The 144,179-nt window shown below is 43.6% G+C and overlaps 1 long non-coding RNA gene across 1 annotated transcript; it reads right to left on the reverse strand.

The window, feature by feature from the left end:
• Positions 1-28,592: 28,592 nt before the first annotated feature.
• On the reverse strand, positions 28,593-118,211 carry LOC126213598 (uncharacterized). Its single transcript, XR_007541266.1, has 2 exons — positions 117,983-118,211; positions 28,593-30,961 (listed from the first exon to the last, which is right to left on the reverse strand). It is a non-coding gene; the product is annotated as an uncharacterized LOC126213598 (long non-coding RNA).
• Between the last annotated feature and the right edge of the window lie 25,968 nt (positions 118,212-144,179).

Below are 144,179 nucleotides of genomic sequence, written 5' to 3' on the forward strand. Positions count from 1 at the left end.
CTTAAGGGCTGTCAGTAAGATCTACAGGCCGAAGGTTAGTTAGGGTTTTTTTTTTTGGGTGGGGGGGGGGTGTCAGCTCAGGCTCTTGGGCGGGGGGCGGGAGGTTGGTGAGGTTTGGGGAGGTAGTTGGGTGGGGGTGGTTGTAGATTTTGGTATTTGTTTTTTTTTTTTGTTCTAGTGTGTGTATGTCTTTTTTTGTTTTATGTTAGTATTTGTTTCTTTTATTTTGATTTTCGGGGGTGGGGGGGGTGGAGGGGTTGGGAATTTTATTTGGTTGTGGTTTATTATGTTTATGAGGTTGTGTGTATAGTGTTGTGTGCGCGCACGCGGGTGTGTGTGTGTGTGTGTGTGTGTGTGTGTGTGTGTGTGTGTGTGTGAGTTGCTGTTCATGTTTATATCTGGTTAGATAATTTGTGGATCTTGTGTGGGGGTGGTGGTGCTGCTGGTATTGGTGAGTAGGTTTTGTGTGTTTTTGATGACCTGTAAGGTCAAGGGAAGTGTTTAGTTCCAAATTTGGTGTTTTCTTGTGGTTTTTGAGGCAGTGATGATTGTTGAAGTGGTTGTACGTTTGGGTTGTATGAATTGGTATCGGTAGTTTCTGTTGAGCTATATAGGTCAAGGGAAATGTTCGATTCCAGTGAATATTGTTTCTAGTTGATTTTGGAAAGGTTGTGATCGTTTTATTTTATCGTTTGGTTTAGTGGCTTGTGTTTATTTTTTGTTTGCCCTACCCAAAAAACACCCACTTCCCCCCCCTCCCCCCCCCAACCTTGTCCTGTTAGTTTCATTATATTATCGGAGAAATATGTCTTTGATGGTTTTTCGATCTATTTTCGTGTTTGTTGTCATGTTTACGTAATGACGTTTTAGTAGCGATATGGGAGTTGCTGTGAATGTTCGTTTCCGCCATATTGGTGATGGTATTGGTCAAAGCAACGGGTGGAATCGAACGTTTCCGTTAACCCGAGAAACTAGTTGAGCATCTTGCAGGAAGCGTAGGGCAACACATCTTTTGGTTAGAGTCAGATTACAGACAGACAGCTTTGAGAGAAATTAGAACTGCATAACATCGTAAAATATGGAATAGTTTCCAGGAAAGTTAAATGTTTGGTCTGGCAAAACATTAGGATGCTGAATAAAGAGTTACATGAGCTTCTTTTATGTTAGAAAGATGTGTGAAATTTGGATGTGTGTTTTGTGCCTCTCTCAACACCATGTACTCACGGTGATGGAGAAATAAGATATAAGGGATTACAGGCTAGCATCATGTATGTGTACACTTAACCTGGAAAAACGAGGAGTTTTAACACAAAAGCAAAAATATGAAAACAAGGAGTTTCTTTGTAAATCGCAATGTAAAAGCATGTGCTTGTCTGTTCTTACTACAGAATAATACATTTCTAATAATAAGACTCCTCAGGGGTCTATGTGACTTTCAGTGACTTAAGAGAAATTTAGGTGAATTACTGAGCTACCTGTCAAACAAGCGGAACCAGTCATTAGTTTGTGACGATTTTAATGCACTTCTTGAAGGATTCCGGGAGGTAAAAAGTACTAGAACCATTGTTTGGGTGCCTGAATCAGATTTTTGTAGTGAATTTTGCAACTTGTGAACAGGAAGATCGTAGGAACCCGAATCAAAGCATATTTATTGACACAGGTCAGGCTGAAACAAGTGATGTGCAACAAATTATTAATTGAAGAGGGAAGTTTATTTAAAGTACATAATAGTTTAAGGTCATATTCAACAAAACTACTACATTTTAATGGCAGTCTAAAATATTCCCAGGAACACGCAAGTTCTGACTAATAATGCAGACATCTTTAGCGCAATTCTGCACAGTAATGTAGGGTGTAGTGGGGTAAGTGTAACCATGGGGTTAGTGTAACCACGGCTTATGGTGCCTTAAAGAAGGTGTATTTTTAACTCTGACCTATCACACATGTTAATTTACTCCTATTTAACCATAAGTTGTCAAATCTGACATAAATTGGTAATTAATTTTTGGACTTGAACTGACGTCTACATTTTAACTCTGCGAGAGAGTGACATGCTCAGAATTTGTTGGTCTGTCATTTTCGCAGTTTTAAAGGTAACTGCACAATTTTTTGGTTACAAACTAACTTTTGCATGATACTTTCAAATATGAGATTCGTTTTACTCCACTGATAAAGCTCTTGTTATGCCAGGCATGGTTACACTTACCCCAACTTTTTCCCATGTGGGGCAAGTGTAACCCCCCCCCGGTTACACTTGGAAGTGTAACCAGGGGGGGGGGGTTACACTTGCCCCAAACAAACTTACCGGAACATAGTTATTTAAGCCATAACCCTGTTTTTGCCATCACACTAGATCAACTAAACTGACCTTCCTGTGTGTGAAATCTACTTGGGACCAAAAGTTAACTCATCACCAGAGACATCATCAAGGAGTAAAAATGAGCAAACGTGACTGTTCCAATCTCCTCACTGCTGTATGGAATGAAACACCACCTGAATTTGTGAAAAGTGGTTTTCAAAAAGCAGGAATATTCCCTTACAGTAGAGAAGTAATTGATAAAACTAAATACGATCCCGAGGCATATAAAAGATATGTAGCTCATACCAAATCTTTGGCTGAAACAAATCCATTGCCAGCTCATGATAATGCAGCCATAGACTGTGTGGAAACTACGTCTCTAACAGAAAGTACTCAGATTTTTGGGAAGCTTCCAGCTGAACACCCTCCAGAATTTTATAGGCCTACATCTACTGAGCCCTGTAGTTCTCTCAGTATCAGAGTTCTTTCTCAACCAATCCCAAGCTAACCAATGTTTCATTATGTTCTGGAACTTCTGATTTGTCATTTGAAAGGTTATTATTGGAAACAGTCCAACAGTGTAGTCCCACTGGTAAAACAAAGAAGAAAAGGATTGCACCAGGAGCTGAAGTTATCACTTTTCAAGATGCCATCTATAAAGAAAAAGCTTTTAAAGGAAACAAGAATAAGGAGAAAGCAAAACAAAAAAGCATTATCGGCATAAAAAAGGGCTTGGTAATGAAAAGTAAATCTTCCAAACAAAGTGCTGTTACTTTATACAAAATGGCATCTCAGAATCTTGTGGAAAAAAAATCCACGATTGCCCACGTGGGTAACAAGAAAAAAGACTAGAAGTTGAATGAACAAGTGAAGAAAGTGAAACTGAAGGAGGCCTATCTTTAATAAGTAGTGATGAAGATGATAATGCAGGATGATCTCAGGAAAGAAATGATAAGCTGTGAAGAAGAAGAAGAAGAAAAGAGGCAAACTTTTTTGAAGCCAAAGTTAAATTACAGTTGGAAAAGTATGTTCTGGTAGCTTTTGCAACAAAATGTAAGAAAGTTCATTTTATTGGCCAAGTTACCAAAATTATTGATTTAGGAGAGTCAGAAGTGATTTTCCTCAGATGCAAAAATAAGACAAAGCATGGCACCACATTCTATTGGCCTGGTAGAAGAGATGAGATGCAAGTTCCTTCCTCTGATGTCATTTCAGTGCTGCCTGAGCCTACTTTGGGTCACAGGGGAGACTTGACATTTGGTGTTACATTTGATTCATACATCATTCAGTGACTAAATAATAGTTAGGGCCTAAGTGTGAATATAATAAGTTGAATTAGGGCAGTTTAGCATTAAACACAAATTGCCAACAACTTTACTTCAATTACCATGAAAAATAATAGAACGTGAACCTATAAAGTGGTTTTTTTTTTCTCTTTTCTCTTGAGACTAGATATTTTATTATTTTAGTCAAATTGCCTACTAAAGAAAAAAATATTACTTTTGTAGAATTTAAACTAATAAATTACTGGCCTAAAACAAAAATAAATCATCTATGATGCATTCTGTTTCAGTGTTTTATGGTTTAGGCTAACACTTATTTTTTTTAGTTTCCCTAACAGTTTCTGTTTATTTCATAATATACAAAGAGGCGAATGCAAAAAAGTTCATATCTTGAGTAACATTTAAGGTATTTTAATAATTTAAAAATCCTCAAATTCAGTAAAAATTGGGTAATCAGGTCACTTACCCAAAGTCTCTTTTACAATGCTCTGTGTGGGTTCAAGAATGCGGGGTTACACTTGCCCCGAACCATGGGGCAAGTGTAACCTCACAACACAAAATTTTGAAAACAATTATTTGACCATATAATTTTTTCTTTCAGAAACAAAATGTATATTGTTTAAAAGTCAATAAGTCAAACTTTAAGCATGAGAAATTTCAAAATCATATCTTCAATAACAAGTTGGCAATTTGGCGTCAAAGTTGAACTATGCCAGAACATGGTTACACTTACCCCACTTCACCCTATTATGGAATAATTGCATGCTTAAGTTAATAGGAAAGAGGTGGACTATTCATGCATCGATTATCTACTGAATGTACACCACATTTCTCATTTTAAGTCTTCAAAGCATTTATATATCTACTACAGTTTCACAATCACTCATTTTCATTGCTATCTGTATGGGGATGGATGAAATTATTTTTACTTTTTGTCCCATTTAAAAAATACAGTAGCTACAATAAAAATTAATTTTTATTTTAATAGTTACTGAACCTAGTTTGCATTTCACAGCATACACCAGGTAATTCCATTCATTTCTTTTATTGGAATACTTAAGTATCTTGTAGTGGTAAATTTATGATCACCAAGCTGGTGGGTCAGAATGTTTAACATCCTATTAATTAAACCATAAAATTATAAGTATTCCTATAGTATTTCAGGCTGTTGTGATTCAGCAGCAAACGATAGTATGAATAAGATGTGCAAGCAACTGAAGCTATAAAATTAATTTTTCCCTTTTCCTGTCTCCTAGGGGCATATTTCAAAAACATCTTCCTCTCAGCAACGGCCTTGCCTACAAGTATTGGTTTACAATAACAAAAGCTGGTTTAAGTATCACAAACTCATTAGTTCCTTTGGTATCAAATGGCTCTAGAATAAAACTATTCGATTAATCAGTGAAACAATAATTGGCTGACCCCATTACGTCTGCTGTGTATTAAAGGTGAATAAATTTCGTAACTGTCCATTACAATTACATTTGGAAATGAAAAAGATGTTCATTTGCAAAACAACACAACTTTAGAAATATTGCTGCTAATCACAACACACAAAGGTCACATGCTGGAGTACAGTAATACACACACCTTCTCATCTGTGGCATTCCACTTCTTGAATTGCTAGAAAGCAATTTTATTTTTAATTTAAAAACTTAACATCTCCTCTTATGTGACGTTCATTACTTGGCATGTGTTCCGGTACCGCAATATATTACACATGTTGAAGGTCTATTTGCACTTGAGATAGTTTACTGCAACAGCCTCTTACACAACAACTGTAAAATAACGAGAAATCAACTATACTGTTCTCATTATATTTGTTTTCCTTTCACGTTTGTCTCGTTTCGTTTTAATTCGTCACTTCCCGCCATGTTACACTGAACAGAAATAAACAAATGAGAAAAGCATGCTTCAGGAACTGCACGCTACAAGTTGAAACGAGATTTTGTTTTGCTGGCTCAGTTACTGGTGACATAATTTTGTGTTTTACCAACACGTGTTCACCAGTAAAAGCACCAATACTGTAACTTACGAATTTAACCTCAACATTCTGCAGCTAGTTACGTCACGAGCTGTACAAGTAAAATACTGCACGTCTTTGCTACGTGACATACTAGGCGGGGAATCTTACATTTTCCAATCTACGTTAATGCGTGAAAATTGCTCTTACTCCACATAATGCAGTTGCTTTTGTGTTCTGCCAGTTTGCTCTGCAAGTCTGCAGAATTTCATCAGCCATATTCTTCTTCTTGCTGCTTCCCTCTCTTCTTGGCTTCGAAAGTTCAGCTAAAAGCACAGCATTGTTGACTTATTCAAGACAAAAATACACAGTACTTGCTATTTTAAACGAACAACGTGGCTACTAATGCCACGAAGTGCAGTCAGCTGTACGCTGTGCATATGCAATGACGGCCATACTTTCGCAGGCAGTGACACTTCGTGCTGCCGCCCACAGCTGCTGCCCTCTCGCGCCGCTCCTCTACACTACGTGCGGATTCTCCGTCATTAAACGTCGCGCACTTTTCTCCATTGGTCCACCGTAGCAGCAACACAACAGTAACGCAAAAGCAACAAACAGATAAAAGCTAAGGATGAGTTTTTACATTAACGGAAATTGAAGATGGTGATTGTCGACTGGATGGGCAGGCAAGGACATAATTAGGAGAGTAAGAATGACGTGGGCTAATCGGTAGTGTTTCCAACACTATACGATCTTTCATTTCATTTTATTTTATTATCGGCCTGTATATCATTTACATGATGTAGGAATTGTCACAGCAAAGTTGTCATACTAGTACAAGTACTACAGACATAATAATGGAATATCACTTTCAAGGCATTTTTTAAAAGTACAAATTAGACATATAAATTAAAATTTTTGGCAATAAATTTACACACAATCAAAGTACTCGTCTACGTCATAGAAAGGTTTGCTTAAAAGGTAATTTTTAAGCTCAGTCTTAAAATTTTACTTCATCTATTATTGCCTTCATGTACACTGGCAGAGCAATGTAGAGTTTTATTCCAAAATAACTTACATGCTTTTGGGTTTGTGTTGTCCTTACCCTTTCTACATACAAATTCTTACGAGTTCTAGTATTATAATTATGGCAGTCCTCATTTGTACGTAGATTTTTCATATGTGCTCTTGTACACAGAATGCTTTTAAAAAAATACAGTGATGGTATTGTGAATATTTGCAGTTCTTTGAAAAGGGGCCTACAATGAGTTCTTGCAGAGTTATGTGTTATGATTCGTATAGCTCTTTTCTGAAATTTGAAGATATCTGCTAAGCTTGATTTACTTTTACCGCAGAACAATATGCCGTAAGACACGATGGACTGAAAGTAAGCAAAATACACTAGTCTAGTACAGTCTGTGCTGCATACTCTAGATAATATCCTCAATGCAAGCCTTTGGGATAAGTACATGAGATGGTCTTTCCAGCTTAAGTTTTGATCAATGTGCATGCCCAAAAACTTTGTGGATTGTACACTCTCTATCTTCTTACCCATTAGTTTTAACTGGAGGTCCATATCTTGAGTTGCTTTGCCGTACTGTATATAATCGTACCAAACCTCCGCTTTGTCCGAAAGGGAAGCACTACGATTGTGTGTTCAGACTTGGAGCAGTGCAAGAACTGTTCAGAAGCTGTGTCCACGTGCACACTATGAGTTGCTGTGGTGAGACAGGCATATGCACGAATGAGTCTGAGAACTAAGTTAAGTGGTGGTCTTCTTACCCCATTACCACTAGGCCCATCGCTTGCATCTGTAATCCATTCGATCCATAGACAATTAGACACGAATATACGATACCGTATCCCTCAAAAATTGGTACACTGTTAATATGCCGTAATTTATAAACGTTTCCCTGTTCTTACAAACTTTACTGCTTATTAAAACTCTGTCTTTCAATCAGATTCATAGACACAGACTGATATTTCCATGTCTTGCAAAAATTAAATAAGTAACCAGCTGAGTTATAACTCAAATAAACGATGCCTACGGCAGTTGGTAAATATGTAGAATGTGTTACCACAAATATTGGTGAGCATGAAATATTTTCGCCCGAAATAATGAGGAGGTATTGGCGCTTCTAGCAATCCCATTAATAAAATATGTTTAAATAATAGATATCGCGCAGGAGATGTTTGTTATTTCTGAGATGTTCTTGTGAAACTTCCAAGTGCGAAATTGGTCAAGTAATATGCGAGAGGCTCTCAATCGCACTTGTTGGTTGGCGTTGCCGACAGATGGCAGACCAACACGTTGGCCTCGTACTCACGCAAAAACGTCAGAGGGCAAAGCAGAATGCATCTCAACTCACTGTGCTGCAAACTTCTGACTTTCCAGCAAAACGGCTTATGTGTTTTAAACCCTCATTTATGCAACATGTTAGGTCGGCAAAGTTTCACAAATGGGCAGACAGAAAGAGACGTGTAGGCGGGACAGATTCTATAAGGATTCAACGTTCACCTTTTGCATTATAAACAACACACATATAGTACTTGAGAGTTCATCCAGCAGCAGTCTAGAATTTTTTTTTTTTAAATGTATTTAGCAGCTTATGATGTACATCTATGGAGTAAGTCCAAGTTCATACTTGCTTTGTCAGCTTTCCAATAAACTACATTACTCTTACTGGTTCTAACTATAGTTTTGCTAAGATAACTAATAAATTTTAGTCACAACATTCCTGGAAATTAACATCATAGTTACAAAATTTTAGATATTTTAAACTGAACGGATTTTATGAGGCATACATAGTCTATGTACCTAAATTACAGAATATTTAATTGCAACAATTCTGTACTATTGGTCCATCATTTTATTTATACAGTATAATAGTCACACGGTACAGACATATTCTAGATCCCGTTTTGTTTACAATTATAAAAAAGTTTAACAGCAATAATACTGTAGAAAAACGAAATCTTTAGATAAATAAATGCTGTTAAGAAGTTAACACATTTTACTTTCTCTTTTTCTCTACACTTGTGTACTTTTTTTTTTAGTGTACTATGCCTGTTTGCAATTTTAAGATGGCGGCTAGTGTAAAAATTCGTTGTGCGTGTCCGAGAAAAAGTGTGAATTTTGCCGTGAAAAAGAAAAATTGTGACAGTTGTAAGGATGAAATTACAAAGCTCAGCGAACGGGTGTCTAGTTTACAATTTATTATCAGTTCCTTGAAGATGGATATCAAGAAACTTAAAGAAGAAAAAAGTGAACGGAACATGAAAAATTCGCGCCATGAAAGTACGAATATGTCGGAGAATTGGACGGAAGTGAAGTACAAAAGACGCAAACAGATAATACAAGATACAGAAAACGGCGAAAGAAACGTAAATATAGTGAACGAAAATTACTTTCAAGCTCTTTCGACTACGGATTGTGAAAGTGAAGTTAACAGTGCGAGTGTACCATGTGGAAAACCAAACGACTTTGTGAATAAGGTAAAACATGGAATATTTCAGCAGCAGTTAAGTAAAAGATCATATGCGAAAGTGCTCACGAAAAATCTTCCACCGCTAAGCTGCTCTACTGAGACAATATCGACATGTGTTAGCAAAAAAGACACAATAAATAGTGCCAAACAAGACTTCGCTTACTGCAAAGGTAGGCAGGAAACAGGCAATCTCGGAACAGCAAGTACCGGTAAAATTGAACTATATGCCGACAGCCAAGGACGAAATATAGCCACTGAATTTCGGCGTACAAGTAGTCAGAACTGTAGTTTTAACTGTACAATAAAACCAGGAACAAAATTCAGTGCTGCTACGTCAATGAGTCAAGAAATAATTTCCTCATCGAGCAAAAAGGACTTTACCATCTTTCTGGCGGGATCAAATGATATAGCTAGGAACGAAAAAAACGATCTCTTAATCTCGCTAAAAAGAAAACTGTATGAGCTGAGAGGAACAAATGTTATTGTTTTTTCAGTGCCACACCGTTACGACTTGATAGAATGGTCCTGTGTAAATAAAGAAATTGAAACTGCAAATAAAGAGATGCAAAATATTTGCAAGAGGTTTGAAAATGTAACATTTGTGAACATCAGCAATTTAGGGAAAAGATTTCACACTACAAATGGTTCCCATCTAAATGTACTTGGAAAAAACGTAATAGTAACAAATATTTTAGAACTTGTAAATAAAATCTCAAATGTGCAGCGTGATAATAGAAAAGTCATACCTCTCATGGACAGGATGTGTGTGTATCCTGTAGAATCCAATGTGAAATCTGCTGTCAGTGAAGCTACACCTCTCCAAGACAAATGTGAAATTTTATTAATGCAAGTGAACACTCCAAATGTTAATAATTCACAGAAAGGCACAACAGTTATGGAACAACAAACACCAGAAATAAGTGAAATAGCAGCAGCACCATCATTATCAGTAGAAGCAACAACAGCAGCAGCAGTAGCAGAACCAACAACGACTGGAGCAGCAACACAGCAATGCTTAAGGAGGAGCCAAAGGAAAAATACATCTGTGTCATTCAGTGATAATTTTTTATGGTTTCAAGCCAAGAAGAAGATAAAAATGTGAAAAACCAGCCTGCTAATTCACAGATAAGTCACAACAACATCCTATTTTTAAACATTCAGGGTCTTGAAAATAAAGTTGAAATTCTGGATGAGTCATTGCCACAGAATAAGTATTCTTTCTTATGTCTATCAGAACATTGGCTTAAACCAGAACAAATACAATACTATGTACCAGAAGGTTATAAATATGGAAACAGTTTTTGCAGATCTCAGTACCGTAATGGTGGTACTGTTATCTATGTTTCAAAAGAAATAGAGTGTAGAGAACTAGATCTTAGTTGGGCATGTGTAGAGAAACACTTTGAAATTACCAGGATCATATGTGATATAATGAAACTTATCATAGTATGTATCTACCATTCCCCTGACTCAGATGATAAAACTTTTTTAGATAATTTAGACAGTGTACTCTGCTACATAACGAAATGGAAACAGTATGTAACTGTAATTGGGGGAGACTTTAATTCAAGCTTTGATGTAACATGTAACAAACCCAGTGTAAATAAGTTACTGAATATGCTAAGGCAGTACAACTTCCATCATGTAAATTCAGAACCAACAAGACTACAAGTGTGCTTGGATAATGCTTTTGTCAACTGTGCTCGTGATATGTACTCCACCAAGGTAAAGGAATTTGTTTTCTCAGACCACTCCATGTTAACAGTAGAGTTAAGACATTTTATAAAAGGGGATGAGGGCAAGGCTGCACAAAAGTTAACAAAACCTAATACCTTAATATTAACAAAACACAATCTCATAAAACTAACACACCAGTTGAGCATAACAAACTGGGACAAATTATTTCAAAACTGTGATTCCAGTGCCCAAACAGTTTATGAAACATTCCACAATTACTTAACAGGTATTTTAAAAGCCCATCTTGTTCAAAAGAAATACCATAAAACAAGAACGGGTAAATTTTGGTACACCAAAGAACTGGAGAATCTAAAAAATAAGCTACTGCTGTTGAAACGCCTTGCCAAAGTAAACAATTCTAATGAAATTAAGGATCTCGAAAAAATCACTAAGAAACTGTACAAGAAAGAGTTGCAATTGGCGAAACTAAGATACAACACAAATTTCATAAAACATAGTAAAAACCAATGCAAAACAGCCTGGTCAGTAATTAATACTGTTAAAGGTGAAGTCAGAAACTTCGACAAGACAGTCCCAATACCAGCAGATACATTCAATAAATATTTTGTAAGCTGTGCTGATGATATCAAAAAGCTGATCAGTAAACCCAATGTAACATGTATAGATTATCTGAAGAGAGCAGACCTAAATCATAATAGGGCCAGATCATCATTGAAACACTTCAAAGAGGTATGCCAACATGAAGTTCTTAAAATAGTCAAAGAAATGAAAAATTCATACACTACAGATATTTTTAATATGTCAATAAATCTATTGAAAGAAATCATACATTACATTGCAGCACCATTAACATATTCTATAAACCTGTGTCTCATAGAAGGGTTTTTTCCTGATCCTCTCAAACTATCCAAGGTAACTCCAGTCTTTAAGAAGTGTGTCAAATCAGATCCTGCAAACTACAGACCAATTTCACTAATTCCAGTACTAGGAAAAGTCTTTGAAGGCATAATATATAAGCAGATGTATGAGTACCTAGAACTAAATGGTATGTTAAGTGCATCACAGTTTGGTTACAGAAAAGGAAGGTCAGCTATACATGCCATAGAGCTCTTAGTCAGAGACATTCTAGCAGCATTTGAGGACCATGCGTACGCACAGGTAACCTTATGTGATCTGAGCAAAGCTTTTGACTGTGTTGACCACTCACTTCTGCTCTCTAAACTTGAGTACTATGGAATATGTGATAAAAGTTTAAAACTCATCAAATCATACCTCAATAAAAGGAACCAGGTGGTGAGTTCAGGAAGTCATCTGTCAAACATACTCGAGGTTCAACATGGAGTGCCACAGGGATCTAAATTGGGACCACTTCTTTTCCTTGTACACATAAATGACTTACCAGGAAATATAGATGTAAAGACATATATGTATGCAGATGACACAACTTTTCTATCTGTAAACCATGTACTTGATAACCTTGTAAGTGATATGAAATTGGCAAAAGAAAATGCAACATCATGGTTTAATGCCAATGGTCTGCTATTAAATGAGGAAAAGACCCAGAATATGTGGTTCAGTCTATCAAAGACTACTAAAATAGAAAAACAAAAGGCAAAGTTTTTAGGTATTGTACTTGACAACAGTCTAACATGGAACTCTCATGTTGATCACATAGTGGTTAGGTTGTCAAGAGTTATATATTTGTTGAAGAGATTGATGTGTTGTGTGACATTTGAGTACGTAAGGACAGCGTACTTTGCCTTTTTTCAATCTGTTTTAAGGTATGGGTTAATACTCTGGGGAAACAGCAGAAAAATAAATGAAATTATGGTGATCCAGAAGAAAGCAATCAGAGTAATGGCTAAGGTAGATAACAGAACACATTGTAAACCATTGTTCACTAAATATAGAATTTTAACAGTAATTAATTTATATATTCTTGACAGTGTTAACTACATACTTGCTGAACTACCTAATTTAAGTGTATCAGATGAAAGACATGGCTACTATACAAGAACGTGTACTTCTCTGCTGTTGCCACAAAATAGATTAGCTAAAACTAACAATAGTCATAAGTATATGGCAATTAAAATATATAACAAATTGTCTAAAAATGGGTCAATCAAGACTGACAAATTATTTAAAGACAATGTTCATAACTTCTTGTTAACTAATCCATTCTATTCATTAGAAGAATTTTTAGAAATGCCCAATATCAACTTAAATATGTAAAAATTTATTTTGTAAAATTAATAGGTTAAGTCAACTGACGAAGTCTATTGCATGTAACAATGCTGAATGACTAATAAAGAATCTGAATCTGAATCTGCTCCAGTTATTTTCGTTTGAAATAAGTTCTGTGATTGAATATAAAGGGGTTTGTGATAGCAGTTGTTTGATTGCCTGTTTAAACTTATCCTTAAATTTGGCATTAGTGATGTGTGCCATGTAACCACTGCTTCTCTCATATTGAGTTGTGTTTTGCTGTGGAATTCTTAATTTCTTGCTGTTTCTGTTTTGTAAACATAACTAACTTAGGTACAAGATTCCACACTGCTCATGGTCTTCATCTGAATCAACTCAGAAAGAAGCATGTGAGTAATGAAATCATATAAGTAGCCAATGAGTTAGGCATAGCAAAAATCGATAGCTCTGAGTCAATACCACTTAGATTTAGGGAAGACTCTTTTTTAGAGGTAGCAAAGAAGGACCGAGAGTAACAGGTTTGCCCAGATTCACACTGGACGACCAGATTAAAGATACGGGTAATATAATAAATGTCGGTAACACTAGAAAGAAATATAGCAGTAATGACGATTGCCCCCATAAAAAAAATTACTCACCAGCTTTGTCTCTCAAGATAGGTTAGCTCAATATTGAAAGTATAAGAGGAAAACAAGTAATTTTAAACGAATTTGCAAATGAGAACTTATTTGATGCGTTATGCCAAAGTGAGCACTGGTGTAAAGCAAATGAAATATCTTTTCATGTACTAAATGTTTTCCTCTTAGCAAATAGCTTTAGCACAGAGCAGTATATTCATGGGGGTGTATCAGTTTACATTAAGAAAGAATTAATAAATCGTACTAATGAACTAGATCTATGATTTCTGTGCGGTGAGATACATTTTGAAGCCACAGGTGTTTATCTGGATCATTTAAAAATTGCTGTTGTATCTCTTTATAGATCACCAGACGGAAGTCTACTAATATTTTTAGAAAAACTTGAGATTTTACTACATTTCTTTCGTAGTCCTCACTAGAAGAAATATAGTATAGTGATTGATGGTGACATCAACGCTGAATTTGATGTAAACAAAGACGTGCACACTGTAAATGAATTTAAAAACCTGTTAGGACAATTCAACTTCATTTTTACGAACTGCAAACCCACAAGACAGTCTGCTTGTCTCGACAAAATACTTGTATGCTCCTCGGTATCCTGGAGGACATCATCCAAGTGTCCGGACCGTTCGCTGGGTAGTTACTTTATTTAAGGAAACAGGAAGTGTTCAGCCAAATGTGAAACGTCAACCACTACCTGCAACAAATGATGAAGCGGCTAATCGGCACATCAGTAGCAGACAAATTGCGCGAGAAACGGGAATCTCAAAAACGTCAATGTCGAGAATGGTACATCAACATTGATTACATCTGTACCATATTTCTATGCACCAGGAATTGCATGGCGACGACTTTGAACGTTGTGTACAGTTCTGTCACTGGGCTCAAGAGAAATTGTGGGATGATGACAGATTTTTTGCACGCGTTCTATTTAGCGACGATGCGTGATTCACTAATAGCGGTAACGTAAACCGGCATAATATGCACTGTTGGGGAACGGAAAATCCACGATGGCTGCGACAAGTGGAACATGAGCGACCTTGGCGGGTTAATGTACGGTGCGGCATTATGGGAGGAAGCATAATTGGCCACCATTTTATCGATAGCAATCTAAATGGTGCAATGTATGCTAATTTCCTACATAATGTTGTACCGATGTTACTACAAGATGTTTCACTGCATGACAGAATGGCGATGTACTTCCAACATGATGGATGTCCGGCACATAGCTCGCGTGCGGTTGAAGGGGTATTGAATTGCATATTTCGTGACAGGTGGATTGGTCGTCGAAGCACCATTCCGTGGCCCGCACGTTCACTGGATCTGACGTCCCCAGATTTCTTTCTGTGGGGAAGGTTGAAGAATATTTGCTATCGTGATCCACCGACAATGCCTGCGAGATGCGTCAGCGCATTGTCAATGCATGTGCGAACATTATGGAAGGCGAACTACTCGCAGTTGAGAGGAATGTCGTTACACGTATTGCCAAATGCATTGAGGTTGATGGACATCATTTTGAGCATTTATTGCATTAATGTGGTATTTATAGGTAATCACGCTGTAACAGCATGCGTTGTCAGAAATGATAAGTTCAGAAAGGTACATGTACGACATTGGAACAACCGAAAGAAAATGTTCAAAAGTACCTACATTCCGTATTTTAATTTAAAGAACCTACCTGTTACGAACTGTTTGTCTAAAATTGTGAGCCATATGTTTGTGACTATTACAGCGCCATCTATCACAAAGCGAAAAAAGTGGTCCAACTAAAACATTCATATTTCTTTATGTACTACACGAATATGTAATAAAAATGGGGGTTCCTTTTTAAAAAAACTCAGTTGATAACCGTTTGACCTATGGCAGCGCCATCTAGCGGGCCAACCATAGCGCCATCTGGTTTTCCCTTTCAAGCCAGACGAGTTTCGTTCTTTGTAGTTTTTTCGATTGACACTTATTTCGTGAGATATTTGGCCCGGTCTCTATCAATAGTCCATCCTGTATAATTACACTATAGCTTGCAACGTATTGAGGTCGTTGCTAAGGTGTTGTTCGCGGTCAAATAGAAATACACAATCTGCAGGCTTCGGTAGCCAGCACCTGTATTTATGCTGAACCGTGCGTTTTTCGCAGCTACCGCTGAGGACATCATCAGATTCCTCATCATCGTCCTTCAGAATGTTCATCCTTTTCAGTGCCCCCACACCCTCCAATAGATCTCCCTCGCCGCCCGTTCCATTTTCCACCTAAAAATGTACGCCACCTACTCCAACAACCAGGCCCATTTCACCTTTTCCCATCTTGACACCCTCGTCTAAATCTCTGTCATGGCGCGACAGCACCGTATCCTTTTCAACAACATCCACTCCCTTCCCACCAACAAGAACCTCTTCCTGCACACCCTTGCCACCCACCGCGTGGATGCCTTCCTCCTCAATGAAACCTTCCTCCAACCGCACCACACCGTCCACACTTCACCCTACCTCCTCCACTGCTCCAATAATCCCCTCCCGAATGCACATGGTGGAGTTGCCATTGGTCACCACCACCAGATCCCAGTTCGGCTCCAACCTCTCTTTCCCGACCGCACTGAACACCTGATCCTCAGTTTCTTTTTCCCCGGCCTTACCATCTATGTACGCCCTCACGCCTGATTCCCTTCGACTTCCTCTCCCACATTGACCGTACCTTCTCCTCCTACGTGATCGCCGCTGACCTCAACATCCATAGTCGTTCCGCTGCCCAGTTACGGCTGTGGCATCGGTTCCTCTCCTCACTTCAAGGTGACCTCATCCCCATGCCCCAGCACACCCGTCCCAAATCCAACTACACTCCCGATGTTATCCTCTCCTCCCCCAACCTCCTTGGCCGCATAACGGTGGATGTCCTGGAGCCTACTGATAGCGACCATCTCCCTGTCCTCCTCACCATTTCAGATGGTTGTCGCCCCCGCCCCGACCCTTGTATTGACCCTCCCCCTAAGTACGTCCGTGACTATTCCCGTGCCAACTGGAATGCCTACCGGGATACCCTCTCCACCCAGGTCGATAGCCACCCCTTCACCTACCACCACCCTGACGATGTAACCCATGCCGCTTCCTTTCTCCAGCAGACCTTGTCTGAGGCCGTGGAGGCTCACGTCCCTACTGTCGCCATCCACCCCCACTGTCCTACATTACCCCCACAGGCCGTCCTCCTCCTTCGTGAATCCTGCCGTCTCTACCGTGCCTTCCTACGTACGCGTGACCCGGACACACTAGACGCCACCGGCAACTCCAGTGACACACCCTTAGTAAGGCCAATCACTTTCCCTCCTTCCTCTCCGATGTATTTTCCATCCCTGATGATCCCCAGTTCGATTACTCCCTATTCCCCGATGTCCGAGATCGAACTGACACCTCTGCCCCTCCCCTCGCACCTGGTTTCCAGTACTGGGACAACATTGCACACACGGAACACAATGCCCCTATCACTACACAGGATCTCATTGATACACTCCGCACAAAATGCAACACCGCTCCTGGTCATGATCGTGTCACCTACCGTCACCTTCGTGAAGCTCCTTTCTTCTCCACCCTGGCCAGGCTCTACAATGTAGTCCTGTCCACCGGTTACTACCCCGACCTGTGGAAAACCTCCCATATCCTGATGTTCCTTAAACCTGACAAACCGACATCCGCCGTCTCCTCCTACCGCCCCATCAGCCTTACCTCTGTCTTCAGCAAGGTCCTGGAATCTATCCTCACCCGTCGCATCCACCAGCATCTCCGCCAGAACCGCCTCCTTCCCGTTACCCAGTGAGGCTTTCGGCTGTCCTTCTCTTCCGACGACCTTCTCCTTCACCTCACTCGTCTCCTTTCCAACAAGCTTAATTCCCATCGCTCCGCAATCTTCCTCTCCCTGGACCTCGAACGAGCTTATGACCGCGTATGGCATTCCGGTCTCCTCAAGCTCCATACCTACGCCCTTCCCATTAACTATGTACGCCTGATCGGCTCCTTTCTCTCCTACCGTCCTTCCTATGTCATCATCCATAACACAGATTCTTACACCTTTTTCCCCTCCGCCGGTGTGTCCCAAGGCTCCGTCCTCTCCCACCTTCTGTACCTTTTGTATACGGCGGATATGCCGCCGCCGTCACCCCCCATCCACCTTCTCACAGTTTGCCAATGACACCGCCTTCATTGCCCTTGCCCCCACCCTGCAGCGCTCCCAACACCTTCTCCAATCCCATCTTGACCGGTTCACCACTTGGTGCAACCAGTGGTTGCTCAAGGTCAATCCCTCAAAAACACAGACGATCATTGTAGGCAAGACAACCCATCCGCCTCCTTGATTTCCATCTCACCATATATGGCCGTCCTATCGCCCTCACTCCAACCCTTAAGTACCTTGACATCACCCTCGACCGTCGCCTATCCTGGACTCCCCATCTCTGGACAATCCAAGCCAAGACACGCTCCCGACTCCGTCTCCTCAAGCTCCTTTCCGGCCGTATGTGGGGTCTGGACCCCTCCACCATCCTCCACACCTATAAATCCCTCATCCGCCCTATCCTTTGTTACACCCATCCAGCCTGGATCTCCATCCCCCCTACCTTTTATAAATCCCTCCAAATCCATGAACGCCATGCTCTCCGCCTCGCCTATCGCATCCATCTGCCCTCCCCCACACAGATCCTGTATGATCTCATCCCCTTCCCCCACCTCCTCCTTTTCCTTGAAAGGATACAGATCCTGTACACCTCCAGCACACTCGATCCTCCTCATCCGCTTGTCTCACCCATCCTCTCCCACCCCCACCCGCTGCCGCGCCTGTATTCCCACATCCCACCCGCTCTCCATCTCTGCACCCTCCTCACCCTCTCCCTCTCCCAAGGTGGCTTCCGCCAGCTCCCCCTCCCTGATGATGACCTCCTCCCCTCCATCTACCCCTCCTATCAACTTTGATCCTCCCCTCCCCCACTTCCTGTGTCTTTCCTTTAGGCACCCTCCCTCCCTTCTCTATCCTTTTCCTCTGTCCCCTCCCTCCACCCCTCTTCCCCCGGGCTTCCCCTCCCCCTTCCTCCCTTCCCCCTATCACCCCTGCCCGTGGCATCTGCTCTCCCTACTCCCTCTCCCATCCCCCCTCCTCCTCTCTTGGCAGGTCCCCGGACTCGTACACGGTTAGTGAACATTCACGTGCCGGAGATCAACGCCTCGTGTTCTGTGTGTGCCGTCGTTTTGTGCTTAAGTGGTTCAGTGTTATTCGTTTTGTGCACCTACATTCACGCGTGACAATTTTCGTCTATGTATGTGTCGAAGTGTCTGAACAAATTTTATCTTGGACTCTACACCCGTGAACGATTCCATGTATTTTAAGAAATGTTTGTCTCCGTTTATATGTCCACCGTATTTTTTTCTCTAAATGTCTTCATTTGTATCTTTTGTGTTTCTCTGAGGCCCAAGAGCGGCGTAGTATGCTGCTGCTGTCCTGCCTGTACACAGGTTTCAAAATAACAATAAGGAAAAAAAAAAAAAAGAGAACGCAAAATGTTGGTTAAGAGTTTCTTTATTCAGGTAATATTTGGAATTGCACGGAGCAACAGTTCCGTGCCGGTGAAGTAGATGCCAACAATGGGTTGTAGTACTATCTGTAATACATAATTCTGACCACGTATGATTAATCTGCTGCTTGCATAGTCGCATCCCATCTCCGTTACGGCAGTAATTATGTCTGCTGGTCTGCTCTGGAGTCTGGCGCATTTGTGTATATCCCTGTCTTCTCCTGTAATTCCCAACAAGCATCTCCACAAGAACGGTATTTGAAGACCACCGGCATATCTCGTCGCTAGAAGTCAAAACTGGTAATACTTGCCTTTTGAACGAATCGGAAACTTAGTTTTGGAAAGCCTATATCGAGTTTAGAGTAAAGCAGGCCAGGTTACTTTTACTTTTCTGTTTATTTTTCTTCTCTGTACAACTTGCAACTTTATCCATTTGCTCCTTGCGTGATAGTTTAACTTTTTGTATCGAGTTTCAAGCATACTTTCAAACTTTCTGTTTTAGGTTCTTACCTCGACTGCCCTCCACGTGCATGTGGATTAGATGTAAACACAATGCTGTCAGCCAAAGCAGGGTGCTTCACGTAAAAATACTTCCTGCGTTTCGTCTCACCCTGTGGAACTCGCGGATTAAGACGAAAAGTGTTGGTTAAATGCCATGAATATATGCTTTCATACCAACTGGTTCGGGATTAGTCTTCCCTCGCTCCAGTATTGAAATCACAAATTTTTCCCTGTCAGTTGTGCTCAGTTTTGGAAATCCAGGCAAGCAGAACACGGCAGGTGGTGTAATGGCGGAGATTATAACCCAGCCAGCTGCACGTAGTGTAGAGGAGTAACGCGAGAGTGCAGTACCTGCCCGCATTGCAGAGTACCCGGAGTCGCGTAGTACGCACTGCCACCAACAGATGGCATGCGCGAGCTGCAAAGCGTACAGCTTTGTATAGGGAATGTACGGTCAACTTGCAAGTGGCACTGAACTCCTGGGGATATATTGACTTCTGCAGCATGATTAGCCGTGTATATTTAAGAAGTGCACTCTGCCGTCTAATGCACTGCTAAAACTGATCTGTGGCATGTTAGATATTTAGCAATAAACTTTAGCAAAATGAGTCGAAAAGCATTTGTTGTGGCGAGCATGAAACAGATTTTCCCTGCAATTCTTTATTAATAGCGAAACCAGATTTCGCAGTTCTTGTTGCGGTATCGAGTTTGAAAGCCTGTAACGTAATTAGCATTAATTTAGTCCTATCCAACAGTCAGCAGGAGACAAGGAAACCAATATCATTCCACAGGTGCAAGGAAAATGCTATCTTTAATTTTAAGCTCTATATCGACTTCTTGTTCCTGCTACTTGGTACTATGAAAATACGAACAATGTATCTTTTTCTTTAATATGAAGTGAAGCATTGGATTCAAATATATATGCAAGGTTCCTTAGTAAATAGCACTGATAAACGTTCCTATACGATTACGCATGCCTTTTATTTTTGTCAGATCTATCCCGTAAAATGTTGCGTGCAAATTGTTCTATGACATTAGAAGAATGATTATGAAAAGAAAAGAAAAAAACTGTGTTCAAACAAAACTAGGCCTACGATCAGAAGGAGCATGTAGGAAACAGTAACAATTGTACTAGCCTTAACACAATTCATTTTACCAACCAGGTTGCAATTGTAATAATAGTCTCCTGGTAACAATGATTACTGAATAGTAGGTCATAGGACCGATATTTGCACAGCGCATAATTTTTTTTTTACTTTTTGTACATTATATTGTGTGGAACAAACTACAATTTATTATTATGAACATCCTAAATATAAGTTAAAACCATACTGTACAGTCAATGAGGTCAAATTTTTTACCAGTCATGATGACTTTGTACGGCACCACTCACTATTTCTCATTTAGTATGCTAACAGTGGAAGCTTTATCTCTTTAAGATTTCTATTTTGTAGTTAAATTACCATAGAACCAAACTGTTAGCTCTTCTGACTTTTTTGCTATTCGAATGGATTGGAAACTAAGTAACCGAAATGTAGAAAGACAAAAGGGCAGAAATGAATAAATTTAACTGAATGGTTAAGTCAAGTTCCTGCAACCTTTCCCATTGTGACTAATATCAACCCCAAAACAAGAAAATGTATAAGGACTTATGATGCAGTGGTGAGATATTGAGATTAAAATAACAGGCCTGGAGGGGCTCCTGATAGTAGGAGCATGAAATTAGCTGAATTAGCAGAAACATGCTCACAATCACAGGAAACGTACAACCAATAACAGAACATGGTTCTGGGTTTGCTGATGGATTTGCTAACCAAATTTAAATTAATTTTTGAATATGGCTTTCAAATAAATAATTGACATTACACTGTATGATGGTAAAACATATGCTGGAAAAGTCACTGCAGCAGATATATAAGGCGTTTTTTAAATAAGTTGCATTTCTAGGACCAAGAAAGGAATAAAGAAATAGGTTTTGGCCAGAAAGCTAAAATGGAGTTTTGTACTGTAAAGACAGTGTATTAACAGAAAAGATAAATCTCACCCAATATCTGTAAACAGAAAGGGGATTGGTGCATTATAGCAGTTTTTTTTTTGGGATTGGGTTTAAGGGCGCTCAACTACTGAGGTCATTAGCGCCCAGTCACAGTTGTTAGAGCACAAGGGATCTAGTAAAACTCAAGGGGGACACCAGAAAGACCTGACAAAGATGCAGATAAAATAAGTAAAAAGGTTAGATGTCTTTGGACAAGCCAGTCAAAGTTATAAAACGCAGAACACGAGCAGCTGCTCGAGCGTCATCAGCTAAAATATCCGGTAAGGTAGACGGCAGGGACAGGACAACACGAAATTGACTAAAACGGGGACACGACAATAAAACATGATGCACTGTTAAGGCCTGTCCACAAGGGCACTGCGGGGCTGGGTCACCAGAGAGCAGGTAGCGGTGGCTAAACCGGCAATGCCCAATTCTCAACCTGGTCAGAAGGACCTCCTCGCGCCGAGATGGTCGGGAGGATGTTGTCCAAGGAGTTGGGAGCGGTTTTACTGCCCGGAGCTTGTTTCCTTGGAGGGATGACCAAGCATCCCACCACAACGACACAAGCCTCTTACATACATCCCCCCGAACGTCCGATGACGGGACACAATGGGAGGCTGGCCGAGGCAGGAGGACTGCAGCCTTGGCTGCAGCATCCGCAGCCTCATTCCCAGGCACTCCTACATGTCCGGGAACCCACAGAAAGCTGACAGAACCACCATTATCAGCGAAAGAATGGAGGGACTGCTGTATCCGTTGAATCAAGGGATGGACCGGATAGGGAGCTCCAAGGCTCTGAAGAGCACTGAGTGAGTCAGAGCAGAGTACATACGATGAATGGCGGTGGCGGCGGGCATACTGAACGGCCTGATGGAGAGCAAAAAGCTCGGCCGTAAAGCTGGAACATCGGTCGAGGAGCCGGTATTTGAAGGTGGCGGCCCCGACGACAAAGGCACAGCCGACACCATCGTCAGTTTTGGAGCCATCGGTGTAAATAAAGGTGTGTCCGGCAAGTCGAGCACGAAGTTCGACAAACCGTGAGCAATACACTACAGCCGGAGTACCCTCCTTCGGGAGTGAGCTGAGGTCGAGATAAAGATGAACCGGAGCCTGGAGCCAAGGTGGTGTCGGGCTCTCACCCTCTCTAAAGGTGGTAGGGAGGGCAAAATCCAATTGTCGAAGCAAGCGACGGAAGCGGACTCCGGGGGGGCAGCAGGGCAGACACATACAACCCGTACTGACGATCGAGAGAATCGGCGAAGAAGGAGTGGTAAGAGGGGTGGTCGGGCATAGACAACAGCTGGCAGGCATACCGACACAGCAGTACGTCGCGCCGGTAGGTCAACGGTAACTCGGCAGCTTCAGCATAAAGACTCTCGACAGGACTAGTGTAGAAGGCTCCGGTCGCAAGACGTAACCCCCGATGGTGGATGGAGTTGAGCCGGCGTAAGAGGGATGGCCGAGCGGACGAGTAGACGAAGCTCCCATAATCCAGCTTCGATCGGACTATGGACCGATACAAGCGAAGCAGGACAGTGCGATCCGCTCCCCAAGATGAACCACTAAGAACTCTGAGGACATTAAGGGAACGTGTACAACGTACCGCCAAATAAGTGACATGTGGAGACCAACACAGTTTCCTGTCCAACGTGAGCCCTAGAAACTTAGTTGTGTCCACGAATGGGAGAACTACGGGACCGAGATGTAAGGATGGCGGAAGGAACGCTTTATATCGCCAAAAGTTAATACAAACCGTCTTCTCTTCAGAGAACCGGAAGCCATTTGCCACGCTCCATGAGTATAGGCTGTCGAGACAACGCTGAAGGCAGCGCTCCAGGAGGCATGTTCTCTGGGCACTGCAGTAGATCGCGAAGTCATCGACAAAGAGAGAGCCTGAGACATTAGGTGGAATGCAATCCATAATTGGATTGATCATGATGGCAAAAAGGGCTACGCTCAAGACGGAGCCCTGAGGCACTCCGTTCTCCTGGAGGAAGACGTCGGACAATACGGAACCCACACGTACCCTAAACGTTCGATCCGTTAAAAAGGAATCAATAAAAAGGGGCAGGCGACCGCGTAGGCCCCACCTGTGCATGGTGCGGAGGATACCTCCCCTCCAACAGGTATCATAAGCCTTTTCCAAGTCGAAGAACACGGCTACCGTTTGGCGCCTTCGCAAAAAGTTGTTCATGATGAATGTCGACAAGGTCACAAGGTGGTCAACAGCGGAGCGGCGGCGACGAAAGCCGCATTGGACATTAGTAAGTAGTCGTCGAGATTCAAGAATCCAGACTAACCGAGCATTAACCATGCGCTCCATCACCTTACAGACACAGCTTGTAAGAGAAATGGGGCGGTAACTAGAAGGAAGGTGTCTATCCTTCCCGGGTTTGGGTATAGGAACAACAACGGCGTCACGCCAACGCATGGGGACTTTACCTTCGGTCCAGACGCGATTGTAGGTACGAAGAAGGAAGCTTTTGCCCGCCGGAGAAAGGTGTGCCAGCATCTGAACGTGAATGGCATCTGGCCCCGGAGCAGAGGACCGGGACAGTGCAAGCGCACGTTCGAGTTCCCGCATAGTAAAGGGGGCATTATAAGTTTCCAGATTCAGCGAGTGGAAGGAAGGTCGCCGAGCCTCTTCTGCCTCTTTCCTGGGAAGGAAGGCAGGATGGTAATGGGCGGAGCTGGAAACCTCCGCGAAAAAGCGGCCAAAGGCGTTGGAGACAGCCACAGGATCAACAAGGACCTCATTACCTGAGGTCAGGCCAGGTACCGAGGAGTGGGCCTTAATGCCCGACAGCCGGCGCAGGCTACCCCAAACGACGGAAGAGGGAGTAAAACTGTTGAAGGAGCTGGTGAAAGAGGCCCAACAAGCTTTTTTGCTGTCTTTGATGACTCGACGGCATTGCGCTCGGAGTCGTTTGTATTCAATACAATTCGCCAACGTAGGATGGCAGCGAAAGGTGCGTAAAGCACGTCGCCGAGCACGGATAGCGTCCTACAAGCCTCGTTCCACCAGGGGACGGAAACGCGACGTGAAGAAGAAGTTGTACGAGGAATGGAACGTTCGGCAGCATTGATGATAACGGCCGTGAGGTATTCGACCTGACTGTCACAACTAGGAAAATCGTGGTCCGGAAAGGTCGCCAGGGAGGAGTAAAGTCCCCAGTCAGCTTTCAGTATGTTCCAGCTCGAAGGACGTGGGGCTGGGGTGTGGTGCAGGGGACGAACGACACAGGGGAAGTGGTCACTCGAATAGGTGTCAGAAAGGACATACCACTCGAACCGACGGGCAAGAGTGGTAGAACAGATCGAGAGGTCCAAGTGGGAGTAGGTATGAGTAGAGTCCGAGAGGAAAGTCGGGGCGCCGGTATTTGAGGCAGACAAGATTGAGATGGTTGAAGACATCCGCCAAGAGTGAGCCTCTTTGACAGGATGCAGGAGAGCCCCAAAGGGGATGATGGGCATTGAAGTCGCCAAACAATAAGAACGGCGGGGGGAGCTGAACGATCAGGTGCATCATGTTAGCCCGACTAACAACAGATGACGGTGGAGTGTAGATGGTACAAACTGAAAAAGTAAAAGCAGAAAGAGTAATGCGGACAGCTATTGCTTGGAGTGGGGTGATCAATGGGATAGGATGGTAATAGACATCGTCCCGAACGAGCAACATAACCCCACCATGAGCTGGGATACCGTCCACAGGGGTGAGGTCATACCGCTCCGAGGTATAGTGGGTAAAGGCAATACGGTCAGTCGGGTGCAACTTGGTTTCCTGGAGACCAAGGACGAGCGGACAGTGCAGGCGGAGGAGCAGTTGTAATTCCTCCCGATTAGATCGAATACCTCTTATGTTCCAGTGTAACAAGGCCATCGCTAGTCAAAAAAGAGGGGGAACGAGACGGGGGAAGAGCTGGTCACCTCGACGGCCGCGGAGGGCCAGGTTTCGAGGGAACAACGCTACAACCGGCGGGAGGCGGATCCTGTTCCATCGAGTCGTCGCCAGCTGCGGCCGCTGTCCCGGGTTGTGTAGTTTGGGCAGCATCATTTGCCGGCGAGGGGCCAGCTGAGCGCCTGGCAGCAGAGCGTCCCGGCGAAACTGAGGACGGCCGGGAGCGGCGACTTACGGATGTAGCGTCAGACGAAACGCGCCGGGGTGGAGAGGGGGATAGAGATTTCTTCTTGGAGGCCTTCTTGGAAGGCCGAGGAGGCACAGGGATGGTGGGCTGGACCCGAAGAAGGTCCTCACGCGCGGGGTCCGTTTTGGAACGCCGGACCTCAGAAGCTGGGGTCCGGGACGTTTCCCCGATGGACGCCTGAGAAGAGGAACGCTTCTCAGGTGGCGTGGGGGGAGGAGGAGGAGGAAGGGTGGCCCCTGGGGCAGAGGGGGTGGGGGCCACGGGGGAGGAGGATTTGGAAGGGAGGGATTTGGGAGGCGGAGGCGGAGCCCCCTGATGGGCGGAGGAGGCGTAGGGGGGACAGGATAGGGGTGAGGATACCGCGGAAGGAGTGGACACAACTGAGGCAAAAGAAGTAGTCAATGGCACGGGATGGAGACGGTCATACTTCTTCTTGGCCTCAGTATAGGAGAGCCGATCCAAAGTTTTGATTTCTTGTATCTTCTTCTCCTTCTGATAGGCAGGGCAGTCTGAGGATCTAGGCGAGTGGACGCCAGGACAATTAATGCACCGAGGTGGTGGGGTGCATGTATGTTCCTCACGAAGAGGGCGGCCACAATCGCCACAAAGGGGCTCAGCCTCACACCGTGACGACATGTGCCCAAAACGCAAACACCTAAAACATCGCATAGGAGGCGGGACGTAGGGTCGCACGTCACACCGGTAGCACATCACCTTTACCTTCTCCGGGAGAACGTCCCCCTCAAAGGCGAGGATAAAGGCCCCAGTGTCAATGCGACGGTCTTTGGGGCCGCGCTGGACTCGCCGGACGAAATGCACGCCTCGGCGCTCCAGGTTGGCCCTGAGCTCCTCATCAGATTGTAGCAGGAGGTCACGATGAAAAATCACCCCCTGCTTCCTATTTAGTGCCAGATGTGGGACAATGGATACTGGGATGTCCCCTAGGCGGTCGCACGCCTGGAGCGCCGCCGACTGTGTGGCGGAGGTGGTCTTGATAAGAACGGACCCTGAACGCATCTTGCTGAGAGCCTCGATTTCCCCAAAGACGTCCTCAATGTGCTGAACAAAAAACATCGGCTTGGAGGTGGCGAATGTCCCCCCATCGGTTCGAGAACAGACCAAATAGCGGGGGAAGTACTTCGCCCCAAGCCGGCGGGCCTGTCCCTCCTCCCATGGAGTGGCCAAGGGGGAAAGGGCAGGAGAACCAGGACTTGAAACGGTACCTTTTCTTTTGAAAGACTCGGCCGCAGAGCGACCTGATGCGTGTTGACGTTTCATCTGCGAAACGTCTGCCCCGATACCACCCACTCCGACCAGGGGCTCTCCCCACGGGCGCCACCCAGCCGCAGCAAGGGCCACCTGGCAGGATGACCATTGCCGGGAGTCCTGATGCCCCAAGGAGACGGGCATCTACTCCTTGGCCGACGTGGGGAGGGTGCAGCTCAGGTATCGGCAGTACGATCCCTGTGTTGTCAGGGGGCTACAACCTAGAGGGTACATGACGACCCCACCACGACGGGCTGGCTACCGTGCTGGATTTCTGGTGCCATGGAAAGTCCATCATGATCGCTGGGGCAGATGGAGATGCACTATGGGCGTAACTTGGACAACCCATCAGGCGTTTAGGCCCAATTGGAGGAATAGTGGGTATGGTTACAACGCCGGTGCAATACTGAGTGCCAAGGTCTGAGAGCACTTAGGACCAATGGTACACCACGTAAGGTGTCCTTCCCCAAAAGGCTCGTACTTCAGAAGAATTTTGAAAAATGTAGGTCAAACCCCAAGGGGGACCATCACAGGAAAGGCCGAAACGGTTGAAACTCCTTTTAGTCGCCTCTTACGACAGGCAGGAATACCTCGGGCCTATTCTTACCCCGGACCCGCAGGGGGGCATTATAGCAGTGAACATCTACACTAAGTATCTGAAAATATTTGAGGGAATGTATTTACTATATAGTATTACTGAAAGTGTTGTTCAACTTGTAAGACAATATGTGCACTATTATTTGTAATGTGTGTTATTAAAAATATCCTGAAGAAATCTTATTTTTACATTTATGTCCACTTAACTTAAAAACTGTTAATAACAGGTGTACATAAATATCCTTGAATTTCAAACTAATCCTGCATTACTGACCTAGAACAATTTCTTTAAGTTTCTTATTAACCACTAACTTACTTTTGGGATTGCTAATAAGTTACCCACAGTATTCCATGTAGGTAAAATAAGTGTTGTCTAAGACTAACCTAAACTTAGCCAGAATGGCAGTGTAACTTTATCAGTATAAATATTAAAATATTACAGCAGTGGGTTAACTTGTCTATATTTTTACTATCAGAAGCATTCGGTAACTTTAACTACAGCATGTACCACAGTTGACTGCATTTCCGTTCACACATTCGTGATTTCAAAATAAATTGTCAGATTATGAAGAGAAATAAAAATAGCAGTTACAATACAAAATGTGCATGACATTTACTTGAAATAACCTTCAAATTTCACCTTGTTTTGAAACAAGTATTCTTCAAAAAGGGTGACCTACTTGTGAACCATCACCAGATTTTGTACGTGCTATTTCATTCTGGGCTAGGAAAGAGTATGGAGTACAAGCTAATTTCTTCCTGGAAGTATTTATACTTTTTCCCTCTCTACAATATTACATAAAATGTAGATACACCGTTGTATAAAAGCCTATTAAAACTCAGAGAAACAAATTAATGAAAGCAAATGAAGCACAAGGAAGAAACAAAGGTGATGGTAAAGCACAAATGTGAAATATCTACACAGGTTGAAGGATGAAGTTTTTATTTATTTATGTATCATTCTGAACCCTTGACAGGGACAGAGTCTGCTTGCAAAATGTAACAAATATTACATGAGATAATAATAACATTCCACACTCAGAAAGAAACATGGAACAAAAATTTTATAAAAATCACTGTAAGTCAAACAAAAATGAGATTATTTGAAGAGAAAATGTTACCACAGATTTTGTGCCTCAAGATGTTAATGATAACCTAAAGAAGTTTCAATGTCAATTTTCCAAATTATTTAGTAAAAACTGATTCTGGAAGTCGCAGATTCTGCAATAATTTTCTCATGGCCATGCTTCTACTGCCCTGTGTCACTACACCCTGGTATCTTTTATTTGCCTCATTTAGACGCATATGTACTCTTGTTGCCAACAAAGTGAATTATTTTCTTCTGTATAAAGTGGCTGGCTGGGAAAACTACTTTCTCCTCCACTGATGCAAACACACAAGTGGCTATATCAGAGACCAAAAATTCACTTGTGAGTAATTTCTTCTTGTTGCTTCTCAAATGAACCTTTGCCATTTGCAATACACTGAAAACCTCACTTGGTGGCTGTATAAGTGAGGTATCTGTAGAGGACTTCAGATGTAAAAGCATGTTCACAGACGTACAGGGATTTTCTTTAGATGCGATTAGGCTCTCCTCGCAAAATTCGCAAAGCGCATGGCGCTTCATAGCTTGCCTAACATTGTGACAACATAAATAGTAAAGAGACTGGTGCTCATCATCACACACCATGTTACAAGTGGCTCGTCAACTTTCTCTGCACACTTATCCCCATCTTCACTTACAAATTACCCCACTAATTCTGCCAGGAATCTACTGTCTTAATTTTCATTATCAGTGGTAGAAGTAAAGAATTAAGAAAGAGTAATAATCATCAGTGCTGTTTTCAGTTCTGATGGTGCTGATACTGGATTTTTGAAGAAGACCATTGAAAACAGATTTCCTAAGGCATCTTGTGCAAATCTACTTGTCAGCAGAAATTTAAAATTCTTCTCATTCACGAATGTGTCCTGCATTTCCAAAATACCTACAGTTGACAAAACTACAAAGACTGAACTGGTTTCCAGGCACCCTTCAGGCCAATCTTCAAGTTTTGAAATAAACACCGAGTGTCCTCCAGATGACAGAGAGCCTCACTGTATGTTTGTTCATCAGAACGACTCAGAGCCATAACTGGAGCTCTACATGTCATGAGGCGAAACCACTTATGAACGTGCTTTAGAAACCGTGCTGTGGTTAAAGCATTTTTCTGCAGTTTCTCTGTCCCGACACCATACTCAATGGCTGCTGCAGTCTGGCTGTTAATTAGGGCAGTAGCCAATCCAACTTTCATTTTATCATAAAGGTTTGGCATCAAACACCTCTCACACAGTTGTGGAGCCAGTTTAAGACTTACACCATTGTCTATCTCAAGCAACTGTTTTACACGATTTATATGTACCTCATTACAAGGTAGATATCGTTCCTTGACAACATTTTGTGAAAGGAAGACTTATGGCCTGGTGACTAAGTGGTTCCTCATATTTTCAAAATGTGTGGTGTATCTCTGAGGAAAATTAGCTTCTTGTTATCATCACAAGGATACTGGCAAAATTTGGCAAATTTTGAAAACCTGCCAACAACAATTCCAAATTCTCACCATACAGCTTGATTTTGCCCTCCTGTATCTGACATGACATAGCGAACATTGATACCGAGTGCCTCAGATTCACTAAATGCTTAGAATGATGTTTTTGACATGAGAACTGGAAAAAGATGGCCTGTGTAATGGTAACCTATTGTTTGTTTCCATTTTCAGGTAATACCACCCAGCATAACAACTACTGCTCCAATCATATTCCAATGATGGAATGATACGATCCTCATCCATGAGGAGAGGAGCACATTTTTCATCCGGCAGCATGAGGTCAAACTTAACTTTCAGGAAAACTCATTAGCTCCCTCAGCACACCAGGTCTAAATTTTACATTCTGTAGCAAACATCTCAGGGTTCTGCCTGAAGGAAACGGAAATTTATTTTCTACCACGTACTACCACAAGCTAGTCTAATTCTCAACCCTTTCCACTGAACATTTGCTACCTTTACATGTCCCCTTTGTTAATACTGCAAACCGATCTGCACCAAATAAACCATGCAGGGTGGCAAGAAAGTTGTCTTATTCTAAACACACTCTTGTCTCCCCCCTTTCTGAGAGAAGTTTAGTTTTCTCTTCAAAGCTAAAATTTCAGCCCTAAGCTGTTGTACTAGGTTCTTCAGAGTGGTGACTTCATCTCCTGTTGCGTCCAGGTTCTCTGGAGGACTGATGCCACCGGTCACATTTGAAGGCTCTCCAACCTCTGGAACACAAATTTGCAATATTACAATCTTCAAAAATGAAAAAGTATTTAATACTATAATATGCTTTCAAGCAGCCAGGAATTGTTTCTCAGTAGGGCATGGTATGTGATTTAAAGATTCATAAGATGCCAAAATCTTAGTTTCAAAGGACAGAGGCAAATCTGTGACAATATGAGTGGTAAAATTCCAGTTGGGCTCTTTTTGTTGTTTTTGTTGTTGTGGTCTTCAGTCCTGAGACTGGTTTGATGCAGCTCTCCATGCTACTCTATCCTGTGCAAGCTTCTTCATCCCCCAGTACCTACTGCAACCTACATCCTTCTGAATCTGTTTAGTGTATTCATTCTTGGTCTCCCTCTATGAATTTTACTCTCCACACTGCCCTCCAATACTAAATTGGTGATCCCTTAGATTAGATTAATACTGTAGTTCAATTCTTTTATCTTGGCGGCTCGCGCATGCCCGCCTAGACGCGGGAGATTGCTGCGTTGCCAGTTGCACACGACGCACGCGCCAAGAGAAGCAGCGCCATAGTATAGCATAGTTCGCAAGCTTACGTTTAGGGGGGAGCGCGCAGTTCATGAAGTAAAGCCACCATGGCCGCATTAACACTTTCGCTGCTACAAAGACGTGCTCCCTGCATTCCGCGCTGTGGGCGATTTTGTCACTGCACTGCTCGCCTGTGCAGACACATTGTGTTCCGACTGCTTTGACACTCTTTATCATTCGATTCCACAAAAACTATTTGGCTCAAAAATTAGATTTTTACCTATCTTCTTGACTGATACCTTCCCCCCATAAATGACTTAATTTTGTTTCGATGTTCAACGCAGTTATTATGCAGCATTAAATATAGTAAACCATTGCACGAAATTTTGAAGAGTTTGTAGAGGTAAAGTCCATAGAGTATACTTTCCGGATGGTCGATTTTAGTTGCCACAATGTTGAGAATGAAATGTGGACAAGATACCTATATATTTCATTTAAGTACCACATAAGTGTTGTATGTAATATTGAGAAATATTCCACAAAAGTTTTACTTACGCTGGGCACGTTTGGCTTTATTTTAAAGCACTTCAATCAATCAAAAGGAAGTAGACAAAATACATTAAACAAAACTGTGGACTTACAAAAACATTAGGACTTGAATATACCGTCTGTCAGTGAAGTGCTTAGAGCTATGTCAAATATAATTTTGTGTGTGGCACACACAAACAGCATTTATTTGCTAAAACACTGATGAGCCAACACAAATATTGTGCTACCGCAGCACAAAACTACGAAAGGTGACTTGGCAATGGAGGACACAAAATACAGTCCTCTTATGATGCTTCAAAAGAGAGACACGCGTCTGGTCTAAATTAGTCGCTTATTACAGTTACAGAAGAGGGATATATTTCAATACCATTGGTAAAACTGCGACTGTGGAACAAAAACAAGAAATAGAACATGAATACCATTGTGTATGTGCCATACCTTTCACCGATGGAAGTGCTTTAAAATAAAGCCAAACGCGCCGTGTGTAAATAAAACTTTTATTACAGTCGCGAAAGACGGAATATTTCTCAATATTACATACGACACCTATGTGGTACTTAAATTAAATGAGATATTGTTATACAGTAAATATTATATGAAATTTAGGTATCTTGTCCACATTTCATTCTCAACATTGTGGCAACAAAAATCGACCATACGGAAAGTATACGCTATGGACTTTTACCTCTGCAAACTCTTCAAAATTTCGTGCAATGGTTTACTACATTTAATGCTGCACATTAAAACAAAATTAAGTCATTTATGGGGGGAAGGTATCAGTCAAGAAGACGTGTAAAAATCAAATTTTTTGGCCAAATAGTTTTTGTGAAATCGAATTACAAGTGCGTCAAAGCAGTGGGAACACCATGTGTCTGCACAGGCGAGAAGTGCAGTGATGACAAAATCGCGCACAGCGCGGAATGCGAGGAGCACGTGTCTGCAGCAGCGAAAAAGTTAATGAAGAGGCAAACACTAGAAATTTCATTCAAACGAATAAAATTCGTGAAGTAAGGCACTCCAATATTGTTTTTAAATAAAGAAAATTTTACGCACTGCACCAGGTTTGAACTCATAACCTTTCATTTCGCAGCCCAACACCTTAACCGTTGCGATACCTCAGCTCATTAAATTATGTAACTTCTTAAGGAATCTAACACCTCACGCAACTACTTATAAACACTGTTGGTATGACTATGAATTACTCACGCTTCGTCGAAGTACAATAGGAAATAAACAATTACCGCTGTTCTTTATTGCGAAAAAGCAGTTCGTGAGATTGAAACAAACACCTTTCCTTGCTATCGCCTGAATTAGGAGTCTTATTGCTTGTTTGGTTTAATTAACAGAATATGAAGCAATTGGTATAAAGAATGCTTTTTCCAAACTTTCTATAAAAGAAAGTCTGCTATCAAGACATTGCTTTTGTTCTATTACTTTATTTATGACGGAACGTTTCTAAAACTGAAGACACTCGTCCGTGCTCTGCACTGCAGTCGAGATCTGGCAACGTCGTTCTCTGTTCATTGGTTGACTGTGTTTTGTGACATCAGATGCGCAGAACGAACCTAAACTCGGCCGCCAAGATATATGACGCGCACTTTAGTTCCATGGATCACGAATACGATATTTCGTAATGATGTGGAATGAGTCAAATTTTCCAATACATGACATAGTTAAGTTAATTTAACAACTTAATTAAGTTAATATAACAACTTTTTTGTTTGGTTTTTTTTTCTTTTTTTTTCTTAATTTATATCTAAAAATTCCTCTATGGGGTAGAAGGAGTTGTCAGTTTGAGGAATGTGCTGATCTTTGCATATTATGAGAACTGCTTATTTCAACTTTCTGCACTCTTCTGGTTAGGTATGAATTAAACCATTTGTGCACTGTCCCACTCATGCCACAATACTTGAGCTTGTCTAGCAGAATTTCATGATTTACACAATCAAAAGCCTTTGAGAGATCACAAAAAATCCCAATGGGTGGTGTTCGGTTATTCAGATAATTCAAAATTTGATTGATGAAAGCATATATGGCATTTTCTGTTGAAAAACCTTTCTGGAAACCAAACTGACATTTTGTTAGTACTTCATTTTTACAGATATGTGAAGCTACTCTTGAATACCTTATTTTCTCAAAAATTTTGGATAAAGCTGTTAGAAGGGAGATTGGACGGTAATTGTTGACATCAGATCTATCCCCTTTTTTATGCAAAGATATAACAATAGCATATTTCAGTCTATCAGGGAAAATGCCCTGTTCCAGACAGCTATTACACAGGTGGCTGAGAATCTTACTTATCTGTTGAGAACAAGCTTTTAGTATTTTGCTGGAAATGCCATCAATTCCATGTGAGTTTTTGCTTTTAAGCAAGTTTATTATTTTCCTAATTTCAGAGGGAGAAGTGGGTGAGATTTCAATTGTATCAAATTGCATAGGTATGGCCTCTTCCAGTAACAGCCTAGCATCTTCTCATAAAGATGCCTCAGAACATGTCCTACCAACTGATCCCTTCTTCTAGTCAAGTTGTGCCACAAACTTCTCTTCTCCCCAATCCTATTCAATACCTCCTCATTAGTTATGTGATCTACCCATCTAATCTTCAGCATTCTTCTGTAGCACCACATTTCGAAAGCTTCTATTTTCTTCTTGTCTAAACTATTTATCGTCCTTGTTTCACTTCCATACATGGCTACACTCCATACAAATACTTTCAGAAACGACTTCCTGACACTTAAATCTATACTCGATGTTAATAAATTTCTCTTCTTCAGAAACACTTTCCTTGCCATTCCCAGTCTCCATTTTATATCCTCTCTACTTCGAACAACATGAGTTATTTTGCTCCCCAAACAGCAAAATTCGTTTACTACTTTAAGTGTCTCATTTGCTAATCTAATACCCTCAGCATCACCCGACTTTATTCAACTACATTCCATTATCCTCATTTTGCTTTTGTTGATGTTCATCTTATATCCTCTTTTCAAGACACTATCCATTCCATTCAACTGCTCTTCCAAGTCCTTTGTTGTCTCTGACAGAATTACAATGTCATCGGCGAACCTCAAAGTTTTTATTTCTTCTCCATGTCATTACTTTTCCATTTCATAGTATTAAGAGCCCAAAATATTCCGGAGGTGGGCTCTTAATACTCTGAAATGGAAAAGTAATGCCATATACTAAAGTCAAATTGTAGGCGACCAATTATATTTAATTCCCAATAAACACTACCACAGTGTTTACAAAAATCCTTAGCTCTTTGCTAAGGCACCAAAGAAATCTGGCAGCACTGTAATTTAACAGACCTTCACTATACAACAGTTCAATAATAACAGAGCATGTGAGGCCAGAATACTTAAAATTACAAGAGCTGTGAGGCCAGTCATACTTCCTGATGTGGGTTGTAGCGTGGAATACAGTTAAGTGCAAGTAAATATTATTTACAATGAAAGATTAAATAATGACCAAACTGAACCACAACATTAGACATCTTAGCACCTGTTGTGCCACGCTTTGCCAACAAATGTTAAGCTCTGTATACAGAGTTAAAAAAAGGTACAGAAAAGCCACAGGCTAAAACGCATGAGAAAAGATGTATTTCATCAGATACCAATAGAAGTGGACTGTGTATGTAAGAGAAGTGGTCGTGCTCGCTAAATTAACTTGTGACAAAGTATTTTGTTCCCACCACCAACAGACCCTGGACGTGCCAGTTTGAAAAATATACAGCTGTTGTAAATGAAATGTTTGAGTCTGTTTCTGTACACTACTGAGAGTTTAAATGAGAGTATTAAATATAACTTCAAAAGAAGAAACTCTATTATATTATTTTGAGCTTTTCCTCATTACAGAGGCTTATCTCGAACATAATAATTTACTTGGAAATTACAATACAAACAATCAATGTTCTTAAACTATATTCTCAAAATATTTCTCCAGGTGTTTCAATCTTGTGTGTCCTCTTCCTCTGCGCCCATTCTCTTCATTGTGTGCTGTACATTTTGGAGCCAGGTGGTCAAACGTCGTCTTCTTCTTCTCCCCTCTGGTTCACACTCCATTATCAATTTTGGTATTCTGGTTTTCTCCATTCGTCATACATGCTCGTACCACTGTAATTTCTTCGTGTCAATTACGTCACATATTCTTTCTTTTATTTCCATTCTCCTTATTACTTCGGTGTTCCTTATCTTTTCTTTCCTGGAGATTCTTGCTGGTCTTCTCCAAACGTCCATCTCTAGAGCTTGTAATTTTTTAATGTGCTTCATGTTAATTGTCCAGGTCTCCGTTCCATACAGAACCACACTCTCCAATATGGATTTGTATATTAATTTTTTAGTTCTGCTCATTACATTCCTGCTCCATAAGACTGAGTTAAGCATCGGAATGACCCTCCGTCCGCTACTAATTCTTTTATTGATTTCTGACTCTGATTTTCCCTCCATTTCTAAAATGGATCCCAAATAACAGAAAGTGTTTATCTTTTTGATTTTCTTTCCTTCAATGTATAGCTCATCTGAATCATTAGTCAAGTATTCTGTTTTTTGGTAATTAATCTTCAAACCACAAGTTTTGTATGCTACTGTTAGTTGATTGCACATATAGTTAGCATCCTCCCCATCTTGTGCTACGACTACTTGATCATCAGCAAATAATAAATGATGTAGATAAACTCCATCTCTTATTTCTAAAGAAGAAACTCTAAGCTATGTATTTACAACAACTATTAAAAAGTAAATGCTTATTGTACTCAATTGACAAAGTATTTACTACGACAACTTCTACGATACAGGTAAGCCCACTGTTTGCAAGCATAATGCTGTGAAGGGGAATTCTGTGTGTCCTACTGATCAAAACAACAAATGTGAACCGTTAGCAGTTACACAAGATATTCACAGTACTGCAATTCAGCAGCGTGTGACAGCATGACATATATAAAAAGCTATTGAAGTAGTGAATGTTATTTTCCAGTTACCAGTATCCTCAGTTCGTTTCTCTAGTGGGCCAACAGGTTTCTCTCAGAAGGAGCTTTACATCCCACTGGTGGCTTATGATGACAAAAAATGGTTGTCACAGCATTTGGTTTAAGTTTTACCACTCCACAAGCTCTGTTGGTTTCAAACTGGTCTGGAGTGAAGTGATTTTGGTAAACAGAAACAGTGTTGTTGTTGTTGTGGTCTTCAGTCCTGAGACTGGTTTGATGCAGCTCTCCATGCTACTCTATCCTGTGCAAGCTTCTTCATCTCCCAGTACCTACTGCAACCTACATCCTTCTGAATCTGCTTAGTGTATGCATCTCTTGGTCTCCCCCTACGATTTTTACCCTCCACGCTGCCCTCCAATACTAAATTGGTGATCCCTTGATGCCTCAGAACATGTCCTACCAACCGATCCCTTCTTCTGGTCAAGTTGTGCCACAAACTCCTCTTCTCCCCAATCCTGTTCAGTACCTCCTCATTAGTTATGTGATCTACCCATCTAATCTTCAGCATTCTTCTGTAGCACCACATTTCGAAAGCTTCTATTCTCTTCTTGTCCAAACTATTTATCGTCCATGTTTCACTTCCATACATGGCTACACTCCATACAAATACTTTCAGAAAAGACTTCCTGACACTTAAATCTATACTCGATGTTAACAAATTTCTCTTCTTCAGAAAAGATTTCCTTGCCATTGCCAGTCTACATTTTATATCCTCTCTACTTCGACCATCATCAGTTATTTTGCTCCCCAAATAGCAAAACTCCTTTACTACTTTAAGTGTCTCATTTCCTAATCTAATACCCTCAACATCACCCGACTTAATTCGACTACATTCCATTATCCTCGTTTTGCTTTTGTTGATGTACTATGAGCCAATTTAATTACCAACTTCATTATTTAAGCGATATAAAAATTTCAAAACTGTACATTATAACTATATTTTATAATATAAAATATATGAATCTGCAATATCAATAGAACTGAGCACACATTACTAAACCTACATGCAGTGCAAGGTGGTCAGAGGCCTATGAATTAGGTACAGTAGCTATACACAAACACTGTCGTTCTTATCAATCTCTCAGCTTCTACCTGCAAAATAATTGAAAAAAAAAATTTTTTTTACATGAGATAACTAACATCTTTTAGGTAATGTATCTTTGTTCAAGTTTAATTTTCATGAGATTTAGGTTCCCTGTGTAACAACATATATTGTATGATGCACATAGTCCAAGTCTACCTATAGTCTATTCAAAATTACTTTAGTATATACAGCTGCGACAGAGAAGGGGGGGTAGGGGGGGAGGGGGGGATGATGATGATGATGAAGATGATGATTGGTTTGTCGGGCACTTAACTGCGCGGTTATCAGCACCCGTACAAATTCCCAACTTTTGCTCACTCCAAACTCTCCACTTTCACGAATGATGATGAAATGTTCAGGACAACACAAACACCCAGTCATCGAGAGACAGGTGAAAATCCATGACCCCGCCGGGAATCGAACCCGGGACCCCACGCTCGGGAAGCGAGAACACGACCGCAAGACCACGAGCTGTGGATAGGGGGAGGGAACAAGGTCAGGTTACAGTTGGAAGGAAGGGTAGATGTCAGGGCGAAGTTCAACATCCGAAAGGGGGCGGTGCTGGAAATTGCCTTGATGAAGGAGATGGAGGGTGTGGAGGTGCAGAGAGAGAGGGTTTTTTCTTTTTTTGTGGTTTTAGGGCGCACAACTACAGTGGTCATTAGCGCCCAGACTAAATTATGAATGCACTGCGAGGCACAAGGTTAAAACAGCAACTAAAAAGGACAACACTATAAAAGGCACGTTAACAGGCAAGGGATGAAAAGAAAACAGCATGATCAAATGTCCTCAGACAGGTTTGTCAAGTGGATAAAACGAAGAACGTGAGCACCTGCCCCTGGGTCATCCGCTAAAATTTCACCCAGAGTACATGGCAGGCCAAGATCAATGCACAGTGTATTAAAATTTGGACAGGACGTTAAAATGTAGCGCACCGTCAGCAATTGCCCACACGGGCAGAACAGCACTGACGCAGCCGTCAGTAGATGGCGGTGGCTGAACCAGCAGTGTCCAATCCGTAACCGGGCCAAAACGACCTCCTCCCACCGTGAAGGGCGTGAAGAGGTCGTCCGAGCTGTGGGGAGAGGTTTCGAGGCCCGAAGCTTGTTTTCAGTAAGTGGAGACTAATTGGCATGCCACAGTGATAAAATGTGCTGACAAATGACCCTGCTACAATCGGATGAACGCACACGACGAGAAGCTGTCCGAGGCTGGAGGACCGCAGCCTCGGCCGCAGCAACTGCAGCTTCGTTCCCAGGGATACCGGCACGGCCAGGAACCCACATGAAGGTTAAACAGAGAACCGTCGACTGCCAGCTGCCGAAGAGAGCGTCGGATCCGGTGCACAAAAGGGTGAACTGGATACAGATCACTGAGGCTCTGGATGGCGCTCAGGGAATCGGAGCAGATGACATAAGCAGAATGTCAGTGGCGGCGGATGTAAAGAACGGCCTGGTAGAGGGCAAATAGCTCAGCTGTGAAGGCCGAACAAAGGCCACGGAGCCGGTATTTGAAACTGTGTGTCCCGACATTAAAAGAACACTCGACACCGTCATTGGTCTTAGAGCCATCTGTATAAATGAAGATCGCATTAATGAACTTCGGACGAAGTTAGACAAACTGTGATCGGTATTCCGAAGCTGGGGTAACCTCCTTTGGGAGCGAGCTGAGGTCGAGGTGAACGTGAACCTGAAACTGGAGCCAAGGTGGCGTTTGGCTCTCGCCCACTCTAAAGGTTGCAGGGAGTGGAAAATCAAGTTGCTGAAGGAGGCAACGAAAACAAACTCCAGGGGGTAGCAGGGTAGATACATACAACCCGTATTGACGGTCGAGAGAGTCGTCAAAAAAGGAACGATAAGACGGGTGGTCGGGCATTGACAGTAGCCGACAGGCCTACCGACAAAGCAGTATAACGTGCCGGTAGCATGAAGACTCTCGACGGGACTAGTATAGAACGCTCCGATCGCAAGACGTAACCCCCGATGTTGTATAGAGTTGAGGCGGCGTAAGATGGACGGACGTGCAGAGGACTACACAAAGCTCCCATAATCCAGCTTTGAGCGGACGATCGACCAATATAGGTGAAGTAGGACGGTTTGATCCACTCCCCACGACGTACCACTGAGAACACGGAGGACATTTAGGGAACAGGTACACCGGGCAGCCAAATATGACGCATGTGGAGACCAGCTAAGTTTCCTGTCAAATGTAAGACCTAAAAATTTTGTTGTCTCCACGAATGGAGCACAACAGGACCGAGATGTAAGGACGGTGGGAGAAACTCTTTGTAGTGCCAGAAGTTGATACAGACCGTCTTCTTGGCAGAAAAACAGAAGCCGCTGGCGACACTCCAGCAGTAAAGACGGTCAAGGCAATGCTGAAGACAGCGCTCCAGGAAACATGTACGCTGCGCACTGCAGTAGATGGTAAAATCGTCCACGAAAAGGGAGCCTGATACATCAGCTGGGAGGCAATCCATTATTGGATCGATTGCTATGGCGAAGAGAGCGACGCTCAAAACGGAGCCCTGTGGCACCCAATTCTCCTGGCCAAAGGTGTCTGACAGGACAGAACCCACACGTACCCTGAACTGTCGATCCATGTTACATACTACCATATGTTACAAAGGTACTTCTCACTGTCTTTCCTTCTTTTGAGTTCAACTTGAAGTCTGTACCATCGCATGTTATGGGACCACTGTTTTTCACAATATATATAAATGACCTAGTAGATAATGTCGGAAGTTCTGTGCGGCTTTTTGCGGATGATGCTGTAGTATACAGAGAAGCTGCAGCATTAGAAAATTGCAGCGAAATGCAGGAAGATCTGCAGCGGATAGGCACTTGGTGCAGGGAGTGGCAACTGACCCTTAACATAGACAAATGTAATGTATTGCGAACACATAGAAAGAAGGATCCTTTATTGTATGACTATATGGTAGCGGAACAAACACTGGTAGCAGTTACATCTGTAAAATATCTGGGAGTATACGTGCAGAACGATTTGAAGTGGAATGATCATATAAAATTAATTGTTTGTAAGGCGGGTGCCAGTTTTAGATTCATTGGGAGAGTCCTTAAAAAATGTAGTCCATCAACAAAGGAGGTGGCTTACAAAACACTCGTTTGACCTATACTTGAGTATTGCTCATCAGTGTGGGATCCGTACCAGGTCGGGTTGACAGAGGAGATAGAGAAGATCCAAAGAAGAGCAGCGCGTTTCGTCACAGGGTTATTTGGTAAGCGTGAGAGTGTTACGGAGATATTCAGCAAACTCGAGTGGCAGACTCTGCAAGAGAGGCGCTCTGCATCGTGGTGTAGCTCGCTGCCCAGGTTTCAAGAGAGTGTGTTTCTGGATGAGATATCTCATATATTGCTTACCCCTACTTATACCTCCAGAGGAGATCACGAATGTAAAATCAGAGAGATTCGAGTGCGCACGGATTCTTTCCGGCAGTCATTCTTCCCGCGAACCGTACACGACTGGAACAGAAAAGGGAGGTAATGACAGTGGCACGTAAAGTGCCCTCCACCACACACCGTTGCGTGACTTGCGGAGTATAAATGAAGATGTAGATTACTCATAAGTCTGGTTTCTGTCACTGGAAATCATTCATAGTGAAATCAAACTAGCCTATACTATTTGACACGAAAAAAGTAAACAGTTTATAGATATTGTAGCATCGTTTGTATGAAGCATTACACATTCACCAACCATGTCCCCCCCCCCCCATGAACCATGGACCTTGCCATTGGTGGGGTGGATTGTGTGCCTCAGCAATACAGATGGCCGTACCGTAGGTGCAACCACAACGGAGGGGTATCTGTTGAGAGGCTAGACGAACGTGTGGTTCCTGAAGAGGGGCAGCAGCCTTTTCAGTAGTTGCAGGGGTAACAGTCTGGATGATTGAGTTATCTGGCCTTGTAACATTAACCAAAACGGCCTTGCTGTGCTGGTACTGCGAACGGCTGAAAGCAAGGGGAAACTACGGCCGTAATTTTACCCGAGGGCATGCAGCTTTACTGTATGGCGTGGAGAGCTGCATCAAACCAGTCTCAGGACTGAAGACCACAACAACAACAAAAACAACACCTCCATGTTCTAGTAAGTGTGAGAGGAAAACAATGATCTGCGATGTAAAACGCAAAACTTTCAAATGAGAGTTTAGAAGTGCAAACTTTTTCTTGCACTGGTGTCAAATGTTGCATGCTCCGTGCTCATGAAGATGATACACCAACTTTGTATATTATTTATTAATTGAGTAGAACATGCCAGTCAAGAGGACAATAGCAACATAGATTTTGTTATTTTTAATTTTTTCTTTTTTATTTAAAGCTAAGACAACTCTAGGTTTTGAACTGTAACCTCCAAATTTGCTGCAAACAGTTGGCATTCTTAATGATATGTTTGTGATTCAGATATATTAGCATGTGATATCTGTAGTTATAGGTACAATGATAAATTTATGGTTAATATAAATATCAATTTCGAAAGATTTCATGTATCATCATCTATTTAATTGTATACGTGATTGATGATTTGTCACGTGTGATGTGAAGTGTGGAGACACAGAAAGACCAAGTTTACAATTTGTAGCTACAAATATTTATAAAAATATAAACATTTCAGTGAATCATTTATAAGTTACAGTCATATTAAACAAAATTTCTTCCCACACAGTTAAAGAAACAAATTTGTGCCTCTGCTGATATATTTGTACAGATAAGTAAGGTCTTTCTTTATACTAGCTGTAAGCATCCTATGGTTGAGCAGATGCAGTTTTGAGCAGCATGAGAAGAATCTAACTTAAATAATAGTGAAACAAGCATTGTGTGTGTGTTGCTAATTAACATGTCATTCAGTTCTGTAGGCACTTCATATAAACGTCATTTCTTCTGAATTCTTTCAAGTTAAGTGAGCATAAAAGATATGTCCTATCTCTTACATGGAGAACTTTTGTGTGTATTTTTTCTGGACTACTGGACTTGAAGACTACAGCCTAATTATATAGAAGAGTAAAAATGGGTTAGGGAGCAGACTGGCGGGGTGGACGTAATTATGGCTGTAATGCGAATGTATTGCAAGTGGACAGGACAGGTAGCCAAGTGAATTAATGGTTGGTTGAACAAGGAAGGTTTCCTCGCATTCAAAGACACACGGTGAAAATATGGACATGAGGACTTCCTGTGGGATTTCAATTGAGAAACAAATACCTCTTCACTGGTTGTCCAATCTACACATCTAATTCAGCACCCTTTTGTAGCACCACATTTACACAACTACTGTTTTCATCCTATGTATGCTATTTGTTGTCCATGGTTCACTTCCACATCCTGTTACACTCCATACAAATACTTAAAAAAAAAAAAAAAAAAAAAAAGACTTTCCTGTAGTCAAAACTATAATTACGTGATGTAAATATACCTCATTCTTTTTCAGAGAAGCTTTTTTATATACTGCCGCACTCCATTTTAATCCTCACTAGCTTGGCCGGTGTCAGGTATGTTGCTGCCAAAACAGCAAAATTTGTCCAATACTAGTAGTGTGTCATTTCCCCCTCTTAATTCCTTGTGCATTACCTGCTGTAATTCGACTAAATCCCTTTACCTTGTTTTACATTTTCCAGTGGTTTCTGTTTACTAGCATCCAGACTCATGCACGGCATGCTGAGTGATTTGGCTAAGCCCTTAACCTCAGTACTTCTGAAGCCACTATACGGAAGTATATTAATTCACATGAAACAATGTGTTTACAGTTACCAGTCACTGTTTAATTTATTTCCTCAATGTGCTTCAAAGATTTAAACCTCAATATCAGGTGGATTATTTGTATTAATATGATGTGTGTATTGTGTTATGATTTTTTGCCTGTAGGGAAACAAATCACTATTTGGAACATGACTCTGTGGGGATCTTTGACTAAAACCTAAACGTAAATCTAAATGTACACACAAAACAGTTGTTTTAGAATACCCCTGTTTACCACAGGCTAGTTTCTGTGTCACTATACATCACAATAAACTGACACACTTCGTTGAAAAGATGATGTTTAGAAACTGATAGACACAAAGACTGTACAGCAAAAACACTATTTCAAAATACTAAGAGCATACAGTAAAAACGCCCAGAATTTCTGAGTATGCGTTAAAGTATTGTGCATATCTGTGGTTGAGTACATGAATAGATATTTTAGATTTAGTATTTAAAATGGTACATGAATCTTTTCTTTTAAATTTACATAACTTAAACTTTGTACTCATTTGTGTGTTCAGGTGACCTGTTAAAAACATGAAATGTGATAATTATATTGCTAAAAATGGTATAATTATACATAAATAACAATATGGTTTGGAATTCAGAGACAGAGGACAAAAGGAGTGGCAGAAGAAGAGAGAAATACTGGTTATTCTAGAGTTATGGGTTTACTAGGATTCCGTCTGTTGCATGCTGTAACCAACTAGGATGACAAGGGATCCAAACTGTTTTGTCATTTTAAGTAGATCTAGTGAGTACTGGAAGTATGCTAGTCAAATGTTCATATAGAAAATATTAATGAAACATGAAAATTACGAAATTCATGGTAAATATGAAGTGGAAGATAAAGGCAGTGTATATGTGTATGAGAGAGAGAGAGATGGGGAGGGAGAGAGACAGAGAGAGAGAGAGAGAGAGAGAGAGAGAGAGAGAGAGAGAGCGAGCGAGCTTGTGCAAGTGCATCACAAATCTAATGGTGTAGGGTGCTGTTAAAACCAGAGATGACAGACACTGTTGTATATGTTGGCAATTGGGATGGACTCAGTCTGTCTTCTTTGATACACTACTGGTCTTTAAAATTGCTACACCAAGAAGAAATGCAGATGATAAACAGGTATTCATTGGACAAATATATTATACTAGAACTGACATGTGATTACATTTTCACACAATTTGGGAGCATAAATCCTGAGAAATCAGTACCCAGAACAACCACCTCTGGCCGTAATAACAGTCTCGATACGCCTGGGCATTGAGTCAAACAGAGCTTGGATGGCGTGTACAGGTACAGCTGCCCATGCAGTTTCAACACGATACCACAGTTCATCGAGAGTAGTGACTGGTGTATTGTGACGAGCCAGTTGCTTGGCCACCATTGACCAGACATTTTCAGTTGGTGAGAGATCTGGTGAATGTGCTGGCCAGGGCAGTCGAACATTTTCTGTATCCAGGAAGGCCCGTACAGGACCAGCAACATGCGGTCGTGCATTATCCGCCTGAAATTTGGGGTTTCGCAGGGATCAAATGAAGGATAGAGCCATGGATCGTAACACATCTGAAATGTAACGTCCACCATTCAAAGTGCCCTCAATGCGAACAAGAGGTGACCGAGACGTGTAACCAATGGCACTCCATACCATCACGCCAGGTGATACGCCAGTATGGTGATGACTAATACATGTTTCCAATGTGCGTTCACCGCGATGTCACCAAACACGGATGCGACCATCATGATGCTGTAAACAGAACCTGGATTCATCCAAAAAAATGACGTTTTGCCGTTCGTGCACCCAGGTTCATCGTCAAGTACACCATTGCAGGTACTCCTGTCTGTGATGCAGCGTCAAGCGTAACCGCAGCCATGGTCCCCAAGCTGATAGTCCATGCTGCTGCAAACGTCATCGAAGTGTTCATGCAGATGGTTGTTGTCTTGCAAACGTCCTCATCTGTTGACTCGGGGATCGAGACATGGCTGCACAATCTGTTACAGCCGTGTGGATAAGATGCCTGTCGTTTCGACTGCTAGTGATACGAGGCCATTGGGATCCAGCACGGCATTCTGTATTACCCTCCTGAACCCACCGATTCCATATTCTGCTAACAGTCATTGGATCTCGACCAACGCTAGCAGCAATGTCACGATACGATAAACCGCAATTGCGATAGGCTACAATTCGACCTTTATTAAAGTCGGGAATGTGATGGTACGCATTTATCCTCCTTACACAAGGCATCACAACAATGTTTCACCAGGCAACGCCGGTCAACTGCTGTTTTGTATGAGAAATCGGTTGGAAACATTCCTCATGTCAGCACATTGTAGGTGTCGCCACTGGCGCCAATCTTGTGTGAATGCTCTGAATAGCTAATCATTTCCATATCACAGCATCTTCTTCCTGTCGGTAAAATTTCATGTCTGTAGCACGTCATCTTCGTGGTGTAGCAATTTTAATGGCCAGTAGTGTATTTGTATATCTGGAGTGTATTAAGGATGCCTAATTATCTGCCCAATCATGTTGCACATGACGAAAGATATGTTTATGCCTTTATATATTGGGATATAAATAATCAAATATGAAATACTAACCACAAATGGTAGTGTGTAGAAGATCTCATTTTATGTTTGTTTTCTGTGCTGTGATTCTTCTGCAGTTATTTGAGTTTTTCAGGGAGTGTACTATGGAGGTGGTGTTTTATCATTTCAATTTATCGTTTACATTTATCTTCAGAGTGTTGTAATTGAGTTGCTGTTCCTGTTGACAACACAACAGAATGCTACCATTTTGTAGCTGTGGGATGACAGGAGGAATTGTGGGTGGCAGAGCATTGTTGAAGATTTCCAATAAATTTCAATTTGATGTCTATTATTCATTATTCTAATGGTCCCGTCTAATAAGTTTACAGTGTCACTTACTTGGTTCTCAACTGTGATCTTCATACCCTCATCGGAGGTGCTGGATGATTAGTTAACTCATTGCTAGTTTATTGTGATGCATATGACCCAGAAAGGAGCCTGTGGCCACTGGAGGTATTACATTTTAGTTATTTCATTTACATATTTAGATTTATGTGTGACCTTCACACAGCCATGTTCTGAAATAGGGATCTGTTTCTTTACACACAGTGCCTCAGGTTACCCTAAAAGCCTAACACAATACACACCTTGCATTAACACAAATAAATCCACCTAGTGACTGAAATATTTGTCTGGACTGTAGCCTTATATGGAAGTGAATCTTGGACAATAAACAGTATAGACAAGAGGAGATTAGAAGCCGTTTCATTGTAGTGCTTCAGAAGAATGCTAAAGATGTGGTGGGTAGTCTGAATCACCAATGAAGAGGTATTTGTTTTTGAACAACTCCATCGATTTATTTTACCAATTTCATGTTTGAGACTAGTTTTGACCACTGCGACCAGCAACGATGCCTCATTCCAGATCGACATGAGGCAGATCCCAAAATGAATCGCGAAGACTGGAATATAAACACACAAAATAAAAGCAATAGTATGCCCACGGCACTTCTATACTATCACAAACAGTTTATCACTTGCCGACCCACAAATAAAATTCTCCCATGAAAGTAATGGAGAAGATCATGATCGATAAAGAGGTATATTATCTGAGAGGACAGAAATTTATGGCACCACCTGCCTAAATGTACAGTCACTTTAACAGGAAACATCAAGAAGTAAAAAGTAACAGTTAATTGGGTACTTGAGGAATGTGTTGGCAGTAGAGATTTTAGATAGAGTCAAACCCTTGAATACTGTAGGTAGTTTCAAATGGATGTAGGTTGCAGTAGTTATTCAGAGATGAAGAGGATTGCACATGACAGACTAGATTGGAGATATGTACGAAATCCGCCTTAGGAGTGATGACCACAACAATATCCAAGCAGCAGTAATTTAGGTACGAAAAGCCATCAGACTGACCAAAGGCAAGAATACCCGCATGCTGGCTGGCCCTCTTGGAATTCCAAGCAGGTGCCTGTACCTCTCCTGTTTATCTCTTACTTTCCGTTTCTCATCTTAAGTGAAGAATCCAACTACAACCTTTGGGTCCACCAAATTTGTATGTGTGTATTCTGCCTGAAAATTTCAACAACTGTAACATTCCTTCAAATAACGAAACTTATACAGAAGTCACAAATGCACAAAGCCACAGAGAAAGGAACACAAAGTCTAAAGGAGTTTTGGACTTGTTTCACTTAAATAGTTCTGTCAACTTAGAGCAGAGTATGGAAGCCAGTTTCCCTTCAGGAAACTTTCATTTATTCCTGGAAAACTTGGATGCCTTGTTGTGCTATCTGTCAGATAGGGGAAAGCAAATTATTATATGTGGGGACTTCACTATTGATTCACTACTCGGGTAGTAAAGGACAGCAGCACATTGATAGATAACACTTTTATAGACCAAGATAGGTTTAATAACATAAATTCTTGTCCTGTTGAGAATGGCCTTTCTGATCATGGTGCTCAGCTAGTTACAGTATATGACATAGCTCCATTCAGTAATTCAAAACTACCCTCCAAAGTTGTGCGTTCAATTAATGACTCAACAATTAGAAATTTCAGAGAAAATCTTCAACAGTTAGACTGGGATGAGGTGTACAACGATGCTAATTTAAAATATAACTTATTTCATGATACACTTGTAAGAGAATTTGTAAACTGTTTCCCCAAGAAAGTAGTTAAATCTAATTATAAGAAACCATGCAAAAAACCTTGGCTTATTAAAGGAATAAAAATATCTTGTAACCACAAAAGAGAACTGTATCTAACAACAAGAAAGAGTGATGATCCAGAAACAGCCGAATATTATAAAAACTACTGTGCTACATTAAGAAAGGTTATTAAAAAGTCCAGAAGCATGTGCATCATGTCTGAGATTAATACATCTGATAACAAAATCAAAACAATTTGGAATATTATTACAAGGGAGACAGGGCAACCAAGAGTACAGGACGATGGCATCACCATCGAAGTGAATGGAAACTTGATAAACAACAAGCCGGAAGCCAAAAACATTTTGAATAATCATTTTTTAAATGTTGTAGAGAAAATAGGATCTAAATGTTCATTAGAAGAAGCAAGGCAGTTAATGGAAGAGGCCTTACCCACACCATTTGACACAACTGAAATTCCACCCACCTCTCCTTTTTTTTTTTTTTTTTTGGTTTTAGGGCGCAAAACTTCTATGGTCATTAGCGCCCGGTCCGTGACTTAGGAAACAGTAAAAAGCCGAAATTGAAAACCAGCAGCAATGGGAACGAAAGTCATAAAATTGGAGAAACTAAAAGCAGAAGGAAGGCTTAAAAATCCACTACAGAAAGGAGTTGGTTGTCCCCAAAAAAAGTTTCAAATGACTGACGTCATTTCACTGGCACTAATAAACTTGAGAACGCGGTCGGATGAGCGCGTGTCATCTGCTAAAATCGACGATATATCAGGCGATAGCTGTAGACGGGAGCGTAACGGATTAAAATAGGGGCACTCAATTAAAAGGTGTCTTACCGTCCACAGCTGAGAGCAGTGGGACAGAGTGGGGGAGGATCGCCACTTAAAAGATGTCGATGGCTAAAAAGACAGTGCCCTATCCGGAGTCTAGTTAAAATTACCTCCTCCCGACGACGCGTTGGGGAGGAAGAGGTCCAAGCACAAGGAAGAGCTTTCATGTCCCGCAATTTATTATGGGTAAGTGTCGACCAATGCGTGTGCCATAAATGAACAACACGTCGACTTAGAACGCTCCGTAGATCGGCGAAGGGATTCAATTGAATAGCTGGCCGAGGAAGAGAGACTGCAGCCTTGGCTGCAATATCGGCCGCCTCATTTCCACAGATACCAACGTGTCCCGGGAGCCGGAGGAAGGCCACCGAGACACCCCCCAGGTGGAGCAAGTGCAGACAGTCCTGAATCCGGTGGACCAGAGGGTGCACAGGATAAAGAGCTTGGAGACTGAGGAGAGAGCTGAGAGAATCTGAGCAGATAACGTACTGTATCCGCTGATGGTGGCGGATGTAGTGGACAGCCTGGAGAACAGCGTAAAGCTCCGCAGTATAAACCGAACACTGGTCGGGAAGCCGAAAGTGATTTGGGGTGTCACCAACAATATAGGCACTCCCTACACCTAAAGATGTTTTCGAGCCGTCGGTGTAAATAAATGTGGCGTCCGTCATTTGTGCACATAGAGCAGCAAATGCCCGACGATAAACAAGTGAAGGGGTACCATCCTTGGGAAATTGACAAAGGTCACGGAGCAGGCAGATCCGGGGATGGAGCCAAGGCGGTGCTGTACCCCAAGTTGTCAAGAAGGTTTTAGGAAAGCGGAAGGAAAGAGAATGGAGCAGTTGACGGAAGCGGACTCCCGGTGGTAGTAGGGAGGAGGGGCGGCCTGCATACCCTACATCAAAGGAGGCGTCGAAAAAAATGTCATGGGATGGATTGGCAGGCATGGAAGACAGATGGCTAGCATAACGGCTCAGAAGGACAGCTCGCGGATTGGACAGCGGAGGTTCAGCAGTCTCAGCATAAAGGCTTTCCACAGGGCTGGTGTGAAAAGCTCCAGACCCTAAACGTAATCCACGGTGGTGGATAGAGTCGAGACGCCGAAGAATAGACGGCCGAGCAGAGGCGTAGACTATGCTTCCATAGTCCAATTTCGAGCGCACTAAGGCGCGATAGAGGCGGAGAAGGACCACTCGGTCCGCTCCCCAGGAGGTACCATTCAGGACACGGAGGGTGTTGAGGGATCGCAGACAGCGAGCCGAAAGATAGGAAACATGGGAGGACCAGCACAGTTTTCTGTCAAACATAAGACCCAAGAATATAGCGACGTCTGAAAACGGAAGGTTGACAGGACCTAGATGTAAGGAGGGTAGAAGAAACTCCTTACGTCGCCAAAAATTAACACAAACGGTCTTACTGGGAGAAAAACGGAAGCCGGTTTCGATGCTCCAAGAGTGGAGGCGATCGAGACATCCTTGAAGATGTCGTTCAAGAAGGCTGGTCCGTTGAGAGCTGTAGTAGATCGCAAAATCGTCCACAAAGAGGGAGCCCGAGACATCCGGAAGGAGACAATCTATAATTGGATTGATGGCAATGGCAAACAGTACAACACTCAGCACGGAGCCCTCGGGTACCCCGTTTTCTTGGGAGAAAGTACGGGAGAGAGTAGTGTTCACCTGCACCCTAAAAGTGCGCTCTGCCATAAATTCGCGAAGAAAAAGGGGCAGCCGACCTCGAAAGCCCCAAGAGAACAGTGTGTGGAGGATGCCCGTCCTCCCACAGGTATCGTATGCTCTCTCCAGATCAAAAAATATTGCTACTGTTTGGCGTTTCTGGAGAAAATTGTTCATGATATAAGTGGAGAGAGCAACAAGATGGTCAACTGCAGAACGATGCTTTCGGAATCCGCATTGGGAAGGTGTTAGAAGACTGCGGGATTCCAGCCACCATGCTAAACGGTAATTCACCATACGCTCCAAAACCTTACAGACACTACTCGTGAGAGAAATGGGGCGATAGCTAGAGGGGAGATGTTTGTCCTTTCCAGGTTTCGGAACAGGAACGACGATAGCTTCCCGCCATCGTCTGGGAAAAGTACTGTCGGTCCAAATTCGATTATAAAGGCGAAGGAGGTAACGCATACTATGGGTTGATAAATGCAGCAACATTTGGACGTGGATACCATCCGGTCCTGGGGCAGAGGAGCGTGAAGAAGAGAGTGCATGTTGGAGTTCCCGCAAGGAGAAAACAGTATTGTAGCTTTCGCGATTTTGAGAGGAGAAAGCAAGAGGTCGCACTTCCGCTGCACGTTTCTTCGGGAGAAACGCTGGCGGGTAATTTGAAGAGCTCGAAATCTCAGCAAAGTGCTGACCCAACGAGTTAGAAATTGCGACGGGGTCCACTAATGTGTCATGCACGACAGTGAGCCCAGAGACCGGGAAGAAACTAGGCGCGCCTGAGAACCGTCGAAGCCGACTCCAAATGTTTGAGGAGGGAGTGAAGGTGTTAAATGAGCTAATAAAGAATTTCCAGCTTGCCTTCTTGCTATCGCGGATGACACGACGGCATCGCGCACGGAACTGCTTATAGCAGATACAGTTGGCCAAAGTAGGATGGTGGCGGAAAACGCGGAGAGCACGTCGCCGCTCACGTATTGCGTCACGGCATGCCTCGTTCCACCAAGGAACTGGGGGGTGCCGGGGCAATTCGGAGGTGCGAGGTATTTAAAGTTCCGCAGCTGTAAGAATAACGTCTGTAATATGAGTGACATCATTGTCGACGCTACGAAAGTGATGGTCATTCAATGTCGCTAGAGACGAGAAAAGTGTCCAGTCTGCTTGGGCAAACTTCCAGTGTCGCGGGTGCATGTAGGGCAGTTGAGGCTGCAGTCTAAGGACACATGGAAAGTGGTCACTCGAGTGTGTATCATCAAGGGCGAACCATTCGAAGCGCCGAGCTAGCGGAACAGTACCGACCGCAAGGTCCAAATGAGATAAATTTGTCGTGGAGGCAGACAAAAATGTAGGGACCCCAGTGTTGAGGCAAACTAGATCTGCTTGGTGGAAGACGTCTAGCAATAGTGAGCCACGTGGACATGGATGTGGAGATCCCCAAAGCAGGTGGTGGGCATTGAAGTCCCCAACCAGCAAATATGGGGGTGGAAGCTGACCAAGAAGATGAAGGAGATCAGCTCGTGCTATTGGTGTGGACGATGGAATATATACAGTACAAAGAGAGAACGTGTATCCAGAAAGGGAAAGACGGACGGCAACAGCTTGGAAGGAAGTGTTTAAGGGGATTGGGTGATAATGGAGAGTATCATGGAGAAGAGTCCTCCATGTGCTGGAGTGCCTTCAACAGAGGGGAGATCATATCGGATGGACTGAAAATGAGGGAGAACAAAGCGGTCATGGGGACGCAGCTTTGTTTCCTGAAGACAGAAGATGACCAGCGAGTAGGATCGTAAGAGGATCGACAATTCATCCCGATTGGCTCGAATGCCGCGCATATTCCAGTGGATAATGGACATAGGGTGAACAGAAAATGGAGGAATGTGACCAAGGTCGCTGTCAACTCAACGACTGCTCAGAGCTTGCGACCGACAGCATGGAATGGCATTCAGCCGAAGGCAGAAGATCCTGATCCATAGGTTGGTCAGGAGCAGCTCCTGCCACCAGCGATCGGCCGGTTGATCGGCCGCCAGCAGTGCGCCTCGGCGACACAGAAGACAGCCGAGGGCGATTCCCGCCAGGTGGTGCTGTAGATGGGACACGCCTTGGCGGAGAAGGAGAGGAACTGGGTTTCTTTGTAGCCTTCTTGGAAGTATGATGTTTAGATGAAGGAGGAACCGATGGTTGTGAAGTTGGGGTACATAAAAACTCTTCACGAGTATGCTCTCTTTTCGAAGTCTTGGTGTCTGACTTTTGGGCTCGAGATTTAGCAGAACTTGACGAAGGGTGAGCCAGAGAGTGGGCAGGTGAAAGTGGTGAGGTTGAACGGGCGATCTTTGCGCTGGCCGATCTGACGACCGTGGCACTAAAGGTGAGGTCGCAAGTCTGCGTGGCCGCCTCCTTTGTTGGCCGAGGAGAAGCAAGGACAGTGCTGTATTTTCCTTTCTGAGTCACGGTGGGCTGTCGACTGGCGAATAATTTTCGAGCAGCAAAGGTCGACACCTTTTCCTTCACTCGTATTTCCTGGATGAGCTTTTCGTCCTTAAAAACGGGACAATCTCGAGAGGAAGCAGCGTGGTCACCCATACAGTTGATGCAGCGAGGGGATGGAGGTGGACAAGCACCCTCATGGGCATCCTTGCCACATGTAACACATTTTGCCGGATTGGAACAGGACTGGCTGGTGTGATTGAACCGCCGACACCGATACCAACGCGTAGGGTTTGGGACGTAAGGACGAACGGAAATTATCTCATAGCCTGCTTTGATTTTCGAGGGGAGTTGAACTTTGTCAAATGTCAAGAAGACAGTGAGGGTTGGAATGATGTTCATGTCAACCCTTTTCATAACCTTATGAACAGCCGTTACACCCTGGTCAGACAGGTCGTGCTGAATTTCTTCGTCAGACAATCCATCGAGGGAGCGTGTGTAAACGACTCCACGCGAGGAATTTAAAGTACGGTGCAGTTCCACCCGGACAGGGAAGGTGTGTAGTAGTGAGGTACGCAGCAATTTTTGTGCCTGGAGGGCACTGTTTGTTTCTAACAACAGAGTGCCATTCCGTAATCTGGAACAAGACTTTACAGGACCTGCAATTGCCTCGACACCTTTCTGAATAATGAAAGGGTTGACCGTGGAGAAGTCATGACCTTCGTCAGACTGAGAAACAACAAGGAACTGTGGCAACGATGGAAGAACTGACTGTGGCTGAGACTCAGTGAACTTACGTTTGTGAGCAGACACAGTGGAAGGTGAGGAAACCATTGCGGAAGAATCTCCCATGATTACCGGCATCTCCGATGGCGCGCTCCTCCCTTGTGGGGGCCCTCTCTGAGGGCACTCCCACCTTAGGTGATTGTTCACACCTCAGGTCACACCTCCCGACAAACGGACGGAGGGACCAATCGGCACTTTCGGAAGGTATCAGCTCGGGTAATCACCCCTCCCTGGGCCTGGCCGTTACCAGGGGGTACGTACGTGTCCTACCTGTCTACCCAGGGCGGGGAATTACGCGTTACCCCGTCACCGGCTACGCATGGAAGTGCGTGGGTCGGCCTTCAGACACGCACAGGGAGGAAGAAAGAGAAAGGGAAAGGAAAGAAGAGAGGTCTCAAACGCCGCAGTGGAGAAAAGGGTAAAGAGAAGAGGTAAGGAAAAGAGAAGGACAAAGGAAGGATGAAGACATACAAGCAAGGAAGGCGAAAAATGCGGTACATTTACAAGCGTCCGTCTCCGGACGTAGGCACAAACCATACTCCCAGAGGGGGAGAAAGGGAAGGAAAGAGCCAGAGGTGAGGGGGGGGGGCGAAGATGGGGGATGGGGAAGGATGTGGAAAGGGAAGGTATGCAGCCCGGAAAGGAAGGAAGGCCACATTAGCTCGGGGTCCCGTGCTCGCTACGCATGTATCCACAGAAGAGTTGTGGACCCCCTGGGGGGACCTCACCTTCTGAAATTAGGAAGATAATAAACTCTCTCAAGAATAAAAGCTCACATGGAATTGATGGCATTTCCAGCAGGATAATAAAAGCTTGCTCCCAAGAAATAAGTGGGATTCTTGGCCACATATGTAACAGTTCTCTGAAGCAGGGTATTTTCCCAGTTAGACTGAAGTATGCCACTGGTAACCACTGCATAAAAAAGGGATATGTCTGATGTCAACAACTACCACGCAATCTCTCTTCTGACTGCCTTATCCAAAATTCTTGAAAAAGTAATGTATTGTAGAGTAGCTTCATACCATTGTAAAAATAAAGTTTTAACAAAATGTCAGTTTGGTTTCCAGAAGATATTTTCAACGGAAAATGCCATACATACTTTCACTAATGAAATATTAAATGCTCTGAGTAACCGAAAGTCACCCGTTGGGATTTTTTGTGATCTAGCAAAGGCTTTTGATTTTGTAAATCATGGAATACTTCTAGATAAGCTCAAGTACTGTGGTATGAATGGGACAGTGCTCAAATGGTTTAAATCATACCTAACTGGAAGAGTGCAGAAAGTTGAAATAAACAGTTCACATAATATGCAAAAAACTGGTGATTTGTCAAACTGGGGAAAATCAAGAATGGGGTGCTGCATGGTTCGGTCTTGGGTCCTCTACTGTTCTTAATATATATTAATGACTCACCATTCTACATTCACACAGATGTAAAGCTGGTACTTTCTGCCTATAATACAAGTATAGCTATCACACCTGACAGACAAGAATTAACTGGTGAAATTGTAAACGATGTTTGTCAGAAAATCATTAAGTGGTTCTCTGCAAATGGGCTCTCATTAAACTTTGACAAAACACAGTATATATAGTTTCACACAGTAAATGGAATGACACCATTAATAAATATAGACTTTGATCAGAAATTGGTAGCTAAGGTAGAATATTCAAAATTTCTAGGTGTATGCATTAATGAGGGGCTGAACTGGTAAAAAAACACTGAGGATCTGCTGAAACGTTTGAGTTCAGCTACTTATGCTATTAGGGTCATTGCAAATTTTGGCAATATACATCTGAGTAAATTAGCTTACCATGCCTAAATTCATTCTCTGCTTTTGTACGGCATCATATTCTGGGGTAACTCATCATTGAGTAAAAGAGTGTTCGTTGCACAAAAGTGTGTAATCAGAATAATTGCTGGAGCTCATCCAAGATAATCCTGCAGACATTTATTTAAAGAGCTAGAAATGTTCAATGTAGCCTCACAATATATATATTCACTTATGAAATTTGTTATTAACAATCCAAACGAATTCAAAACTAATAGCAGTGTACGTGGCTACAACACTAGGAGAAAGGATGATCTTTGCTACTCAAGGTTAAATCTAACTTTGGCTCAGAAGGGGGTAAATTATGCTGCCACAAAAGTCTTTGGTCACTTACCTAATAGCATAAAAAGTCTGACAGATAGCCATATAGCATATAAAAGGAAATTAAAATAATTTCACACACACACACACACACACACATATTTTTTTTTTTTTTTTTTTTGTGAGTATGTGGGGAATTAGCCACTTACAATATCCAAAAATTCATCTATTGAGCAGAAGGAGTTGCCATTAAGAAATTCTTTATATACTGTGTTTTGTCAAAGTTTAATGAGAGCCCATTTGCATATATATATATATATATATATATATATATATATATATATATATATATATATATATATATAACAGAGGGAAACATTCCACGTGGAAAAAATATATCTGAAAAGAAAGATGATGAGACTTACCAAACAAAAGCGCTGGCAGGTCCATAGACACACAAACAAACACAAATATACACACAAAATTCAAGCTATCGCAACAAACTGTTGCCTCATCAGGAAAGAGGGAAGGAGAGGGAAAGACGAAAGTATGTGGGTTTTAAGGGAGAGGGTAAGGAGTCATTCCAATCCCGGGAGCGGAAAGACTTACCTTAGGGGGAAAAAAGGACAGGTATACAGTCGCACACACACACATATCCATCCACACATATAGACACTTTGTGTCTGTATGTGTGGATGGATATGTGTGTGTGTGCGACTGTATACCCTCCTCCTTGAATCCCGCCGTCTCTACTGTGCCTTCCTCCGCACGCGTGACCCGGACACACTACGACGCCACCGTTAACTCCAGCGACACATTCGTAACTTGCTCGCGGCTAAGAAACGCCGGGACTGGCGACAGACATGTACCCATTTAACTGCTACCCTACCTACCGACTCGTCCAAGTTCTGGTCACTCTTCCGTCGCCTTACCGGAACTAAACCCTCCCCCTATTATCCTCTTCTCCATGATGATCACCCTTTCCCTGACACCCTTAGCAAGGCCAATCACTTTGCCTCCTACCTCTCAGATGTATTTTCCATCCCCAAAGATCCCCGGTTCGATTACTCCCTCTTCCCGGATATCCACGATCGAACTGACACCTCTGTCCCTCCCCTCGCTCCTGGTTTTCAGTACTTGAACAACATTGCACACACGGAACTCAATGCCCCTATCACTACACAGGATCTCATTGCTACACTCCGCACAAAACGCAACACCGCTCCTGGTCACGATCGTGTCACCTACCGTCACCTTCGTGAAGCTCCTGTCTCTTTCCTCTCCACCATGGCCAGGCTCTACAATATAGTCCTGTCCACCGGTTACTACCCTGACCAGTGGAAAACCTCGCGTATCCTCATGTTCCTTAAACCCGGGAAACCGCCATCCGCCTTCTCCTCTTACCGTCCCATCAGCCTTACCTCGGTCTTCAGCAAGGTCCTGGAATCTATCCTCACCCAACGCATCCACCAGCATCTCCGCCAGCACCGCCTCCTTCCCGTTACCCAGTGTGGCTTTCGGCCGTCCTTCTCTTCCGACGACCTTCTCCTTCACCTCACTCATCTCCTATCCGAACAGCTTAATTCCCGTCGCTCCGCAATCTTCCTCTCCCTGGACATCGAATGTGCCTATGACCGCGTATGGCATTCCAGTCTCCTCTTCAAAGCTCCAAACCTTCGCCCTTCCCATTAACTACGTCCGTCTGATCGGCTCCTTTCTCTCCCGCCGTCCTTCCTATGATACCATCCATAACACAGATTCCTACACCTTTTTCCCCTCCGCCGGTGTGCCCCAAGGCTCCTTCCTCTCCCCCCTTCTGTACCTTTTGTACACGGCGGACATGCCGCCGCCGTCACCCCCCGTCCACCTTCTGCGGTTTGCCGATGACACTGCCTTCCTTGCCCTTGCCCCCACCCTGCATCGCTCCCAACACCTTCTCCAATCCCATCTTGACTGGTTCACCGCTTGGTGCGACCAGTGGTTGCTCAAGGTCAATCCCTCCTAAATCCAGGCGATCATTGTAGGCAAAATCACCCCTTCCTTCCGCCTCCTTGATTTCTACATCACCATCTATGGCCGTCCTATCGCCCTCACTCCCACCCTTAAGTACCTTGGCGTCACCCTCGACCGTCGCCTCTCCTTGACTCCCCACCTCCGGACAATCCAAGCCAAGGCACACTCCCGACTCAGTCTCCTCAAGCTCCTCTCCGGCCGTACGTGGGGTCTGGACCCCTCCACCATCCTCCACACCTATAAGTCCCTCATCCGCCCTATCCTTTGTTATGCCCGTCCGGCTTGGAACTCCGCCCCCCTACCTTTTATAAATCCCTCCAAATCCTTGAATGCCATGCTCTCTGCCTCGCCTATCGCATCCGTCTCCCCTCCCCTATGCGGATCCTGTACGATCTCATCCCCTTCCCCCACCTCCTCCTTTTTCTTGAAAGGATACGGATCCTGTACACCTCCCGTAAACTCGATCCTCCTCACCTGCTCATCTCCCCGATCCTCTCTCACCCCCGCCCGCTGCCGCGCCTGTATTCTTTCGTCCCACCCGGTCTCCATCTCTCCACCCTCCTTACCCTCTCCCAAGGTGGCTTCCGCCAGCTCCCCCTCCCTGATGATGTCCTCCTGCCCTCCATCTACCCCTCCTATCAACTTTGACCCTGCCCCACCCCCCACTTCCGGTGTCCTTTCCTTTAAGCTCCCTCCCACCCTTCTCTTCCCTTCCCTTCTCTTTCCTTTTCCCCCGTCCCCTCCCTCCACCCCTCTTACGCCGGGCTTCCCCTCCACCTTCCTCCCTTTCCCCTCTCTCCCCTGCCCGTGGCATCTCTGCTCTCCCCTCTCGCTCTCCCAGTCCCCTTCCTCCTCCTCCTCTCTTGGCCGGTCCCCGGACTCGCACACGCATAGTGAACATTCGCGCGCTGGATATCGTCGCCATCAGTGTCTCATGTGTGTGGTTCGTTTTGTGTTTTGCGTTCTTTCGCAGTTACAACTCCGCTGTTCACATATGCCGTCGCCGTCCTCCGTGTTTTGTGCACCGTGTCAACAAGTGTTAGTGTTTTTATCGTCCAGCGTGAACGGCTTCATGTTTATTGTTTTTTGTATCTCCATTTTTTCCCGCCGATTTTTTGTATTCTCTGTATCACCTCTATGTCACGTTGTTGTTCCACTTGAGGCTGAAGAGCAGCGTACTATGCTGCTGACAGCCCACCTGTATAGGTGATTAAATTTACAATAAAGGAAAAAAAAATTAAACCAGCTTTTGTTATTGTAAACCAATACTTGTACGCAAGGCCGTTGCTGAGAGGAAGATGTTTTTGAAATATGCCCCTAGGAGACAGGAAAAGGGAAAAATTAATTTTATAGCTTCAGTAACTTGCACATCTTATTCATACTATCGTTTGCTGCTGAATCACAACAGCCTGATATACTATAGGGATACTTATAATTTTATGGTTTAATTAATAGGATGTTAAACATTCTGACCCACCAGCTAGGTGATCATAAATTTACCACTACAAGATACTTAAGTATTCCAATAAAAGAAATGAATGGAATTACCTGGTGTATGCTGTGAAATGAAAACTAGGTTAAGTAACTATTAAAATAAAAATTAATTTTTATTGTAGCTACTGTATTTTTTAAATGGGACAAAAAGTAAAAATAATTTCATCCATCCCCATAGAGATAGCCATGAAAATGAGTGATTGTAAAACTGTAGTAGGTATATAAATGCTTTGAAGACTTAAAATGAGAAATGTGGTGTACATTCAGTAGATAATCGATGCATGAATAGTTCACCTCTTTGCTATTAACTCTTGCATGCAATTATTCCATAATACATTACTGCGCAGAAATGCGCTAAAGATGTCTGCATTATTAGTCGGAACATGCGTGTTCCTGGAAATATTTTAGACTGCCATTAAAATGTAGTAGTTTTGTTGAATATGACCTTAAATTATTATGGACTTTAAATAAATTTCCCTCTTCAATTAACAATTTGTTGCACATCACTTGTTTCAGCCTGAGCTGTGTCCATAAATTTGCTTTGATTCGGGATCCTACTATCTTCCTGCTCACAAGTTGCAAAATTAACTACGAAAATCAGATTCAAACACGCAAATAATGGTTATAGTACTTTTTACCTCTCAGAATCCTTCAAGAAGTGTATTAAAATCATCACAAACTAATGACTGGTTCAGCTTGTTTCACAGATAGCTCAGTAATTCATGTAGATTTCTCTTAAATCACTGAAAGTCTCATAGACCTCTGAGGAGTGTTATAATTAGAAGTGTATTATTCTCTAGTAACAACTGACAAGCACACGCTTTTACATTGCGATTTACCAAGAAACTCCTTGTTTCCATATTTTTGCTTTTGTGTTAAAACTCCTCCTTTTTCCAGGTAAACTGTACACATACATGATGCTAGCCTATAATCCCTTATATCTTATTTCTCCATCACCGTGAGTGCATGGTGTTGAGAGTGGCACAAAACACACATCCAAATTTCACACACCTTTCTAACATAAAAGAAGCTCATGTAACTTTTTATTCGGCATCCTAATGTTTTGACAGACCAAACATTTAACTTTCCTGGAAACTACTCCATATTTTACGATGCTATGCAGTTCTAATTTCTCTCAAAGCTGTCTGTCTGTAATCTGACTCTAATCAAAAGATGTGTTGCCTTACGCTTCCTGCAAGATGATCAACTAGTTTCTCGGGTTAACGGAAACGTCCGATTCCACCCGTGTGCTTTGACCAATGCCATCACCAATATGGCGGAAACGACCATTCACAGCAACTCCCAATCACTACAAAAACTGTTATATCCTAGCCAGTAATGCCACCCGAGCCCGCTGCCTAAAGGTTGGCAGCATCAAAGTCCGGACGCCGTCCGCAAAAGCAGCGCCAGCGATACAGGAAATCGCCGCAAGTCTGCGCGCGCCACCGCTGGCTTCTGGCTTCTTAAGCGCTGGAGTCGCGAGCGCTAGGACAGTTCTGTATTCGCCGCTCAGTAGTATACTCGCCACCGAATTGTGTACTTCCTAGTCAGTTGTGTGTTCATCACGGCAGAGTTGTTGTTTGTCGTCAGCCGACGCTGACCTAGCCGCTCCGACTCGAACTAGACAAATTTCTGTATCTTCGTTAATAAAGACAAGTACCGACTTTTATTTAATCAGAGTGTTTGGGTTTTCATCTTTCTGTTCACTGTTCCAGCGGACCGGTCGGCCCGCTATTAAAAGTGTGGCGGTGACTTCGTAAGCCGTTTCTACAGCGAAGTGTTTGTCGCTACGAATACCGCCACAAAAAAAACGTCATTACGTAAACATGACAACAAACATGAAAAGAGATCGGAAAACCATCAAACACATATTTCTCCGATAATATAATGAAACTCACGGGACAAGGGCGAGGGGGGGGGATGGGTGTTTTTTGGGTAGGGTCGGACTAAAAATAAACACAAGCCACTAAACCAAACGATAAAATAAAACGACGACAGCCTTCCCAAAATCAACTAGAAACAATATCCACTGGAATCGAACATTTCCCTTGACCTATATAGCCCAACAGAAACTACCGAAACCAATTCATACAACCCAAACCTACAACCACCTCAACAATCATCACTGCCTCAAAAACCACAAGAAAACACCAAATTTGGAACTAAACACTTCCCTTGACCTTACAGGTCATCAAAAACACACAAAACCTACTCACCAATACCAGCAACACCACCACCCCCACACATGATCCACAAATTATCTAGCAAGATAAAAACATGAACAGACAACTCACCACACACACACACACACACACACACACACACACACACACACACACACACACACACACGCAAAACTATACACACAACCTCATAAACATAATAAACCACAACCAAATAAAATTCCCACCCCAGAAAATCAAAACCGAAGAAACAAATACTAACCAAAAAAAAAAGCCATACACACCCTAGAACTAAAAAAAAACACACAACAAAACAAATAAAAAAATCTACAACCACACCCACCCAACTACCTCACAACCCCCCCCCCCCCTGCCCAAGAGCCAGAGCTGACACTCAGCCACAAAAAAAACAAAAACCTAACTAACCTTTGGCCTGTAGATCTTACTAACAGCCCTTAAGAAAACCCTAAAAATACAATCCCCCTCAGGAATACTCTTCCACCAACATTACTCACGTAAATGAGCCTGAAGGTTGGAAGAGCGCCTCTTCCCCCTCCCAATAACAGATTTAACAGCACCCCAAAACCCCTCTACAGTATTTTTACAGGCCCCACTCACATAATTCTTAAGCTCAACATTGCAATTGTAACCCTCCTGACCCAATCCACTATAAGGAGGAAACCCATCAGAAACTACAGTACTCCCCTGTTCTACATACTCCTGAATCAACCCCACCAATTCCCTCTTTGTACGATGTTGAATTTCCCTAAACACACATTCAGGAGACCCAGACCCCGATAATACAACCCCCCCCCCCTCGCACCTATAAACAGGCTTACCCCTCCCATACTTCCTCCTACCAAACTGCGACTCATCAGTCTCTATCACTACTCCAGGCCCACCCAACTTACCACTGTATTTAATGTATTCTGATCAAACCTCATGACAAAAAGAATACCAATCGAGGACTGTTCGCTCACTCACACCCACCTCTTGCGCGCAAAAGCTAAAAGAGGACTGATAACAAAAATGATAACTCGTCAAAACAATTTCACGAATGCCCGACCTAGACTTCTCGAACCAGGTACCCCAGCGAATGGAGCGCCAAACGTTATCACGCCGGCACCTCACTCGTCCGAGACACTGGAACTTTCGTTAACTTCATACGTTCACCACATGCAGCGCACTTCACCAGCTCGACCAGAAGACCAAACGGCTGCAGGAATTTGATGAGTGACATTGGACTGTCACGCAACATGCCCCACAACCGGAAACTGTTGATTTTATCGGTCATATCCACTCCTAACGGTGACATAACAATAGTAAGCCAAAGAATTCAGACACGACAAACCACACATGACACTACATTAACTTAGAAATAACCAAAAACCAAACCGTCAGCACACTGCAGAATATTCCACTAGAAATTCACTAATAACCAGAACAACACCCGACAACGTAAACAACTCAAATGAACCCAGTTCGACACACAACCTACAAACACCAGCAGAGAGCACCACCAACTGCAACCGTATGGCACTTACAAACGCATCACAAGCACACACTAACCCAACAACAAAACCATAGCCACAACCCACAAACACGCCACCAGAGAGCACCACTGACAGAACAAGAAGACATCTACAAACACTCACAAACTAAACTTCACACCATCGTGACGTCACACACCACAAGAGACTTACGTCACGGGTCGAAGCAGACGGGTGGTATCGGACCCTTCTTGTGACCTAGTTTCTCCCCCTACCCACCCTATCCAGATGCAGGCCATAATTAGTGTATCCACATCTGCCAATTGGAACGACAGTAACAGCACACACACGAGAGATTGATTCAATCGAAATCTGTTCACTCAGCACCCAGATTACATGGCTGATAGCTGTGTTTATATTAGATTAGTACTCGTTCCATAGGTCATGAATACGACACTTTGTAATGATGTGGCATGTGTCAGGTTAATAAAAGGTGTCTATACAAGATATTACATTAGACAAAATATTACATGACACTCGAGGGAAACATTCCACGTGGGAAAAATATATTTAAAAACAAAGATGATGTGACTTACCAAACGAAAGTGCTGGCAGGTCGATAGATACACAAACGTACACACAAAATTCAAGCTTTCGCAACCAACGGTTGCTTCGTCAGGAAAGAGGGAAGGAGAGGGAAAGACGAAAGGATGTGGGTTTTAAGGGAGAGGGTAAGGAGTCATTCCAATCACGGGAGCGGAAAGACTTACCTTAGGGGGGTAAGGTAGGACGGTGGGGGTGGATGGCGACAGTAGGGACATGGGCCTCCACGGCCTCAGACAAGGTCTGCTGGAGAAAGGAGGCGGCATGGGTGACATCGTCAGGGTGGTGGTAGGTGAAAGGGTGGCTATCAACCCGGGCGGAGCAAATTGCGTTACGTTAAGGCGCAAATTGCGTTACGTTAAGGCGCAAATTGCGTTACGTTAAGGCGCAAATTGCGTTACGTTAAGGCGCAAATTGCGTTACGTTAAGGCGCAAATTGCGTTACGTTAAGGCGCAAATTGCGTTACGTTAAGGCGCAACTTAGGTTACGTTAAGGCGCAACTTAGGTTACGTTAAGGCGCAACTTAGGTTACGTTAAGGCGCAACTTAGGTTACGTTAAGGCGCAACTTAGGTTACGTTAAGGCGCAACTTAGGTTAGGTTAAGGCGCAACTTAGGTTAGGTTAAGGCGCAACTTAGGTTAGGTTAAGGCGCAACTTAGGTTAGGTTAAGGCGCAACTTAGGTTAGGTTAAGGCGCAACTTAGGTTAGGTTAAGGCGCAACTTAGGTTAGGTTAAGGCGCAACTTAGGTTAGGTTAAGGCGCAACTTAGGTTAGGTTAAGGCGCAACTTAGGTTAGGTTAAGGCGCAACTTAGGTTAGGTTAAGGCGCAACTTAGGTTAGGTTAGGGCGCAACTTAGGTTAGGTTAAGGGATGGTGTATGAGGGGGGGGGAGGGGCGAGGTTCGTTCATAGTGATGATGGTAAGTTGACGCCTGAGGCACCCTGAGATGTGTCACGTCAGGATGCACCTTTGGCTGAGGGCAGGTGGCGCGCCGGGTCCGTGGGTGTGGCAAGGGAGTGGCAGACCTGTGTCTTTCATTCCTGCCATTGTTTATATGCTGTGAGACAAGCCAGTGTGGTGATGTTGGTTGCACCCCTGTGTAGGACATGTGTGGGTGTTGGTGGCTTATCTGGGTAATGATGGTTGTTGGAAGAGTGAGATATTCTGTTTTTCGGGTGGACCTCCTGGTTTTGTTATCATAGTGTGAATGGTGTAATGTGGCAGAGAGAATGCATTAGATGTTGTTCCATGCTGGTGCTTGGATATTGTGTCTGTGTCTGTTACAGCCAGAGAGTAGTGTGTGATAGGGTGTCTGGGTGACGTGTAGTTCACATTGTGTGCACAGACTGTCGGCATGTATAGGGACAGTTGTATGTCGTATGTCATCTATATTCCGATGGCTCTGCATCTATTACTAATCAGCGCCATGTATCAGTTTAATCTGGTTGCAGTCACGTGGTTTTCTATCTGTGTACAGTAGTAGAGGTGCGACTGCACTACATAGCTACCCCTTGCGGCAGCTTTCCGCGGTGTATGGCAGTTACATCTCCTTGTACAACAATATATCTGGACAAAACACCACTTATTTTACACCACAAATTAACTCTTTCACTAGTGTTAACTTTCCTTCTATTCCTTGTATACAAAGAGAAAGGCTTGTCCGTTGTAACAACACAAGTACCATAATTTCTGTCTCCAACAACACCAATTGCAAATGTTTTATAACAGATAATGTCTCTGTCAAAATAAGCCTCCAATCCCTGTAAAGGCTTGTCACTGCCTCTCACCAAAGCAACAGACAACCATGAATTGCCTGTGACAACTTCATTTGTAGTACAAGAAAAGGTAATCTTACAGCCAACAAATGTAATTGGCCCTGCTAATATCTCAGTTTGAGATGTTGCATTTGGTGTCTCCTCAAAACTCAAAACAGTCTTGTAAACAGGCATTCTACTCCTCCTAGAGTATCTCCTACGGCGGTACGGCATGGCTGTGTGCTGCGTGCTGCTGCCTGCAGTCGACTGACGCAGAAACAGGAAGCGCGTCGAGACCCCAGCGCTGCCGTTATCAGCAGCCGGATGTTGCGCAACCCATTCACTGCAACTTGATTTTAGCCCGCCGCGGGCCTAGTAATACTAGGGCCCGCGGCTCCCAGCAGCCTCGCTCAGCTGCTAAGTCCCGTTCAAGGACACCCGCCTCTAAGGCGGCGCACACAGCCATAGAAAAGCCATTATGTTTAAAAACAACCGAAAACATGAAAAAGACAATTAACTAGTCTATTAAAGCACAGCAGCAGCAGCAGAAGTGAACTGCTTGAACACTGGAGAGCGACTGCTGCCGAAACAGGAAGTGCCAGTAGACCCCTGCGGCTGCCTTATCGCTTCCTGCTCACTAGCGCCTCTAGCGGAAGCAACTTGATTATAGCCCGCCACGAGCTAAGTAAATATATATAGCGGTGCCGGAGGCGCTCAGCCAGCGCTCAGCGGCTAAGTCCAACATTCCAGTTGGCACGGGAATAATCATGGACGTACTTATTGGGAGGTTCATGAGGGGGGTTGGGGCGGGGGCGACGACCGTCTGAAATGGTGAGCAGGACAGGGAGATGGTCGCTACCAATAGGCCCCAGGACATCCACCGTTATGTGGCCAAGGAGGTTGGGGGAGGAGAGGATGACATCGGGAGTGGAGTCGGATTCGAGACGGGTGTGCTGGGGGATGGGAATGAAGTCGCCTTGAAGGGAGGAGAGGAACCGATGCCACCGCTGTAACTGGGCAGCGGAACGACTATGGATGTTGAGGTCGGCGGTGATCACGTAGGAGGAGAAGGTACGGTAGACGTGGGAGAGGAAGTCGAAGGGAATAGGGGCGTTGGGGCGGACATAGATGGTGGCGCAGGTAACGGTAAGGCCGGGGAAGAAGAGACTAAGGATCAGGTGTTTGGTGGGGTCGGGAAGGAGAGGTTGGAGCCGAACGGGGATCTGGCGATGGTGCCCAATGGCAACTCCGCCACGCGGAATGGGGAGGGGATTATCGGAGCGGTGGAGGAGGTAGGGCGAAGTGTGGACGGTGTGATGGGGTTGGAGGAAGGTTTCATTAAGGAGGAAGGCGTCCATGCGGTGGGTGGCAAGGGTGTGTAGGAAGAGGTTGTTGTTGGTGGGAAGGGAGTGGATGTTGTTGAAAAGGATACGGTGCTGCCGTGCCATGACAGGGATTTAAACGAGGGTGTCAAGACGGGAGAAGGTGAAATGGGCCTGGTTGTTCGAGTAGGTGGCGTACATTTTGAGGTGGAAAACGGAACGGGCGGCGAGGGAGATCTGTTGGAGGGTGTGGGGGCGCTGAAAAGGATGAAAATTCTGCAGGACAATGGTGAGGAATCTGATGATGTCCTCAGCGGTAGGGGGCGGGCGAAGGGAGTTGCCGGGAGGGGTGGGGGCGTCCAGAGGGCGAACAGGAACTGTGAGTTCAGGAGTAGTAGGAGGGGGTCGGGCCTTACACTTCGGGGAGTAGGTGGGATGAGGGATGTTACAGGTATTACAGGAGGTGGGGGGGGGGGGGACTGGAGATTGGGGCACTGCCGTAAAAAGTGGGCTTGCCTACAGTGCGGGCAGGTGGGGGCCTCGCGCCACTCAGATGTTGGGTGCGCATTATACCGCAAGCACCTTTGGCAGCAGAGGGATTGAGGAGGGGAACGGGAGCGGTCAACTTTATAACGCCGGTGAAAAAGGAGGGCACCCTCCTTCAGGAGACGGTCTATGGAGGGGGCGTGCTGAGAAAAAACCCGCATAAGGCTGGTGGGGCCGGCAGCGTTATGGATGCGGCGAACCGCACACACCTCCAGATGGGGATGGGCCTGAAGCTCCGCCAACACCTCCTCCTCCGTGATCACTGGACTGAGCCGAGTGATCACGGCGGTGAGGGTCGGCGGGCGATGTGGAGGTTGGGGTTGGCGGGTGGGAGTTGGCGATGGAGCAGGGGTGAGAGAGGCATAGGGCCAAAGCAGGTGACAGGGATGCGGGAAAGGATGTCTGTGTGGAGGGTAGGGCTGGGGGAGGAGATGAGTACCGAATTACGGCGAGGTGTGAGGAGCGAGATGGGGGCACCAGGACAATGCTGGCGAAGGAAGAGGGTGAGGTTGCGGGCTTCAAGGAGGGAGGGATCCGGGCGGGAGAGGAGGTAGCGGTAGGAGGAGGGGGTAGAGGAGGAGGAGGAGGGGGCAGGGATGGGCGGGGAGACATCCATGGCATCAGGGGTGGGGGAAGGGGGACGAGGCGGTGCCTTTTTGGGAGCAGAGGAGGCAGGGGTGCCGCTGGGGCGCTTGACGGCGGTGGAGGAGGTGTGGGGGACGGGAACAACGGGAATGTGGCGGGGAGGGGCAGGTCCCGGGGCTGGAGTCGGCGCCGGAGACAGTGAGGGCGATGGCGAAGGTGAAGCCGATGACGAAGACGATGAAGGTGAAGGGGAGAGTGGAGCGTGGGCAGTAGTCCGCCGGGCGACCACCTTGGCGGGGGCCGCAGAAACGGAAGGAGCAGAGGAAGGGAGTGGAGGGAAGGGATCAGAGGAGGCGGGGGAGGGAGGAACCAGGGACGGGGTGACAAATAGGGAGGGAGATGAGAGAGTGAGGAAGGGGGGGATGGACTGAGGGGGGAGTGAAGCGGCACACCACGTGATAGTGGTGGCAGCAGCGGAGGGGGAGGTGTAGATAATGGCAGTGGTGGTGGCGGTAGAAGAGGTGGTGGGGGTGGACATGATGAGAAGGGGGAAAAAACACAGTACTAGACAAAGGAGCAAACGAGTGACACAGAGGAGAGAGGGACGGAGAATGAAGAAGGAGATTGGGGCCGAAGCACCACTCTGCTGCCGCTGGGGGGGGGGGGGCGACCCGGCCGGCTGGCTGGTGGGGACGCCTCGGCTGCTGCTGCTGCTGCTGCTGGGGGCAGCTAGGACCACCGCTGGCCGCTGGCTGCAACCGCTGAAAAATCTGCAGTTGAGATACCAGAAATGTTCAAGCATATGGCTTCTTGCTAGAGATGTACCTTTATTTATGTTTGTTTGGATCACTAATTTCAGAAGCATTATAGACAGAAAAGTGGAGGTAATGGACTTGTACCACTATTGAAATAAGCCCTTCATATTATATGACGACATGCACATTCAGCATCAGTTATGGTTGGTCAAATACTGCTGTGACTCTGAATGTATTATATTAATAAGAAGCAACATTGCCCTTTTCTCCTGAAAATATCAAGTAACGTAACAAATGTGTTTGATTCTGCTTCCAACATGACAGTTTTGGTTAATACTCCACACGCCTAGAGGACTTTGCAATGTTAACACAGCAGAAGTCAGACATCTGTATAAGTGTAGAGAAACGAAAACAGTCATATGAATGCCTCACTTTTGTTCCGACACAGTTCAAGACTCGGGAGAAAAGTTTTACACCTGGTGTTCTACATGGCAACTTCACACACAAGAACTTTTTGCCGACACTACTACCACCTACATAAGTAAGCTTTTCCTGTGTTACTTTTAAGTAATGCACTTAAGCTATTCCTGATTTAACTGGAAGATCTGTACTTCCCACTTTCATATCAACAGCCTCAAAATGCATATTGTAGTCTTCGAGACATGTTACAGGTCAGTGTCACACCAAGATTGTGGAGAAAGGGTTGAGGGGGCACGTCGCTATCCAACAAGTGTTTACCAATAAGTAAGTGGCGGAAAATTACGGGTATTGGACGGCTTAACATGTGGAAAATGAGATTTTTATTATTCACTCACTGTATTTAACATTTATTATTCGTTTAAAATCGCACAACAATTTCAATAAAACACAGTTTAATCACTCACACACTTATTTCACTTTTAAACTGCAAATCCTCTAAGAGCTGTCTTGAATCTTCACGAGTCTCTCTCAACAGCCTCGATGTGGATAGATACGTACAGCAACCAGTAATCAGAGTCAGAACTGCGTCTGCAAAAACACAAGGATTATTAAACTATTTTTGCTGTCACTAATTACTAGCAATATAATTGACAGAGTAGATTGCTAATATTTGCTGTAATGAAAGCCACTCAATGGGGTATATTTCACATTTGCAAGAACGATCTCACTGAAGTAATTAACTCTATCGAAACACTTAGAAACTAACCTCTCGTCTGACGAAAACTGTCTAAAGACGCAGTGGCAACTTCTCCAGATCTGTTGACAATGATATTTTTAGATATCACTTTACTGAGTGACTGAAATGTAGTTCAGGTACCTGTGAACATAACAATATGTTAGAATTCATTTTCTAAACACGAACTATTACGGTACTGTATGGCTACTTACATATTAATTACACTATTAATATTTTCACAGTTGTTTCTTTAATACAAAATTAAAGCCAACGGAAGAAAAAACGTAAAACATACTTACCAATGACAGGTTTGTTGAGATGCAATTTTCTGTGTGCACAGATGTAACTTTTTCATACGGTGGTGAGTCACAGAAATCGCAGAAGAAGAAGAAATCGCAGAAGTAACAGAAGTCGCAGAAATCGCGGAAGTAGCAGAAAACGCAGTGGCGGAGGGATACACGACCTAGGTTCCTTAACTGCGACAAATCGCAGTTAAGAATTACAGATACTGAAAAGTAGCACTCACAGAAATCACTGACATCGGAAAATCGCAGTTTAACCCATCACTATTACTTACTAATATCCTGTGCTTCAATCAGATTTAAAGACACAGACCTAAACATCCGTGTCTCCCAAAAATTAAATAAATGGATTGACTTTTATTGTGCAGCGTAGTTCGCGGCAGTTGGTAAATATGTAGAATGTGTTACCACAAACATTGGTGAGTATGAAATATTTTCGCCCGAAATAGTGAGGAGATATTGGCGCTTCTAGCAATCCCATTAATAAAATATGTTCAAACAGTTGATATCGCGCAGGAGATGTTTGTTATTTCTGAGATGTTCTTGTGAAACTTCCAAATGCGAAATGGATCAAGTAATATGCGAGAGACTCTCAATCACACTTGTTTCTTGACGTTGCCGACAGATGGCAGACCAACACGTTGGCTTCGTACTCACGCAAAAACGTCAGAGCGCAAAGCAGAATGCATCTCAACTCACCATGCTGCAAACTTCTGACTTTCCAGCAAAACGGCTTATGTGTTTTAAACCCTCTTTTATGCAACATGTTAGATCGGCAAAGTTTCACAAATGGGCAGACAGAAAGAGAAGTGTACGCGGGACAGATTCTATAAGGATTCAACGTTCACCTTTTGCAGCACTAAACAACACACATACAGTACTTGATAGTACATCCTGCAGCAGTCCAGAATTTTTTTTAAATTTATTTAGCAGCTTATGATGTACATCTATGGAGTAAGTTCAAGTTCATATTTGCTTTGTCAGCTTTCCAATAAAATACATTACTCTTACTGGCTCTAACTATTGCTTTGCTAAGATAACTAATAAATTTTAGTCACAACATTTCTGGAAATTAACATCATAGTTACAAAATTTTAGATACTTTAAACTGAACGGATTTTATGAGGCATACATAGTCTATGTACCTAAATTACAGAATATTTAATTGCAACAATTCTGTCACACGGTACAGACATATTCTAGATCCCGTTTTGTTTACAATTATAAAAAAGTTTAACAGTTACAATTATAAAAAAGTTTAACAGCAATAATACTGTAGAAAACAAAATCATTAGATAAAACAATGCTGTTAAGAAGTTAACATATTTTACTTTCTCCTTTTCTCTGTACCTGTGTACATTTTCTTTTAGTTTACTGTGCCTGTTTGCTTCAGTTATTTTCGTTTGAAAGAAATTCTCTGATTGCATATGAAGGGGTTTCTGATAGCAGTTGTTTCATTGCTGTTTAAACTTATCCTTCGATTAGGCATTAGTGATGTGTGGTGGTAAAGAGTTGTACATATTTACTGCCATGTAACCACTGCTTCTCTCATATTGAGTTGTGTTGTGCTGCAGAATTCGTAATTTGTTGCTGTTTCTGGTGTGGTGGTGGTGTACATCTTCATTTTTGTTCAATTTATCTTTATGGTCCCGAGCAAGGAGCAGAATTTTATATATGTACAAACTGTAGAAGGTTGCAACGTTATATTTTTTGAAAAGGGGTTTGCAGCAACGGTAGAAGTGCAAGAACTGTTCAGAAGGTTATGTCCAGATGCTCACTGTCAGTTGCTGTGGTGAGGCAGGCAAATGCAGGAATGAGTCTGAAAACTTCATTAACTGACCTTTTTACACTGCTACCATGAAGCTCATCGCTTACGTTGGTAATACATCCATGATTCAAATACAATAATAGACACGAACATCAAAGCACGTGTCTTTCAAAAATATCTAAAATAAGAGCAGATATAGATGCAAGTTATACTGCTCTTTTCTCTTTTTTTTTCTTTATTGTAATTTTAGCACCTCATACAGGCGGGCTGTCAGCAGCATAGTACGCCGCTCTTCAGCCTTAAGTGTTACAATCATATGACAAAGAGGCGACATAGACAATACAATGAAAATGGCAGGCAAAAAAAGTAGAGACAAAAAACAATAAACATGAAGCCGTTCACATTGGACGATAAAAACACTAACACTTGTTTACATGGCGCAAAGAACACGGAGGACAGCGACGGCACATGTGAACAGTGGAGTTGTAACTGCGAAAGAACGCGAAACACAAAACGAAGCACACACACGAGACACTGATGGCGATGATCTCTGGCGCGCGAATGTTCACTATGCGTGTGCGAGTCCGGGGACCTGCCAAGAGAGGAGGAGGAGGAAGGGGAGTGGGAGAGCGAGAGGGGAGAGCAGAGATGCCACGGGCAGGGGAGATAGGGGGGAGGGAGGAAGGGGGAGGGGAAGCCCGGGGGAAGAGGGGTGGAGGGAGGGGATGGTGGAAAAGGAAAGAGAAGGGAAGAGAAGGGAGGGAGGGTGCCTAAAGGAAAGGACACCGGAAGTGGGGTGTGGGGCAGGGTCAAAGTTGATAGGAGGGGTAGATGGAGGGGAGGTGGGCATCATCACGGAGGGGGAGCTGGCGGAAGCCACCTTGGGAGAGGGTAAGGAGGGTGGAGAGATGGAGACCGGGTGGGACATGGGAATACAGGCGCGGCAGCGGGAGGGGGTGGGAGAGGATCGGGGAGGTGAGCGGGTGAAGAGGATCGAGTTTACGGGAGGTGTACAATATCCGTATCCTTTCAAGGAAAAGGAGGAGGTGGGGGAAGGGGATGAGAGCGTATAGGATCCGCATAGGGGAGTGGAGATGGATGCGATAAGTGAGGGGGAGAGCATGGCGTTCAAGGATTTGGAGGGATTTGTAAAAAGTAGGGGGGGCGGAGATCCAAGCCGGATGGGCATAACAAAGGATAGGGCGGATGGGGGATTGATAGGTGTGGAGAATGTTGTAGGGGTCCAGATCCCACGTACGGCCGGTGAGGAGCTTGAGGAGACTGAGTCGGGAGTGTGCCTTGGCTTGGATTGTCCGGAGGTGGGGAGTCCAGGAGAGGCGACGGTCAAGGGTGACGCCAAGGTACTTAAGGGTGGGAGTGAGGGCGATAGGACGGCCATAGTAGGTGATGTAGAAATCAAGGAGGCGGAAGGAAGGGGTGGTTTTGCCTACAATGATCGCCTGGGTTTTGGAGGGATTGACCTTCAGCAACCACTGGTTGCACCAAGTGGTGAACCGGTCAAGATGGGATTGGTGAAGGTGTTGGGAGGGCTGCAGGGTGGGGGCAAGGGCAAGGAAGGCGGTGTCTTCGGCAAACTGGAGAAGGTGGACGGGGGCTGACGGCGGCGGCATGTCCGCCGTTTACAAAAGGTACAGAAGGGGGGAGAGGACGGAGAATTGGGGCACACCGGCAGAGGGGAAAAAGGTTTAGGAATCAGTGTTATGGACAGTGACATAGGAAGGACGTAGTTAATGGGAAGGGCGAAGGTTTGGAGCTTGAAGAGGAGACCGGAATGCCATACGCGGTCATAAGCACGTTCGAGGTCCAAGGAGAGGAAGATTGCTAAGCGACGGGAATTAAGCTGTTCGGAAAGGAGATGAGTGAGGTGAAGGAGAAGGTCGTCGGAAGAGATGGACGGGCGAAAGCCACACTGGGTAACGGGAAGGAGGCGGTGCTGGCGGAGATGCAGGTTGATGCGTCGGGTGAGCATGGATTCCAGGACCTTGCTGAAGACCGAGGTAAGGCTGATGGGACGGTAAGAGGAGATGGCGGACGGCGGTTTGCCAGGTTTAAGGAACATAACGTTACGGGAGGTTTCCCACAGGTCGGGGTAGTAACTGGTGGACAGGACTTCATTGTAGAGCGGAGGAATGCACGGTAGAGACGACGGGATTCACGGAGGTTTAGGATGGCCTGTGGGGGTAAGGCAGGACGGTGGGGGCGGATGGCGACAGTAGGGACGTGGGCTTCCACGGCCTCAGAAAAGGTCTGCTGGAGAAAGGAGGCGGCATGGGTGACATCGTCAGGGTGGTGGTAGGTGAATGGGTGGCGATCGACCTGGGTGGAAAGGGTATCCCGGTAGGCATTCCAATCGGCACGAGAATAGTCATGGACGTACTTAGGGGGAGGGTCATACGAGGGTCGGGGCGGGGGCAACGACCATCTAAAATGGTGAGGAGGACAGGGAGATGGTCGCTAACAAGCGGCTCCAGGACATCCACCGTTATGCGGCCAAGGAGGTTGGGGGAGAAGAGGATAACATCAGGAGTGGAGTTGGATTCGGGACGGGTGTGTTGAGGGATGGGGAAGAGGTCGCCTTGAAGGGAGGAGAGGAACCGATGCCACCGCCGTAACTGGGCGGCGGAACGACAATGGATGTTGAGGTCGGCGGTGATCACGTAGGAGGAGAAGGTACGGTCAATGTGGGAGAGGAAGTCGAAGGGAATAGGGGCGTTATGGCGGACATAGATGGTGGCGCAGGTAACGGTAAGGCTGGGGAAGAAGAGACTAAGGATCAGGTGTTTGGTGGGGTCGGGAAGGAGAGGTTGGAACTGAATGGGGATCTGGCAGTGGTGACCAATGGCAACTCCGCCACGTGCAATTGGGAGGGGATTATCGGAGCGGTGGAGGAGATAGGGTGAGGTGTGGATGGAGTGGTGGGGTTGGAGGAAGGTTTCATTTAGGAGGAAGGCATCCACGTGGTGAGTGGCAAGGGTGTGCAGGAAGAGGTTCTTGTTGGCGGGAAGGGAGCGGATATTGTTGAAAAGGATACGTTGCTGTCGCACCATGACAGGGATTTAGACGAGGGTGTCAAGACGGGAGAAGGTGAAATGGGCCTGGTTGTTGGAGTAGGTGGCGTACATCTTGAGTTGGAATATGGAACGGGCGGCGAGGGAGATCTGCTGGAGGGTGTGGAGGCGCTGAAAGGGATGAACATTTTGAAGGACGATGGTGAGGAACCAGATGATGTCCTCAGCGGGGGGGGGGGACGAAGGGAATTGCCAGGAGGGGTGGGGGCGTCCAGGGGATGGACAGGGACTGTGAGTTCAGGAGTGGTCGGAGGGGGTCGGGCTATTACACTTTTGGGAGTAGGTGGGATGGGGGAGATTGCAGGTATTGCAGGAGGGAGGGGATTGAAGGTTAGGGCACTGCTGGAGGAAGTGCGCTTGCCTACAATGCGGGCAGGTGGGGGCCTCGCGGCACTCAGCTGTTTTGTGTGCATTATAGCACAGACACCTCTGGCAGCGCAGGGATTGAGGAGGGGAATGGGAGGGGTCGACCTTGTAGCGTTTGTTGAAGAGGAGGGCACCCTCCTTCAGGAGACGGTCAATGGAGGGGGCGTGCTCGGAAAATACCCGCATAAGGCGAGTGGGGCCGGCCGAGTTGAAAATGCGGCGGACCGCCCGCACCTCCAGTGTGGGATGCGCCTTGTGCTCCGCCAACACCTCCTCCTCCGTGATCGACAGACTGAGCCGAGTGATCACGGCGCTGAGGGTTGGCGGGCAACGCGGGGGTTGGGGTTGGTGGGTAGGAGATGGAGAAGGAGCAGGGGTGAGGGAGGCGTTGGGGCCAAAACGGGTGATGGGGAGGCGGGAGAGGATGTCAGTATGGAGGGTTGGGCTGGGGGAGTAGATGAGAACAGAATCCCGTCTGGGAGTGAGGAGAGAGATGGGGGCACCAGGGAAGTGTTGGCGGAGGAGGAGGGAGAGATTCCAGGCCTCGAGAAGGGGAGGAGCGGGACGGGAGAGGAGGTATTTGTATAAAGAGGGGGGGGAGGAGGAGGAGGAGGAGGCGGAGGGAGCAGGGCCAGGTGGCGAGACATCCATGGCACCCTGGGGTGGGGGGGAAGGAGGACGGGGCGGGGCCTTTTTGGGAGGGGAGGAGGTGGTGGTGCCACTAGGGCGTTTTATGGCCGCAGAAGGGCGGGTTGTGATATGAGGGACGGGAGCTATAGGGAGGTGGTGGGAAGGGGCAGGTCCCGGCGTGGATGCAGCAGTCGGCGCCGGAGTTGGTGACGGTGAAGGCGTCAGTGACGGTGACGGCGATGGTGGTGGCGGTGATGGCGAAGGCGACGGGGAGAGCTGGGCATGGACAGTGGCCCGACGGGCCACCACCCTAGCTGGAGCTGCAGTGACAGGCTGCGTGAGTGGGGGGAAAGGATCAGATGGAGAGGAGCGGGAGGAATAAGCTGGAGAGGGGGCGACAAAGAGCGAGGGCGAAGGGAGAGAAGAGGTGGGATGGAAGGAGGGGGGTGTGACTGGGCACACCATGTTATAGTGGTGGTGGCGGCGGAAGGGGAAGTATAAACGATGGCTGTGGTGGTAGCGGTGGCGGTGGTGGTGGGGGCGGAAATGACGACAGGGAGAAAAAACGCACAGGACGAAAAGGAAAGGACACAAACTGGGGATGGACGAAGACGGACGAAGACCAGGGACGGCGACGGCGGGCGGCAGGAACGCCGCAGCTGCTGCCGCGGACGGGGCCGGGGCTGCTGCTGCTGCTGGCTGCTGGTTGGCTGGCTGCTGGTTTGCTGGACCGCTGCTGCTGCTGCAGGAGGACTGGTTGGCTGCTGCCGGCTGGACCGCTGCTGCAGACTGGGACCGGGACCGCCGCTGCTGCTGCTGCTGCTGGACTGCTGGCTGGCTGGCACTTGCAATACACCTAACGCTTCGATTAGAACCGAACGGTCAATCGAAGGGCGGTATCCTTCCGGATTACCGCCGAAGATCCACGTTATACTGTTTTTTTTTTTTTGTTTTTTTATTTTCTTTATTGAATTTCAATTCCCCCCGAAGGGGTGGCGGGCTGGCAGAAGCTTAGTATGCCGCTCTTCAGCCTACAGACTTTATGATAAAAATGAAGAGAATATAATAATAAAAACAGGCGATAAAATCGGAGACTTAAAGAGTAACATGGCGAAAAGAAATCGTGGAACTTAAAACAAAGAACAGAGGGATGATGAAGCTAATAAAATACATACGAAGCAGACAGGTAAAAAAATAGACAGACAATTAAAAAACACGGCGACAGTCTGGATAATGTTCGCAAAAGACATAAAATTCACACTTAGCGACAGCATGGGTTCTGTTCGCAACACGAGAAAGACAAACAACACTGAATAGTCACTGGAACACTGCACGTAAAAGTTGGCAAATGCGACATACCACAGCCGAGAGCAGGTCGGGGGAAACTGGACAGATGATGGGAAAACAAAAAGGGGGGGAAAGGAGAGTAAAAGCGAAGGGGAGAACCGGGATAGGAGCTGATGGAGGAGGAGGACCCATAAGAGGAATGGGGGGCAGATGCGACAGGGAGTGGGGTAGGCAGAGGAGGGGAAGACAAAAGGACTTGGGGGGGGGAGAAGGGAGGTTGGGAGAGGTTTAGTGGGGAGAAAACAGGACGGAAGGGGGGGAAGAGGGAGCCCAGGGAAAGGACAGAGGAAAGGAGGGGGAGTGAGGATCAGAGTTGATAGGAGGCTTAAATGGAGGGAGAGAGGGCATCATCTGGGAGGGGGAGTTGACGGAAGCCACCTTGGGAAAGGAGATGTAGGGTGTAGAGATGGAGGGTAGGGGGGACACAATGGTGAAGACGTGGCAGGGGGCGGGGATGGGAGAGGAGCGGAGCTACCAGGGGGTGAGGGGGTGCAAGACGGCGGGAGGTGTAGAGGATGCGGATATGTTCAAGGAATAGGAGCAGATGGGGGAAAGGAATGAGATCATAGAGGATCCGCGTGGGAAACGGGAGGCGTATTCGGAAGGCGAGGCGGAGTGCATGACGCTCAAGGATCTGGAGGGACTTATAGAATTTGGGGGGGGGGCAGATATCCAGGCAGGACTGACATAACAGAGGATGGGACGGATTAAGGATTTGTAGGTGTGGATGATGGTAGAGGGGTGCAACCCCCACGTCCGGCCAGAGAGGAGCTTTGGATTGGATGGAGCGGAGATGAGGGATCCAGGTGAGGTGACGGTCAATGGTGAGGCCAAGGTAGGTGAGGGTGGGGGTGAGGCGGACAGGACATGCGCAAACAGTAAGGGAGAAATCCAGGAGCTGGATGGAGCGAGTGGTACGACCTACGATGATTGCCTGGGTCTTGGAAAGATTGAGTTTCAGGAGCCACTGGTTACACCATGCAGCAAAAAGGTCAAGGTGAGTCTGGAGAAGGCGTTGGGACCGTTGGAGGGTAGGAGCGAGGGCGAGGAATGCGGTGTCATCAGCATATTGCAAGAGGTGTACTGGAGGGGGGGGGTTGGGGCATATCCGCCGTGTGCAGGAGGTAGAGGAGAGGGGAGAGGACAGAGCCCTGGGGCACACCTGCAGAGGGGTTGAAGGTGTGGGAATTGGCATTATGGATGGTAACATAGGAGGGGCGGTGGGAGAGGAAGGAGGCCACCAGACGGATGTAGTTGATAGGAAGGGCGTAGGTTTGGAGTTTAAACAGGAGACCGGGATGCCAGACACGGTTGTAGGCCTTTTCGAGGTCAAGGGAGACAAAAATGGCGGAACGACGGGAGTTAAGCTGGAGGGAGAGGAGATGAGTGAGGCGGAGGAGTTGGTCATCAGCAGAGAAGGAAGGTCGAAAGCCACATTGGGTGTTGGGGAGGAGGTGGTGTTGGCGGAGGTGGTGATGGATGTGCCAGGAAAGGATGGATTCCGAGAGCTTGCTGAACACCGATGTGAGACAGATAGGACGATAGGAAGAGGCATCAGATGGAGGCTTGTTGGGTTTGGAGAACATCAGGATACGGGAGGTTTTCCACAGGTCGGGATAGAAGCCAGTGGCAAGGATGACATTGTAGAGGGTGGCAAGGAGGGAAAGGAAGGAGGGAGGGCAGTGTTTGAGGTGGCGGTAGGTAACGCAGTCGTGGCCGGGAGCAGTGTTGCGTTTAGTGCGGAGTGTGAGGCTGATGTCCTGTGTAGTGATGGGAGTGTTAAGTTCACAAGGTGGGGTGTGGCCCAAGTACTGGAAGCTAGGAGCAAGGGGAGGAACAGAGGTATTCGTACGGTGCATGACATCAGGGAAGAGGGAATAATCAAAGTGGGGTCATCGGGGATTGAAAAAACATCAGAGAGGTGGGAGGCAAAGTGGTTGGCCTTACTAAGGTTGTGAGGAAAGGGACGGTCATTAAGGAGGAGAGGGTACTGGGGGGTGGGGCGGTTCCCAGTAAGACGGTGGAAAGCAGACCAATACTTGGAAGAGTTTATGGGGAGCGTGGTGTTGAGTTGTGTACATGTCTGGCGCCAGGCACGGCGTTTCTTTGCAGTAAGCAGGTTGCGGATGTGTCATTGTAATTGCCGGTGGCGGGTGAGTGTATCCCGCTCACGAGTGCGGAGAAAAGAGCGGTAGAGGCGGCGCGACTCTCGAAGCAGAAGGACGGCCTGTGGAGGCAGGGCGGGGCGGTGAGGGTGGATGGCTTTGGTGGGGATATGGGTGGCGACGGCGTCAGACAAGGTCTGGTGCAGGAAGGCAGCAGTGCGAGAGATGTCATCAGGAGATTGGAGGGTAAGGTCGTGGCCGTCAACCTGGGTGTGGATGAAGTCCCGGTAGGCATCCCAGTTGGCACGGGAGTAATCATGGACAAGTTTAGGAGGGACGTCAGGGCGGGGAGCGTTGCGGGCATGGCGACCATTAGAGATAGTGAGGAGAACAGGAGCATGGTCTCTGCCAATGAGGTCATCTGCGGTGATGCGCCCAAGGAGGTTGGGAGAGGCAACGACCACATCAGGAGTGGTGTTGGATTCGGGTCGGGTGTGCTGAGGCAGGGGAGCCAGGTCGCCTTGGAGAGTGGTGAGAAACTGATGCCACCACTGGAGGTCAGCAGGATCACGGCTGTGGATATTGAGGTCGGCGGCAATCACGTAGGTGGAGAAGGTAAGGTCAATGTGGGCCAGGAAATCGTATGGGATGGGGGTGCGAGGGCGGACTTAAATGGTGGCACAGGTGATGGTAAGGGTGGGGAAGAAGAGGCTGAGGATGAGATGCTCGGCAGGATTATTAAGGAGAGGTTGGGGCCGGACAGGGAGGTGCTTGAGGTGGCCTATAGCAACTCCTCCACACGCCAGAGGGTACGGATTATCGGTGCGGTGTAGGGTGTAAGGAGCCGTGGAGATGGAGATACGCGGTTGAAGGAAGATTTCATTTAGGACGAAGGCATCCACGCGGTGCTGACGGAGGGTGTGGAGGAAGAGGAGTTTGTGGGTGGGCAGGGAGCGAATGTTGTGGTACAGGATACGGTAGGGTTGTTGTACCATGGGAGGGGAAGGTTAGACGAGGGTGGTGAGGGGGTGAAGGTGAAGTGGGCCTGGTTGTGGGAGTATGTGGCATAGGTGGTAAGATGGATGATGGAACGGGCAGCGAGGGCGATTTGGGAAAGAGTGTGTGAGCGCTGGAAGGGGTGGATGTTTTGGAGCACAATGGTGGTGAAACGGATGATGTCCTCGGCAGTAGGGGGAGGGCGGAGCGAGTTATTGGGGTGGATGGGGTCATCAACAGGACGGACGGGGACGGTGAGCTCAGGGGTGACTGGTGGAGGTTTCGCGTTACACTTCGAGGAGTAGGTAGGATGTGGTTCGTTGCAAGTGTTGCAGGAGGGAGAAGAGGTGAGGTTGGGGCAATTCCTGAGGAAGTGTGAGGCTTTGCAGTGAGGACTGGCGACAGACATGCACCCGTTTAAATGCTACCCTACCTGTCAACTCGTCCAAGTTCTGGTCAGCCTTCCGTCACCTTACCGGAACTAAGCCCTCCCCCTACTATCCTCTTCTCCATGATAATCACCCCTTCCCTGACTCCCTTAGTAAGGCCAATCACTTTGCCTCTTACCTCTCCGTTGTCTTTTCCATCCCCGATGATTCCCAGTTCGATTACTCCCTCTTCCCGGATGTCCGCGATCGAACTGATACCTCTGTCCCTCCCCTCGCTCCTGGTTTCCAGTACTTGGACAACATTACACACACGGAACTCAATGCCCCTATCACTACACATGATCTCATTGCTACACTCCGCACAAAACGCAACACTGTTCCTGGTCACGATCGTGTTGCCTACAGTCACCTTCGTGAAGCTCCTGTCTCTTACCTCTCCGTCCTGGCCAGTCTCTACAATGTAGTCCTGTCCACCGGTTACTACCCCGACCTGTGGAGAACCTCCTGTATTCTGATGTTCCTTAAACCCGGCAAACCGCCGTCCGACGTCTCCTCCTACCGTCCCATCAGCCTTACCTCGGTCTTCAGCAAGGTCCTGGAATCCATCCTCACCTGCCGCATCCACCGGCATCTCCGCCAACACCGCCTCCTTCCCGTTACCCAGTGTGGCTTTCGGCTGTCCTTCTCTTCCGACGATCTTCTCCTTCACCTCACTCATTTCCTTTCCGACCAGCTTAATTCCCGTCGCTCCACAATCTTCCTCTCCCTGGACCTCGAACGAGCCTATGACCGCGTATGGCATTCCGGTCTCCTCTTCAAGCTCCAAACCTTCGCCCTTCCCATTAACTACGTCCGTCTGATAGGCTCCTTTGTCTCCCACCGTCCTTCCTACGTCACCATCCATATCACCGACTCCTACACCTTTTTCCCCTCCGCCGGTGTGCCCCAAGGCTCCGTCCTCTCCCCGCTTCTGTACCTTTTGTATATGGCGGACATGCCGCTGCCGTCACCCCCCGTCCACCTCCTCCACTTTGCCGATGACACTGCCCTTGCCCCCACCCTGCAGCACTCCCAACACCTTCTCCAATCCCAGTTTGACCGATTCACCGCTTGGTGCAACCAGTGGTTGCTCAAGGTCAATCCCTCCAAAACCCAGGCGATCATTGTAGGCAAAACCACCCCTTCCTTCCGCCTCCTTGATTTCTATCTCACCATCTATGGCCGTCCTATCGCCCTCACTCCCACCCTTAAGTACCTTGGCGTCACCCTCGACCGTCGCCTCTCCTGGACTCCCCATCTCCGGACAATCCAAGCCAAGGCACGCTCCTGACTCCGTCTCCTCAAGCTCCTTTCCGGCCGTACGTGGGGTCTGGACCCCTCCACCATCCTCCACTCTTATAAATCCCTCATCCACCCTATCCTTTGTTACGCCCATCCGGCCTGGATCTCTGCCCCCCTACCTTTTTTAAATCCCTCCAAATCCTTGAACGCCATGCTCTCCGCCTCGCCTATCGCATCCGTCTCCCCTCCCCCACGCGGATCCTGTATGATCTCATGCCCTTCCCCCACCTCCTCCTCTTCCTTGAAAGGATATGGATCCTGTAGACCTCCCGCAAACTTGATCCTCCTCATCCATTTATCTCAACCATCCTCTCCCACCCCCGCCCGCTGCCGCGCCTGTATTCCCACGTCCCACCCGGTCTCCATCTCTCCACCCTCCTTACCCTCTCCCAAGGTGGCTTCCGCCAGCTCCCCCTCCCTGATGATGTCCTCCTCCCCTCCATCTACCCCTCCTATCAACTTTGATCCTCCCCCCCACTTCCTGTGTCCTTTCCTTTAGGCACCCTCCCTCCCTTCTCTTTCCTGTTCCTCTGTCCCCTCCCTCCACCCCTCTTCCCCCAGGCTTCCCCTCCCCCTTCCTCCTTTCCCCCTATCTCCCCTGCCCGTGGCATCTGCTCTCCCTTCCCCCTCTCCCACCCCCCCTCCTCCTCTCTTGGCAGGTCCCCGGACTCGTACACAGTTAGTGAACATTCGCGCACCAGAGATCAATGCCTCGTGTTCTGTGTGTGCCGTCGTTTTGTGCTTAAGTGGTTCAGTGTTATTCGTTTTGTGCACCTACATTCACGCGTGACAATTTTCGTCTATGTATGTGTCGAAGTGTCTGAACAAATTTTGTCTTGGACTCTACGCCTGTGAACGGCTCCATGTATTTTAAGAAGAGTTTGTTTCCGTTTATACGTCCACCATATTTTTTTCTCTAAATGTCTTCATTCGTATCTTTTGTGTTTCTCTAAGGCCCAAGAGCGGCGTAGTATGCTGCTGCTGGTCTGCCTGTACACAGGTTTCAAAATAACAATAAGGAAAAAAAAAAAAGAAAACGCAAATTGTTGGTTAAGAGTTTCTTTATACAGGTAATATTTGGAATTGCACGGAGCAACAGTTCCGTGCCGGTGAAGTAGATGCCAACAATGGGTTGTAGTAATATCTGTAATACATAATTCTGACCGCGTATGATTAATCTTCTGCTTGCATAGTCGCATCCCATCTCCGTTACGGCAGTAATTATGTCTGCTAGTCTGCTCTGGAGTCTGGCGCATTTGTGTATATCCCTGTCTTCTCCTGTAATTCCCAACAAGCATCTCCACAAGAACGGTATTTGAAGACCACCGGCATATCTCGTCGCTATAAGTCAAACTTGGTAATATTTGCAATATTCGCCTTTCGAACGAATCGGAAACTTAGTTTTGGAAAGCCTATATCGAGTTTAGAGTAAAGCAGGCCAGGTTACTTTTACTTTTCTGTTTATTTTTCTTCTCTGTACAACTTGCAACTTTATCCATTTGCTCCTTGCGTGATAGTTTAGCTTTTTGTATCGAGTTTCAAGCATACTTTCAAACTTTCTGTTTTAGGTTCTTACCTCGACTGCCCTCCATGTGCATGTAGATTTGATGTAAACACAATGCTGTCAGCCAAAGCAGGGTGCTTCACGTAAAAATACTTCCCGCGTTTCGTCTCACCCTGTGGAACTCGCGGATTAAGTCGAAAAGTGTTGGTTAAATGCCATGAATATATGCTTTCATACTAACTGGTTCGGGATTAGTCTTCCCTCGCTCCAGTATTGAAATGGCAAATTTTTCCCTGTCAGTTGTGCTCAGTTTTGGAAATCCAGGCAAGCAGAACACGGCAGGTGGTGTAATGGCGTAGATTCTAACCCAGCCAGCTGCATGTAGTGTAGAGGAGTAACGCGAGAGTGCAGTACCTGCCCGCATTGCAGAGTACCCGGAATCGCGTAGTACGCACTGCCACCAACAGATGGCATGCCCGAGCTGCAAAGCGTACAGCTTTGTATAGGGAATGTACGGCCAACTTGCAAGTGGCACTGAACTCCTGGGGATATATTGACTTCTGCAGCATGATTTGCCATGTATATTTAAGAAGTGCAGTCCGCCGTCTAATGCACTGCTAAAACTGATCAGTGGCATGTTAGATATTTAGCGATAAATTTTAGCGAAATGAGTCGAAAAGCATTTGTTGAGGCGAGCATGAAACAGATTTTCCCTGCTATTCTTTATTAATAGCGAAACCAGATTTCGCAGTTCTTGTTGCGGTATCGAGTTTGAAAGCCTGTAGCGTAATTAGCATTAATTTAGTCCTATCCAATAGTCAGCTGGAGACAAGGAAACCAATATCATTCCACAGGTGCAAGGAAAATGCTATCGTTAATTTTAAGCTCTATATCGACTTCTTGTTCCTGCTACTTGGTACTAAAAAATACGAACAATGTATCTTTTTCATTAATACGAAGTGAACCATTGGATTCAAATATATATGCAAGGTTCCTTAGTAAATAGAACTGATAAACGTTCCTATACAATTATGCATGCCTTTTATTTTTGTCAGATCTATCCCGTAAAATGTTCTATGACATTAGAAGAATGATTATGAAAAGAAAAGAAAAAAAACTGTGTTCAAACAAAACTAGGCCTACGATCAGAAGGAGCATGTAGGAAACAGTAACAATTGTACTAGCCTTAATACAATTCATTTTAGCAACCAGGTTACAATTGTAATAATAGTCTCCTGGTAACAATGATTACTGAATAGTAGGTCATAGGTTCGATATTTGCACAGCGCATATTTTTTTTTTACTTTTTCTACATTATATTGTGTGGAACAAACTACAATTTATTATTATGAACATCCTAAATATAAGTTAAAACCATACTGTACAGTCAATGAGGTCAAATTTTTTACCAGTCAAGATGACTTTGTACGGCACCACTCACTATTTCCCATTTAGTATGCTAACAGTGGAAGCTTTATCTCTTTAAGATTTCTATTTTGTAGTTAAATTACCATAGAACGAAACTGTTAGCTCTTCTGACTTTTTTGCTATTCGAATGGATTGGAAACTAAGTTATCGAAATGTAGAAAGACAAAAGGCCAGAAATGAATAAATTTAACTGAATGGTTAAGTCAAGTTCCTGCAACCTTTCCCATTGTGACTAAAATCAACCCCAAAACAAGAAAATGTATAAGGACTTATGCTGCAGTGGTCAGATACTGAGATTAAAATAACAGGCCTGGAGGTGCTGCTGGTAGTAGGAGCATGAAATTAGCTGAATTAGCAGAAACGTGCTCACAATCACAGGAAACTTGCAACCAATAACAGAACATGGTTCTGGGTTTGCTGATGGATTTGCTCACCAAATTTAAATTAATGTTTGAATATGGCTTTCAAATAAAAGATTGACATTACACTGTATGATGGTAAACCATATGCTGGAAAAGTCACTGCAGCAGATATATAAGGCAAGTTTTTTAAATAAGTTGCATTTCTAGGACCAAGAAAGGAATAAAGAAATAGGTTTTGGCCAGAAAGCTAAAATGGAGTTTTGTACTGTAAAGACAGTGTATTAACAGAAAAGATAAATCTCACCCAATATCTGTAAACAGAAAGGGGATTGGTGCATTATAGCAGTGAACATCTACACTAAGTATCTGAAAATATTTGAGGGAATGTATTTACTATATAGTATTACTGAAAGTGTTGTTCAACTTGTAAGACAATATGTGCACTATTATTTGTAATGTGTGTTATTAAAAATATCCTGAAGAAATCTTATTTTTACATTTATGTCCACTTAACTTAAAAACTGCTAATAACAGGTGTACATAAATATCTTTGAATTTCAAACTAATCCTGCATTACTGACCTAGAACAATTTCTTTAAGTTTCTTATTAACCACTAACTTACTTTTGGGATTGCTAATAAGTTACCCACAGTATTCCACGTAGGTAAAATAAGTGTTGTCTAAGACTACCTAAATTTAGCCAGAATGGCAGTGTAACTTTATCAGTATAAATATTAAAATATTACAGCAATGGGTTAACTTGTCTATATTTTTACTATCAGAAGCATTCGGTAACTTTAACTACTGCATGCACCACAGTTGACTGCATTTCCGCTCACACATTCGTGATTTCAACATAAATTGTCAGAGTATGAAGAGAAATAAAAATAGCAGTTACAATATAAAATGTGCACAACATTTACATGAAATAAACTTCAAATTTCACCTTGTTTTGAAACAAGTATTCTTCAAAAAGGGTGGCCTACCTGTGAACCATCACCAGATTTTGTACGTGCTATTTCATTCTGGGCTAGGAAAGAGTATGGAGTACAAGCTAATTTCTTCCTGGAAGTATTTATACTTTTTCCCTCTCTACAATATTACATAAAATGTAGACACACCGTATGTATAAAAGCCTATTAAAACTCAGAGAAACAAATTAATGAAAGCAAATGAAGCACAAGGAAGAAACAAAGGTGATGGTAAAGCACAAATGTGAAATATGTACACAGGTTGAAGGATGAAGTTTTTATTTATCTATGTATCATTCTGAACCCTTGACAGGGACAGAGTCTGCTTGCAAAATGTAACAAATATTATATGAGATAATAATAACATTCCACACTCAGAAAGAAACATGGAACAAAAATTTTATAAAAATCACTGTAAGTCAGACAAAAATGAGATTATTTGAAGAGAAAATGTGACCTCAGATTTTGTGCATCAATATGTTAATGATAACCTAAAGAAGTTTCAATGTCAATTTTCCAAATTATTTAGTAAAAACTGATTCTGGAAGTCGCAGATTCTGCAATAATTTTCTCATGGCCAAGCTTCTACTGCCCTGTGTCACTACACCCTGGTATCTTTTATTTGCCTCATTTAGAAGCATATGTACTCTTGTTGCCAATAAAGTGAATTATTTTCTTCTGTATAAAGTGGCTGGCTGGGAAAACTACTTTCTCCTCCACTGATGCAAACACACAAGTGGCTATATCAGAGAGCAAAAATTCACCTGTGAGTAATTTCTTTTGTTGCTTCTAAAATAAACCTCTGCCATTTGCAATACACTGAAAACCTCACCTGGTGGCTGAATAAGTGAGGTATCTTTAAAGGACTTCAGATGTAAAAGCATGTTCACAGACGTACAGGGATTTTCTTTAGATGCGATTAGGCTCTCCTCGCAAAATTCGCAAAGCGCATGGCGCTTCATAGCTTGCCTAACACTGTGACAACATAAATAGTAGAGAGACTGGTGCTCATCATCACACACCACGTTACAAGTGGCTCGTCAACTTCCTCAGCACACTTATCCTCATCTTCACTTACAAATTACCCCACTAATTCTGCCAGGAATCTACTGTCTTAATTCTCATTATCAGTGGTAGAAATAAAGAATTAAGAAAGAGTAATAATCATCAGTGCTGTTTTCAGTTATGATGGTGCTGATACTGGATTTTTTCAGAAGACCATTGAAAACAGATTTTCTAAAGCATCTTGTGCAAATCTACTTGTCAGCAGAAATTTAAAATTCTTCTCATTCACGAATGTGTCCTGCAATTCCAAAATACCTACAGTTGACAAAACTACAAAGACTGAACTGGTTTCCAGGCACCCTTCAGACCAATTTTCAAGTTTTGAAATAAACACAGAGTGTCCTCCAGATGACAGAGAGCCTCACTGTATGTTTGTTCATCAGAACGACTCAGAGCCATAACTGGAGCTCTACATGTCATGAGGCGAAACCACTTATGAACGTGCTTTAGAAACCGTGCTGTGGTTAAATCATTTTTCTGCAGTTTCTCTGTCCTGGCACCATACTCAATGGCTGCTGCAGTCTGGCTGATAATTAGGGCAGTAGCCAAGCCAACTTTCATTTTATCATAAAGGTTTGGCATCAAACACCTCTCATACAGTTGTGGTGCCAGTTTAAGACTTAAATCATTGTCTATCTCAAGTGACTGCTTTACACGATTTATATGTACCTCATTACAAGGTAGATATCGTTCCTTGACAACATTTTGTGAAAGGAAGACTTATTGCCCGGTGACTAAGTGGTTCCTCATATTTTCAAAAAGTGTGGTGTATATCTGAGGAAAATTAGCTTCCTGTTATCATCACAAGGATACTGGCAAAAATTGACTAATTTTGAAAACCTGCCAACAACAATTCCAAATTCTCACCATACAGCTCGATTTTGCCCTCCCGTATCTGACGCGATGCAGTGAACATTGATACCGAGTGCCTCAGATTCACTAAATGCTTATAGTGATGTTTTTGACATGAGAACTGGAAAAAGATGGCCTGTGTAATGGTAACCTATTGTTTGTTTCCATTTTCAGGTAATACCACACAGCATAACAAGTAATGCTCCAATCATATTCCAATGATGGAATGATACGACCCTCATCCATGAGGAGAGGAGCACATTTTTCATCTGGCAGCATGAGGTCAAACTTAACTTTCAGGAAAACTCATTAGCTCCCTCAGCACACCAGGTCTAAATTTTACATTCTGTAGCAAACATCTCGGGGTTCTGCCTGAAGGAAACGGAAATTTATTTTCTACCATGTACTACCACAAGCTAGTCTAATTCTCAGCCCTTTCCACTGACCATTTGCTACCTTTAGATGTCCCCTTTGTTAATACTACACACCGATCTGCACCAAATAAACCATGCAGGGTGGCAAGAAAGTTGTCTTATTCTAAACACACTCTTGTCTCCCCCCTTTCTGAGAGAAGTTTAGTTTTCTCTTCAAAGCTAAAATTTCAGCCCGAAGCTGTTGTACTAGGTTCTTCAGAGTGGTGACTTCATCTCCTGTTGCGTCCAGATTCTCTGGAGGACTGATGTCACTGGTCACATTTGAAGGCTCTCCAACCTCTGGAACACAAATTTGCAATATTACAATCTTCAAAAATGAAAAAGTATTTAATACTATAATATGCTTTCAAGCAGCCAGAAATTGTTTCTCAGTAGGATATGGTAAGTGATTTAAAGATTCATAAGACGCCAAAATCTTAGTTTCAAGGGACAGAGGCAAATCTGTGACAATATGAGTGGTAAAATTCCAGGTGGGCTCTTTTTGTTGTTGTTGTTGTGGTCTTCAGTCCTGAGACTGGTTTGATGCAGCTCTCCATGCTACTCTATCCTGTGCAAGCTTCTTCATCTCCCAGTACCTACTGCAACCTAGATCCTTCTGAATCTGTTTAGTGTATTCATTCTTGGTCTCCCTCTACGATTTTTACTCTCTACGCTGCCCTCCAATACGAAATTGGTGATCCCTTAGATTAGATTAGATTAATACTAGTTCCATGGATCACGAACACGATATTTCGTAATGATGTGGAACGAGTCAAATTTTCTAATACATGACATAATTAAGTTAATTTAACAACATAATTAAGTTAATATAACAACTTTTTTGTTTGGTTTCTTTTTTTTTCTTAATTTATATCTAAAAATTCTTCTATGGGGTAGAAGGAGTTGTCATTCAGAAATTCTTTTAATTTCTTCTTAAATACTTGTTGGTTATCTGTCAGACTTTTGATACTATTTGATAAGTGACCAAAGACTTTAGTGGCAGTATAATTCACCCCTTTCTGAGCCAAAGTTAGATTTAATCTTGAATAGTGAAGATCATCCTTTCTCCAAGTATTGTAGTTATGCACACTGCTATTGCTTTTGAATTGGGTTTGTTTGTTAATAACAAATTTCATAAGAGAGTATATATACTGAGAAGCTACTGTGAATATCCCTAGATCCTTAAATAAATGTCTGCAGGACAATCTTGGGTGGACTCCAGCTATTATTCTGATAAAACGCTTTTGTGCAATAAATAATTTATTCCTCAGTGATGAATTACCCCAAAATATGATGCCATATGCAAGCAATGACTGAAAATAGGCATAGTAAGCTAATTTACTCAGATATTTATCACCAAAATTTGCAATGACCCTTATTGCATAAGTAGCTGAACTCAAACGTTTCAGCAGATCATCAATGTGTTTCTTCCAATTTAATCTCTCATCAATGGACAAAACTAAAAATTTTGAATATTCTACCTTAGCTATATGCTTCTGATTAAGGTCTATATTTATTAATGGTGTCATACCATTTACTGTACAGAACTGTATGTACTGTGTCTTATCAAAATTTAGTGAGTCTGTTTACAAGGAACCACTTAGTAATTTTCTGAAAGACATTATTGACAATTTCATCAGTTAATTCTTGTTTGTCAGGTGTGATTACTATATTAGTATCATCAGCAAAGATAACTAACTTTGCCTCTTCATGAATATAGAATGGCAAGTCATTAATATATATTAAGAACAACAAAGGACCCAAGACCGACCCTTGTGGAACCCCATTCTTGATAGTTCCCCAGTTTGAGGAATGTGCTGATCTTTGCATATTATGAGAACTGCTTATTTCAACTTTCTGCACTCTTCTGGTTAGGTACGAATTAAATCATTTGTGCACTGTTCCACTCATGCCACAATACTTGAACTTGTCTAGCAGAATTTCATGATTTACACAATCAAAAGCCTTTGAGAGATCACAAAAAATCCCAATGGGTGGTGTTCGGTTATTCAGTAATTCAAAATTTGATTGATGAAAGCATATATGGCATTTTCTGTTGAAAAACCTTTCTGGAAACCAAACTGACATTTTGTTAGTACTTCATTTTTACAGATATGTGAAGCTACTCTTGAATACCTTACTTTCTCAAAAATTTTGGATAAAGCTGTTAGAAGGGAGATTGGGCAGTAATTGTTGACATCAGATCTATCCCCTTTTTTATGCAAAGGTATAACAATAGCACATTTCAGTCTATCAGCGAAAATACCCTGTTCCAGACAGCTATTACACAGGTGGATGAGAATCTTACTTATCTGTTGAGACCAAGCTTTTAGTATTTTGCTGGAAATGCCATCAATTCCATGTGAGTTTTTGCTTTTAAGCAAGTTTATTATTTTCCTAATTTCAGAGGGAGAAGTGGGTGATATTTCAATTGTATCAAATTGCATAGGTATGGCCTCTTGCATTAACAGCCTAGCATCTTCTAATAAAGATGCCTCAGAACATGTCCTACCAACTTATCCCTTCTTCAAGTTGTGCCACAAACTTCTCTTCTCCCCAATCCTATTCAATACCTCCTCATTAGTTATGTGATCTACCCATCTAATCTTCAGCATTCTTCTGTAGCTCTTCTTGTCTAAACTATTTATTGTCCATGTTTCACTTCCATACATGGCTACACTCCATACAAATACTTTCAGAAACGACTTCCTGACACTTAGATCTATACTCGATGTTAACAAATTTCTCTTCTTCAGAAATGCTTTCCTTGCCATTCCCAGTCTACATTTTATATCCTCTCTACTTCGAACAACATGAGTTATTTTGCTCCCCAAACAGCAAAACTCCTTTACTACTTTAAGTGTCTCATTTGCTAATCTAATACACTCAACATCACCTGACTTAATTCAACTACATTCCATTATCCTCGGTTTGCTTTTGTTGATGTTCATCTTATATCCTCCTTTCAAGACACTATCCATTCCATTCAACTGCTCTTCCAAGTCCTTTGCTGTCTCTGACAGAATTACAATGTCATCGGCGAACCTCAAAGTTTTTATTTCTTCTCCATGTCATTACTTTTCCATTTCATAGTATTAAGAGCCCAAAATATTCCGGAGGTGGGCTCTTAATATTATGAAATGGAAAAGTAATGCCATATACTAAAGTGAAATTGTAGGCGACCAATTATATTTAATTCCCAATAAACACTACCACAGTGTTTACAAAAATCCTTAGCTCTTTGCTAAGGCACCAAAGAAATCTGACAGCACTGTAATTTAACTAACCTTCACTATACAACAGTTCGATAATAACAGAGCATGTGAGGCCTGAATACTTAAAATTACAAGAGCTGTGAGGCCAGTCATACTTCCTGATGTGGGTTGTAGCGTGGAATATAGTTAAGTGCAACTAAATATTATTTACATGAAAGATTAAATAATGACCAAACTGAACCACAACATTAGACATCTTAGCACCTGTTGTGCCACGCATTGCCAACAAATGTAAAGCTCTGTATACAGAGTTAAAAAAGGTACAGAAAAGCCACAGGCTAAAACGCATGAGAAAAGATGTATTTCATCAGATACCAATAGAAGTGGACTGTGTATGTAAGAGATGTGGTCGTGTTCACTAAATTAACTTGTGACAAAGTATTTTGTTCCCACCACCAACAGACTCTGGATGTGCCAGTTTGAAAAATATACAGCTGTTGTAAATGAAATGTTTGCGTCTGTTTCTGTACACTACTGAGAGTTTAAATGAGAGTATTAAATATAAATTCAAAAGAAGAAACTCTATTATATTATTTTGAGCTTTTCCTCATTACAGAGGCTTATCTCGAACATAATAATTTACTTGGAAATTACAATACAAACAATCAGTGTTCTTAAACTATATTCTCAAAATATTCCTCCAGGTGTTTCGATCTTGTGTGTCGTCTTCATCTGCACCCATTCTCCTCATTGTGTGCAGTACATTTTGGAGCCAGGTGGTCAAACGTCGTCTTCTTCTTCTTCTTCTCCCCTCCGGTTCCCACTCCAGTATCAATTTTGGTATTCTGGTTTTCTCCATACGTCGTACATGCCCATACCACTGTAATTTCTTCCTATCCATTACGTCATATATTCTTTCTTTTATTTCCATTCTCTTTATTACTTCGGTGTTCCTTATCTTTTCTTTCCTGGAGATTCTTGCCGATCTTCTCCAAAAGTCCATCACTGGACCTTGTAATTTTTTAAAGTGCTTCATGTTAATTGTCTCGGTCTCCGTTCCATACAGAACCACACTCTCCAATATGGATTTGTATATTAATTTTTTAGTTCTGCTCATTACATTCCTGCTCCATAAGACTGAGTTAAGCATCGCAATGACCCTCCGTCCGCTACTAATTCTTTTATTGATTTCTGACTCTGATTTTCCCTCCATTTCTAAAATGGATCCCAAATAACAGAAAGTGTTTATCTTTTTGATTTTCTTTCCTACAATGTATAGCTCATCTGAATCATTAGTCAAGTATTCTGTTTTTTGGTAATTAATCTTCAAACCCCAAGTTTTGTATGCTACTGTTAGTTGATTGCACATATAGTTAGCATCCTCCCCATCTTGTGCTACGACTACTTGATCATCAGCAAATAATAAATTATGTAGATAAACTCCATCTCTTATTTCTAAAGAAGAAACTCTAAGCTATGTATTTACAACAACTATTAAAAAGTAAATGCTTATTGTACTCAATTGACAAAGTATTTACTACGACAACTTCTACGATACAAGTACGCCCACTGTTTGCAAGCATAATGCTGTGAAGGGAAATTCTGTGTGTCCTACTGATCAAAATAACAAATGTGAACCGTTAGCAGTTACACAAGATATTCACAGTACTGCAATTCAGCAGCGTGTGACAGCATGACATATATAAAATCTATTGAAGTAGTGATTGTTATTTTCCAGTTACCAGTATCCTCAGTTCGTTTCTCTAGTGGGCCAACAGGTTTCTCTCAGAAGGAGCTTTACATCCCACTGGTGGCTTATGATGACAAAAAATGGTTGTCACAGCATTTGGTTTAAGTTTTACCACTCCACAAGCTCTGTTGGTTTCAAACTGGTCTGGAGTGAAGTGATTCTGGTAAACAGAAACAGTACTATCAGCCAATTTAATTACCAACTTCATTATTTAAGCGATATAAAAATTTCAAAACTGTACATTATAACTATATTTTATAATATAAAATATATGAATCTGCAATATCAATAGAACTGAGCACACATTACTAAAACTACATTAAGTGCAAGGTGGTCAGAGGCCTATGAATTAGGTACAGTAGCTGCGACAGAAGAGGGGGGGGAGGGGGGGAGGGAGGGATAGGGGGGATGATGATGATGATGATGATGATGATTGGTTTGTTGGGCACTTAACTGCGTGGTTATCAGTACCCATACAAATTCCCAACGCAAGACCACGAGCTGTGGATAGGGGGAGGGAACAAGGTGAGGTTACAGTTGGAAGGAAGGGTAGATGTAAGGGCGAAGTTCAACATCCGAAAGGTGGCGGTGCTGGAAATTGCCTTGATGAAGGAGATGGAGGGTGTGGAGGTGCAGAGAGAGAGGGTTTTTTCTTTTTTTGTGGTTTTAGGGCGCACAACTACAGTGGTCATTAGCGCCCAAACTAAATTATGAATGCACTGCGAGGCACAAGGTTAAAACAGCAACTATAAAGGACAATACTATAAAAGGCACATTAACAGGCAAGGGATGAAAAGAAAACAGCATGATCAAATGTCCTCAGACAGGTTTGTCAAGTAGATAAAACGAAGAACATGAGCACCTGCCCCTGGGTCATCCGCTAAAATTTCACCCAGAGTACATGGCAGGCCAACATCAATGCACAATGTATTAAAATTCGGACAGGACGTTAAAATGTGGCGCACCGTCAGCAATTGCCCACACGGGCAGAACAGCACTGACACAGCCGTCAGCAGATGGCGGTGGCTGAACCGGCAGTGTCCAATCCGTAACCGGACCAAAATGACCTCCTCCCACCGAGAAGGGCGTGAAGAGGTCGTCCGAGCCGTGGGGAGAGGTTTCGAGGCCCGAAGCTTGTTTCCAGTAAGTGGAGCCTAATCGGCACGCCACAGTGATAAAATGTGTTGACAAATGAACTTGCTACAATCGGAGGAAGGCTCACAACGAGAAGCTGTCCGAGGCTGGAGGACCACAGCCTCGGCCGCAGCATCTGCAGCTTCATTCCCAGGGATACCGGCACGGCCAGGAACCCACATAAAGGTAACCGGAGAACCGTCGTCTGCCAGCTGCCGATGAGAGCGTCGGATCCGGTGCACAAAAGGGTGAACCGGATATGGATCACTGAGGCTCTGGATGGCGCTCATGGAATAGGAGCAGATGACATAAGCAGAATGTCAGTGGCGGTGGATGTAAAGAATGGCCTGGTAGAGGGCAAATAGCTCAGCTGTGAAGGCCGAACAATGGCCACGGAGCCGGTATTTGAAACTGTGTGTTCCGACAATAAAAGAACACTTGACACCGTCATTGGTCTTAGAGCCATCTGTATAAATGAAGATCGTATTAATGAACTTCGGATGAAGTTCGACAAACTGCGAGCGGTATTCCGAAACTGGGGTAACCTCCTTTGGGAGCGAGCCGAGGTCAAGGTGAACGCGAACCTGAGCCTGGAGCCAAGGTGGCGTTTGGCTCTCGCCCACTCTAAAGGTTGCAGGGAGTGGAAAATCAAGTTGCTGAAGGAGGCAACGAAAGCGAACTCCAGGGGGTAGCAGGGTAGATACATACAACCCGTATTGACGGTCGAGAGAGTCGTCAAAAAAGGAACGATAAGACGGGTGGTCGGGCATTGACAGTAGCCGACAGGCCTACCGACAAAGCAGTATAACGTGCCGGTAGCATGAAGACTCTCGACGGGACTAGTATAGAACGCTCCGATTGCAAGACGTAACCCCCGATGTTGTATAGAGTTGAGGCGGCATAAGATGGACGGACGTGCAGAGGACTACACAAAGCTCCCATAATCCAGTTTGAGTGGACGATCGACCAATATAGGTGAAGTAGGACGGTTCGATCCGCTCCCAACGACCTACCACTGAGAACACGGAGGACATTTAGGGAACGGGTACACCGGGCAGCCAAATATGACACATGTGGAGACCAGCTAAGTTTCCTGTCAAATGTAAGACCTAAAAATTTTGTTGTCTCCACGAATGGAAGAGCAACGGGACCGAGTCGTAAGGACGGTGGGAGAAACTCTTTGTAGCGCCAGAAGTTAATACAGACCGTCTTCTCGGCAGAAAAACGGAAGCCATTGGCGACACTCCAGGAGTAAAGACGGTCAAGAGAACGCTGAAAACAGCGCTCCAGGAAACATGTACGCTGCGCACTGCAGTAGATGGTAAAATCATCCACGAAAAGGGATCCTGATACATCAGCTGGGAGGCAATCCATTATTGGATCGATCGCTATGGCGAAGAGAGCGACGCTCAAAACAGAGCCCTGTGGCACCCCATTCTCCTGGCCAAAGGTGTCTGACAGGACAGAACCCACACGTACCCTGAACTGTCGATCCATTAAAAAGGCACAAATAAAAAGAGGGAGGCGACTGCGAAATGGCACAGGTTGCAGGTGTTGCTTTGTTTTTGCTGGAGTAGGTGGGGATGCTGGGAAGCTGCTTCTGGAGCCACATGTAGTGATGGTGATGTGGAAATGGAGCAACAGTGAGGGTGAAGGCACAGCTGACTGGTGCAAGTGTCACAGCTGGCACGGTTGGCAGTGTTGGCGGCACTGGCAATGGAGCTGTAGTCCATGCTGGACAGATGTCATATGCAAATGAGCAGACGGTTACATGTGGGAAGGCAGAGAGACAGAGATAAAGCGAACATGCGCATGCGCATTTGCATTTGTGGGAAGATGGATGGAGTCATCTGAGTAGTACGATAGGAGAGAAGATCAGTTCAAGGCCGAAACATGTTTTGGAATAAATAACAATAATAAATTTCACTTTTATCTCAATTGAGTTCCATGGCAGTATTGCAATGGCCTTGTTCACAGCACTACCGTATGTTACAACGGTACTTCTCACTGTCTTTCCTTCTTTTGAGTTCAACTCGAAGTCTGTACCATCGTATGTTATGGGACCACTGTTTTTCACAATATATATAAATGACCTAGAAGATAATGTCGGAAGTTCCGTGCGGCTTTTCGCGGATGATGCTGTAGTATACAGAGAAGCTGTAGCATTAGAAAATTGCAGCGAAATGCAGGAAGATCTGCAGCAGATAGGCACTTGGTGCAGGGAGTGGCAACTGACCCTTAACATAGACAAATGTAATGTACTGCGAACACATAGAAAGAAGGATCCTTTATTGTATGATTATATGGTAGCGGAACAAACACTGGTAGCAGTTACTTCTGTAAAATATCTGGGAGTATACGTGCAGAACGATTTGAAGTGGAATGATCATATAAAATTAATTGTTTGTAAGGCGGGTGCCAGTTTGAGATTCACTGGGAGAATCCTTAAAAAATGTAGTCCATCAACAAAGGAGGTGGCTCACAAAACACTCGTTCGACCTATACTTGAGTATTGCTCATCAGTGTGGGATCCGTACCAGGTCGGGTTGACAGAGGAGATAGAGAAGATCCAAAGAAGAGCGGCGTGTTTCGTCACGGGGTTATTTGGTAAGCGTGACAGTGTTAACGGAGATGTTCAGCAAACTCGAGTGGCAGACTCTGCAAGAGAGGCGCTCTGCATCGTGGTGTAGCTCGCTGCCCAGGTTTCAAGAGGGTGTGTTTCTGGATGAGATATCTCATATATTGCTTACCCCTACTTATACCTCCAGAGGAGATCACGAATGTAAAATCAGAGAGATTCGAGTGCGCACAGATTCTTTCCGGCAGTCATTCTTCCCGCGAACCGTACACGACTGGAACAGAAAAGGGAGGTAATGACAGTGGCACGTAAAGTGCCCTCCGCCACACACCGTTGCGTGGCTTGCGGAGTATAAATGTAGATGTAGATTACTCATAACTCTGGTTTCTGTCACTGGAAATCATTCATAGTGAAATCAAACTAGCCTATACTATTTGACATGAAACAAGAAAAGAGTTTATAGATATTGTAGCATCGTTTGTATGAAGCATTACACATTCACCCACCATGTTCACCCCATGTACCATGGACCTTGTCATTGGTGGGGAGGCTTACATGCCTCAGCGATACAGATGGCCGTACCGTAGGTGCAACCACAACGGAGGGGTATCTGTTGAGAGGCCAGACAAACGTGTGGTTCCTGAAGAGGGGAACAGCCTTTTCAGTAGTTGCAGGGACAACAGTCTGGATGATTGACTGATCTGGCCTTGTAACATTAACCAAAATGGTCTTGCTGTGCTGGTACTGCGAACGGCTGAAAGCAAGGGGAAACTACGGCCGTAATTTTTCCCGAGGGCATGCAGCTTTACTGTATGGCATGGAGAGCTGCATCAAACCAGTCTCAGGACTGAAGACCACAACAACAACAACAACATGATGTTCTAGTAAGAGTGAGAGGAAAACTATGATCTGTGATGTAAAACGCAAAACTTTGAAAGGAGAGTTTAGAAGTGCAAACTTTTTCTTGCACTGGTGTCAAATGTTGCATGCCCCGTGCTCATGAAGATGATACACTAACTTTGTATCTTATTTATTAATTGAGTAGAACCTGCCAGTCAAGAGGACAATAGCAACATAGATTTTGTTATTTTTAATTTTTTCTTTTTTATATAAAGCTAAGACAACTCTAGGTTTTGAACTGTAACCTCCAAATTTCCTGCAAACAGTTGGCATTCTTAATGATATGTTTGTGATTCAGATATATTAGCATATGATATCTGTGGTTATAGGTACAATGATAAATTTATGGTTAATATAAACAGCAATTTCGAAAGATTTCATGTATCATCATCTATTTCATTGTATACGTGATTGATGAGTTGTCACGTGTGATGTGAAGTGTGGAGACACAGAAAGACCAAGTTTACAATTTGTAGCTACAAATATTTATAACAATATAAACATTTCAGTGAATCATTTATAAGTTACAGTCATATTAAACAAAATTTCTTCCCACACAGTTAAAGAAACAAATTTTTGCCTCTGCTGATATATTTGTACAGATAAGTAAGGTCTTTCCTTTATACTAGCTGTAAGCATCCGATGGTTGAGCAGATGCAGTTTTGAGCAGCATGAGAACAATCTAACTTAAATAATAGTGAAATGAGCATTGTGTGTGTGTGTTGCTAATTAACATGTCATTCAGTTCTGTAGGCACTTCATATAAATGTCATTTCTTCTGAATTCTTTCAAGTTAAGTGAGCATAAAAGATATGTCCTATCTCTTATATGGAGAGCTTTTGTGTGTATTTTTTCTGGACTACTGGACTTAAAGACTACAGCCTAATTATATAGGAGAGTAAAAATGGGTTAGGGGGCAGACTGGCGGGGTGGACGTAATTATGGCTGTAATGCGAATGTATTGCAAGTGGACAGGACAGGTAGCCAAGCGAATTAATGGTTGGTTGAACAAGGAAGGTTTCCTCGCATTCAAAGACACACGGTGAAAATATGGACATGAGGACTTCCTGTGGGATTTCAATTGACAAACAAATACCTCTTCATAGGTTGTCCAATCTACACATCTAATTCAGCACCCTCCTGTAGCACCACATTTACACAACTACTGTTTTCATCCTATGTATGCTATTTGTTGTCCATGGTTCACTTCCACATCCGGTTACACTCCAGACAAATATTTTCAAAAAAAGACTTTCCAGTAGTCAGAATTATAATTACGTGATGTAAATATACCTCATTCTTTTTCAGAGAAGCTTTTTTATATACTGCCGCACTCCATTTTAATCCTCTCTAGTTTGGCCGGTGTCAGGTATGTTGCTGCCAAAACAGCAACATTTGTCCAATACTAGTAGTGTGTCATTTCTCCCTCTTAATTCCTTGTGCATTACCTGCTGTAATTCGACTACATCCCTTTACCTTGTTTTACATTTTCCAGTGGTTTCTGTTTACTTGCATCCTGACTCATGCAGGGCATGCCAAGTGATTTGGCTAAGCCCTTAACTTCAGTACTTCTGAAGCCACTATACGGAAGTGTATTAATTCACATGAAACAATGTGTTTACAGTTACCAGTCACTGTTTAATTTATTTCCTCAATGTGCTTCAAAGATTTAAACCTCAATATCAGGTGGATTATTTATATTAATATGATGTGTGTATTGTGTTATGATTTTTTGCCTGTAGGGAAACAAATCACTATTTGGAACATGACTCTGTGGGGATCTTTGACTAAAACCTAAACGTAAATCTAAATGTACACACAAAACAATTGTTTTAGAATACCCCTGTTTACCACAGGCTAGTATTCTGTGTCACTATACATCACAATAAACTGACACACTTCGTTGACAAAGATGATGTTTAGAAACTGATAGACACAAAGACTGTACAGCAAAAACACTATTTCAAAATACTAAGGGCATACAGTAAAAACGCCCAGAATTTCTGAGTATGCGTTAAAGTATTGTGCATATCTGTGGTTGAGTACATTAATAGATATTTTAGATTTAGTATTTAAAATGGTACATGAATCTTTTCTTTTAAATTTACATAACTTAAACTTTGTACTCATTTGTGTGTTCAGGTGGCCTGTTAGAAACATGAAATGTGATAATTATATTGCTAAAAATGGTATAATTATACATAAATAACAATTTGGTTTGGAAGTCAGAGACAGAGGACAAAAGGAATGGCAGAAGAAGAGAGAAATACTGGTTATTCTAGAGTTATGGGTTTGCTAGGATTCCATCTGTTGCATGCTATAACCAACTAGGATGACAAGGGATCCAAACTGTTTTGTCATTTTAAGTAGATCTAGTGAGTACTGGAAGTATGCTAGTCAAATGCTCATATAGAAAATATTAATGAAACATGAAAATTACGAAATTCATGGTAAATATGAAGTGGAAGATAAAGGCAGTGTATATGTGTGTGTGTGTGTGTGTGTGTGTGTGTGTGTGTGTGTGTGTGTGAAAGAGAGAGAGAGAGAGAGAGAGAGAGAGAGAGAGAGAGAGAGAGAGAGAGAGAACAAGCTTGTGCAAGTGCATCGCAAATCTAATGGTGTAGGGTGCTGTTAAAACCAGAGATGACAGACACTATTGTATATGTTGGCAATTAGGATGGACTCAGTCTGTTTTCTTTGATACACTACTGGCCATTAAAATTGCTACACCAAGAAGAAATGCAGATGATAAACAGGTATTCATTGGACAAATATATTATACTAGAACTGACATGTGATTACATTTTCACGCAATTTGGGAGCATAGATCTTGAGAAATCCGTACCCAGAACAACCACCTCTGGCCGTAATAACGGTCTCGATACGCCTAGGCATTGAGTCAAATAGAACTCAGATGGCGTGTACAGGTACAGCTGCCCATGCAGTTTCAACACGATACCACAGTTCATCAAGAGTAGTGACTGGCGTATTGTGACGAACCAGTTGCTTGGCCACCATTGACCAGACGTTTTCAGTTGGTGAGAGATCTGGTGAATGTGCTGGCCAGGGCAGCAGTCGAACATTTTCTGTATCCAGGACCTGCAACATGCGGTCGTGCATTATCCTGCTGAAATTTAGGGTTTCGCAGGGATCGAATGAAGGGTAGAGCCACGGGTCGTAACACATCTGAAATGTAACATCCACTGTTCAAAGTGCCCTCAATGTGAACAAGAGGTGACCGAGACGTGTAACCAATGGCACTCCATACCATCACGCTGGGTGATACGCCAGTATGGTGATGACAAATACATGCTTCCAATGTGCGTTCACCGCGATGTCACCAAACACGGATGTGACCATCGTGATGCTGTAAACAGAACCTGGATTCATCCGAAATAATGACTTTTGCCGTTCGTGCACCCAGGTTCATCATCAAGTACACCATTGCAGGCACTCCTGTCTGTGATGCAGCGTCAAGTGTAACCGCAGCCATGGTCCCCAAGCTGATAGTCCATGCTGCTGCAAATGTTGTCGAAGTGTTCGTGCAGATGGTTGTTGTCTTGCAAACGTCCTCATCTGTTGACTCGGGGATCGAGACATGGCTGCACGATTTGTTACAGCCGTGTGGATAAGATGCCTGTCGTCTCGGCTGCTAGTGATACGAGGCCATTGGGATCCAGCACGGCATTCCGTATTACCCTCCTGAACCCACCGATTCCATATTCTGCTAACAGTCATTGGATCTCGACCAACGCGAGCAGCAATGTCGCGATACGATAAACCGCAATCGCGATAGGCTACAATTCGACCTTTTTCAAAGTCGGGAACGTGATGGTATGCATTTCTCCTCCTTACATGAGGCATCACAACAATGTTTCACCAGGCAACGCCGGTCAACTGCTGTTTTGTATGAGAAATCGGTTGGAAATGTTCCTCATGTCAGCACGTTGTAGGTGCCGCCACTGGCGCCAATCTTGTGTGAATGCTCTGAATAGCTAATCAATTGCATATCACAGCATCTTCTTCCTGTTGGTAAAATTTCACGTCTAACACGTTATCTTCGTGGTGTAGCAATTTTAATGGCCAGTAGTGTATTTGTATATCTGCAGTGTTTCAAGGATGCCTAATTATCTGCCCAATCATGTTGCGCATGACGAAAGATATGTTTATGCCTTTACATATCGAGATATAAATAATCAAATATGAAATACTAACCACAAATGGTACTGTGTGGAAGATCTCATTTTATGTTTGTTTTCTGTGCTGTGATTCTTCTGCAATTATTTGCGTTTTTCAGGGAGTATACTGTGGAGGTGGTGTTTTATCATTTCAATTTATTGTTTACATTTATCTTCAGAGTGTTGTAGTTGAGTTGCTGTTCCTATTGACAACACACCTGAATGCTAGCATTTTGTGGCTGTGGGATGACAGGAGGAATTGTGGGTGGCAGAGCATTGTTGAAGATTTCCAATAAATTTCAATTTGATGTCTATTATTCATTATTATAATGGTCCTGTCTAATAAGTTTACAGTGTCTCTTACTTGGTTCTCAACTGCGATCTTCATACCCTATTCGGAGGTGCTGGAGGATTAGTTAACTCATTGCTAGTTTATTGTGATGCATATGACCCAGAAAGGAGCCTGTGGCCACTGGAGGTATTACATTTTAGTTATTTCATTTACATATTTAGATTTATGTTCAGGTTTTAGTCAGTGACCTTCACACAGCCATGTTCTAAAATAGGGATCTGTTTCTTTACACACAGTGCCTCAGGTTGCCCTAAAATCCTAACACAATACACACCTTGCATTAACACAAATAAGTCCACCTATTGACTGAAATATTTGTCTGGACTGTAGCCTTATATGGAAGTGAAACTTGGACAATAAACAGTATAGACAAGAGGAGATTAGAAGCCGTTTCAATGTAGTGCTGCAGAAGAATGCTAAAGATGTGGTGGGTAGTCTGAATCACCAATGAAGAGGTATTTGTTTTTGAACAACTCCATCGCTTTATTTTACCAATTTCATGTTTGAGACTAGTTTTGACCACTGCGACCAGCAATGATGCCTCATTCCAGATCGACATGAGGCAGATCCCAAAATGAATCGCAAAGACTGGAATATAAACACACAAAATAAAAACAATATAGTATGGCCACGGCACTTCTATACTATCACAAACAGTTTATCACTTGCCAACCCACAAATAAAATTCTCCAATGAAAATAATGGAGAAGATCATGATCGATAAAGAGGTATATTATCTAAGAGGACACAAATTTATGGCACCACCTGCCTAAATGTACAGTCACTTTAACAGGAAACATCAAGAAGTAAAAAGTAACAGTTAATTGGGTACTTGAGGAATGTGTTGGCAGTAGAGATTTTAGATAGAGTCGAACCCTTGAATACTGTAGGTAGTTTCAAATAGATGTAGGTTGCAGTAGTTATTCAGAGATGAAGAGGACTGCACATGACAGGCTAGATTGGAGATATGTACGAAATCCGTCTTAGGAGTGATGACCACAACAATATCCAAGCAGCAGTAATTTAGGTACGAAAAGCCATCAGACTGACCAAAGGCAAGAATACCCACATGCTGGCTGACCCTCTTTGAATTCCAAGCAGGTGCTTGTTCCTCTCCTGTTTATCTCTTACTTTCCGTTTCTCATCGTAAGTGAAGAATCCAACTACAACCTTTGGGTCCACCAAATTTGTATGTGTCTATTCTGCCTGAAAATTTCAATAACTGTTACATTCCTTCAAATAACGAAACTTATACAGAAGTCACAAATGCACAAAGCCACAGAGAAAGGAACACAAAGTCTAAAGGAGTTTTGGACTTGTTTCACTTAAATAGTTCTGTCAACTTAGAGCAGAGTATGGAAGCCAGTCTGGAGAAAATACTAGAAGTAACAGCACACATGTTTAAGTATTGCAGCACCACAACCAGCCGTGATTTAAGTGAGTAGAGAGAATAAGGTGGGAGGAGGAGTTGCCATATGTGTCGAAAGTTATCACTGTGTAGAAAGCTTAGATACTAAAAAGTTTTGTCAAGAGCAAAGTATACAAGCATGTGCCTGTCAACTTAAACTGAAGGAGGGCTCTTGTAACAGTATATAGGTCCCCTTCAGGAAACTTTCATTTATTCCTGGAAAACTTGGATGCCTTGTTGTGCTATCTGTCAGATAGGGGAAAGCAAATTATTATTTGTGTGGACTTCACTGTTGATTCACTACTCGGATAGTAGAGGACAGCAGCACATTGATAGATAACACTTTTATAGACCAAGATAGGTTTAATAACATAAATTATTGTCCTGTTGAGAATGGCCTTTCTGATCATGGTGCTCAGCTAGTTACAGCATATGACATAGCTCCATTCAGTAATTCAAAACTACCCTCCAAAGTTGTGCATTCAATTAATGACTCAACAATTAGAAATTTCAGAGAAAATCTTCAACAGTTAGACTGGGATGTGGTGTACAAGGAACCCAATGCTAATTTAAAATATAACTTATTTCATGATACACTTGTAAGAGAATTTGAAAACTGTTTACCCAAGAAAGTAGTTAAATCTAATTATAAGAAACCATGCAAAAAACCTTGGCTTATTAAAGGAATACAAATATCTTGTAACCACAAAAGGGAACTGTATCTAACAACAAGAAAGAGTAATGACCCAGAAACAGCCAAATATTATAAAAACTAGTGTGCTACATTAAGAAAGGTTATTACAAAGTCCAGAAGCATGTGCATCATGTCTGAGATTAATACCTCTGATAACAAAATCAAAACAATTTGAAATATTATTACAAGGGAGACAGGGCAACCAAGAGTACAGGATGACGGCATTACCATCGAAGTGAATGGAAAATTGATAAACAACAAGCTGGAAGTCAAAAACATTTTGAATAATCATTTTTTTAAATGTTGTAGAGAAAATAGGATCTAAATGTTCATTAGAAGAAGCAAGGCATTTAATGGAAGAGGCCTTACCCACACCATTTGACACAACTGAAATTCCACCCACCTCTCCTTCTGAAATTAGGAAGATAATAAACTCTCTCAAGAATAAAAGCTCTCATGGAATTGATGGCATTTCCAGCAGGATAATAAAAGCTTGTTCCCAAGAAATAAGTGGGATTCTTGGCCACATATGTAATAGCTCTCTGAAGCAGGGTATTTTCCCAGATAGACTGAAGTATGCCACTGTTAAACCACTGCATAAAAAAAGGGGATACGTCTGATGTCAACAACTACTGCCCAATCTCTCTTCTGACTGCCTTATCCAAAATTCTTGAAAAAGTAATGTATTGTAGAGTAGCTTCACACCTTTGTAAAAATAAAGTTTTAACAAAATGTCAGTTTGGTTTCCAGAAGGGATTTTCAACGGAAAATGCTATACATACTTTCACTAATGAAATATTAAATGCTCTGAGTAACCGGAAGTCACCTGTTGGGATTTTTTGTGATGTATCAAAGGCTTTTGACTATGTAAATCATGGAATACTTCTAGATAAGCTCAAGTACTGTGGTGTGAATGGGACAGTGTTCAAATGGTTTAATCATACCTAACTGGAAGAGTGCAGAAAGTTGAAATAAAAAGTTCACATAATATGCAAAAAACTGGTGATTTGTCAAACTGGGGAAAATCAAGAATGCGGTGTCGCATGGTTCGGTCTTGGGTCCTCTGCTGTTCTTAATATATATTAATGACTCGCCATTCTACATTTACAAAGATGTAAAGCTGGTCCTTTCTGCCTATAATACAAGTATAGCTATCACACCCGACAGACAAGAATTAACTGGTGAAATTGTAAACGATGTTTGTCAGAAAATCATTAAGTGGTTCTCTGCAAATGGGCTCTCATTAATTTTGATAAAACACAGTATATACAGTTTCACACAGTAAATGCAATGACACCATTAATAAATATAGACTTTGAACAGAAATCGGTAGCTAAGGTAGAATATTCAAAATTTCTAGGTGTATGCATTAATGAGGGGCTGAACTGGTAAAAACACACTGAGGATCTGCTGAAACGTTTTGAGTTCAGCTACTTATGCTATTAGGATCATTGCAAATTTTGGCAATATACATCTGAGTAAATTAGCTTACCATGCCTATTTTCATTCTCTGCTTTTGTACGGCATCATATTCTGGGGTAACTCGTCATTCAGTAAAAGAGTGTTCGTTGCACAAAAGCGTGTAATCAGAATAATAGCTGGAGCTCATCCAAGATCATCCTGCAGATATTTATTTAAAGAGCTAGAAATCTTCACTGTAGCCTCACAATATATATATTCACTTATGAAATTTGTTATTAACAATCCGAACGAATTCAAAACTAATAGCAGTGTACATGGCTACAACACTAGGAGAAAGGATGATCTTCACTACTCAAGGTTAAATCTAACTTTGGCTCAGAAGGGGGTAACTTGTTGTTGCTGTTGTTGTTGTTGTTGTTGTTGTGGTCTTCAGTCGTGAGACTGGTTTGATGCAGCTCTCCATGCTACTCTACCCTGTGCGAGCTTCTTCATCTCCCAGTACCTACTGCAACCTACATCCTTCTGAATCTGCTTAGTGTATTCATCTCTTGGTCTCCCTCTACGATTTTTACCCTCCACGCTGCCCTCCAATGCTAATTTTGTGATCCCTTGATGCCTCAAAACATGTCCTACCAACCGATCCCTTCTTCTAGTCAAGTTGTGCCACAAACTTCTCTTCTCCCCAATCCTATTCAATACCTCCTCATTAGTTACGTGATCTACCCACCTTATCTTCAGCATTCTTCTGTAGCAACACATTTTGAAAGCTTCTATTCTCTTCTTGTCCAAACTAGTTATCGTCCATGTTTCACTTCCATACATGGCTACACTCCATACAAATACTTTCAGAAACGACTTCCTGACACTTAAATCTATACTCGATGTTAACAAATTTCTCTTCTTCAGAAACGCTTTCCTTGCCATTGCCAGTCTACATTTTATATCCTCTCTACTTCGACCATCATCAGTTATTTTACTCCCTAAATAGCAAAACTCCTTTACTACTTTAAGTGTCTCATTTCCTAATCTAATTCCCTCAGCATCACCCGACTTAATTTGACTACATTCCATTATCCTCGTTTTGCTTTTGTTGATGTTCATCTTATATCCTCCTTTCAAGACACTGTCCATTCCGTTCAACTGCTCTTCCAAGTCCTTTGCTGTCTCTGACAGAATTACAATGTCATCGGCGAACCTCAAAGTTTTTACTTCTTCTCCATGAATTTTAATACCTACTCCAAATTTTTCTTTTGTTTCCTTTACTGCTTGCTCAATATACAGATTGAATAACATTGGGGAGAGGCTACAACCCTGTCTCACTCCCTTCCCAACAACTGCTTCCCTTTCATGTCCCTCGACTCTTATAACTGCCATCTGGTTTCTGTACAAATTGTAAATAGCCTTTCGCTCCCTGTATTTTACCCCTGCCACCTTCAGAATTTGAAAGAGAATATTCCAGTTAACATTGTCAAAAGCTTTCTCTAAGTCTACAAATGCTAGAAACGTAGATTTGCCTTTCCTTAATCTTTCTTCTAAGATGAGTCGTAAGGTCAGTATTGCCTCACGTGTTCCAACATTTCTACGGAATCCAAACTGATCTTCCCCGAGGTCGGCTTCTACCAGTTTTTCCATTTGTCTGTAAAGAATTCGCATTAGTATTTTGCAGCTGTGACTTATTAAACTGATAGTTCGGTAATTTTCACATCTGTCAACACCTGCTTTCTTTGGGATTGGAATTATTATATTCTTCTTGAAGTCTGAGGGTATTTCGCCTGTCTCATACATCATGCTCACCAGATGGTAGAGTTTTGTCATGACTGGCTCTCCCAAGGCCATCAGTAGTTCTAATGGAATGTTGTCTACCCCCGGGCCTTGTTTCGACTCAGGTCTTTCAGTGCTCTGTCAAACTCTTCACGCAGTATCTTATCTCCCATTTCGTCTTCATCTACATCCTCTTCCATTTCCATAATATTGGCCTCAAGTACATCGCCCTCGTATAAACCCTCTATATACTCCTTCCACCATTCTGCTTTCCCTTCTTTGCTTAGAACTGGGTTGCCATCTGAGCTCTTGATATTCATACAAGTGGTTTTCTTCTCTCCAAAGGTTTCTTTAATTTTCCTGTAGGCAGTATCTATCTTACCCCTAGTGAGACAAGCCTCTACATCCTTACATTTGTCCTCTAGCCATCCCTGCTTAGCCATTTTGCACTTCCTGTCGATATCATTTTTGAGACGTTTGTATTCCTTTTTGCCTGCTTCATTTACTGGATTTTTATATTTTCTCCTTTCATCAATTAAATTCAATATTTCTTCTGTTACCCAAGGATTTCTATTAGCCCTCGTCTTTTTACCTACCTGATCGTCTGCTGCCTTCACTACTTCATCCCTCAGAGCTACCCATTCTTCTTCTACTGTATTTCTTTCCCCCATTCCTGTCAATTGTTCCCCTACCCTCTCCCTGAAACTCTCTACAACCTCTGGTTCTTTCAGTTTATCCAGGTCCCATCTCCTTAAATTCCCACCTTTTTGCAGTTTCTTCAGTTTCAATCTGCAGTTCATAACCAATAGATTGTGGTCAGAATCCACATCTGCCCCAGGAAATGTCTTACAGTTTAAAACCTGGTTCCTAAATCTCTGTCTTACCATTATATAATCTATCTGATACCTACTAGTATCTCCAGGATTCTTCCATGTATACAACCTTCTTTTATGATTCTTGAACCAAATGTTAACTATGATTAAGTTTTGCTCCGTGCAAAATTCTACCAGACGGCTTCCTCTTTCATTTCGTAACCCAAATCCATATTCACCTACTATGTTTCCTTCTCTCCCTTTTCCTACTCTCGAATTCCAGTCACCCATGACTATTAAATTTTCGCCTCCCTTCACTATCTGAATAATTTCTTTTATTTCATGATAAATTTCTTCAATTTCTTCGTTATCTGCAGAGCTAGTTGTCATATAAACTTGTACTACTGTAGTAGGCATGGGCATGGTGTCTATCTTAGCCACAATAATGCGTTCACTATGCTGTTTGTAGCAGCTTACCCGCACTCCTATTTTTTTATTCACTATCAAACCTACTCCTGCATTACCTCTATTCGATTTTGTATTTATAACCCTGTGTTCATCTGACCAAAAGTCTTGTTCCTCCTGCCACCGAACTTCACTAATTCCCACTATATCTAACTTTAACCTATCCATTACCCTTTTTTTAATTTTCTAACCTACCTGCCCGATTAAGGGACCTGACATTCCACGCTCCGATCTGTAGAACGCCAGTTTTATTTCTCCTGATAACGACGTCCTCCTGAGTAGTCCCCGCCCGGAGAGCCGAATGGGGGACTATTTTACCTCCGGAATATTTTACCCAAGAGGACGCCATCATCATTCCATCATACAGTAAAGCTGCATGTCCTCGGGAAAAATTACGGCTGTAGTTTCCCCTTGCTTTCAGCCGTTCACAGTACCAGCACAGCAAGGCCGTTTTGGTTAATGTTACAAGGCCAGATCAGTCAATCATCCAGACTGTTGCCCCTGCAACTACTGAAAAGGCTGCTGCCCCTCTTCAGGAACCACACGTTTGTCTGGCCTCTCAACAGATACCCCTCCGTTGTGGTTGCACCTACAGTACGGCCATCTGTATCACTGAGGCACGCAAGCCTCCCCACCAACGGCAAGGTCCATGGTTAATGGGGGGGGTAAATTATGCTGCCACAAAAGTCTTTCATCACTTACCTAATAGCATCAAAAGTCTGACAGATAGCCATATAGCATATAAAAGGAAATTAAAAGAATTTCTTAATGGCAACTCCTTCTGCTCAATAGATGAATTTTTGGATATAGTAAGTGGGTAATTCCCCCCCCCCCCCCCGCCCCCACCCCACACATACACACACACACACATATATATATATATAATATTGAGTGTCATGTAATATTTTGTCTAATGTAATATCTTGTATAGACACCTTTTATTAACCTGACAGATGCCACATCATTACAAAGTGTGGTATTCATGACCTATGGAACAAGTACTAATCTAATCTAAACACAGCTATCAGCCATGTAATCTGGGTGCTGAGTGAACTGATTTTGATTGAATCAATCTCTCGTGTGTGTGCTGTTACTGTCGCTCCAATTGGCAGATGTGGATACACTAATTATTGCCTGCATCCGAATAGGGTGGGTAGGGGGAGAAACTGGGTCACCAGAAGGGTCCGATACCACCCGTCGGCTTCGACCCGTGACTTAAGTCTGTTTTGGTGTGTGACGTCACGATGGTGTGAAGCTTAGTTTGTGAGTGTTTGTAGATGTCTTCTTGTTCTGTCAGTGGTGCTCTCTGGTGGCGTGTTTGTGGGTTGTGCGTATGGTTTTGTTGTTGGGTTAGTGTGCGTTTGTGATGTGTTTGTAAGTGCCGTAAGGTTGTGGTTGGTGGTGCTCTCTGCTGGTGTTTGTAGGTTGTGTGTCGAACTGGGTTCATTTGAGTTGTTGACGTTGTCGGGTGTTGTTCTGGTGATTAGTGAATTTCTAGTGGAATATTCTGCAGTGAGCTGACGGTTTGGTTTTTGGTTATTTATAAGTTAATGTAGTGTCGTGTGTGGTTTGTCGTGTCTGAATTTTTTGGATTACTATTGTTATGTCACCGTTAGGAACAGATATGACCGATAAAATCAACAGTTTTCGGTTGTGGGGCATGTTACATGACAGTTCAATGTCGCTCATCAAATTCCTGCAGCCGTTTGGTCTTCTGGCCGAGCTGGTGAAGTGCACTGCATGTGGTGAACGTATGAAGTTAACGAAAGTTCCAGCGTCTCGGACGAGTGAGGTGCCGGCGTGATAACGTTTGGCGCTCCATTCGCTGGGGTACCTGGTCCGAGAAGTCTAGGTCGGGCATTTGTGAAATTGTCTTGACGAGTTATCATTTTTGTTATCAGTCCTCTTTCAGCTTTTGCGCGCAAGAGGTGGGTGTGAGTGAGCGAACAGTCCTCGATTGGTATTCTTTTTGTCGTGAGGATTGATCAGAATACATTAAATACAGTGGTAAGTTGGGTGGGCCTGGAGTAGTGATAGAGACTGATGAGTCGCAGTTTGGTAGGAGGAAGTATGGGAGGGGTAAGCCTGTGGTTCGTTTATAGGTGGGGGGGGAGGGGGGGCTGTGGTATCGAGGTCTGGGAGGGAGTTGGTGGGGTTGATTCAGGAGTATGTAGAACAGGTGAGTACTGTAGTTTCTGATGGGTTTCCTTCTTATAGTGGATTGGGTCAGGAGGCAATCACAATGTTGAGTTTAAGAATTATGAGAGTGGAGCCTGTACAAATAATATAGAGGGGTTTTGGGGTTGCTGTTAAATCTGTTATTGGGAGGGGGAAGAGGCGCTCTTCCAACCTTCAGGCTCATTTACGTGAGTAATGTTGGTGGAAGAGAATCCCTGAGGAGTATTGTATTTTTAGGGTTTTCTTAAGGGCTGTTAGTAAGATCTACAGGCCGAAGGTTAGTTAGGGTTTTTTTTTTGGGGTGGGGGGGGGGTGTCAGCTCAGGCTCTTGGGCGGGGGGGGGGGGCGGGAGGTTGGTGAGGTTTGGGGAGGTAGTTGGGTGGGGGTGGTTGTAGATTTTGGTATTTGTTTTTTTTTTTTGTTCTAGTATGTGTATGTCTTTTTTTGTTTTATGTTAGTATTTGTTTCTTTTATTTTGATTTTCGGGGGTGGGGGGGTGGAGGGGTTGGGAATTTTATTTGGTTGTCGTTTATTATGTTTATGAGGTTGTGTGTATAGTGTTGTGTGCGCGCACGCGGGTGTGTGTGTGTGTTTGTGTGTGTGTGTGTGTGTGTGTGTGTGTGTGTGTGTGTGTGTGTGTGTGGTGAGTTGCTGTTCATGTTTATATCTGGTTAGATAATTTGTGGATCTTGTGTGGGGGTGGTGGTGCTGCTGGTATTGGTGAGTAGGTTTTGTGTGTTTTTGATGACCTGTAAGGTCAAGGGAAGTGTTTAGTTCCAAATTTGGTGTTTTCTTGTGGTTTTTGAGGCAGTGATGATTGTTGACGTGGTTGTACGTTTGGTTTGTATGAATTGGTATCGGTAGTTTCTGTTGAGCTATATAGGTCAAGGGAAATGTTCGATTCCAGTGAATATTGTTTCTAGTTGATTTTGGAAAGGTTGTGGTCGTTTTATTTTATCGTTTGGTTTAGTGGCTTGTGTTTATTTTTTGTTTGCCCTACCCAAAAAACACCCACTTCCCCCCCCCCCCCCCAACCTTGTCCTGTTAGTTTCATTATATTATCGGAGAAATATGTGTTTGATGGTTTTTCGATCTATTTTCGTGTTTGTTGTCATGTTTACGTAATGACGTTTTAGTAGCGATATGGGAGTTGCTGTGAATGGTCGTTTCCGCCATATTGGTCAAAGCACACGGGTGGAATCGAACGTTTCCGTTAACCCGAGAAACTAGTTGAGCATCTTGCAGGAAGCGTAGGGCAACACATCTTTTGGTTAGAGTCAGATTACAGACAGACAGCTTTGAGAGAAATTAGAACTGCATAACATCGTAAAATATGGAATAGTTTCCAGGAAAGTTAAATGTTTGGTCCGTCAAAACATTAGGATGCTGAATAAAGAGTTACATGAGCTTCTTTTATGTTAGAAAGATGTGTGAAATTTGGATGTGTGTTTTGTGCCTCTCTCAACACCATGTACTCACGGTGATGGAGAAATAAGATATAAGGGATTACAGGCTAGCATCATGTATGTGTACACTTAACCTGGAAAAACGAGGAGTTTTAACACAAAAGCAAAAATATGAAAACAAGGAGTTTCTTTGTAAATCGCAATGTAAAAGCATGTGCTTGTCTGTTGTTACTACAGAATAATACATTTCTAATAATAAGACTCCTCAGGGGTCTATGTGACTTTCAGTGACTTAAGAGAAATTTAGGTGAATTACTGAGCTACCTGTCAAACAAGCGGAACCAGTCATTAGTTTGTGACGATTTTAATGCACTTCTTGAAGGATTCCGGGAGGTAAAAAGTACTAGAACCATTGTTTGGGTGCCTGAATCAGATTTTTGTAGTGAATTTTGCAACTTGTGAACAGGAAGATCGTAGGAACCCGAATCAAAGCATATTTATTGACACAGGTCAGGCTGAAACAAGTGATGTGCAACAAATTATTAATTGAAGAGGGAAGTTTATTTAAAGTACATAATAGTTTAAGGTCATATTCAACAAAACTACTACATTTTAATGGCAGTCTAAAATATTCCCAGGAACACGCAAGTTCTGACTAATAATGCAGACATCTTTAGCGCAATTCTGCACAGTAATGTAGGGTGTAGTGGGGTAAGTGTAACCCTGGGGTTAGTGTAACCACGGCTTATGGTGCCTTAAAGAAGGTGTATTTTTAACTCTGACCTATCACACATGTTAATTTACTCCTATTTAACCGTAAGTTGTCAAATCTGACATAAATTGGTAATTAATTTTTGGACTTGAAGTGACGTCTACATTTTAACTCTGCGAGAGAGTGACATGCTCAGAATTTGTTGGTCTGTCATTTTCGCAGTTTTAAAGGTAACTGCACAATTTTTTGGTTACAAACTAACTTTTGCATGATACTTTCAAATATGAGATTCGTTTTACTCCACTGATAAAGCTCTTGATATGCCAGGCATGGTTACACTTACCCCAACTTTTTCCCATGTGGGGCAAGTGTAACCCCCCCCCCCCCCCCGGTTACACTTGGAAGTGTAACCAGGGGGGGGGGGGTTACACTTGCCCCAAACAAACTTACCGGAACATAGTTATTTAAGCCATAACCCTGTTTTTGCCATCACACTAGATCAACTAAACTGACCTTCCTGTGTGTGAAATCTACTTGGGACCAAAAGTTAACTCATCACCAGAGACATCATCAAGGAGTAAAAATGAGCAAACGTGACTGTTCCAATCTCCTCACTGCTGTATGGAATGAAACACCACCTGAATTTGTGAAAAGTGGTTTTCAAAAAGCAGGAATATTCCCTTACAGTAGAGAAGTAATTGATAAAACTAAATACGATCCCGAGGCATATAAAAGATATGTAGCTCATACCAAATCTTTGGCAGAAACAAATCCATTGCCAGCTCATGATAATGCAGCCATAGACTGTGTGGAAACTACGTCTCTAACAGAAAGTACTCAGATTTTTGGGAAGCTTCCAGCTGAACAACCTCCAGAATTTTATAGGCCAACATCTACTGAGCCCTGTAGTTCTCTCAGTATCACAGTTCTTTCTCAACCAATCCCAAGCTAACCAATGTTTCATTATGTTCTGGAACTTCTGATTTGTCATTTGAAAGGTTATTATTGGAAACAGTCCAACAGTGTAGTCCCACTGGTAAAACAAAGAAGAAAAGGATTGCACCAGGAGCTGAAGTTATCACTTATCAAGATGCCATCTATAAAGAAAAAGATTTTAAAGGAAACAAGAATAAGGAGAAAGCAAAACAAAAAAGCATTATCGGCATAAAAAAGGGCTTGGTAATGAAAAGTAAATCTTCCAAACAAAGTGCTGTTACTTTATCCAAAATGGCATCTCAGAATCTTGTGGAAAAAAAATCCACGATTGCCCACGTGGGTAACAAGAAAAAAGACTAGAAGTTGAATGAACAAGTGAAGAAAGTGAAACTGAAGGAGGCCTATCTTTAATAAGTAGTGATGAAGATGATAATGCAGGATGATCTCAGGAAAGAAATGATAAGCTGTGAAGAAGAAGAAGAAGAAAAGAGGCAAACTTTTTTGAAGCCAAAGTTAAATTACAGTTGGAAAAGTATGTTCTGGTAGCTTTTGCAACAAAATGTAAGAAAGTTCATTTTATTGGCCAAGTTACCAAAATTATTGATTTAGGAGAGTCAGAAGTGATTTTCCTCAGATGCAAAAATAAGACAAAGCATGGCACCACATTCTATTGGCCTGGTAGAAGAGATGAGATGCAAGTTCCTTCCTCTGATGTCATTTCAGTGCTGCCTGAGCCTACTTTGGGTCACAGGGGAGACTTGACATTTGGTGTTACATTTGATTCATACATCATTCAGTGACTAAATAATAGTTAGGGCCTAAGTGTGAATATAATAAGTTGAATTAGGGCAGTTTAGCATTAAACACTAATTGCCAACAACTTTACTTCAATTACCATGAAAAATAATAGAAAGTGAACCTATAAAGTGGTTTTTTTTCTTTTCTCTTGAGACTAGATATTTTATTATTTTAGTCAAATTGCCTACTAAAGAAAAAAATATTACTTTTGTAGAATTTAAACTAATAAATTACTGGCCTAAAACAAAAATAAATCATCTATGATGCATTCTGTTTCAGTGTTTTATGGTTTAGGCTAACACTTATTTTTTTTAGTTTACCTAACAGTTTCTGTGTATTTCATAATATACAAAGAGGCGAGTGCAAAAAAGTTCATATCTTGAGTAAAATTTAAGGTAATTTAATAATTTAAAAATCCTCAAATTCAGTAAAAATTGGGTAATCAGGTCACTTACCCAAAGTCTCTTTTACAAAGCTCTGTGTGGGTACAAGAATGCGGGGTTACACTTGCCCCGAACCATGGGGCAAGTGTAACCTCAGAACACAAAGTTTTGAAAACAATTATTTGACCATATAATTTTTTCTTTCAGAAACAAAATGTATATTGTTTAAAAGTCAATAAGTCAAACTTTAAGCATGAGAAATTTCAAAATCATATCTTCAATAACAAGTTGGCAATTTGGCGCCAAAGTTGAACTATGCCAGAATGTGGTTACACTTACCCCACTTCACCCTATTGTGGAATAATTGCATGCTTAAGTTAATAGGAAAGAGGTGGACTATTCATGCATCGATTATCTACTGAATGTACACCATATTTCTCATTTTAAGTCTTCAAAGCATTTATATACCTACTTCAGTTTCACAATCACTCAATTTCATTGCTATCTGTATGGGGATGGATGAAATTATTTTTTCTTTTTGTCCCATTTAAAAAATACAGTAGCTACAATAAAAATTAATTTTTATTTTAATAGTTACTGAACCTAGTTTTCATTTCACAGCATACACCAGGTAATTCCATTCCTTTCTTTTATTGGAATACTTAAGTATCTTGTGGTGGTAAATTTATGATCACCAAGCTGGTGGGTCAGAATGTGTGACATCCTATTAATTAAACCATAAAATTATAAGTATTCCTATAGTATTTCAGGCTGTTGTGATTCAGTATGAATAAGATGTGCAAGCTACTGAAGCTATAAAATTAATTTTTGCCTTTTCCTGTCTCCTAGGGGCATATTTCAAAAACATCTTCCTCTCAGCGACGGCCTTGCGTACAAGTATTGGTTTACAATAACAAAAGCTGGTTTAAGTATCACAAATTCATTAGTTCCTTTGGTATCAAATGGCTCTAGAATAAAACTATTCGATTAATCAGTGAAACTATAATTGGCTGACCCCATTACGTCTGCTGTGTATTAAAGGTGAATAAATTTCGTAACTGTCCATTACAATTACATTTGGAAATGAAAAAGATGTTCATTTGCAAAACAACACAACTTTAGAAATATTACTGCTAATCACAACACACAAAGGTCACATGCTGGAGTACAGTAATACACACGACACCTTCTCATCTGTGGCATTCCACTTCTTGAATTGCTCGAAAGCAATTTTATTTTTAATTTAAAAACTTAACATCTCCTCTTATATGACGTTCATTACTTGGCATGAGTTCCGGTACCGCAATATATTACTCATGGTGAAGGTCTATTTGCACTTGAGATAGTTTACTGCAACAGTCTCTTACACAACAACTGTAAAATAACGAGAAATCAACTATACTGTTCTCATTATATTTGTTTTCCTTTCACGTTTGTCTCGTTTCGTTTTAATTCGTCACTTCCCGCGATGTTACACTGAACAGAAATAAACAAATGAGAAAATCATGCTTCAGGATCTGCACGCTACAAGTTGAAACGAGATTTTGTTTTGCTGGCTCAGTTATTGGTGACATTATATCGTGTTTTTCCAACAAGTGTGCACCAGTAAAAGCACCAGTACTGTAACTTACGAATTTAACCTCAACATTCTGCAGCTAGTTACGTCACGAGCTGTACAAGTAAAATACTGCACGTCTTTGCTACGTGACATACTAGGCGGGGAATCTTACATTTTCCAATCTACGTTAATGCGTGAAAATTGCTCTTACTCCACATAATGCAGTTGCTTTTGTGTTCTGCCAGTTTTCTCTGCAGAAGTTCTTCTTCTTGCTGCTTCCCTCTCTTCTTGGCTTCGAAAGTTCAGCTAAAAGCACAGCATTGTTGACTTATTCAAGACAAAAATACACAGTACTTGCTATTTTAAACGAACAACGTACACGACCAACGTGGCTACAAATGCCACGAAGTGCAGTCAGCTGTATGCCGTGCTATGCAATGACGGCCATATTTTCGCGGGCAGTGACACTTCGTGCTGCCGCCCGCTGCTGCTGCCCTCTCGCGCCGCTCCACTACACTACGTGCAGCCGGCCAGGTGCGGATTCTCCGTCATTAAATGTCGTGCACTTTTCTCCATTGGTCCACCGTAGCAGCAACACAACAGTAACGCAAAAGCAACAAACAGATGAAAGCTAAGGATGAGTTTTTACATTAACGGAAATTGAAGATGGTGATTGTCGACTGGATGGGCAGGCAAGGACATAATTAGGAGAGTAAGAATGACGTGGGCTAATCGGTTAGTGTTTCCAACACTATACGATCTTTCATTTCATTTTATTTTATTATCGTCCTGTATATCATTTACATGATGTAGGAATTGTCACAGCAAAGTTGTCATACTAGTACAAGTACTACAGACATAATAATGGAATATCACTTTCAAGGCATTTTTTAAAAGTACAAATTAGACATATAAATTAAAATTTTTGGCAATAAATTTACACACAATCAAAGTACTCATCTACGTCATAGAAAGGTTTGCTTGAAAGGTAATTTTTAAGCTCAGTCTTAAATTTTACTTCATTTATTATTGCCTTCATGTACACTGGCAGAGCATTGTAGAGTTTTATTCCAAAATAACTTACATGCTTTTGGGTTTGTGTTGTCCTTACCCTTTCAACATACAAATTCTTACGAGTTCTAGTATTATAATTATGGCAGTCCTCATTTGTACGTAGTTTTTTCATATGTGCTCTTGTACACAGAATGGTTTTAAAAAAATACAGTGATGGTATTGTGAGTATTTGCAGTTCTTTGAAAAGGGGCCTACAATGAGTTCTTGCAGAGTTATGTGTTATGATTCGTATAGCTCTTTTCTGAAATTTGAAGATATCTGCTAAGCTTGATTTACTTTTACCGCAGAACAATATGCCGTAAGACACGATGGACTGAAAGTAAGCAAAATACACTAGTCTAGTACAGTCTGTGCTGCATACTCTAGATAATATCCTCAATGCAAGCCTTTGGGATAAGTACTTGAGATGGTCTTTCCAGTGTAAGTTTTGATCAATGTGCATGCCCAAAAACTTTGTGGATTGTACACTCTCTATCTTCTTACCCATTAGTTTTAACTGGAGGTCCATATCTTGAGTTGCTTTGCCGTACTGTATATAATCGTACCAAACCTCCGCTTTGTCCGAAAGGGAAGCACTACGATTGTGTGTTCAGACTTGCATCTGTAATCCATTAAATCCATAGACACGAATCTACGATACCGTGTCCCTCAAAAATTGGTATACTGTTAATATACCGTACTTTATAAACGTTTCTCTGTTCTCCCAAACTTTACTTCACACTGACACTCTGTTTCAATCAGATTTGTGTCTTGCAAAAATGCCATAGCATAAATAATTATATCTTGTAACTCGTTGCAGGCAGTTGGTAACTATGTAGAATGTGTTACCACAAACATTGGTGAGTATGAAATATTTTCGCCCGAAATAATGAGGAGGTATTGGCGCTTCTAGCAATCCCATTACTAAAATATGTTTAAATACTAGATATTGCGCAGGAGATGTTTGTTATTTCTGAGATGTTCTTGTGAAACTTCCAAATGCGAAATGGGTCAAGTAATATGCGAGAGGCTCTCGATCGCACTTGTTGGTTGGCGTTGCCGACAGATGGCAGACCAACACGTTGGCTTCGTACTCACGCAAAAACTCCAGAACGCAAAGCAGAATGCATCTCAACTCACTGTGCTGCAAACTTCTGACTTTCCAGCAAAACGGCTTATGTGTTTTAAACCCTCATTTATGCAACATGTTAGATCGGCAAAGTTTCACAAATGGGCAGACAGAAAGAGAAGTGTAGGCAGGACAGATTGTATAAGGATTCAACGTTCACCTTTTGCATTATAAACAACACACATACAGTACTTGAGAGTATATCCCGCAGCAGTCTAGAATTTTTTTTTTTTTTAATTTATTTAGCAGCTTATGATGTACATATATGGAGTAAGTCCAAGTTCATACATGCTTTGCCAGCTTTCCAATAAACTACATTACTCTTACTGGTTCTAACTATAGGTTTGCTAAGATAACTAATAAATTTTAGTCACAACATTCCTGGAAATTAACATCATAGTTACAAAATTTTAGATACTTTAACCTGAACGGATTTTATGAGGCATACATAGTCTATGTACCTAAATTACAGAATATTTAATTGCAACAATTCTGTACTATTGGTCCATCATTTTATATATACAGTATAATAGTCACACGGTACAGACATATTCTAGATCCCGTTTTGTTTACAATTATAAAAAAGTTTAACAGCAATAATACTGTAGAAAACAAAATAATTAGATAAAACAATGCTGTTAAGAAGTTAACATATTTTACTTTCTCCTTTTCTCTGTACCTGTGTACATTTTCTTTTAGTTTACTGTGCCTGTTTGCTTCAGTTATTTTCTTTTGAAAGAAATTCTCTGAATGCATATAAAGGGGTTTCTGATAGCAGTTGTTTCATTGCTGTTTAAACTTATCCTTCGATTAGGCATTAGTGATGTGTGGTGGTAAAGAGTTGTACAAATTTACTGCCATGTAACCACTGCTTCTCTCATATTGAGTTGTGTTGTGCTGCGGAATTCTTAATTTCTTGCTGTTTCTGGTGTGGTGGTGGTGTACATCTTCATTTTTGTTCAATTTATCTTTATGGTCCCGAGCAAGGAGCAGAATTTTATATATGTACAAACTGTAGAAGGTTACGACGTAATATTTTTTGAAAATGGGTTTGCAGCAACGGTAGAAGTTAAGTGCAAGAACTGTTCAGAAGCTTATGTCCAGATGCTCACTGTCAGTTGCTGTGGTGAGACAGGCAAATGCAGGAATGAGTGAAAACTTAATTAACTGACCGTTTTACACTACTACCACGGTTCTCATCACCTACGTTGGTAATTCATCAATGATTCAAATACAATAATAAACACGAGCATCAAAGCATGTGTCCATCAAAAATTTGCTAACATGGAGCAGGTATAGCTACAACTTATACTGTTTTTTTTTTTTTTTTTCTTTATTGTGATTTCATTCCCCTGCCCCATATGGGCAGGGGAGGGCTGTCAGCAGCACAATCCGCCGCTCTTCAGAACAAGAAGAAAGTAATACATACATAAGGAGGTAAAAAAAGGGAACATAAAACAGAGTAAGGGGAGAAAATCGAGGTAAAAATACACTGACATGTAGACGTTCATTGGGGACAGTTAAAAAAGTCACCAGAAAGTTAAAAAACAGAGTTGGTGATTCGTAAAACACAGAGAAGACACTGGATGCGCATGCCCAGGTTAAAAGTTGGCCACAGTAGTAAAAACACTCCGAAACAACACACTTAAAACCCACTTGGAGCACACACGACGAAGAATAAAACTACCAGGTGGGACCTGCCGAGGGAAAGGTAAGAGAGGATGGAAAAGATGGAAAAGGAGGGGAAAGCATGGGGCAGCTGGGGAAGCGGCGGGAAGAAGAGAGGAGGGGCTACCGTGGGTTCACGAAGAGGCAGGAGACACATGGGGCGGGAGAGGAAAAGGGAAGACAGGGCAGGAGGGAGCGCAGAGACACTGAAAGAAGGCACAAGAGATGGAGGGGGAGTAGGAGGTGGAATCCGCTCAGAAGGGGGGAGGGGGAGGAGAGGGAGCCCTGAGGAGGAGGCAAGAAGAGGGGGTTAGAGTTGGTAGGAAGGGTAGATGTCAGGGCGAAGCTCATCATCCGGGAGCGGTAGACGGTGGAAGTTGTGTTGGGAAAGGAGATGGAGGGTTTGGAGATGGAGAGAGGGAGGGACACAACGGTAAAGGCGCGGCAACTGGTCGGGAGTGGAGAGGATGGGAGACACCAGGGGGTGAGGGGGATCAAGGCGGCGGACAATATATAGTGTGCGGATGTGTTCAAGGAAAAGGAGAAGGTGGGGGAAGGGGATGAGGTCATAGAGGATGTGCGTGGGGGACGGAAGGCGGACGCGGAAGGCGAGGCGGAGTGCATGGCGTTCAAGGATTTGGAGGGCGTTATAGAACCGGGGAGGGGCGGAAACCCAAGCGATGCTGGCATAACAAAGGATCGGGCGGATCATGGATTTGTAGGTGTGGAGGATGGTGGAAGGATGCTGACCCCATGTCCGGCCGGACAGGAGTTTCAGGAGGCGGAGGCGGTTGTGAGCTTTGTTTTGGATGGTAAGGAGATGGGGAGTCCAGGTGAGGTGGCGGTCGAGGGGTGAGGCTAAGGTATTTGAGGGTAGGAGTGAGGTGGATAGGACGGCCATAAATGGTGAGTTAGAAATCATGGAGGCGGAAGGAGCAGGTGGTGCGGCCTATGATGATCGCCTGGGTCTTGGAGGGATTTACACGGAGGAACCACTGGTTGCACCAAGCGGTGAATTGGTCAAGTTGGGTTTGGAGAGTACGTCGGGACCCGTTGAAGGGTAGGATAAAGGGCTAGGAAGGCGGTGTCATCAGCGAACTGGAGAAGATAAACAGGAGGGGGAGGTTTGGGCATATCAGCAGTGTACAGGAGATAGAGGAGAGGGGAAAGGACAGAATCTTGGGGCACGGCGGCAGAGGGGTAGAAAGTACGGGAGTTGGAATTGTGGATAGTCACATAGGAGGGACAATGGGAGAGGAAGGAAGCAACGAGATGGACGAAGTACAACTTATACTGCTGCGGGTGGTAGATATGTAGCATAGGTTACCACAAACATTTGTGAATATGAAATATTTTCAACTGAAATAATGTAGAGCTATTGGCGCTTATAGCAATCCCATTAATAAAATGTGTTCAAACAGTTCATATCGCGCAGGAGATGTTAGTTATTTCTGATTTTTTCTCGTGTAACGTCCAAATTCGGAATGGGTGAAGTAGTATGCGAGAGGCTCTCAATCACACTTGTTTCTTGGCATTGCCGACAGATGGCAGATTGACACATCACCTTCGTACTCAACGCAAAAACTCCAGAGCGCAAAGCAGAATGCCATCCGAGGGTTGGATCCCCTCATTCGAAGGCGTCCGATTGCAAAGCCTGGGCTACTCTCAGGTTGGAATCTCCGTCTTCGAAGTTTGTGTCCGTCTGTCTGTCTGTCTGTCTGTCTGTCCGCCGCTTACTGCTGTAGCTGTTCGTTCGTCCGTCCGTCCGCCTGCCTGCTCGCTGTTCGTCGCCGCCGCTACCGCTGCTGCCTGCAGTTAGTCCGTCTGTTCGCCGCCGCCGCCTGGGCGCCGCCAGCCGGTGCTCGCCGCCGCCGCTGCCGCCGCCGCCGCCATCGCCGTCTTCGTCTTCCTCCGTCCTCGCCTTCCTCCGTCTTTGTCTTCGTCTTCGTCTGTCCCCTGTTTGTGTCCTTTCCTTCTATGCGTTATTGTTTCTCCCTGACGTCATGTCCACCCCCACCACCACCGCCACCGCTACCACCACCGCCATAGTTTACACTTCCCCTTCCGCCGCCTCCACCACTATAACGTGGTGTGCCCAGTCCCACCCCCCTCCTTCCATCCCACCTCTTCTCAGTCTCCCTTCGCCCTCGCTCTTTGTCGCCCCCTCTCCAGCTTCTTTCTCCCGCTCCTCTCGATCTGATCCTTTCCCCCCACTCCCCCAGCCTGTCACTGCAGCTCCGGCTAGGGTGGTGGGCCGTCGGGCCACTGTCCATGCCCAGCTCTCCCCGTCACCTTCGCCATCACCGCCGCCACCGCCACCGCCACCGTCATCGTCATCGTCGCCGTCGCCTTCGCCTTCACTGTCACCGTCACCATCTCCGGCGCCGACTCCAGCCCCGGGACTTGCCACTCCCCGCCACATTCCAGTTGTTCCCATCCCCCACACTTCCTCGGCCGCCATCAAGCGCCCCAGTGGCACCCCTGCCTCGTCTGCTCCAAAAAACGCTCCGCCTCGTCCCCCTTCCCCCACCCCTGATGCTGTGGATGTCTCCCCGCCCGTCCCTGCCCCCTCCTCCTCCTCCTCTACCCCTTCCTCCTACCGCTACCTCCTCTCCCATTCGGATCCCTCCCTCCTTGAAGCCCGGAACCTGACCCTCTTCCTCCGCCAGAATTGTCCTGGTGCCCCCATCTCCCTCCTCACTCCTCGCCGTGATTCGGTACTCATCTCTTCCCCCAGCCCTACCCTCCACACAGAAATTCTTTCCCGCATCCCTGTCACCCACTTTGGCCCTCATGCCTCTCTCACCCCTGCTCCCTCGCCACCTCCCTCCCGCCAACCCCAATCTCCGCGTCGCCCGCCGACCCTCACCGCCGTGATCACTCAGCTCAGTCCAGTGATCACGGAGGAGGAGGTGTTGGCGGAGCTTCAGGCCCATCCCCATCTGGAGGTGCGTGCAGTTCGCCGGATCCATAACGCTGCCGGCCCCACCCGCCTTATGCGGGTTTTTTCTGAGCATACCCCCTCCATAGACCGTCTCCTGAAGGAGGGTGCCCTCCTTTTTAACCAGCGTTATAAGGTTGACCCCTCCCGTTCCCCTCCTCAATCCCTCCACTGCCAAAGGTGCTTGCGGTATAATGCGCACCCAACATCTGAGTGGCGCGAGGCCCCCACCTGCCCGCACTGTAGGCAAGCCCACTTTTTACGGCAGTGCCCCAATCTCCAGTCCCCCCCCCCCCCTCCTGTAATACCTGTAACATCCCTCATCCCACCTACTCCCAGAAGTGTAAGGCCCGACCCCCTCCTACCACTCCTGAACTCACCGTTCCTGTCCGCCCTCTGGACGCCCCCACCCCCCCTGGCAACTCCCTTCGCCCACCCCCTACCGCTGAGGACATCATCAGATTCCTCACCATTGTCCTGCAGAATGTTCATCCTTTTCAGCGCCCACACACCCTCCAACAGATCTCCCTCGCCACCAGTTCCGTTTTCCACCTCAAAATGTACGCCACCTCTCGAACAACCAGGCCCATTTCACCTTCTCCCGTCTTGACACCCTCGTTTAAATCCCTGTCATGGCACGGCAGCACCGTATCCTTTTCAACAACATCCGCTCCCTTCCTGCCAACAAGAACCTCTTCCTACACACCCTTGCCACCCACCGCGTGGATGCCTTCCTCCTTAATGAAACCTACCTCCAACCCCACCACACCGTCCACACTTCGCCCTACCTCCTCCACCGCTCCGATAATCCCCTCTCAATTGCGCGTGGTGGAGTTGCCATTGGGCACCATCGCCAGATCCCCATTCGGCTCCAACCTCTCCTCCCCGACCCCACCGAACACCTGATCCGTAGTCTCTTCTTCCCCGGCCTTACCGTTACCTGCGCCACCATCTATGTCCGCCCCAGCGCCCCTATTCCCTTCGACTTCCTCTCCCACATTGACCGTACCTTCTCCTCCTACGTGATCGCCGCTGACCTCAACATCCATAGTCGTTCCGCCGCCCAGTTACGGCGGTGGCATCGGTTCCTCTCCTCCCTTCAAGGCGACCTCAATCCCATCCCCCAGCACACCCTTCCCGAATCCGACTCCACTCCTGCTGTTATCCTCTCCTCCCCCAACCTCCTTGGCCGCATAACGGTGGATGTCCTGGAGCCTATTGGTAGCGACCATCTCCCTGTCCTCCTCACCATTTCAGACGGTCGTCGCCCCCGCCCTGACCCTCATAATGACCCTCCCCCTAAGTATGTCCATGACTATTCCCGTGCCGACTGGACTGCCTACCGGGATACCTTTCCACCCAGGTCGACAGCCACCCCTTCACGTACCACCACCCTGACGATGTAACCCATGCCGTCTCCTTTCTCCAGCAGACCTTGTCTGAGGCCATGGAGGCCCAGTCCCTACTGTCGCCATCCACCCCCACCATCCTACCTTACCCCCACTGGCCATCCTCCTCCTCCGTGAATCCCGTCGTCTCTACCGTGCTTTCCTCCGAACGCGTGACCCGGACACACTACGACGTCACCGGTAACTCCAGCGACACATTCATAATTTGCTCGCGGCTAAGAAACGCCGGGACTTGCGACAGACATGCACCCGTTTAAATGCTACCCTATCAATCAACTCGTCTAAGTACTGGTCGACTTCCGTCGCCTTACCAGAACTAATCCCTCCCCCTATTATCCTCTTCTCCATGATGATCACCCTTTCCCTGACACCCTTAGTAAGGCCAATCGCTTTGCCTCCTACCTCTCCGATGTATTTTCCATCCCCGATGATCCCCGGTTCGATTACTCCCTCTTCCCGGATATCCGCGGTCGAACTGACACCTCTGTCCCTCCCCTCGCTCCTGGTTTCCAGTACTTGGACAACATTGCACACACGGAACTCAATGCCCCTATCACTACACAGGATCTCATTGCTACACTCCGCACAAAATGCACCATCGCTCCTGGTCACGATCGTGTCACCTACCGCCACCTTCGTGAAGCTCCTGTCTCTTTCCTCTTCACCCTGTCCAGGCTCTACAATGTAGTCCTGTCCACCGGTTACTACCCCGACCTGTGGAAAACCTCCCGTATCCTCATGTTCCTTAAACCTGGCAAACCGCCGTCCGCCGTCTCCTCCTACCGTCCCATCAGCCTTACCTCGGTCTTCAGCAAGGTCCTGGAATCTATCCTCACCCGACGCATCCACCAGCATCTCCGCCAGCACCGCCTCCTTCCCGTTACCCAGTGTGGCTTTCGGCCGTCCTTCTCTTCCGACGACCTTCTCCTTCACCTCACTCATCTCCTTTCCGAACAGCTTAATTCCCATCGCTCCGCCATCTTCCCCTCCCTGGACCTCGAATGTGCATATGACTGCGTATGGCATTCCGGTCTCCTCTTCAAGCTCCAAACCTTCGCCCTTCCCATTAACTACGTCCGTCTGATCGGCTCCTCTCTCTCCCACCGTCCTTCCTATGTCACCATCCATAACACAGATTCCTACACCTTTTTCCCCTCCGCCGGTGTGCCCCAAGGCTCCGTCCTCTCCCCCCTTCTGTACCTTTTGTACACGGCGGACATGCCGCCGCCATCACCCCCCGTCCACCTTCTCCAGTTTGCCATTGACACCGCCTTCCTTGCCCTTGCCCCCACACTGCAGCGCTCCCAACACCTTCTCCAATCCCATCTTGACCGGTTCACCGCTTGGTGCAACCAGTGGTTGCTCAGGGTCAATCCTTCCTAAACCGAGGCGATCAATGTAGGCAAAACCACTCCTTCCTTCCGCCTCCTTGATTTCTACATCACCATCTATGGCCGTCCTATCGCCCTCACTCCCACCCTTAAGTACCTTGGCGTCACCGTCGACCGTCGACTCTCCTGGACTCCCCACCTCCGGACAATCCAAGCCAAGGCACGCTCCCGACTCAGTCTCCTCAAGCTCCTCTCCGGCCGTACGTGGGGTCTGGACCCCTCCACCATCCTCCACACCTATAAGTCCCTCATCCACCCTATCCTTTGTTATGCCCATCTGGCTTATATCTCCGCCTCCCCTACCTTTTATATATCCCTCCAAATCCTTGAATGCCATGCTCTCCGCCTCGCCTATCGCATCTGTCTTCCCTCCCCTACGCGGATCCTGTATGATCTCATCCCCTTCCCCCACCTCCTCCTTTTCCTTGAAAGGATACGGATCCTGTACACCTCCCGTAAACTCGATCCTCCTCACCCGCTCGTCTCCCCGCTCCTCTCCCACACCCGCCTGCTGCACCTATGTGTTTCTTCCAATTTAATCACTCATCAATGGACACAACTAAAAATTTTGAATATTCTACCTTAGCTATATGCTTCTGATTAAGGTCTATATTTATTAATGGTGTCATACCATTTACTGTACAGAACTGTATGTACTGTGTCTTATCAAAATTCAGTGAGAGTCCGTTTACAAGAAACCACTTAGTAATTTTCTGAAAGACATTATTGACAATTTCATCAGTTAATTCTTGTTTGTCGTGTGTGATTTCTATATTTGTATCATCATCAAAAAGAACTAACTTTGCCTCTTCATGAATATAGAATGGCAAGTCATTATATATTAAGAACAACGAAGGACCCAAGACCGACCCTTGTGGAACCCCATTCTTGATAGTTCCCCAGTTTGAGGAATGTGCTGATCTTTGCATATTATGAGAACTGCTTATTTCAACTTTCTGCACTCTTCTGGTTAGGTACGAATTAAACCATTTGTGCACTGTTCCACTCATGCCACAATACTTGAGCTAGCAGAATTTCATGATTTACACAATCAAAAGCCTTTGAGAGATCACAAAAAATCCCAATGGGTGGTGTTCGGTTATTCAGTAATTCAAAATTTGATTGATGAAAGCATATATGGCATTTTCTGTTGAAAAACCTTTCTGGAAACCAAACTGACATTTTGTTAGTACTTCATTTTTAAAGATATGTGACGCTACTCTTGAATACCTTACTTTCTCAAAAATTTTGAATAAAGCTGTTAGAAGGGAGATTGGGCAGTAATTGTTGACATCAGATCTATCCCCTTTTTTATGCAAAGGTATAACAATAGCACATTTCAGTCTATCAGCGAAAATGCCCTGTTCCAGACAGCTATTACACAGGTGGATGAGAATCTTACTTATCTGTTGAGAACAAGCTTTTAGTATTTTGCTGGAAATGCCATCAATTCCATGTGAGTTTTTGCTTTTAAGCAAGTTTATTATTTTCCTAATTTCAGAGGGAGAAGTGGGTGAGATTTCAATTGTATCAAATTGCATAGGTATGGCCTCTTCCATTAACAGCCTAGCATCTTCTAATAAAGATGCCTCAGAACATGTCCTACCAACTTATCCCTTCTTCAAGTTGTGCCACAAACTTCTCTTCTCCCCAATCCTATTCAATACCTCCTCATTAGTAATGTGATCTACCCATCCAATCTTCAGCATTCTTCTGTAGCACCACATTTTGGAAGTGTCTATTCTCTTCTTGTCTAAACTATTTATTGTCCATGTTTCACTTCCATACATGGCTACACTCCATACAAATACTTTCAGAAATGACTTTCTGACACTTAAATCTATACTCGATGTTAACAAATTTCTCTTCTTCAGAAATGCTTTCCTTGCCATTCCCAGTCTACATTTTATATCCTCTCTACTTCGAACAACATGAGTTATTTTGCTCCCCAAACAGCAAAACTCCTTTACTACTTTAAGTATCTCATTTGCTAATCTAATACCCTCAGCATCACCCTACTTAATTCAACTACATTCCATTATCCTTGTTTTGCTTTTGTTGATGTTCATCTTATATCCTCCTTTCAAGACACTATCCATTCCATTCAACTGCTCTTCCAAGTCCTTTGCTGTCTCTGACAGAATTACAATGTCATCGGCGAACCTCAAAGTTTTTATTTCTTCTCCATGTCATTACTTTTCCATTTCATAGTATTAAGAGCCCAAAATATTCCAGAGGTGGGCTCTTAGTACTATGAAATGGAAAAGTAATGCCATATACTAAAGTGAAATTGTAGGCGACCAATTATATTTAATTCCCAATAAACACTACCACAGTGTTTACAAAAATCCTTAGCTCTTTGCTAAGGCACCAAAGAAATCTGAAAGCACTGTAATTTAACAAATCTTCACTATACAACAGTTCGATAATAACAGAGCATGTGAGGCCTGAATACTTAAAATTACAAGAGCTGTGAGGCCAGTCATACTTCCTGATGTGGGTTGTAGCGTGGAATATAGTTAAGTGCAAGTAAATATTATTTACAATAAAAGATTAAATAATGATCAAACTGAACCACAACATTAGACATCTTAGCACCTGTTGTGCCACGTATTGCCAACAAATGTAAAGCTCTGTATACAGAGTTAAAAAAACGTACAGAAAAGCCACAGGCTAAAACGCATGAGAAAAGATGTATTTCATCAGATACCAATAGAAGTGGACTGTGTATGTAAGAGATGTGGTCGTGCTCGCTAAATTAACTTGTGACAAAGTATTTTGTTCCCACCACCAACAGACTCTGGACGTGCCAGTTTGAAAAATATACAGCTGTTGTAAATGAAATGTTTGAGTCTGTTTCTGTACACTACTGAGAGTTTAAATGAGAGTATTAAATATAACTTCAAAAGAAGAAACTCTATTATATTATTTTGAGCTTTTCCTCATTACAGAGGCTTATCTCGAACATAATAATTTACTTGGAAATTACAATACAAACAATCAACGTTCTTAAACTATATTCTCAAAATATTCCTCCAGGTGTTTCGATCTTGTGTGTCTTCTTCATCTGCACCCATTCTCCTCATTGTGTGCTGTACATTTTGGAGCCAGGTGGTCATACGTCGTCTTCTTCTTCTCCCCTCCGGTTCCCACTCCAGTATCAATTTTGGTATTTTGGTTTTCTCCATACGTCGTACATGCCCATACCACTGTAATTTCTTCCTATCCATTATGTCATATATTCTTTCTTTTATTTCCATTCTCCTTATTACTTCGGTGTTCCTTACCTTTTCTTTCCTGGAGATTCTTGCTGATCTTCTCCAAAAGTCCATCTCTAGAGCTTGTAATTTTTTAATGTGCTTCATGTTAATTGTCCAGGTCTCCGTTCCATACAGAACCACACTCTCCAATATGGATTTGTATATTAATTTTTTAGTTCTGCTCATTACATTCCTGCTCCGTAAGACTGAGTTAAGCATCAGAATGACCCTCCGTCCGCTACTAATTCTTTTATTGATTTCTGACTCTGATTTTCCCTCCATTTCTAAAATGGATCCCAAATAACAGAAAGTGTTTATCTTTTTGATTTTCTTTCCTACAATGTATAGCTCATCTGAATCATTAGTCAAGTATTCTGTTTTTTGGTAATTAATCTTCAAACCCCAAGTTTTGTATGCTACTGTTAGTTGATTGCACATATAGTTAGCATCCTCCCCATCTTGTGCTACGACTACTTGATCATCAGCAAATAATAAATGATGTAGATAAACTCCATCTCTTATTTCTAAAGAAGAAACTCTAAGCTATGTATTTACAACAACTATTAAAAAGTAAATGCTTATTGTACTCAATTGACAAAGTATTTACTACGACAACTTCTACGATACAAGTAGGCCCACTGTTTGCAAGCATAATGCTGTGAAGGGAAATTCTGTGTGTCCTACTGATCAAAACAACAAATGTGAACCGTTAGCAGTTACACAAGATATTCACAGTACTGCAATTCAGCAGCGTGTGACAGCATGACATATATAAAAATCTATTGAAGTAGTGAATGTTATTTTCCAGTTACCAGTATCCTCAGTTCGTTTCTCTAGTGGGCCAACAGGTTTCTCTCAGAAGGAGCTTTACATCCCACTGGTGGCTTATGATGACAAAAAATGGTTGTCACAGCATTTGGTTTAAGTTTTACCACTCCACATGCTCTGTTGGTTTCAAACTGGTCTGGAGTGAAGTGATTCTGGTAAACAGAAACAGTACTATCAGCCAATTTAATTACCAACTTCGTTATTTAAGCGATATAAAAATTTCAAAACTGTACATTATAACTATATTTTATAATATAAAATATATGAATCTGCAATATCAATAGAACTGAGCACACATTACTAAAACTACATGCAGTGAAAGGTGGTCAGAGGCCTATGAATTAGGTACAGTAGCTATACACAAACACTGTCGTTCTTATCAATCTCTCAGCTTCTACCTGCAAAAAATTATTTTGCATGAGATAACTAACATCTTTTAGGTAATGTATCTTTGTTCAAGTTTAATTTTCATGAGATTTAGGTTTCCTGTGTAACAACATATATTGTATGATGCACATAGTCCAAGTCTACCTATAGTCTATTCAAAATTACTTTAGTATATACAGCTGCGACAGAAGAGGGGGGGGGAGGGGGGGAGGGAGGGATGATGATGATGATGATGATGATGATGATGATTATTATTATTGGTTTGTCGGGCACTTAACTGCGTGGTTATCAGCACCCGTAAAAATTCCCAACTTTTGCTCACTCCAAACTCTCCACTTTCATGAATGATGATGAACTGTTCAGGACAACACAAACACCCAGTCATCGAGAGACAGGTGAAAATCCCTGACTCCGCCGGGAATCGAACCTGGGACTCCACGCTCGGGAAGCGAAAATACGACTGCAAGACCACGAGCTGTGGATAGGGGGAGGGAACAAGGTCAGGTTACAGTTGGAAGGAAGGGTAGATGTCAGGGCGAAGTTCAACATCCGAAAGGGGGCGGTGCTGGAAATTGCCTTGATGAAGGAGATGGAGGATGTGGAGGTGTAGAGAGAGAGGGTTTTTTTTTTTTTTTTTTTTTTTTTTTTTTTGTGGTTTTAGGGCGCACAGCTACAGTGGTCATTAGCGCCCAGACTAAATTATGAATACACTGCAAGGCACAAGGTTAAAACAGCAACTTAAAAGGACAACACTATAAAAGGCACATTAATAGGCAAGGGATGAAAAGAAAACAGCATGATCAAGTGGATAAAACGAAGAACGTGAGCACCTGCCCCTGGGTCATCCGCTAAAATTTCACCCAGAGTACATGGGAGGCCAAGATCAATGCACAGTGTATTAAAATTCGGACAGGACGTTAAAATGTGGCGCACTGTCAGCAATTGCCCACACGGGCAGAACAGCACTGACACAGCCGTCAGCAGATGGCGGTGGCTGAATTGGCAGTGTCCAATCTGTAACCGGGCCAAAACGACCTCCTCCCACTGAGAGGTCGTCCGAGCCGTGTGGGGAGGTTTTGAGGCCCGAAGCTTGTTTCCAGTAAGTGGAGACTAATCGGCATGCCACAGTGATAAAATGTGCTGACAAATGACCCTGCTACAATCGGATGAAGGCACACGACGAGAAGCTGTCCGAGGCCGGAGGACCTCAGCCTCGGCCGCAGCATCTGTAGCTTCATTCCCAGGGATACCGGCACGGCCAGGAACCCACATAAAGCTAACCAGAGAACCGTCGTCTGCCAGCTGCCGAAGAGAGCGTCGGATCCGGCGCACAAAAGGGTGAACCGGATACGGATCACTGAGGCTCTGGATGGCGCTCAGGGAATCGGAGCAGATGACATAAGCAGAATGTCAGTGGCGGCGGATGTAAAGAACGGCCTGGTAGAGGGCAAATAGCTCAGCTGTGAAGGCCGAACAATGGCCACGGAGCCGGTATTTGAAACTGTGTGTCCTGACAATAAAAGAACACTCGACACCGTCATTGGTCTTAGAGCCATCTGTATAAATGAAGATCGTATTAATGAATTTCGGACGAAGTTCGACAAACTGCGAGCGGTATTCCGAAGCTGGTGTAACCTCCTTTGGGGGCGAGCCGAGGTTGAGGTGAACGCGAACCTGAGCCTGGAGCCAAGGTGGCGTTTGGCTCTCGCCCACTCTAAAGGTTGCAGGGAGTGGAAAATCAAGTTGCTGAAGGAGGCAACGAAAGCAAACTCCAGGGGGTAGCAGGGCAGATACATACAACCCGTATTGACGGTCGAGAGAATCGTCAAAAAAGGAACGATAAGACGGGTGGTCGGGCATTGACAGTAGCTGCAGGCCTACCGACAAAGCAGTATAACGCGCCGGTAGCATGAAGACTCTCGACAGGACTAGTATAGAACGCTCCGATCGCAAGACGTAACCCCCGATGTTGTATAGAGTTGAGGCGGCGTAAGATGGACGGACATGCAGAGGACTACACAAAGCTCCCATAATCCAGCTTTGAGCGGACGATCGACCAATATAGGTGAAGTAGGACGGTTCGATCTGCTCCCCACGACGTACCAGTAACTACACGGAGGACATTTAGGGAACGGGTACACTGGGCAGCCAAATATGACACATGTGGAGACCAGCTAAGTTTCCTGTCAAAGGTAAGACCTAAAAATTTTGTTGCCTCCATGAATGGAGCACAACAGGACCGAGATGTAAGGACAGTGGGAGAAACTCTTTGTAGTGCCAGAAGTTGATACAGACCGTCTTCTTGGCAGAAAAACAGAAGCCGCTGGCGACACTCCAGGAGTAAAGACGGTCAAGACAACGCTGAAGACAGCGCTCCAGGAAACATGTACGCTGCGCACTGCAGTAGATGGTAAAATTGTCCACGAAAAGGGAGCCTGATACATCAGCTGGGAGGCAATCCATTATTGGATTGATTGCTATGGCGAAGAGAGCGACGCTCAAAACGGAGCCCTGTGGCACCCAATTCTCCTGGCCAAAGGTGTATGACAGGACAGAACCCACACGTACCCTGAACTGTCGATCCATTAAAAAGGCACAAATAAAAAGAGGGAGGCGGCTGCGAAATGGCACAGGTTGCAGGTGTTGGTTTGTTGTTGCTGGAGTAGGTGGGGATGCTGGGAAGCTGCTTCTGGACCCACATGTAGTGATGGTGATGTGGAAATGGAGCAACAGTGAGGGTGAAGGCACAGCTGACTGATGCAAGTGTCACAGCTTGCACGGTTGGCAGTGTTGGCAGCACTGGCAATGGAGCTGTAGTCCATGCTGGACAGATGTCATCTGCAAATGAGCAGACGGTTACTTGTGGGAAGGCAGAGAGATAGAGATAGAGCGAACATGCGCATGCGCATTTGTGGGAAGATGGATGGAGTCATCTGAGTAGTACGATAGGAGAGAAGATCAGTTCAGGGCCGAAACATGTTTTGGAATAAATAACAATAATAAATTTCACTTTTATCTCAATTGAGTTCCATGGCAGTATTGCAATGGCCTCCCGTCTTGTTCACAGCACTACCGTATGTTACAAAGGTACTTCTCACCGTCTTTCCTTCTTTTGAGTTCAACTCGAAGTCTGTACCATCGTCTGTTATGGGACCACTGCTTTTCACAATATATATAAATGACCTAGTAGATAATGTCGGATGTTCCGTGCGGCTTTTCGCGGATGATGCTGTAGTATACAGAGAAGCTGCAGCATTAGAAAATTGCAGCGAAATGCAGGAAGATCTGCAGCGGATAGGCACTTGGTGCAGGGAGTGGCAACTGACCCTTAACATAGACAAATGTAATGTATTGCGAGCACATAGAAACAAGGATCCTTTATTGTATGATTATATGGTAGCGGAACAAACACTGGTAGCAGTTACTTCTGTAAAATATCTGGGAGTATACGTGCAGAACGATTTGAAGTGGAATGATCATATAAAATTAATTGTTTGTAAGGCGGGTGTCCTTAAAAAATGTAGTCCATCAACAAAGGAGGTGGCTTACAAAACACTAGTTCGACCTATACTTGAGTATTGCTCATCAGCGTGGGATCCGTACCAGGTTGGGTTGACAGAGGAGATAGAGAAGATCCAAAGAAGAGCGGCGCGTTTCATCACAGGGTTATTTGGTAAGTGTGACAGTGTTAACGGAGATGTTCAGCAAAGTCGAGTGGCAGACTCTGCAAGAGAGGCGCTCTGCATCGTGGTGTAGCTCGCTGCCCAGGTTTCAAGAGGGTGTGTTTCTGGATGAGATATCTCATATATTGCTTACCCCTACTTATACCTCCAGAGGAGATCACGAATGTAAAATCAGAGAGATTCGAGTGCGCACGGATTCTTTCCGGCAGTCATTCTTCCCGCGAACCGTACACGACTGGAACAGAAAAGGGAGGTAATGACAGTGGCACGTAAAGTGCCCTCCGCCACACACCGTTGCGTGACTTGCGGAGTATAAATGTAGATGTAGATTACTCATAAGTCTGGTTTCTGTCACTGGAAATCATTCATAGTGAAATCAAACTAGCCTATACTATTTGACACGAAAAAAGTAAACAGTTTATAGATATTGTAGCATCGTTTGTATGAAGCATTACACATTCACCAACCATGTCCCCCCCCCATGAACCATGGACCTTGCCATTGGTGGGGAGGATTGTGTGCCTCAGCAATACAGATGGCCGTACCGTAGGTGCAACCACAACGGAGGGGTATCTGTTGAGAGGCTAGACGAACGTGTGGTTCCTGAAGAGGGGCAGCAGCCTTTTCAGTAGTTGCAGGGGCAACAGTCTGGATGATTGAGTTATCTGGCCTTGTAACATTAACCAAAACGGCCTTGCTGTGCTGGTACTGCGAACGGCTGAAAGCAAGAGGAAACTACGGCCGTAATTTTTCCCGAGGGCATGCAGCTTTACTGTATGGCGTGGAGAGCTGCATCAAACCAGTCTCAGGACTGAAGACCACAACAACAACAAAAACAACACCTCCATGTTCTAGTAAGTGTGAGAGGAAAACTATGATCTGCGATGTAAAACGCAAAACTTTCAAATGAGAGTTTAGAAGTGCAAACTTTTTCTTGCACTGGTGTCAAATGTTGCATGCTCCGTGCTCATGAAGATGATACACCAACTTTGTATATTATTTATTAATTGAGTAGAACATGGCAGTCAAGAGGACAATAGCAACATAGATTTTGTTATTTTTAATTTTTTCTTTTTTATATAAAGCTAAGACAACTCTAGGTTTTGAACTGTAACCTCCAAATTTGCTGCAAACAGTTGGCATTCTTAATGATATGTTTGTGATTCAGATATATTAGCATGTGATATCTGTAGTTATAGGTACAATGATAAATTTATGGTTAATATAAATAGCAATTTCGAAAGATTTCATGTATCATCATCTATTTCATTGTATACGTGATTGATGAGTTGTCACGTGTGATGTGAAGTGTGGAGACACAGAAAGACCAAGTTTACAATTTGTAGCTACAAATATTTATAACAATATAAACATTTCAGTGAATCATTTATAAGTTACAGTCATATTAAACAAAATTTCTTCCCACACAGTTAAAGAAACAAATTTTTGCCTCTGCTGATATATTTGTACAGATAAGTAAGGTCTTTCCTTTATACTAGCTGTAAGCATCCTATGGTTGAGCAGATGCAGTTTTGAGCAGCATGAGAAGAATCTAACTTAAATAATAGTGAAACAAGCATTGTGTGTGTGTTGCTAATTAACATGTCATTCAGTTCTGTAGGCACTTCATATAAACGTCATTTCTTCTGAATTCTTTCAAGTTAAGTGAGCATAAAAGATATGTCCTATCTCTTACATGGAGAACTTTTGTGTGTATTTTTTCTGGACTACTGGACTTAAAGACTACAGCCTAATTATATAGAAGAGTAAAAATGTGTTAGGGAGCAGACTGGCGGGGTGGACGTAATTATGGCTGTAATGCGAATGTATTGCAAGTGGACAGGACAGGTAGCCAAGTGAATTAATAGTTGGTTGAACAAGGAAGGTTTCCTCGCATTCAAAGACACACGGTGAAAATATGGACATGAGGACTTCCTGTGGGATTTCAATTGACAAACAAATACCTCTTCATAGGTTGTCCAATCTACACATCTAATTCAGCACCCTCCTGTAGCACCACATTTACACAACTACTGTTTTCATCCTATGTATGCTATTTGTTGTCCATGGTTCACTTCCACATCCTGTTACACTCCATACAAATACTTAAAAAAAAAAAAAAGACTTTCCAGTAGTCAAAACTATAATTACGTGATGTAAATATACCTCATTCTTTTTCAGAGAAGCTTTTTTATATACTGCCGCACTCCATTTTAATCCTCTCTAGTTTGGCTGGTGTCAGGTATGTTGCTGCCAAAACAGCAAAATTTGTCCAATACTAGTAGTGTGTCATTTCCCCCTCTTAATTCCTTGTGCATTACCTGCTGTAATTCGACTACATCCCTTTACCTTGTTTTACATTTTCCAGTGGTTTCTGTTTACTTGCATCCAGACTCATGCACGGCATGCTGAGTGATTTGGCTAAGCCCTTAACCTCAGTACTTCTGAAGCCACTATATGGACGTATATTAATTCACATGAAACAATGCGTTTGCAGTTACGTCACTGTTTAATTTATTTCGTCAATGTGCTTCACAGATTTAAACCTCAATATCAGGTGGATTATTTGTATTAATATGACGTGTGTATTGGGTTATGATTTTTTGCTAACCTGAGGCACTGCCTGTAGGGAAACAAATCACTATTTGGAACATGACTCTGTGGGGATCTTTGACTAAAACCTAAACGTAAATCTAAATGTACACACAAAACAATTGTTTTAGAATACCCCTGTTTACCACAGGCTAGTATTCTGTGTCACTATACATCACAATAAACTGACACACTTCGTTGACAAAGATGATGTTTAGAAACTGATAGACACAAAGACTGTACAGCAAAAACACTATTTCAAAATACTAAGAGCATACAGTAAAAACGCCCAGAATTTCTGAGTATGCGTTAAAGTATTGTGCATATCTGTGGTTGAGTATATTAATAGATATTTTAGATTTAGTATTTAAAATGGTACATGAATCTTTTCTTTTAAATTTACATAACTTAAACTTTGTACTCATTTGTGTGTTCAGGTGACCTGTTAAAAACATGAAATGTGATAATTATATTGCTAAAAATGGTATAATTATACATAAATAACAATATGGTTTGGAATTCAGAGACAGAGGACAAAAGGAGTGGCAGAAGAAGAGAGAAATACTGGTTATTCTAGAGTTATGGGTTTACTAGGATTCCGTCTGTTGCATGCTGTAACCAACTAGGATGACAAGGGATCCAAACTGTTTTGTCATTTTAAGTAGATCTAGTGAGTACTGGAAGTATGCTAGTCAAATGTTCATATAGAAAATATTAATGAAACATGAAAATTACGAAATTCATGGTAAATATGAAGTGGAAGATAAAGGCAGTGTATATGTGTATGAGAGAGAGAGAGATGGGGAGGGAGAGAGAGAGAGAGAGAGAGAGAGTGAGCGAGCTTGTGCAAGTGCATCGCAAATCTAATGGTGTAGGGTGCTGTTAAAACCAGAGATGACAGACACTGTTGTATATGTTGGCAATTAGGATGGACTCAGTCTGTCTTCTTGGATACACTACTGGCCATTAAAATTGCTACACCAAGGAGAAATGCAGATGATAAACAGGTATTCATTGGACAAATATATTATACTAGAACTGACATGTGATTACATTTTCACACAATTTGGGAGCATAAATCCTGAGAAATCAGTACCCAGAACAACCACCTCTGGCCGTAATAACAGTCTCGATACGCCTGGGCATTGAGTCAAACAGAGCTTGGATGGCGTGTACAGGTACAGCTGCCCATGCAGTTTCAACACGATACCACAGTTCATCGAGAGTAGTGACTGGTGTATTGTGACGAGCCAGTTGCTTGGCCACCATTGACCAGACATTTTCAGTTGGTGAGAGATCTGGTGAATGTGCTGGCCAGGGCAGTCGAACATTTTCTGTATCCAGGAAGGCCCGTACAGGACCAGCAACATGCGGTCGTGCATTATCCGCCTGAAATTTGGGGTTTCGCAGGGATCAAATGAAGGATAGAGCCATGGGTCGCAACACATCTGAAATGTAACGTCCACCATTCAAAGTGCCCTCAATGCGAACAAGAGGTGACCGAGACGTGTAACCAATGGCACTCCATACCATCACGCCAGGTGATACGCCAGTATGGTGATGACGAATACACGTTTCCAATGTGCGTTCACCGCGATGTCACCAAACACGGATGCGACCATCGTGATGCTGTAAACAGAACCTGGATTCATCCGAAAAAATGACGTTTTGCCGTTCGTGCACCCAGGTTCATCGTCAAGTACACCATTGCAGGTACTCCTGTCTGTGATGCAGCGTCAAGCGTAACCGCAGCCATGGTCCCCAAGCTGATAGTCCATGCTGCTGCAAACGGCGTCGAACTGTTCGTGCAGATGGTTGTTGTCTTGCAAACGTCCCCATCTGTTGACTCAGGGATCGATACCTGCTTGCACGATCCTTTACAGCCGTGCGGATAAGATGCCTGTCATCTCGGCTGCTAGTGATACGAGGTCTTTGGGATCCAGCACGGCGTTCCGTATTACCCTCTTGAACCCACCGATTCTATATTCTGGTAACAGTCATTGGATCTCGACCAACGCGAGCAGCAATGTCGCGATACGATAAACCGCAATCGCGATAGGCTACAATCCGATCTTTATCAAAGTCGGAAACGTGATGGTACGCATTTCTCCTCCTTACGAGGCATCACAACAACGTTTCACCAGGCAACGCCGGTCAACTGCTGTTTCTGTATGAGAAATCGGTTGGAAACTTTCCTCATGTCAGCACGTTGTAGGTGTTGCCACCTGCGCCAATCTTGTGTGAATGCTCTGAAAAGCTAATGATTTGCGTATCACAGCATCTTCTTCCTGTCGGTTAAATTTCGCGTCTGTAGCACGTCATCTTCGTGGTGTAGCAATTTTAATGGCCAGTAGTGTATTTGTATATCTGGAGTGTTTTAAGGATGCCTAATTATCTGCCCAATCATGTTGCACATGACGAAAGGTATGTTTATGCCTTTATATATCGGGATATAAATAATCAAATATGAAATACTAACCACAAATGGTAGTGTGTGGAAGATCTCATTTTATGTTTGTTTTCTGTGCTGTGATTCTTCTGCAGTTATTTGAGTTTTTCAGGGAGTATACTATGGAGGTGGTGTTTTATCATTTCAATTTATTGTTTACATTTATCTTCAGAGTGTTGTAGTTGAGTTGCTGTTCCTGTTGACAACACAACAGAATGCTACCATTTTGTAGCTGTGGGATGACAGGAGGAATTGTGTGTGGCAGAGCATTGTTGAAGATTTCCAATAAATTTCAATTTCATGTCTATTATTCATTATTATAATGGTCCCGTCTAATAAGTTTACAGTGTCACTTACTTGGTTCTCAACTGCGACCTTCATACCCTCATCGGAGGTGCTGGATGATTAGTTAACTCATTGCTAGTTTATTGTGATGCATATGACCCAGAAAGGAGCCTGTGGCCACTGGAGGTATTACATTTTAGTTATTTCATTTACATATTTAGATTTATGTGTGACCTTCACACAGCCATGTTCTGAAATAGGGATTTGTTTCTTTACACACAGTGCCTCAGGTTACCCTAAAAGCCTAACACAATACACACCTTGCATTAACACAAATAAATCCACCTAGTGACTGAAATATTTGTCTGGACTGTAGCCTTATATGGAAGTGAATCTTGGACAATAAACAGTATAGACAAGAGGAGATTAGAAGCCGTTTCAATGTAGTGCTTCAGAAGAATGCTAAAGATGTGGTGGGTAGTCTGAATCACCAATGAAGAGGTATTTGTTTTTGAACAACTCCATCGCTTTATTTTGCCAATTTCGTGTTTGAGACTAGTTTTGACCACTGCGACCAGCAACGATGCCTCATTCCAGATCGACATGAGGCAGATCCCAAAATGAATCGCAAAGACTGGAATATAAACACACAAAATAAAAACAATATAGTATGGCCACGGCACTTCTATACTATCACAAACAGTTTATCACTTGCCGACCCACAAATAAAATTCTCCAATGAAAATAATGGAGAAGATCATGATCGATAAAGAGGTATATTATCTGAGAGGACACAAATTTATGGCACCACCTGCCTAAATGTACAGTCACTTTAACAGGAAACATCAAGAAGTAAAAAGTAACAGTTAATTGGGTACTTGAGGAATGTGTTGGCAGTAGAGATTTTAGATAGAGACAAACCCTTGAATACTGTAGGTAGGTTCAAATGGATGTAGGTTGCAGTAGTTATTCAGAGATGAAGAGGATTGCACATGACAGACTAGATTGGAGATATGTACGAAATCCGTCTTAGGAGTGATGACCACAACAATATCCAAGCAGCAGTAATTTAGGTGCAAAAAGCCGTCAGACTGACCAAAGGCAAGAATACCCGCATGCTGGCTGACCCTCTTTGAATTCCAAGCAGGTGCTTGTTCCTCTCCTGTTTATCTCTTACTTTCCATTTCTCATCGTAAGTGAAGAATCCAACTACAATCTTTGGGTCCACCAAATATGTATGTGTCTATTCTGCCTGAAAATTTCAATAACTGTTACATTCCTTCAAATAACGAAACTTATACAAAAGTCACAAATGCACAAAGCCACAGAGAAAGGAACACAAAGTCTAAAGGAGTTTTGGACTTGTTTCACTTAAATAGTTCTGTCAACTTAGAGCAGAGTATGGAAGCCAGTTTCCCTTCAGGAAACTTTCATTTATTCCTGGAAAACATGGATGCCTTGTTGTGCTATCTGTCAGATAGGGGAAAGCAAATTATTATATGTGGGGACTTCACTATTGATTCACTACTCGGGTAGTAAAGGACAGCAGCACATTGATAGATAACACTTTTATAGACCAAGATAGGTTTAATAACATAAATTCTTGTCCTGTTGAGAATGGCCTTTCTGATCATGGTGCTCAGCTAGTTACAGTATATGACATAGCTCCATTCAGTAATTCAAAACTACCCTCCAAAGTTGTGCGTTCAATTAATGACTCAACAATTAGAAATTTCAGAGAAAATCTTCAACAGTTAGACTGGTATGAGGTGTACAACGATGCTAATTTAAAATATAACTTATTTCATGATACACTTGTAAGAGAATTTGTAAACTGTTTCCCCAAGAAAGTAGTTAAATCTAATTATAAGAAACCATTCAAAAAACCTTGGCTTATTAAAGGAATAAAAATATCTTGTAACCACAAAAGAGAACTGTATCTAACAACAAGAAAGAGTGATGATCCAGAAACAGCCGAATATTATAAAAACTACTGTGCTACATTAAGAAAGGTTATTAAAAAGTCCAGAAGCATGTGCATCATATCTGAGATTAATACATCTGATAACAAAATCAAAACAATTTGGAATATTATTACAAGGGAGACAGGGCAACCAAGAGTACAGGACGATGGCATCACCATCGAAGTGAATGGAAACTTGATAAACAACAAGCCGGAAGCCAAAAACATTTTGAATAATCATTTTTTAAATGTTGTAGAGAAAATAGGATCTAAATGTTCATTAGAAGAAGCAAGGCAGTTAATGGAAGAGGCCTTACCCACACCATTTGACACAACTGAAATTCCACCCACCTCTCCTTTTTTTTTTTTTTTTGTTTTGGTTTTAGGGCGCAAAACTTCTATGGTCAATAGCGCCCGGTCCGTGACTTAGGAAACAGTAAAAAGCCGAAATTGAAAACCAGCAGCAATGGGAACGAAAGTCATAAAATTGGAGAAACTAAAAGCAGAAGGAAGGCTTAAAAATCCACTACAGAAAGGAGTTGGTTGTCCCCAAAAAAAGCTTCAAATGACTGACGTCATTTCACTGGCACTAATAAACTTGAGAACGCGGTCGGATGAGCGCGTGTCATCTGCTAAAATCGACGATATATCAGGCGATAGCTGTAGACGGGAGCGTAACGGATTAAAATAGGGGCACTCAATTAAAAGGTGTCTTACCGTCCACAGCTGAGAGCAGTGGGACAGAGTGGGGGAGGATCGCCACTTAAAAGATGTCGATGGCTAAAAAGACAGTGCCCTATCCGGAGTCTAGTTAAAATTACCTCCTCCCGACGACGCGTTCGGGAGGAAGAGGTCCAAGCACAAGGAAGAGCTTTCATGTCCCGCAATTTATTATGGGTAAGTGTCGACCAATGCGTGTGCCATAAATGAACAACACGTCGACTTAGAACGCTCCGTAGATCGGCGAAGGGATTCAATTGAATAGCTGGCCGAGGAAGAGAGACTGCAGCCTTGGCTGCAATATCGGCCGCCTCATTTCCACAGATACCAACGTGTCCCGGGAGCCGGAGGAAGGCCACCGAGACACCCCCCAGGTGGAGCAAGTGCAGACAGTCCTGAATCCGGTGGACCAGAGGGTGCACAGGATAAAGAGCTTGGAGACTGAGGAGAGAGCTGAGAGAATCTGAGCAGATAACGTACTGTATCCGCTGATGGCGGCGGATGTAGTGGACAGCCTGGAGAACAGCGTAAAGCTCCGCAGTATAACCCGAACACTGGTCGGGAAGCCGAAAGTGATTTGGGGTGTCGCCAACAATATAGGCACTCCCTACACCTAAAGATGTTTTCGAGCCGTCGGTGTAAATAAATGT

Source organism: Schistocerca nitens, chromosome 11, assembly GCF_023898315.1.
Source record: "Schistocerca nitens isolate TAMUIC-IGC-003100 chromosome 11, iqSchNite1.1, whole genome shotgun sequence".
NCBI lineage: Eukaryota > Metazoa > Arthropoda > Insecta > Orthoptera > Acrididae > Schistocerca > Schistocerca nitens.